The 144,179-nt window shown below is 39.6% G+C and overlaps 2 protein-coding genes across 6 annotated transcripts in view; both read right to left on the bottom strand.

Moving 5' to 3' along the window:
* TPD52L1 (TPD52 like 1) overlaps window positions 1–44,794 on the bottom strand; it is a 50,788-nt gene extending 5,994 nt beyond the window's left edge. The window contains exons 1-6 of one of the 4 annotated variants that reach the window (XM_077175251.1): window positions 44,377–44,428; window positions 28,653–28,715; window positions 25,223–25,338; window positions 20,004–20,152; window positions 8,985–9,086; window positions 2,412–2,426 (exon numbers count right to left, since the gene is read on the bottom strand). In XM_077175251.1, coding sequence (XP_077031366.1) covers window positions 2,412–2,426; window positions 8,985–9,086; window positions 20,004–20,152; window positions 25,223–25,270 — 314 coding nt within the window. In that variant the 5' untranslated portion in view covers window positions 25,271–25,338; window positions 28,653–28,715; window positions 44,377–44,428. Of the gene's footprint in view, window positions 1–2,411; window positions 2,427–8,984; window positions 9,087–20,003; window positions 20,153–25,222; window positions 25,339–28,652; window positions 28,716–44,376; window positions 44,515–44,775 lie in introns of those variants that run through there. The other 3 variants (XM_054629466.2, XM_054629463.2, XM_077175250.1) reach the window with 3 other exon arrangements.
* Window positions 44,795–68,796: 24,002 nt separating this feature from the next.
* On the bottom strand, window positions 68,797–133,939 carry RNF217 (ring finger protein 217). Of its 2 annotated transcripts, XR_013181352.1 has the most exons (7): window positions 133,000–133,939; window positions 101,655–101,888; window positions 94,864–95,028; window positions 87,396–87,597; window positions 80,975–81,046; window positions 75,319–78,890; window positions 68,797–74,861 (listed from the first exon to the last, which is right to left on the bottom strand). XR_013181352.1 is itself a non-coding variant. In XM_054630511.2 (6 exons), the coding sequence occupies exons 1-6, from the start codon at window positions 133,633–133,635 to the stop codon at window positions 78,817–78,819; spliced, it is 1,383 nt and encodes a 460-aa protein (XP_054486486.1). In that variant the 5' UTR covers window positions 133,636–133,939; the 3' UTR covers window positions 68,797–78,816. The 2 variants fall into 2 exon arrangements, 1 of the variants encoding a protein (XP_054486486.1); XM_054630511.2 differs by having other exon boundaries at window positions 68,797–78,890.
* Between the last annotated feature and the right edge of the window lie 10,240 nt (window positions 133,940–144,179).

Raw genomic sequence — 144,179 nt, 5'->3', positions numbered from 1 at the left:
CTCTCAGCACTAAAGATCTTACCACCACATTCTCATGTCAACTGACCAGCAATGGGGCTCAAAAGAATGATGCAAAACAGCTCCTGGCAAAATCCATTTAAATGGTGCAGGCCCTGGCTATCTACAGAGACACGGGAAAGGGCACAGAGAGCCACCTCCATGTCCTGCAGTGACAGAGGACGAGCTCTGTGTTGGGCAGGAGGGATACACCCTAGGTTTGTGCACATCAGTGGAGCTGGTTCAGCTGACTCCCAATCTCAAAAGGTTCCTGCACAACTGCTTACCTAAACAAGAGGTTTCTTCAGCCAGAGAGGCAGCACTCTCACATATCGGCACCTCTCCAGGACATTTCACTCCCTCCTTCACTCCTCAACTTTACCAAAGGTATGGAGCTATTTTCCACAGCTCTCATCCAGCTCTCTTTGTGACACTTCCCTCCTCAGACTTCCCAGCAGCAGGAGTATTGGAAAGTTGTAAGCAGAACATGGGACCTCTGCATTACTCTAAGATCCCCAAATCATGCTGCACAGCTTTAGACCTCCAGATGCCACCCACGCTGACTGCTTGACTTACATGAGCCAAATTCTCCCATTTCAGACACCAACTCTGTTTTCACCGCATCACCTGTTCCCTGCTGCTGGGAAGCATCATGCCTGATCGAAAATAAGAATCTTTATTTGAAGTTTAAGAACTTTCCATAAGCACATTTAGATCCGAGCACTTTAGGTAAAGTGTGTGATGCAAGAGTGTGTCTTTTTCCAAAAATCCCTGCATTGCTACTTTCAGTGTTGACTGACAGCTGCAGCTTGGTCTGACTGAGAACAGAGAGAGCTTTACTGTAAGCATCACCAACACTTGGTTGCAAGTAAAGCATAATTATAGCATTAAAAAATGAAAGCTCTCATACAAACAGCACATGTGTTTGTTATAAACTACACAAAATCAGAGCAGCACTGAGTCTATTATACAGATTTGTTTTTCCAGATTACAATCTTAAAGCTTTTCTAAAGATTAAAGATTTTCAGAAATGGGGGTGGGGAAAGGAGGGAAGAGCTATTTGGCAAGCAGGTGGAATAGTGAGATCTAATACAAACTGTTTGCTGTTGTATATATTTTAAGGCTTCTGCAAAGATCAGATAGACAAGAACTGACAGCAGACAATGCTAATGTTTCATGTTCAAATTTTCACATAATTTTTAAGACTTAGGAAAGATTAGCCCAAACATTTCACAAGTGCAGCAAATCTTTAACAGTCCTCATTAAATTAAGCAAGCATCCTTGCCATTTTAGTTTTGCAACCCACAACAAATAGGCAAAAATAGAGTTTGGAAGTATTTCAGCATAGACTGCTCATCTTTTAATAGCAAAACATTCCAAATATAAAGGTTTAAACCAGAAGATTAAATTCACAAAGCTAAGAGATGGCACATGACAATCAAAATATTAAATGCTTATTTTTTGAGTTCATATTTTAATTTCTCTAAAGAGGTAAGAATGCAAGTTATAGAGACAGTGCAAAATCTTATTTTAGTACAAGCCTAAAATATGAAGCTTTTTTTAAAGACATGCATGACTGTGATTGTGATCATTGCAGAGAACAGGGATCCTTCATAACAGAGGAATCTGTCATTTATTACATTTTAGTTTCATGTCAGAGTTTAGAAGGTCAATCTATGCTGTACTTTGAAGTTTACTCAGTGAATTAGAGTCCTTGTTAGGATAACTTAGCTGAATGGAAAAAATACTCTTGAGCTTTTTCAGTGCACTGAAGATACTACAAGGCCAGAGGGAGTGGCAAGGCCTTCAGGGCTGTTCTGCCTCTCCTCAGAGTGAACTGACATAAAGCCAGACTGCTTAGAGAATCTTTAAGAACACATAAAATTGTTTTCTAACAATTTTTTTTAATCGCATATTCAAGTGCTTTACAGAATCAATAAACTCTAATTATAAAGAACTCCTTTATCATCTTCAGAACTTGGAAATTTCCCCAAGACTCAAGACTTTTAAAGAATCATGACCAAGATATTTTTGCTCTCTTGAAGATGAGGTAATTAAATACTTCATATAATCTTTACAAAACTCAGCTGAATAGAACTTTTTACTGTTTGTTGCTCATGTTCACGCCTCTGACAGAAAGAATATGGTTAAGAGAATGGGATTATATATAAGTAGGTTTTCTCAAGACCAACGTCTTTTGAATGTGTCCATTATTTGAATTTAAAACTAATCTACTCAAGGCAAACACTTAGTCCAATCCTTCTCTTGTTACACTCACCATGCTGCAAAAATGAGGCATAACAGTTTAAGTAGCATATAATGAAGCTGAAAGGAAAGAGGTTACTGCATTACAGCCCATAAAACAAATCTTGTCAAATACAGAGGCAGTATTCAAGGAGAGTAATGTGTCTTACCCAATTGAATGCGATCTGGGGTGGATGCACAAGGAAAGAAAAGCAAGAGTTAAAAGTATTAGGAAAAGGTAACCAAAATAGACATACACATCTGTAGCATGTCAAACTGCCCAAGGAGAAAAATAAAATAATTTACATTCAAATTTTGATGCTGGAATTCACAGTAGAATGTGGATCAGTTCAGATCCCCCCAAAGAAAAAAATTTCATAAAGTCCTTCGCTATGCAGCATACCTATTCTGTATGCATTGAAAAACAGAAGTTTTATCTTTAAAATCTAAATTTGGTGTTCTCTTTATTAGAACAGATTTAAACAATGCTGTTTTCTCTTCTCATAGCCTCCTTTAATATCAATAAAGAGAAAGTATAGGTGACCTGGAATTGTACAGGTACATAAGAGCAAATGATGTTTTTCCCCCTCTGAATCCCTTAATTATCTCTCAGTTTAAAAAGGGTATGTAAAAAATAAGGAGTTTTTAATTTCTAAAACAACATTTTCTAAAATACTTGTTCTTTGTTGAAAATAATACTTGAAACACTTTGACACTGTGTTCCACCTCACAGGAAACTTAATTAAGGCGGAAATGGGAGAGACACACTGATATACAATATTCAAAGGATGTCATTAATGTTCCAAAGTTGAGAAATGATGAGGCAGACAGGCCTCTCCTTCATCTGTGCTACTGACGTAGTCTTTAATTACAGACCACTTCAAGGGAACACCTGCCTCATGCAGTGAGCCAGAGAGGTGGTGCACACTTAATGAACATCTCTTCAAATACTTATTTTTCACATCCTTTGTCAGTGTGTAGTGGGATGCATTATTTACTGCGCAATGTTCATACTTTGCTCCAAAGAAAAGCATTGATTTCTTCAGGTTTATTTACAAGGTTATACACATCATCGTGTATAATGCTGCTTCTCAAACAGTCAAGGGTTTGTCTTCACAACACATTTCTGCTCAGACCCATTTAAGTAATACTGTTGCCCTCCTTCTACTACCTGCTGGCTCCCAGTACAGAGCCGCCCCCTTCTCCATGCCAGTACAGATACTTGCACAGACATATGATAATGAAATCTCTGTTACAGCAGATCTATAAAAACCAGCATAAATTAAGGGACAAACGTCCATGGAAGTGAGAGAAAACAACTTCCTCATCCATCAGCAAAAGAAACGCTTACGAAATAATTTTCTGAAGCAAGGAAGTATTGCTATTTCCTTTATAGGGGTACCAAAAGACAGAAAGTTTGAGAATGGTAGTTGCAGGCATGACAGCTACAGCATTTGAAGGAATTCACATCTGACAGCAATTTTAAGTGCCCAGAACATCCTTACATCACAGAAATTCTAAAAGGCTGTGCAAAAACTCCATCACCACAACAAACAACAACAACAAAAACCCCCAAAAGGCACAACAAAAAAGGCACAACCAAAGTCAGCTCCCGAAGTGGTAAAGCAGAATAATCATACCTGAACCATTGCCAAAAGATTTTGGCCCCACCTGCTTCTAAAAACTTTAAATGAGAGAGATTTCACAGCCTTCAGAAATAACTTCTGCTCAGCTGCACTTGTGAACCACAAGGCTAGACTTGCTAGCCCTTCTCTGCAGAGCTGCATGGTCAGTGCTCCCTCCCCATCTCTGCTTTTGAACTTTTTCCCCATTTGGCAATAAAGCATGTTACACTTTCCTACACTGAATTTTATTTTATCATTTAAAATGTGGATTTCTAATCATGGTGCCTAAAGTGCTTGCATACCCTGCCACTGCAATCATTTGGGAATTCTAAGCAATGCCATCCTGGCACTTTCATCTAACCCAGCAATGAAAATGCTGATGAGTAACAGACTCAGGACAGATGCCTGCAAAATCCTACATTATGGTCAGCTACTGCGTCCTATTCTTTGGATACAATTTCAATTCCCTATGCTCTCTTCCTGCTAAAGCAGTAACACCTAAGCTGTATTTCTCTACTTCTGCAAGAAAAATACAGACAGGCTTATCAAAGTCAAGCTCTATCACATCTCCTACCTTCCATCTATCCTCTATGACAGGTGCTGTCAGTTCAAGGTAATTGTTCTTGACAAACCCTTTTATGTTTTTGCTATCATGCTATCTTCTAGATGCTTAGAAAATAACAGGTTAATGCATTCCTCCAGTATCTGCTTTGTAGTTCCCAGAATCCCCCTTGCATCTCCGGAGAGGAATTAATTTTGCCTTCCTCCACCCCTCTGGTGCCTCCTGTTCTCGGGGCACATTCAACTGCCACAGTCATGCCCCCAGGCTGTCCCTCCCTGCAGCCTTTTGTGTCTTTCCACCTGTGCCTTCCAACTCCTGGCAGGAATGAGGCATTATATTACCTTCATTCATCTTGAGAGCTGGCTCATCCCAGGCACTGAATTTGAAAGGGGTCTGTGTGATCATGTAATTAAAGAAAACTACCAGGCAGCTGAATGAAGGGGCTATACAAAATGTAACTGCTGACATCCTAATTTGCATGCATGCCTTTGTTAGCCTAATCTTTAAATACCTTTACTTGAGTAGCAGCAATGTATGTGGTAGTGTGCATATAGTAGTGTAGTGCACATAGTTTACTTTTTCTTTCTTTCCTCTTTTTTTTTTTTTAAAGCAACCCAAAACCCAGAAAATCTCTCACTTGGTATCACAACTTGTTTTTAAAAAGGTCATCAGCAGGGATGAGACATAGATTCATACAGACAACTGCAGAGTAGTCCAGCAGTATAGCATGAAAATATTCAAACTTTAGCAGAAAGCAAAGGAGAAAAGGATAAAGACCCTCAACTCTATCAGATCTGTGCTCTTCTTAGCAAGAGCCATGTTAAAATGTCAGTGCAATCTCTAATACCGAGAGATCTGAGCCTCTGATCAATGCCCTGTGAGTGACCTGGGACTACCCCCTTTCTCTTAACTTTCCATACCAGATAAATATTAAAAGAGACAATGTGAGCTGGAGATGGAGGAGCAAAAAAAAAAAAAAAATCTTGATGGCATATAATTAATCACAAGGCCTATTAATGAAGAATCTATTATCTTAGCTATATTGCTAGTGTCTATTTTGTATCCTAAAGCAGAGGTATCTGTACACTGGTTTTATATGCATTTCTTCTATTCCTAGAAACACAATATTAAATAGGATGCATTATGACTTTAAAGATCCCTTATAAGCTTATTAATACAAAATTCAGAAAATGTAAAACGCTAGTGATTATTCATGCACAAAATGAATTAGAGAGTAGTGACACTGGGAAGATGGGGTGGGCATGAAAGAGAAGCACAGCAGCTGCAGGAAAAGCACTTGGTCCCCAAAGGGTGGCATCTGCACTTTCAGATACACAGAATTTTGTCATTTTTCTTACAGATTTTATCTTCTTGAACGCTAACATAACAAAATAGCACGTTTGGGGGAGTCTATCTGGCCTGTTTTTGTATTATATTTTAGTAATATTTTTAGAGATAAAACAAAATGAAAATTAAGATCCAATAACTTCAGAACAGAAATATGTTTTTCATGTAGTGCTCTGTACAGTTGATGTAGCAGGTAACATAGAAAACAGAATTTTGTTTCATAAAGAAGGCAGGTTTCAGTATTTAGTCTGTCTACAGACCCTTTCAAAATCACCATCACCAGGAGGTAAGGCTGCTGAACATACTGGGAATTATGATGACATCTGGATTTTAGAAATCAGTTTCAAATGTCTGCTGTGAATGAAAGCAAAACAGGGATTTGCATCTGGATGTCATTGGTGACTATGAGCCTTAATGCCTAACCAAGAGAATTAAGCTAGAGTCTGATGTTTGTTTAAAATGACAGGATGGGAGGGGGTGGTGATAATCCATACACTAGATAACTGAAATAAAATTATTTGGATTAGCAAAAAAAGCAAACCAACAATGACACAGAAAATTCCTGCCTCTTTACAGTTTTGTGTCCAAACACAAGTGAGATTGGAAAGGGAGAGGGGAGATTTTTAATAATCAGGTTATTTACGTGATAAGGTTTGTAATATGACCCCACACAGAACTACACCTGGCCAAGCTGAGCCAAGAATTTAGGCCAGCTTTGTTGCTAAGGGAAGCATACTGACCATCACTCCAGATTTAGGATGTGCAGCAGATGCAGAAGGTCCAAGTCATGCCACTCTCTCTATAACTATGGGAACTTGGCTAGACCACTTGCTGCTTCATCATCAAGCATCAAGAAACCTCTCCCAGCTGAGAACTTAACTGAAAACAGCAAGCATCCACAAAAAAGGAGTGTTGGAAGTTCATATTTTCCTGAAAAATTCACAACCAAGGTTCAAGGTAATAATTTAAATCAAAGAAAGCTACTAGAAATCCTCATTTTGATTAATCTTTTAATTAATCTTTTGGACTCAGCATCTGCTTTGAGCTAAAGAGCTAATGGGATAAACACCTCCCATCTGCCATGTCAGAAGCATGACTGCCATGGGCAGGGGGGCTGATACTGATAGGTAAGACAAAGGCATTTGGTAACAGTGATTAATTAAGGGAAATATTAAAGGCTGAACATGCTGTATTTCAGTGAAGACATTTCTGCCTTTGCAGTTAATCTCACACCATGTGCAAGGCACAAGTAATAGGACCTGAGAAATTCTCAACTGCTAAATCATCCTTCCCTCTATAATCGAGAGCCAGTGCTCAAGGTACTCACACACAAACTCTTTGGTCACTGCTGCAGGATCTAAAGCATGGAAGCAGCAACAGGACCTGTTTGCTGAGCTGTGGGCTTGTCTTTTTTGCAAGAGGAAGTGTTAAGAAGACATAAACTGTAACAAGGAATATGTTGGTGCCACATGCCTCACACACATCTTATACATTTCTCAAAAATACAGAATACAACTATAAATGCAGGGAAGGCAGAAAGAATTAACAAAGGTAACAAAAAAGCTTGGGAAAGTGACTAATCCAACTGGAGCCTGGAAAGAGGGAACTGAAGTGAAATACAATAAACCCACAAGAAATAATGAGTGAAATGAAGGTCAGAAGAACTCACTGTTTCTCATAATGGAAGAGCCAGAAGGCACCAAAGGAAAAGACCAGGGAGACTCCAAAAAGGGAATGAATGAACAAACAAATAAACCACAGACTTTACCACATAAATTTCTATTCCTCTGGGGAGATGTGAGGTTTTATGCATTTCAAAAGCTCATGTAAGTTAAAATAAATTCTAAGTAATAGTAAATTTATGAAGAAAACCCTTCATTTAAAGAAGAAACTTTTAAATGAATCCTTTAAATTTATGTTTTAGAAAGTTTTCAGCTCTTAGATTTCTGAACACTGAAAAAAATACACCAAGAAAATATAATTGCATGCCTGCTTATTCTTCTAGCATTTGATAGGCATATACTACTCATGAATGTTTAACTGTATCAAGTAAAAATTTCTCAGTTATGTTCATACATAACTAAGTTATGTATTAAGGTTGCAAGTCATTTGCTACATTTCCATTTTGAACTGCAATGTGGAAAAAGACACTGTAAAGCAGATAACACAGAAATGAAGATTTTCCTTTTTTAGTTTCACCTAGAAAAACATTAGTACTTTAGAGAATTAATTAATTCTCTAATTAATTAAGCTGTATGTAAAAGGTAGGTGTTAAGGTGTTAAGTTGTTAAATCTGTAAAGATTTAAGATCCAGAATAAAAATAAAAAGGGGAAAAAAAGGTTTTATTGCCATGAACTAAGCTTCAGTCATTTGCAGCACACACAGATCTTAGGATATGGTTACCTCATACATTACAAAATGAGAAAAAAGTGAGTACATACCAATGGGATAATATGCAGTATTAATAAATGAGAACCCTAATTACACAATTGTAGAGCTATCCATGTCCACTTATCTTATAACAAAAAAATCAACTCCTTCAATCATTCAGGAAGTTCTGTAATTCTACTGCCTAATGAAAATTAGAATGCTGGTTTACAGTATACAATTTTTGCTCTCATACTGAGGAACTTTAAAGCCAACACTTTAAAAGATACATCAACATATAAAGCCTGACACTGAAGTTGCCTTTAAGTGGCTGTTCTACTGACCTGAACTCCTGTTACTTCTATCATATCTATTTTTATACAACTGCAGAACAAAACTTTGCAGTATATCTTGAAAAAAAACCGATTAAAAATAGCCTGAAATATTTTTGTATTATCACAAGCAGCTCCTAGGTAGGCTTCTTTTCTTCAGATTATATTTTTCTCCAGCATCCATATAAGAATGAAACTGGGTTAATAAAGATCTAACAGCAATTTTTTGTTCCATTTTACTTATACATTTCCTTGAGTTTGCAAAGTTATTACAAAAGGATTTCTGACTGTACTTTAAAAAAAAACCCAAAAAATAGGACTCATATAAAATTCTATCTTTGGTCATCATTATGCCTTCTTCCCAGTTAAAAACATGAATGTTATTAAATACTCTAATTATAAACTACTTGAACCTTTAAAACACTAATGTAGAAGGAAATGAAGAGATGACAAATTATTTATACATTTAGTCCTCTAAATAAGACCAGAGAAGCAGCAGATACTGATACCTCATATCTCCAAACTTCTTGCTGATAGCTGTTCCTACATTGCTGATAGCTGCTGTTGCTTTTTGCCCTGCATGGCTCAGGGTCTCATGTGTTTTCTTGTAGCTGGAAACAAAAAATAGAACAGAAATAGTGATAAGTATTAACAGAGAGAGACTAGAATCCCTGCAACTAATTTCCCTCAAAGTCCCATCCACTGAAATGTTAATAAACATAGTAACTATGGCTCAAAACAAACATGGGTGAGGATGCCCGCTTCTCCACAGCTTCCTAAGTGCAACATTCTCCAGAGCAATCCTTAACTTGGCAATCTTCTCTCTCTCTCTTGCAGATAACATCCCCCAAATGGGCCAGCACATGCTGGTTAAAAGCAGAATGCAGTGACTTGTTGAATACCTGCTTGATACAAATTCTGTTTACAGAAAATCATATTTACATCAAGTAAGTATTCTTTCAGCAGACACTGACCTTCTGGCAAAACCTGCTGTCTGAAGCACAGAAAAGAATCCGGACAAATACAACTGCTCTTTCAAGCATATACGTATTAGGTACATTTAACAGATACACTTCAAAATGATTCTCTGATATTTAAAATAGAAAAAAAATCATCAAATCTGTTTCCACATTCCACAAATTTCCTTTCTTTTCCCTTTTAAAAATTTCTTTTAAGGAAGAAGATTTGGCGAAGGACAGAGAAAGAAAGATGAAGAAACCTAGAGAGTGAATGCATATTCTTAGTAGGACTGAATTCTTCTAAAAGATGTCACTAATTTCACTAACAGCATGCAGATTCAAACACAGAATCATCTTAATTTACTGATTCAGAATACATCCTCTGACCCATACAGACTCTTCAGTACAGGTAACCTGCACTCTCAGAGTAATCAGTAAGCTTTTCTGCACAGATGATTTTCTGCTGACTAAACTAATTCTGAGCATGTCGGAGGATTCCTTCTGAGTAAATTATCTGATACTCCCAGTGACGCAGACAAGCTCAGAATTAGAAGTACTGACCTAGTAACAAAAGGAGAGCACACAATAATCAGCCTTCTATCCTGTGGTGTGTGTTGGCAGACAAGAAGAAATGATCATGAAAAATTTAGAAATAAAACTCCACTGGTTCTCATTCTCCTTTGAACAAAAACCATGGAATTGCGAGCATGTACCAAAATATACTGACAATTGATAAAGAAAAACAAAAATCCTACTGCCTGAGTCCTTACAACAGGGTATTTTCTCATTATTATGTATATAAGTATTATATTATGAAAGTAATATTATATATAAAAAATATTATAGCATGAAAGTAGTAACTTTGTGGAGGAAGGAGGGGAAATAAGATTAACATTTGTAGTATGGCACAACACATTTTATGTCACATAGCTTTAGTCCCAGCAGGACCTATTGCTGAAAGTCCTCTGTTCAGGACTGTGTTTTACAAACCAGTGCTGTGATGGCAGAGGCCACATAATGCTCTGTCCTTTCAGACAATATATTTTGATTTTTTGTTCCTAAGCCACAACATCCTACTGACCTAACAAGTTGTTAAACCGCCAAGTGAAAGGGCTCCTTCTATGAAGGTGCTTGTCTCTGTTTTCACTGACTAACAAGGCAATCCATAGGGAGCAACTGAATACTAGGGTACGGAATTTCTAGGAGTCTCCAGCTGGATAAGCTGAACCAAACACATTGACACTGTTGAATAACAAGGGCTAAAACATTGCAACACTGACAGAAGGAACACAAATTATAATTAGAAAGGAAGAAGCAATGGTTATGCTTGCTTTATTTATTCTAGTACAATAGAGAGAAGATGGAAAAGATTGTCTTTTACCAAATCTCCTTTCTTCTCAGCCAGTCATCCTTGGACATAGCAAGAATGCAATACTCTTGTTTCACTAAGGCCTCATTCTCTAGCTTAACTAGTTCAATAGCTATGTCATTCTCTTGCTGACAGCAGATATACTCTCATAAACTAGAATGGGATGAGATCCTAAAATAAGGATTCTACTGGCAAACTATAAGCACATAGCTTATTGGTAAGAGTTGTCTATGAAAAAGAAAAAATCAACTATTCTCTTGCCTGTGGCATACAAGTCTTAAAGAATTTGCTAACAGAAAAGCTCCCTAAACTATTCAGCACAAGTGGAATTTTGCTGATGACAACATGAAGACCAAGATTTGACTTCCAAGTCTAAAAGGTCCTTTGTAGTGCAACCTATTTATGTACAGGTTGAATGTACATAGTAAAAATACTTTTCAGATATCCCTCTAAACTGATTTTTTGAAATAACACCTTGGAATTAATTTTAGTTATAGGCCCATTTAACTTTATGATAAAATATCTCTATGTCTTACCTTTTCACTGCAACTTCTTCACACCGTGTAAAACTATTTGGAGAATAGTCCAAAATGCGCCATACAGGAGAGACCCAAATTTCACTGAGAAACATTAGAGTCCCCTACATATTTCTGAACATTACTTTGGTCAGAACACATCTTCAGGAAAGTAGCTGGAATGACACTGATTTTGGCATTCCAGCAATATTGTTTTCTCTGTAAATCCCATAAACCAAACATCCTCCAGTATTTCCACTAGTGAGGAAGACATGGAGACTGCATTTGTGCTCCTAATACTTTTGACATTACATAAGAGCACAAATCCAGCTAAAACTGTTACACAACTAGTCTTTTTTCAGCACCAACTTCAGCAAAAATGACCTATGACATGTCCCCTCCTCCCTTCAGCAATGCTGAAGAAGAGCTTTAAGGAACAACGAAATAACAAAGGTGAAAATGGAGCATAATATGCAATACCTGTCAGCAGAGACAAGAAAAAATAATTTGCATCTCAGCAGAGCTCTCTGATAGCTTAAAAATTAACCCCCCTGCCCATTACCACCTCTCCACCATTACATATATCACTATGCCTTCTTCATTAATAATCTTTCCACAGAGCACATTGCCTACCTGTAGTTAGTTATGTGCTGTGTTGATATTTGTATGTATGATGCACTGTATTTTGGCTCAGATATATTTATCCTCATAGTTATTTCATATTTACAGCATCCATTTGATATCTTTGCCAAGCACTCTGGTAACAATGATTTCTTCAACATATTCTCTCTGTCATGTGGGAATCTGCTCAGTTGTATTGCACACTAATCATCTGACCAAGCAGTTTTCATCATGTCATGTAACTCACGGCAGTTTGTACTTTTGTTTTAATGCACTGAACAGCTTACATAATTTTCAGAAACCTTTACCTGCAGGAATAAAGTTGGATATTCCAGGTAAGATCTACAAACCCTTATTACCTGGAAAAAGTGCTCTGTGTATGGTTAAGTCCTCCTTGCACCACCAAATGCTCTGCATGCTAAGTCATCTACAAGACCTGGGCACTCTCATCCTTTCAGCAGCCACTGCTGGCAATCCTTAGGTGAGTGCTGACCACCAGCTCATGGAGACAGCTGACAGCATCTGAGGAATCAGCCAGCCAGCAGCTCAGGTCAACCAGCGACCCCAAAACTTACGGGTTAGAAATACTCCACCAAAAACAAACTCAGATGATTTAGGATACAGGGATTCAAGAAAGACCACCTTCCATCCAAGCCATTGACTGCATTTTTACACATATACATCATTACACCCATACAAAGGCACCATCAGCAGTACACCAAGTAGCATCAACAAAAGTAGAAACAGCCTACTTGATTTATTCAGTTAGAGTAGGAAATCCTGCTCTGATTTTGTGGTATCTGAAAATACTCTGTAGCACAGAAGAATTGCTGGTAATGGTTAACAAGGCTCATATTCTGTGCTTTCACTCAGCACTTAACAATAAATATTTATAATATATTTCATAGACAAGAGGGATTAAACAAATAAGTTATATCAACTGCTGTCTCAATTTTAAACTTGTAAATAACACTCACCTGTGAACATTTGAACATTACCTTTATATATGACATTAACCTAAGAATTTCATCCATCAACTTCTGATTATAATTTTGTTTTTAAAATAAGGTATTTCTTTAACAGAAGCAATTATTTATAAAAGTGATTATCAGAGGTTATCACAAAACATGCTGATATTGCAGTTATAGTCCAATAACACACCCAACATAATTAAAAGGAGCTTTAAAGATAACTCATGTCTCCAGTGCTGTAACATACTATTTAGACAAAGTAGATTTGCATATTCTGACTGCACTTTCACTTGACAGTGTCATATACTACATTTAGATTATGCTATCCTGTGACAACCAGATCTCACTATATATATCTCACTGTGATTTTTACAGTGAAAGGAAATATAAGGAGATACTGTTTCATAAAACACAACATGTGAAGGAACCAGTGCTTTATAGAGAGAACAGGCAAGTAGCAGCCACACAGAGAGAACTAGAGAACTAGACATTTAAATGGCCAACATCACCTGCAGGATATGACAGGACAATCATACTGATCTCATCTCAGTACAGAACTGCCCTTCACATGACAGAGTTAAATGTACCCTTCATTCACAGGTGCAATACAGACTGTGCTGACAGAAGTAGGCTACACATATAATATTTATATTTTGCATGTCAAGCTGCACATTTGATGTACTGCAGTAAATGATAAAGAATTTTAATTCAGCTTCTGTAAAATTAGTACATTTGCTAATTAGTTCATCTTCATTCAGCATTATCCCTCTCCATCAATGCTTGCTGGCAAAATTAATCCATTTGAGAAAGCCTTGCCTGTGATAAGGCCCACAGAGGCTGTAACAGAATGCAAACAATTAACAACAAAACCATACAGTAGAGCAGAGCCTGGTAGCACAAGCTGTGTCCTATGGAGCTTACTTCTTTTCAGTTTTCAAACCATTAGTCATCTTAAGAATGACTTTTCTGCAATTGATCTAAAGCATCTGGATCCCTGAGAAACTCTCAGTACAAAACTCTTTTTCTGTTGATTTTCTGGGAGAAACAGGGCTCAGCATTAACTAAATTATGCTAATAGTCCAGTGAGATAAATGCATATATGATAGATAAAACATTCTCTAAGAGCATTCTTGTTGTCATTTTTTGCCACAAATTAACTCTAAGCTGTTGTGCATTATTTTAGGTTTTTGTTTTGGAAGGTTTTTTTTAGTACTCTCCTGAAATTCATTCCAACTTCAAAACCAAACGACAGATGTATTTTTTGTCATCCTTCCCATTGCCAGGAATGTTAAGAATTAACTGAAACAGTGCTGACATTTGGAGAGGTACATATGCCTAAATCTAAAGAAGTAAGCCCCAGGTAGTTCCTCTCCCACAGGGAGAGGAAGGAGAGAACTGAGGGAACTGAACCTCTGCAGGCTGCAGCAGCAATCTGTGTGCAGCACTTGGAAGGTGACTTGACTGTTCAATAGGCTGGAGAAAGTCACAGGTCAGTGCCAGACAAAGGTGACAAATATTCTGGGCTGTACTGCCCTGTAAACTTCAAACACTTGGGAAAAATATGGGATACAGTTGTTTAAAATGCATTATTTGTGCAATGCAGCATAGAATAGGGGGGTAAAAAGTGTGCTACGATTACACTCCAGATAGAAAAGCCAAAAAGCCAAAATATCTTTGCTAAAGCACAGATGATCTTAAGACATTAGAGGCAGTTCATCCCACCTTAAACTGTATCGTAACACTGTCTGTGGGCTATGTACTGTAAATTAGATTAAAAAAATTATGCAAGATTCTACACATCCCAGTCTCTCTTTTCCTTTCTTCTCCTCCCTTTCTCCCTTTCCACCCTTTCATTTCCTTTCCCTTCCTTTTCCCCTTCCCCTTTTTTTGACTCTTTCCTGGATATTTTTAATCCTTGTAATTTCAGAGATCTCAATTTACATTCAGGCCTCCCTTCCCATCCTTACAGTTAGATATACAGACATAAAGATCACTATAATACACATGTTTATATTTTCTGGTTCCCCATGATAATTACAGTGGGTTTTTCCCTGAGAAATGAACATCTGGACCAGATCACCTGACGTTGCTGTGGAATTTCCATTAGCTGAAGGTTCTTGGCAAACAAATGGACATACACCTTTTGGACAAGGAACAATGAGAACAGACTAAGTTAACTTCTTAAAGTTCTTTCTCCTTATTACTCTACCCTTCAAAATTCAAGGCCAGAGACACATGTGGAAAAGCAGCAAAATAATTCTCTTTGAAGACAGCATGAAGGTTGCCTGATCTGACCCAATGGAAGCAAAGGAAGTGGAAGGGACAGGCTCTTTTTACTTCCATATAGCACAGACCCACACACAGGTAATGTACTTGCTAAAGCCAACACACAATTTCTTCACTTACACAAACTGTTACATTGACTTGCAAATTTAGAGAAGAAAATGTCAAAAGGTGATTACATATTGCAATGAACAGAAACACCCACATTTCTTTTACTACCACTCACAAGAAGTATGTGTGTGGGAACACAGTTTACTTAATTCCTAGAAGTCACAGTAGGACTGTGGCTGTCCACAAATTATATCTGACTTACTGAAAAAAGTTCTGAAACTTGGGAACGCATTACTATATATTTAAAGCAATATTAACAAAGACTGCCTGTACCATAGATTGTAAGGCTAAAATACATGCAGTGCAACTATTATCTTCTATTTTCCTATGTCCTGGCAGAAATTTGAACTATAAAACTGTAAGTTCCCAATAGTTGTCCTCAGGTTTCCTATCAGCAGAACTAAGCTTGCTCACATAGTTCAGTCAATATTCAATGAACCAACCTTTATTCTACCTCTGGAGGAAAAGGCCAAGTCCACGTTGAATGTTCTTGCACCAAATCTTAATTAAATATCACATGCAAGAACAAGCAACACTGAAGCCTTCCTAAAAAGGCTTGAAAAGACAGTCACCATCTGAAAAAAGCCAAGGGCTCTCTCTAGGAAACATGCTGTTGGGAGCCAGCACTTACATTTCTCTTGATTCTGGCCTATAATTCATAAGCTTTTCCCTTTCTACAAATGAAAATTTCTGTCTTAAGGTCAAAAGTTGAAATGCCATTTTGAAAACAGCTTTTTCAGATTCCTATCCTGAATGTTTGCCTTGTGTGGGTCCACTTTCCATCACATCAAAGGCTCCCCAGCCCCCCTGTTTGAATCACTAAGCACATCAACTTTGAAACATTTTACATCATTTCACTACTGCAGCCCTTGAAGACAGAATGGGTTTCCTCTAATTTTCTAGCTCTTCTAATAATTTATTTGCCATGGCAGTACTGATGCTTACTGGTCTGAATGTCTGGAGCATTTCTTTTTTTGGAGAGGTTTAGTGGTAAACCAAGCATTTTCATCTCCCTAGAAGCTCTGTCCATAGTTACTATTCCATCCATGGGTTGAAAGGTTAACCATTTAAAACAGAGGAGGTTTATGTTTTATAGCAGTTGATAACATTTTAAGAAAGTATGGCAAAGAAGTTTGTGGGAAGTATTAGGTTGGAGTGAGTTTATTGGTGGGTAATTTTACAGATAAAACTGCTCCTTAGAAACTCAGTAGAATTGAAATATCTCACAAGAAGACAGGACTACAATGTCCTATGTGGTTTTTTTTTTTCCCAAAGAACTACAGAAAAGCACCAAATGAAAAGCTGAAGGACAAAGCTGAGTGTGGTTACAACATAAATGCTCAGCAAAGGGCAAGATATCTTGTGGATCTATGTCTGTAGTGCTTAATATGAGAGACTAGTGAAAGGCTAAAGTAACCCTTGTAACCTTCTCCATATATAATGAAATGTGATTCTGTAATTGCATTGAAGAATACAATGACCTGGGACTTCATCTGAAAAAAAGAGGCAACAGGAGTCACAGTAAGTTCAACAAAGGGCAATGCAGAGTCCTGCAGGCTGGGATTAATAACCCAGTAGTGGTTGGGGATCAACCAGCTGAAAGCAGCCTTGCAGAAAAAGGCCTGGAATCCTAGTAGAGAACAGACTACATGAGTCTGCAATGTGCCTTTGCAGCAAAGGTTGTGTGAAGTGATCCTTCCCCTGTCAGCCCTGGTTATGGCCACAGCTGGGTCCTGTTCTGTGCTTCCCAGTACAAGGCAGACATGGACAAACTGGAACAAGTCCAGCAAAGGTGCATAAAGATGGCAAAGGATTGGAGCAGCTCTCATACGATGAGGCTGGGAAAGCTGGGACTGGTCACCTTAGAGAATGCTCATGGAAGGATCTCATCAATGTGTATAAACAACCTAATGAAAGGAGGAAAGAAGACAGAGGCAAGCCCTTTTGAGTGGTGTTAAGTGAAAGTGCAAGAGGCAACCAGCACAAATTCAATGCAAGAAATATTAAAATATACTGATATTTTAGTATTTAAGAAAAATGTTTTTCACAGCGAGGGCAATTGAAGATGGAACAGGTTGCCCAGAGAGGCTGTAGAATCTCCATCCTTGGAGATATTCAAAACCTGACTGAACATAGTCCTGAGCACTCTGCTCTAGCTGGTCCTGACTGAAAGAGTCAGTTGGACCAGACAGTCTTCTCACATCGCTGTCAACACCTCAAATATTCTGTGATTCTGTATAAAGCCAGGTTAATTGTCATAAATACTATATTCTACCTTAATCCACTATATGGTGAAAATCTGAAGTATGGAAGGTAAGGAGACGTGGGAGCTTTACAGAAGCACTACCAAGAAGCTTCAACTGAATACAATGCATTCAGGTTATATAAAACCTTTCTTTTGTAGCAGAACAATAATTAGGAAAGCTCAATTATGGTCTTTACAAATATCCATGTAAAGACATTTGTAATTATTTCTCAAGCTAAAATAAATAACCTCAAAATCCACCAACATGACCCTACTTCTGGCATCTAAATAAGAATGAATTATCTATTTTTAAAATATAAAAAACCTGCATTGCAAGAAGTTAAATATCCACCTGCTTCTATTCACTGAAAACCCAATCATTAAAAAGGTGTGTGTGGGAAGTCATTCCAGTTGAATGCCTTACCACCATGAAACCAAACCAAACCCAAGGCAATCATTTGCTCTGTAGTTACTGATGTGCTCCACAGCAGAACCCTTTGCCTCCCCCAACATATTATATTACAATATAATAGATTATATTAAACATCAGTGCACTGAATAGTATAAGAAATTAACAAGGAACTTGTGGCCAACCATTTAAAATGTAAATGCTTTAAAATATTCAAAATCTCAAGTTTAAATTTAGTCAGTAGGAGTGGCATGCATCCTGTAAGTAAGGTCATGACTCTTAACTAGTGGTCAAACACACTTTACAGGACTGTTACTGAGAGAAGTCCACCCCTCTTCCTCTAAGTCCACTCTAAATCTAAGAATGCATCCCTAAATGGAGAGCTTAAAAACATTAACAATAAGTGGAAAAAAACTTTGGTGCTCTGTGGCTTTGAAAAGTTCCCTGCTAAAGAAAAGTATTTTTAACTTACAGGAAAGCACACCAGCTAAGTGAAACAAAATTTCACCTCTTAAAACCAGACCATTTTAAAATTTAAAATTACTAACTGCAGATTTAGAAACCTAAACCACAGGCATGTAAATATTTAGAACTTTTTAAAAAAAAAAAAAGCAACAAGCTTTTCATCCTTCCTAAATCAGAGAATTTTGGTGAATAATGCTGTCCCACTGCTATTTTGGTACAGCAACAATGAATCACCTCTATTACTCAACACATCCATTCTTAAGATGCTGGATTACCATGATTTGTACCAGCACTGGTGTTCTGGCATAAGAGTCTAGCAGAATTATACAGCAGCTGGACCATAAACATGAGAATTTTCTGGGGCACAAATGGGACTCCTGCTGCTCAGTTCCACAAAACTGGACACTTACCACCTAATGGACTGTAGTTCTGAAACTCATCTCAAATAAAAAGTAGCAGCTACCACACTGAAAAAGTCTCTATTTGTGGTAAATGTCAATGTGGAAGAAAAATGAAAACCTATCTGGGAACTTGCTAGCAAATTTCAAGTAAAAATGAAAGTTTTTGCTTCAAAATTTTGCTAGTCTCTGCCAGTAATTCTAGTTCAGATGTCTTGTGCCCCTCCTCTCTTCTAAAGCTTACTGTCTCTAGACTGTTCTCTCCTAGCACATGCCAGACATCCTCACCAAGGCAACAGTGATACCCCTGCTAATGACATGTCATGAGAAGCAGGACCTAGATGAGAAACTGTCCAACAGTGAGAGATAGGAGACATACAAACTGTATTTTTATTAAAGGGTTTATGCCTTATTTGACTTCTCATGAAAATACAAAGAATAGTTCTTTTAATGTCAAAGTGTACATTTTAACATATTTAATGTCAAAGTGTACATTTTAGCAAGTCTCTGTCAGCACCTTGAATGCACTGAGAGGAACTGTTAATGCTTTCCCCCCCACTCCCCTGAACTTGGCAGCTCAAGGTGAGATCTGGCACTGCACAGCTGTGAAACTTCGGGTAAGACTGTGATGAAAATGTTGTGCAAGAGTTGGGAGAATGCTTGTTAAGCACCTTTTCCCTTCATTTGGGACCTATACCAAAGCCTAGACTGAATTTAATGTCAAGTCATATTAATGATATGCCAGTATCTGTCCAGGTACCTCACAGATCTTGAACTCACAGATTTGACTCCCTGGCTTGATCAAGGACTTGGCTCATCAGTACAGAGGCACTTGGAGATCTGAACTCTTGGTTTGACCCTCTTTGCTGTCATTGGACTGCTCTGCTCTCTTTGTTCAAGTATTGTGAGACTGCTCCTTCATGGATGATGCATGCTACTGCCCCCTGCCTTCCTTGCTGTCAACTCCCAGCTCAGCTCAGTTGTGGAGAAGCTCACTTTTCCTTCTCCTTAAGTGTCAAATTCAGTTGTCAAATGAAGAGGAAAAAAAAAGCAAATGACTTTTCAGACAGCACTTGATGAAGGTGGGTGGTTCTTTCTACCAATGTTGCTATTAATTCAGCCCAAAAAGTTTTAGAAAAACATGGTATGTTCATATGTGTAAGTATAAAAATCAGTACTCACGCAGAAGTTGTCTGCATATCATGCCAGCTTTTGCTAAAGTTCTGCTTCAGTTCATTCATCAGACTTATGCCAAGTTTTTGTTTAATTTCAACCAGGTGCTTCTCTTTTGCTGCTAGCACTTGCCGCAAAGTTGAAATTTCATCCTCTAGCTGAGGGAAACAAGGAGAACGGAGTTAGCCTGTTCCCACAGAATGATAAACACATACAGTGTTAAGATGCTAAATGAATCTCACAAACTTGTGCTTTTCACAGGTACCTAGAGAGACTGAGTCAAGAGCTTGAGGAGGTGACAAAGGCATCCCCAGAACAGAGCTGACACTAGGTTAAATTAATGCCTCTGTGTCACCTATGTTCACCATCACACAGATGCATCTGATAAGGGAGAGAATTATCCAGTAAGGAAGCAATTTCACCCAAATCTGCCTTGGAGCATTAGGAGTCTCAAATACCAGCTTTTCATTCACTAGTAAAATGCAAATGGACAGGACAAGAGAAGACTGGAACATTTAAGCAAATATCTTTCTTTGAATGCACAGGCTTTTAACTTCATACTTGCAGGTTTTTAGTCTTCTGGTCCTGAAAAAAAATATGTAAATTCTTAGAAGCAGGTAAAAAAAAAATAGAAAAAGCTGCATGATAATATATGACTTGAGAGTACCATCAAATGTTATATCCTTGTCATATGAGTTTTATTTATGTATTTTAGGCACTACATATTTCAAAATTGTAACATAAAAATTTATAGTTGAACTATTAACATGAGTGATCAGTATCTAAAGCATAAAAGCACTCAGAAGACAGAGCAGATTATTCTTTCCAGAAATCCTAGTATTTAACCAAACTCTGCAATTTCAAGCTGTAAAGATGCCATCCAGCCCAAACAGAGCAATATAATTCTCTCTGCAGTAGTCATTTTTTTGAAACATTTAATCAAAGCCAGTGTTTTACCAAGGCAAGAACCAGAAGACAGGACTGTAAGAAGGGGGACTCCAGAATGGTAGTGCCCACTGGCTCAGAATCCTGCTCCTTGGGCAGGACTCCTGCAAGTGAGTAGGGGTTTGCATTCTTCACCTGGAAGCCTCCCAAGCTAATCTACACAAGCAGCACACTAAGATACTGAAGCTAACAAGGGCAAGTGACAACAGAGCAGCTGCCTTTCACTTCAGGTTTAGAAATTCCCCTACCAACTGTGTTCCTTCCTCCATATGTTAGTAAGGTAACATATGGCAACTTATCTGATTACCATATGCTAAGTTCCCTGGAGCCACAGTCTCCCTCTGATTTAACTCCATTGGCTGCAGGGAAAGATGCAAGCACCAGCTGAAGCAGTACTGACCTCCAAGGCTATATTTAGGATATCAGCACTAGCATTATTTTATTTTACACATTCATGCATTCTACCTCACTGTAAAACTGGCTGCAAGCTCACTGTTCTTGGAAAAGTCTCAACCTTGAATCCCCCAGCTATCAGTTTCTTTTGTCATTACCTGCCATTTCAATATACAAGCAGCTCAGGAATTAAGCAGCAAGGCTATGAACACAGAGCAAAATCATGACCTGAGTGAAGTAGATATTAATATTCACCAATGCCTGTGATGCCAACACCTCACCAATACTGTTGTTAGGTACACAGCAATGCAAATTGCTTTGCTCCTCCCCATGTCTTGTGTGCTCCATTATATTCCTAACCTGCAAATGGAATACTGTCAAGAGGCAGTTGTCAAGAGGCTCTCTTCTGAGAAAGTAACTGGTCATACCCTTATAGAAAGAAAGCACAAATGTCAGCATTCCTCAGGCAGCAGTTCAGAGCTCCTTTTGGTTCTTTCTCACCAAGAGCAAACCCTTTAGTGCACGACTACCTGTGCAAAACTGCTAAAGACCTTTACTTAAACTGATGCCAGGACACTTATGGGCCAGCACTAGGTTGATCATCAGGTACTTGGATATGTAAACATTTCAGGTCTTCTATTAAAATTACTTTCCATCTGTTCCATTGAATAGACATCTTAAAGGTGTGATAACCTAAACAAGCATTAGCCTTGTGCTCAATGGCAGAAGTATGAGCAACATTTTTGATTAAAGAAAAGTAATTTATTATTTATAACACAGCAATCAGTTTTGAATTGACAAAATCCTCCTCAACTTCCATCATTTTGAAATAATGACAGATACAAAGCCGCCCTCAAGTGCTCAGATATCAGTGATGACTCTGAAGTAGGTAGAAAGGATTAGGGACTTACAGTAGGATCTTGAAAAGCATTTAAGCATGTAACATACCTAATTCTCATGGAAGTCGGGCATCACTTGTTTAGGAATTTTTTAAGTCCACTTTTGTAAATGCTTATAACTCCATTATAAAACTAGGGCTTCAGTCAACAGAAATACAAGCTTCTAATTATCATGGTTCCCTTCTTTCAAAATGCAACAGAGTCAGAAGAGAATAGGCACATCATATAAAGTTCTCTTCTCCCATAAGTTTGCAGGAAAAGGTATTATTATAATCTTTCCTCAAACTGGGAACAAACATGCAGTAACACACACTGCTGATGCTGTGCATCAGCTAGATCAAACCAGATAGCTCCTTCTGGGAAGGAGTGGGAGGGGGAAGACACCAAAGGGTAAATGAGTACTTTGATGAGTGTAATGGAAGGCCAACTGACAGCAGTGAGCAAGGTAGCTCAAAATCTCAGCCCCCAGCATGACTCAAGAGTCATTGTACAATGCTCCTCACAGCGAGGGGGGCAGGGGGAATCTGCTCTGCTAACAATCTTCTGGCCTTATGTAAAGCTTTTGGCCTACAATTTTCTGCTGTTATTCTGAAAAGTCAGGCTGACCTCTGTAAATTCAAATGACTGTTAGAAGTTTCTGTAAGTTACTCAGTTTCACTGTAGAAATCCTAAGGCTTGATTAGAGTCAGAGCCCTGCTGTGTTAGCTAGGCTACAAATAAAAGAACAGAGCAAGTCCATGTTCTGAGAAGTTTCCAGTAAAAAGAGATTATTAGCAGGAGAATAGGAATAGAGGACACAAAAAAATCCTGACAGAAAAACAGTAGTGCTTGTTCCTCTCCTATTGTCAGAGTGAGAAGGAGGAAGAAAACAAAGACTATATACATTAGGTACACAACACAGAGATGAAGCACATATTTTCTGCTTAAATAAATGCACAACAGGTGCTCACAAACAGATCCTCATTTTATCAACTGTTGATAGAAGAATTAAGGATGATTTTCACCCCTCAGAACAGTAAGATTTTTACCTCTCAGAACCCCTCAAACAGAACTGTTTGAGCCTGTAGGAACAAACAGTAGGTGTTTGTTCCTACAGGCTCAAAGAGGTATTACTTAGCACATAAGAACATTGAAGAAAACAAAACTATCATTGGTGGAGCAGAAAGGGCTTGTAAGTAAAGACTTACAGATTTTCAAAAGGAAACATTACCCAATTCCCACATTAGCAAATTTTTCTTTGTGAAGGAGGCAATGTCACACTTTTTTTGCAGTCTTTTATAAGAGTCTTAAGCCTCATTTAACTTTAGACTTTGTTCAGACTTTGTTCACTCTACATTCAAGTTTTTCAAACCTTTCTTAGCATAATTATCAGTTTTATTTTGCTTTTAAGCATCAGCTGCAGGTCAGTAAAGTGCTGTGAGGAATACAGAAAATAATTCTGAGGTCAGTCAAGATCATAATATTTGACAGGCAATCTCTCACTTGTATGTTAGTACAGGAATTAAAGCATTTCCAGAATTCTCTCTCCTATGTGATCAGTAGGCAGAAGGGATACCCAGAAACATTTGAGATTAATTCTGTTGAGAGAGGCATATCATTCTCAGAGGATTGCAAGAAGTTCTGGCCTTTTTTACTTCCTTGTTTCTACCTGCCTGTTTCTACCTGCCCTTTGCCAGAGAAGAGAATCACAGAATGGCTGAGGCTGGAAGGGAGCACTGTAGCACATCTGGTTCAAGCCCTACCTAGAGCATGTTTCCCAGGACTGTACCCAGACAGCTTTTAAGTATCTTCAAGGATGGAGACTCCAAAATGTCTTTGGGTAGACTGCTCAGTCACACACACATTAAAAACATGCTTCCTGATGTTCAGGGGGAACCAACTGTGTTTCAGTGTGTGCCCACTGCCTCTGGTCATGATAAAAAGCCAGTATTGAATATGCCAAGTCCTAACTAATTTGATAAACTGAGTATGTAAACTTTCAGCTTCCTTCTGATTATTTACAGATGTGACAGGATCAGCAAAGAAGTAAAAGTTAACTAGTAACTCAGAAACACAAAGATTGATAAAATATTTAAGTGAAAAACAGTCTTCTGTTTCACTTGAAAATCCTGAATCGGCACTGCAGGTAAATTACTTGAAAGTCATTACAGATGTTACTTCTTAGAGTACTTTGTAAGTACTTTGTAAGTATTCTAAGCACTACAACTTAATATCCATTTAAATATTCCAGTTAAGGCAAAACCAACTCACATTCATATGGCTGTGATTTCTGTTATTTGACTTGTATTTCAAAAAATTAAACCTACAGCTTTCCCCAGTCTCTCATTTTTCATTTCAGAATTCCACTTTACTGCAGTATTCAGCAGTAGTAATTAAAATTGAATCCATCCTTCCGTGGTAGACCAAATTTAGACAATTTCTTTAATCTTTGTAATAAAGAGATCATGTGGTTCACACCTTTTTCCTCCCATCTCCTTATTATTTTTAAGCCTCTTCAAAATGTCCTGAGTTCCAGACTCCTGAAAAAGGATACTACCTTCTCAAAACACATCAGTGCCAAAGGAAACAAAAATGTAATAAAATTACTGTGCTTGTTCTCATCAGCCTCTTCTGTAACCATCATTATTACCATTTCCTCTGAGCACCACAAAAAGAAATTTTTCTATCAGGTGGCACAACCACTGTAACAACAATACCAGATCTAATGAGAACACCTTTCATTCTTTTTCAAGGAATGTTTATAAATAAAGACACGTCTTGACTAAGATGGGAACGTGCATTTTGACTTTCACAGTACAATCATCAAGTAGAAGATATTTAACCTTCAAAAAATAGGTATATAAGAAAATTATGAGCTACATTATTGTTGCCTAGAATAATTTTACCAAAAAGGAAAGGCATACCTTTATGATGTATACTTCATCCTAAAAATAATATTTCCAGTTTAAGGAAGTAGAAACACCAACACTCACAGAAATTCAAATTCATTACCTTGGCTAGCTCAGTCTTTAACTCTTCTTTTTCTTCTTCAGAAATCATATTGGTGAAATCAACATCAGCGACCACATCTTCATCTGCTTCATGGAACGGCTGAGTTTCCAACAGGCCTTAAAAAGTTAAAAGGTCAAGACAACCATTATTCATTATTTCAACTATTGTATTGGCCTGCCCCAAAATCCAAGAATGATATAGTATTTACCCACTAGGGAAAAAAAAAAAAACCCAAACAACGAAAAACCAGCCTTTTCCTGCTACAATCATTTGCATTTGGCTTCTCTTCGCCTCTGAAAAGCTACTGGAAGTATCAGAGAGTAGTGTCTGCACAGGAGCAATTTAATATGTGTAAACACCACTCATTCCCAGAAATTATTCACCTTGGACCCTACTAATCCCTGATAAGGCATTTTCTTGCTTCTAACAATACAGAAGAAAAAAAAGAAAGCTTTTTCTTCAAAATAAGAAAGCTGGCTAATGTGGATCGCTGATGAGAAGAGCAGCAATAGTACAGTGAATAATAAAGGAAGTATATTACAGAGCCAAGTTTTCTCTGAAAGTACCTCTGATTGCAGCAACTTGAAACCTTACAGATGCACACAGTTAGGAGAAGTAAATGCCACACCTATTGTTTGAATTTTCTGAGTATTAATGAGAAGCATTCCTTGATTGCTCAATCTAAGCCTGTGAAAGGGGGACAAATACACTGGACCTTGTTACTTTCTTCTGCATGCCCAAGATCAGGGTCAGTATCTATAATGAGCAAGGTAAGTGCATACATAAATGCTTTCAAGACCAGGGCCTGCCTGGCATAATAGGTACTGATGAAACAAAATACTTCCTATCTCCCAATCATTCAGTGAAGATTGCTGGGGCTCCAGCCACTAAGAGCCACTCATTCTTTATGGTCTGCAGAGAAAACAACGCAAACCATGAGATAACAGAAAACATTCTAGTCACTTTGGAACTTGTTTTAAATTCTAGATCATCTTCTGTTGTGGAACAAAAATCTCCTCCAGGTTACAGCTGGGACAGCACTTTCCCCTTTATTTCAGTTCCCTAGCAGGGTAATGAGCCATCTCTGCTGACTCCTGAGACCTGAATACTGCTTAATATGGTAGAGAACAATTTCTTTCCTAGCTCCACAGAGGCCTGTATACTCTATTATACAGAGATTAAAATACAGTTTAGTTAAGTTTGGACATTAAAGAACAGAGGTTACAAGGAACAAGTCTGTTGAGATTAAGTACTTTACATTTTCATGCAGAAAACTAAATTCCCTCCAGCCTTCTGCCATTTCCTTCACCTAGAGTCCCCCAGCGTACCTGGATTTCCTTCTATTTAACAGAACAGAACTAATTTGATTCATACTGTCAACTTCCCTGCAGAACATGATGGAGTGAATTCAGCCTTGTTAATTACAATCTTCCCTGAGTGGGAAGATAAAGAGCAGCAACACAGGTGCTGAACCCCTGCTTGGCACCATATGCAGAAATAGATCACCACCCTTAAGCACAAAATGTTTTAAAAACATGATGGCATATAGAAGTAGTTGAAATCTTAGCTATTACCCAAAAAGCAGCTTGCCAGGAAAACCTAGATTGCTGAAGTCAGGACAAAGGAAAGCATATTTATTCAGTAGGAACACTCCCAAATCACCTTTATTAACACCCCTACATCTCTAAACACAATTGTTATTTGGTATTTGTTTGAAGATTAATAGTGTTGCTATGGGACTCAAGCTAAACTTAGTCTGCACAATCTTGAAAGCAGTCTATTTTTTCATGGATGGAGGAGCAGTGATACAGGGCAGCTGTTGGAAATGCTGGCAAGGATCTAAGGGGCAATAGGGTTGAAAACCCTTAAGGGAGGCCTTGGGATAGATGTTGAGATGAGGTGATCTCAGACCAACTGATCCTTAAGCTAAAAAGAAGGCAGATCCATGCTCAAGGGACAACAATAGTTTTGGAACAGCTAGGTAAGAGATGGAAGCCAACATGGACAAAATCACCAATAACAACTGAATAACACTTAACACTAGGCCCAATGGTCAAGTTTAAACTTCAAGACTGGACTGAAATTACAATCCATTCCAAAACAACAAATACATATCAATCTTCTCTATGATACTTTGCAAACTCATCCAGTTTCTCTCCCAATTTTTGTCCTTTGCTTCTTGTTTAAGTCCTCTAAAATCTAGTCTGATCATTCAGTCTCTACTTTCTTGTTCAAGCTATGAGAGTCCTCCATAATGGTCACTGTCCCTCTGCAAATGTTTCACTTTGGTCAGCTACAGTCTAAACATCTCTTTAGCATACTGTGGGTCACAGCCCTCTTTAGGCCAGTCTGAGTTCTGAAACTTCCTCATGTGAGAATACTTTGATTCTAGCAGCAACAATAGCAGAGTGGTTACAATTAGGACATTATAGTTGTAATGGAGCACAGCAGAGGTCAGCATCCACCAGCTCAGACTCACACTGAAGTTAGAGAGCTCATCAGCCCAGGTGTGCTGATAACCTAACCCAGTGCTTTGGAGCCTCGAGTTAGGACTCAAGGATGTTTTGGATCGCAGGTGTACCTATTGCTCAGGATTTGTGGGTGTCTCTGTACTGTGTGACACTGCAAGGCCAGCAGAATATTTCTCCCAGTCACTGGTTTCTCTCTCTAGATACTGTCATGTCTCACACTTTGGTCTCCAGACTGAAGGAAGTTCTGTGATTCCCTGACCATGCAGGAGATGGAGCAGCCTAGCACCCTCCAGTACAACTGAAGGGATGTAAGCCCACCTACAAGCTCTCATCTCATACAGCTTCAAAGTCCTGGCTGGCCATGGATTAGAAGCATAGAATCATAGAATATTCTGAGTTGGAAGAGACAGGGATCATCAAAGCCCAGCTTCTGACCCTGCACAGGCCAAGCCCTAGAATCATACTGTGTTTCAGAGTGCCCAAGCACTGTCAGGCTTAGAGCTGTGACCACTTTCCTGGGAAACCTCTTCAGTGTCCGACCACCCTCTGGGTGAAAAACTTTTCCTTAATATCTAAGTTAAACCTCCCCTCCCTTGAAACAGCTTCAGGCTGTTCTCTCAGGTGCTGCCCACTGGTCATGAGAGAAGAAATCAGTGTCAGTCTCTACACTTCCCTCATGAAGAAGTTGTAGACTGTATGAGGTCTCCTCTCAGAATTGAAGAAGACTGAGGCATTTTCCTCTCCTGCCCAGCTACATAACCTGATAACACACAGGAACTGCTCTGGGGAAAGACAGTATTTTTGCTTAAAGATGCATAGGTATTAGTTATGAGCCATGAAGGCTTGATCACTCTGGGAAGGGAGTTGTACAAGTAGCTGAGTTGTTTTCAAGATTAACATGAGGTCATTGGTAGCAGGAAAAAAAAATTGCCTTCAAGTTGCATTTCCTTTCCTCTTACCTACTCCTCCCAGAAATACTGAAGATCATGCCTTGCTTCCAGCTGTGGTCAGATCTGGAAAATCTGGAATTGTGATTAAATTGTCATTAATTGTTCAGATGCAAAGCTGCTATTAATTCAGAATTGCACAAATATCCAGGTGTGGAATTGGAAATTAACTTTCCATCCTTTTAGAAGAACAATTCAGTTGTTGGGTGGTTGAATAACTTTTGCTTTACTTTGTAGTATAGGTGTTATAAGCTTCCCTGAATGAATTAGGAGCCCATCCAGTACTTTACCAGCCATTTACAAGAACCTGTGGCTTTGGTGATGTCCTGTATCTCTTATGTCCTTTACTAACAGCACAGTACTTTGGGCATTGACCTCCACATATTGATCTAAAGCACAGGTTTTCCAAGTTTCATTCAAGCAGGCCCCTAACAGGTAAGGCATGAGGATACAGCCTAGACACTACCACTAACTAACATCTGTTTTCTTCTCCTACTATGTCTTATACAGATTAACTTAATTGAATTTAAATTCAGTTGCTGTGCTTGCCCTATTATACTATTACATTATTATAAGCAGCTCTATTATACTAAAAAAAAAAAATCACAAAAGAGGCATCAATGGAATAGAAGCTGTCTTAGAACATGTTCCTTGAACTTCCCCTCCCTCATTCTCCATGGTCAACTAAGGAGTTTTCATTACGTATCCCCTTCTCTCCACTTCTCCATTTGCAATGAAGCTCAATCCAGAGCTTAATCAATTAATCAACAATAAGCTCTGGGATATGCTGTCACAAGACTCTGCCCAGAGGCAGATGCAAGACCCAGCCCACTTCCCTCATTATCTCTTCCAGACAGCCTTGTCTTGTGGTGTAGGATTGCTGGAGACAAAACTGCAGGTTTCTATAGTCTCATACAATCTCCTGTTGCTACAGCAAATTACACTAATAATATGCTCGTGTGTAACTCATTTATCCTCCACAAACAGGCAAACTAGTGATTTTCTGGACATATGTTACTTCAAAATAACAAAAAACCCCGCCCCCATAAAGTGTGGGAAATCATAAAATTGGTTCTAATCAATGCAAAACACTGTTTGGCTTCTAGTTTAAAGAAGGTTTTAGTACTTACTGTCACATATATCATTAGATAAAATATGAATGAAACATTAAAAGTATAGGATTATCAGCAAATAGGAACTGCAAGTCATACAGAAGGACCCAGGTTGAAACAAATGAGCAGAAAATCCTTTGTATTAGGAGACTTATATAGAAAGAAGTAGGAGGAGGTGAATAGCTGGGGAAGCCCATTTATTGTGTTCTTCTGCAAGATTCATACGACAAAAAAAATACAACAGCCATGCAAGTAGTTCCAGTGTGCTGAAATGGACATTTTTGATTTTCCCCCAAAGTTCATGGTAGCTGTGGCTAAGACTAGTGACCTAATTCTACAGTCTGCTGTTAAATCTGATTTAATGCAAGAAACTGTTTCAGCATTGATCAATACCTGTGCATATGTTTGCCAGTAAGATTGTAGGGATGACAAATTTAATATGCCACTTAGAATCTAGAAGATCTGTAACTATTCTACAAAATTTAAAATAACCAAATAATACAATGGTAAAATCCATGACAGATTTTTTTTACTTACTCAGGTATCTAAAGATTAACTACAGAAAGATGTTTTAGTTAGTGCTTTTTATGTATTTTCTCAGTATTCATCTCAGACCCATGTTCTAGAGTAGTACATATCAGACTATTTCTTGCATGTTGACTGTTTAAAAAAGAAAAACAACCCCAACCCCCCCCCCCAAAAAAAAACAACAAAAGGAAAAACTCACACTATAGGCACTGATGTTTGTTGAATTAACCATAATGACAGCAAAATTAAGGTAAGAACCATCAAATTTCTGTTTGTGTACATTTTTTAACATTCATTCAAGGAAATATATAGATGATCCTTTGTGTTAACAAAGCATTAAGAATTGAAGTGCTTTTACTGCTCTGCTTTTTTGTTTTCCAACCAATTAAAAAACCGTATCTACCTTATCTAGCATTCACATCAATAGTGAGAAAACAAATTACACAACCCTTCTAGTAAGCAAAATGACTTGCTACAGCTTCTTCTGCCATGTCATTAGAGTTCCTTATTTAAATTTGGAAAACACTTGTTCACAAATTTAAATTGCAATTAAGTCTTCAAAGGGATGAAATGGTAAGTAGAACAAAGGAACTGTCCAGACACTGCATTAGTGTCTTTGATCTTCTTTATAATGTAGTCCTAATGCCAGATATTGAGATTAAGGGGGAGACAAGGGGGACTAGAAGCATGTACTAAATAACTAAATTGATCTGAAAAAGCTATCAGAAGTTGCAAGGATTTCCATACCATTTTTTCCACTACAAAGTTATTATTGGAACATCAAAATAGGAAAATATGTTATCATTTAATTCATCTAGAAAACAAACTCCTGAAGGAAGATCAGAAGAACCCTTCTGTGTCTGGTTCTAACTGTGGACCAGAAGTCCGAATTTGTCTTGAACTTGCTTAGGCTTGAGCCTAACAATTACATACAGCCTGCCACTCTCCTAAATGACTTAGAACTGAAAATATAAGGTTGATTTTGAAGTTATGATTGAAAAACAAACTCAGAGGCTGGATTCACCTTGGCTAAGAGAGGGAAATACTCAAGATGCACAGGTGATGTAGACTAAAAATGTAAACATAACAGAAATATGTAGGTTCTACTTTCTGCAACCATGTGGGTTCAGTCTTCATTTTGCTCTGAGTATATTCCTTCAAAGAGAGAGATGGATGTGCAAGTGTCTTCATTCCCTCTCTCCCTGAGCTTTAGGCTGGCAGTAGTGTCAAGGATAGGGAGAGAGTAAAGCTTTTGGGTATTCAAGAGCTCTAGGATGTAGTCTAAAATCTCAGAGTAGGTGTCCCTGGTTGTCCTGAAGCAGCTTATTACTGACTTTGTTAAAACTTTGCCTTCTTGCAAACCCAGTAAGAAAATCTATCCATAGCTATGAGATAGATTGGCAGATTTCCAAATGAAGGAAAACTTTTATTTGGAACGCCTGGATAAACAGCTAGTTGTACTGTGCTGATTCTTTTCTCTGTTTTAGTATAAAAAAATAAATTAATCATACCTGGAGGATGTCTCTACCTTCTTTTTCCCCCAGAAACCACTGACACAGCTGCTAATCTATGCCAGTGAAAAGAGATAATCTACACACAAAAAACTGGCAGAAAAGAGACACAACAGCTTGACCACTGCACCAAGAAACCATATACACTGATAAGGAGTTTGATAATCATGCCAAACATGGAAACAAAATGGATAAAATTGAGAATAGCAATAACAGTTAAAAAAATACATATCACTTACTTCAACCTAAGGTTTCAACCTGGGAACTAATCTTCCAAGCAAAATATCTGATCTTCCTTCCTGAAATGTCCAGGAATGCAAGGATGATCTTGCACATTTTACCCTATAGCAAGATCTCTTTGTATAGAATAATAATCCTGAATGTCTGGACAAGACAAGGGTAATATTTTCAAGCTGTAGCTGTGGAAAAACAAAGCAATTATTGTGAAATGTAATAGTTTGAAGACAGTAGAAGGTTCCTTCTGTTATGTCAAACTGAAAGTAATGACAGCACTGTACCACTTTCTGTGCTTTCTATTGATGATGCTGCACAACTTTCTGTGAAGTCAATGGTAAGAAAAAAATGCCTCAAGTAGAAGAGTTTTCATCTCTTTTTCTTTAGGAAGAACAGGGAAAAAGAAGGAAAAAGATGAAGTCACAATGGAATAATAGGGAATGAGAAAGTGGATAACACTGCATCACCAAAGGGAATTGTTCTCTACAAATAAGGTACTCTAGAAACTGTAACACAAAGCACAAAGCAAATGAAGGAATAATGCATATATAATCAAACTAGAGAAAAAGCAGTGTAGGGGAAGATAAGAACTATGACATGGAAATGCTGGCAGTCAGAGGTGGAAGTTATCAGTCACATTTCTTAAACCCACCCTTTCATACTAAAAATACATGACAGTACATTTTTCTCATCTCTGAACAGAGAGGCACCTGGGGTCCCATCCTCAGCTGGTAGAAGTGACGGCAATACCATCAATTGTATAATTAAGATCATGCATCTGCTTCACTGAATCAAAATCACTGAAACTTAATGGCAGGATTTAATAACCTTTCCCTCCTAAGAATGAATCAGTTTATTGTACTTTTCTAAAGCCAGGTGCAAAAGAATATAATTAGACAGCAATCTAACTGCAGTATAATTAAACTCAAAAGCCTCCTCAATTAACTTATAACAATGTATCTGTACTGCAAGAAGTACTAAAATTATATTTTTTAATTGCAAAATAAATTCTTCATGTAGTCATATTTTGTGTCCTTTAGATCACAAAACACATAACTAACAAGATCTTTAAAAGTGTAATTTAAAATGAGCAAAATCATGCTGGAGCCAGTAGGTTGCCTGCTTTTCTCACACCCCCTTTCAGCTATTTCAACATGTAAGACAGATGTGTCACTTTTGGTCCTGTAAATGTGCTAGGAAAAATACATAAGAAACAATTATACTTGGGTACATGACAGATTCTGTATCCTCTTCAGCCTATAATTAATTATTTCCATTGTTTTAATACAGAATAAATGTCTCCACATTGTTACATATACAAAAGTTCACATTTAGGAGTGCTGGGAGAAAAGGGACAAACGATCTTTCCCCTCTGCGATCAATCTCTCATACTGGGAAAGTAAAGATCACAGTTTTAAAGGACCAGGACTGCCTTATTGCATACTGTTTAGCTAAAATATCCGTGATCTGTGACTAAGCTTTGCAGGCAGCATAATTACAAATTAGCAACAATAAATCACAGAATAGTTTGAGTTGGAAGGGACCTAAAAGATCACCTAGTTCCAACCACCTGCCATGGGCAGGGACACCCTCCATTAGACCAGGCTGCTCAAAGCCCCATCCAAGCAGGCCTTGAGCACTTCCAAGGATGGGGCATCCACAACTTCTCTGGGCAGCCTGTTCTTTTGTCTCACCACCCTCACTGTAAATAATTTCTTTGTGGTATTAAATCTAAACCTACTCTGACAGTTTAAAGCCTTTTCCCCTTGTCCTGCCACTACACACCCTTGAAAGAAGTCCCTCCAGTTCTCTTGTAGACCCCTTTGGGTATTGGAAGGTGCTGTAAGGTCTCCTCAAAGCCTTTTCTTCTCCAAGCTGAACAACACTAACTCTCTCAACCAGTTCTTGTAGAAAAGATTCTCCAGCTCTCTCATTATTGCTATGGCCCTCCATACCTTTCTTAAGTTGGAGGCCCCAGAGTTGCCACCACTCCCTAAGTTGGGAGAAAGGTACAGTTCCTTTTCCCAGAGTTTTTCTTAATTTTTTATGTTACATTATGTAAAAGCTCATGGCCACCAAAATCAAACACTTCTCAGAGCAGACATGTCTTGTGTCATGTCTCCCTCCCAGCCCCCCCTTTTTAAGGACCACCTGCTTCACCCCTTAATCCCTTCATAATTAAGACTAGCTACTTTGCACTAGTGCACTTCTGCCTCCCTAACAGGGTGGAGGGAGTGGGGAGGGGGGGCTGTGTCATATGACAGTGGAAACTTCCCCTAGTCTTCCCTAAATAAACTTGACCTACTCTTGGATGCATCTACCTGCAACACAATTTATTTAAAACAAATAAAAACAAAGCTCATTTATATGAATATTATTTGAAAACAATACATTCTAATAGAGACAACAGCCATGTTCTGTTGCACAGGCCCTCTATCCAAGATGAGACAATTTTTTATTTTTTAAAGGAAATACTCTAAATATACTGACAAACAGCTCGCTTGAGTGCCACACCACCTCCTGCAGATACACTGCTTTTCAGCCAGGATGTCTTGTTGCAGTGGTTTGCTCTGATAAGCCTGGAATCTGGAATTAGTGTAACAGTAATTCTCTGCACACAGGCCACAAAAAACACTTCTCAGTCCGAATAGCACCATCCATCTGGGCCTGTCCACCACCAAGTTTTACTTGTTTTTCCCACAAGCTTTTTTGCCAGCATTTTGAGGTGTGAAATGAAGCACTTACTATTCTGCTCCTGGTATTAAGCTCCATGTTAAGGCCTTCAGAGTTTTTGGTTGTGGCTTTGCCTACTCAGTGTTACGTAAAACACCATTACAAAGAAATGTGTTTGTTAGTGGGGCTCTGAGTGGAGGCCCCAGGGGTTTAGGGCCCTGGCTATCTGTGTAGAAACAGGTGGCATGCCCCATGCAGCCATCCTAGTGACACAAAGACCATGCTTCAGGAAGAGGGGATATTTATTTGACCAGGAGACAGAGACTGCACGTCCAGCTGCACCATACAGCCTCAATCTTTGTGGTCCCCAATTCATCCTCAAATATGAGTAGAAAATGGCAGCTGATACTGGCAAAATTTGGGCTTTTTTTTCTTTTTTCCTTGAAGATCAGCTGGGAAAATAAGCCCTGAACCAAAGAGGGTGAGCTTCTATGACAGCTGCTGTGGGCACAGGCAATGGCAAGCCAATGGGCAAGAGAAGGATGGGGTTTAGCTAAGTGCATGGCATGAGCTGCCATGCTGCTGAGGTTGCATTTGACCACACTCAAGTGACAAGAATATAATTCAAATCTCCAATCTAGAATTTTTATACATCACACTGTGTGAAATAATGCCTATTTTAACTTCAGTACCTTAAAAAAGTCTAGAAAATGAGCACAAGACAGTCCTTGTCTTCTCTTCACTCTTCTACCACCTTAAGTAGTAATATTTTATTGAGGAACTTCTTGCAAGAGGGACATAACACAACGTGCTTTTCTGAAATAAACCAGAACTCCAATACTTGCATCTTTGCTAATAGCTTTCATTCACATCTTCATCCCTACTCAACCTAACTGTTAAATTTTTTCTCTCTTCTTACCCTCCCCATCCTTGAATCCCATGCGCAGCACATAACCATGACCAAAATATTGCCCCTCCCTTCTCAGGACACATGTCCATGCTCCATATTTCTGTGCAGAATTGGACACAACTGAGAAACCTTCTAATTCTGGATATAGGTCTAAATCTGGTTCCTATCTTTGAGCCTCTCCTAAATAGGTAAAAACTATTATTATTACATACTCTTCTCTATTCCTTGTGCTTACTGCAGGCTTCATCTATATTGCTGATTATGTTTCTTTGTTTTCTGAAGCAATTTAAAACCAAGAGAACACATTTTTCCTCCACCTGTAGTATTTGACTTCCAGTTTCCTGATAAAATCTGTTATTTTGCTCTGCAAAGTCTTTATTTAAGTCTTCAAGTCTGCATTGTGATTCAGTTTATATCAATGTCTGAATGACATTATTCAGCAGCCTTTTTTTTTTTTTTAATCAGTCAGGCTATTCAAGTAATTGCTCCTTCTTCACCATCATCTTTTTGCTATCAGGAGTTCTGAACCACCTATCTCACTACATGACTAAAGGATTTTCTCTTGCAAGAGCACATGGCTTAACTGGTTCTTCATATGCACATAATAGTGCACAGCACTGGTTAGGTAATGACATGGCAAACATCATTCTCTCTGATTATGACTTTGATTCCCTCCTCCCACAATAATAAGTTAATAGCTGCCATCTACCTAAAATACTTTGAGCACAAGGTAATCTTCTGTTCCTGGCATAATTGCCCTTCTAACTCTGTAATGTACATATATTTTACTCGTCTCTAAGAAAAATCTGAACGTGTTTAAATACAACTATCTCTGATCACTTTTAAATGAAATTTTAGCCTGCAACAGCCCAGTATGCACCAGACAAAGAACATAAAGTATCTAAGGCCTTCAGAAGAACTTCTAACTAGACACATTTTCTCCATATCATCCTCAAAAAACCTTAGAATGACCCATAGTCTACTCTGTGTATTTAAGAACATTTTAATTCAAGTGAGAAACATAGAAAGAGGAATTAGATAAGCACCTAAAATGCCTTAGTCAATATCAGCATGACACATCACTACTAAATTCACCTAAAGCACAATGAAAACCATTATTCTGAGGCAACTATGCAGAAGTATTTTAAAACCTTTAGAGGGTGATGAGCCACTTTTTTGTAACCACAAACCTGCATCACCTTAGTCCCACCCAGGTGACAAGGCAATTTCCTGGTGAGGAAACCAGTAAAAAGACAGTTGAACAAACAGGTGAGCAGAGAAAAACCTAACTCTTTACTGAAGAAGCAAACATAGAAAGCATTACCTCCCTTCAGCTACCATTTATAAATATTTCCAGAACATAAATCATACAACCTTTTAAATTCATATCATATGTAGTTTTAAATTATGCTTTATTTATGATTTCTATGTTAGTAAGTTTAATTATTAGGCAATTATTATTAGGCAATTTGAAAGCATGGCACAGGTACAAAATAGAGACAACTTATGTATTTGAATGACTAAGGAGGAAGGGTGTTTCACAAATTAATGCAAAACTCAGAGAAAAATCAGACTGTGTAAATGCAACAAAAAATCCCAGAAAGAATGATTTTCAATAGAGAAAGAAATAGATTGGAGAGGATCTGGTCCTAGCAACTTCATTGATCAGCAAACAAAAGTAGCCCTTTCAGCAAGAAAGCACATGAAAATAAACTGCACTGCCTGTTATGTAAACACTTTGTGCAAACACTTCTCACTGGGAAAATCAACACCATATCTATAGGCACTTCACATGCTTGTATGAATATCAAAAGTATTTTCCAAATGTAGCTTTAGGTCTCTCTCTGCCTAAAGCACCACGGGTGTTCTAGTTTCTGTGTACTTTTATTATGTTCTTGGTGGACAGCAAGGATAATTGCTGGCTAAAGTACATTAGTGGTGAAAGCAGGACAACTCTACAGAAACCAAACCCTAGAAGACCAACAAAAAAAGCCCCAGAAGTATGCATTCTTCCTGACAGCCCTTCTTGCTCCAGAAGGAACTGACAGCTCAGGACATATAATTGCCTTCCATTTTTGGAAATGACACAAGTCACTAGACCTCCTTCTCTTCTTTATAACCCCAGCCCAGTTCTCTGAGCTCCCTGGATTCTCCTTCAGTGACTAGAAATGCAAAAATGTAAAACAAAAATCCAAGAACTGGATCCCTAGCTACATAGTTCCTAAGCATCTGAAAGCCCATTAGTTGGAGAGCAGACTAAATGAGAGAAGCTATTTTATCAGGATACACACACATAACCATGACTTTTCCTTTTCTCTGTAAATATATCTTTATAAATTTTACTGCTGTATTATTATTTGGTTGCTAAAGACTTTTCTCTGTAAACACATCTTTATAAATTTTACTGCTATATTATTATTTGGTTGCTAAAGACTTTGGTTGCTAAAGATTGTAGGGGCTTTACCTACAATCATGAGATATTTTTCAACAATCAGCTTACATAAGAAAACATGACAGGTAATGTGAAGAGAATACAGAAATTCCTAGTGTTTTATGCAACTATTTGCAGTGGAATCTTTCTTGTCTGCTTGGGGATCCAATAGTGGGTTCTTCACTTCATCATGCCATTAACCACATGCCATTAATATATGCACAATGACATTTTGCTGGAATAAGTAACAAAGGATCAAAAAGTTCAAGAAATCTTACACAGAATTAATTAATTAACCAGAGCAGCCTTTTTGGAGCCCTTTTTATCATCCAGCCATTTTAAATCCTAAAAGCACAGAAAAGGTAAAATGTACCCAAGCAGGAGAGAGAAAATTGAAGACACTGCAAGACTTTTTCATCACCGTAGGATGGCACTTCAGGAAGTATCACTTTGTAGTTGTTGCATTCTTTCAATTGTTTTACACTTTTCAATAAGAACATTTGCAACAAGATCCTCAGTACTGCCAATCTATTTCTTTGTACGGAGTGAAAGAGGGACTGAGAGACAGCACAAGAGAAAGAAAAGGGAGATTCACTGCTAAAGTACAATACAAGCACTTGCTAAATATGTGGTTTGCAATTACTCACCTGCAACACTTAACCACATCATGGATGCACAAGTATAATCATGATAGATATGATTTTGATCCATGGACCTCAAAGATGGCTAAGTAATATTACCTCTGTCCTAAAGAATGAAACAAATACACTTATATAATTTTGAAGGGTTTTGAAGAAGGTCAATGTGACACGATACTAAAATCCATATTTGTCAGTCTCTTCTCACCATTTCTCATACAAGATGGGTTTAGCCAAAAGGCCAAGTTTAGACAGCAATGATATGACTATAACATACTACATATATAAAATTTGGCATTGCAACTGTGCATTTCTATGAGGTACGAATAAAATCAGATAAAACTAGCCTGCCCACATCTCATTTTTATTACCTCAAGAGGTATTTTATAATTAGAAAGCAAGAATTCATTCTGCCCTGAAAACACTTTCTGAGTCAAGGGTTGAGTACATTCTTTCTAAATCCAAATTCCAGGATTGCGCTAAAACAAGCTACCAATTGATACATAAATTTTTTAATATGGCAACATTCCTTCAAACCCTCTGCAATCTTCAGTCAAGGCTGTGCCATGTGCTTCAAGCAGCACATAGCTTAAGCAAAGCACCTCAAAAGTTCCATGCATTTCTCTACTGTACTAGTCAGTGAGGCATGTCAGGACAGCATCAGCATACTCATCTTTCCACTAATGCACTTTAGTACAGAGATCAGACTCAGATTATACTTGTGCTGCTTTCTAGGGCTCATACCATCAGACCTGTGAAAATAAGACACAGGAATAAAAAATAGAGCAAGAATTTTAAAACATGATTTTGGGTTAGACGTCTTTGTTTTAGCATGCTCTACATTTTATGTCCTCATGACTGCAAAACTGTGAAAAAAACACTTGTAAGATTGGCCCTAGATTTTAGATGAGGTCGCTCTTTTATACCTCATTTCTGAATCCCACAGTACACTATTTTCAGTTCTCAGCTGTAGCATGAAGCCACTCAAATTTTCTCAGCCTCAGCAAACTGAATTTCAACCTGTGACAAGAGTCTTGCAGCTGAAAACAATACAGGTACAAAAATGTAAGAGAATCATTGCATTCGATTTCAGACATTTACTTACTTAAAACCTGATATACTACATAACTCATTCCACACATGCATTTTCTCTCCTTGTGCTATGAAAAGCATGAAAGAGCTATTATTCTGAGCTTTGTGCACTGCTGTTAAATATTTAAGAATCCTATCATAAATTACAACCCTGCCTTTTTCACTTGACCTCCTCTACATGTGCTCTTATTAACACAGCAACTGAAAGTTCCATCGTGCAGTGAAATAAGCAGGTTATCACTGGCTGGTTCAATTACTCCGATATCCTCCTGCCCCTTTGCAAAGTCCTCTCTCCTGCTTTCCATAGTGGGGCACTGCTGAGCTCTAGAAGGCAGTACAGAGACAGCACAAACCGTGGATAACTAGAGTGAATCCTGATGCCTCAAAAAGCACAGGCATTTCTCATAAAACAGTTACACTAAATCAGCTCCAAACCACTAGTTGTACTCTGCCCTTAGGGAGGAGGTGAACAACGTAGATCAAAACAGTCAGTGCTCCTTGGTAGAGCACCAGACTCAAACATGAGGATAGGGAAGATGCTGCCCTCTCCAGCATGACACTGCTTTTGTTGATGGCTACAGCACTGCTGCTACAATGAGGCAGCATCACCGTGTGTTCTCTATCCCCACCTTCCCACTGCAAGACTGACTCTATCCAGATTCCTACCTGGATTAGTAACCACACGAGTAGCTAGCAAGGAGAGAGAATGCTGACCAAGCTGCCAATGCCATTTTGGCAAGTCTTGTACACTGTATCAAGGTAACACAAATCCTCCTCACCACTGCCTCCCACCATGGAGATCTCAGACCACCTGAGTGGCAGGTGCCACAGATGGAGGTGCCACTGTGGCAGGGAGAGGGCACTGGGCTAATGCTGTGACTTCCAATGATATTCCTCTGATCACAAGCTCCACTCAAATGCACATGCCAAGGTGCTGCTGCTCTGCTCTGTTACACAGGACAGATGCACCTGGCTTGAGGATCCCAGAAGGAGTGTGCCAGCTGCACACAGCAGTGGGAAGAAGAGGTGCTGCAAGACTACAAGACAAGGCCTCAAGAAGGAGTCATCCAACATCTGAACTAAGCACAGCTCTCTGCACAGCTCTCTGACAGGGGTGAGTGTAGCCACTGCAAGCTATTATGGCTACACCGAATAACTGACTGAGGGTGCAGAACACCTGTCAGGAACAGCTCTAAGCAGAATTGCCAGGACAGGGTTTTTGACTGGGGGGGGGCAAAAACCCCTTGGGAGGCCAGGAGTGTGAGCAGCTGGCTGAGCTACCTATGTAGGTAAAAAGGGAGTGGAAAGCTGCACATCAAAGCTTTTTATCAGAGTAAGAATCAAGAGAGGATGTGACAGGGAAAGAGGGTACAACCATGTCTGGATGCATGAAGAAATGGAGAATTATTGCAAAAAGAGAGAAATGTGTAATGAGCAAAGGTCCAGTGTTAAAGTCACATGGGATTCTCAGATGAGAGACAGAGCAAGACACCCATGGCACAGTCATCATTACAGGACATTCACAGTTTTAAATGGGAAAGCAGGACTACACGAGATAGTCAGTTAATCTGGATCTGGAGTAGAATGAGTATGATGAGAGGCAAATACACAGCTTGGATCTTCCTCCCTTTCAAAGAGAAACACTGTTCTTCAGATTTCCAAACTTTTCACTTGAGAAATGACTGGCAGCCACAGGAAGGAAAACAAATATGCTCATATGAAATTTTAGCACCTAGTACAAGCCTAGCTGGTGTGTTCCCGGATCAGCTCTTCCATTATAAACAAAAAGTAATTAAAGAGAAAAACAGCCAGAGACTTAAAGTTTATATAAAGTAATATTTTTTTTACACATATGAATTTGTTTACATGGAACATGTGTCCATTTCTTTTGAAAATAATTTTAACATTAATTACTATTACCCTCTGTCTGATTGACTGTCTTGTCTAGTTCATCCACATGAATGGTGCCAGACACATTCAATATGTTTAAGTATAACAGTAATTCTGTTTCACTCCATGAACTCTCTCTACTACTTTAAAGTAAGTGTCAGAGCAGTTAATTTTCACAGTCCTTGGGGCATGGACAGATACTACATTGTGCCTTGAACCACCCAAAAACTCATGGGATGTAGCTGTAACCTCTGCCCAGTACCTTGATACATTTACACATAATACTTTTCTTTTGTCCACAGTTGCATTAAGACTCGTGAAAGTAACTCATGCTGCCATGTAAAAATACTGACAAAAATTATTTTTCTGTTCTGAAGAAATTTGATTTTTATACTTGCATGCATTTTTTGAACATAAAATTGCTCTACTCAGGCATAGCCTGCCTGAAGGACAATGTAAAATGGCACAAACAACACAATTATGCTTTTAAATACATAGCTTTTTCTTTATCTTTTCAGTTGGAATACAATATCCCAGCAGAGCACACTGGAACAAAGCATTCAGGATTCATTTCTCTGTGGGCATCTGAAAGTTCTTTAGAAGCAATTAATAAACTCATTCAAATGTATACACATTTCTCCTGCTGCTTAAGGAGATATTGGAAGTAAAGCAGTCTTTCAAGGAAATTGTTACTGTTTTGTTAGTGAAGTGCTATAAATGTTCTCTGCAAAATGTGTAACTAGGATTGAAAAATTCAGACTTCTGGCCAGTGCTTAGATGTACTTAACTGAATCTGACAGCATTAGACACATACAGGTTGGATTCTTTTTGCCAGCAAGGCTCCATAACTGCAGTAGCATGCACTAAATTAAATCTAGAAGGAAAGGGAAGGTAAAAACAAAGGTTTGCTGGCATGCAAATACCTACCAAAAAAATCTTGGATTGTACTGCTAGTTTATCAAAGCAATACTCATTTTTTTTTTCTTAGTAATGAGAGACTGTTTTGAGAGACTGTAGAAATAAAACACACAGGTGAGAAACCAAAGAAAAAAGTGAGTCAAGAATTGAATACAGGTAAAATTTTACATTCTCTCACTAGCCAATAGTCATCCAGAAGAAGAATTCATTCAAGACTTCGGGAAGTAACAGAGCTGCTGACCTAAATATACATTAGCAAAACACATTTATTGACCTAAATTTTTAACACACACTGAGAGCATGTGTGTTTACTCATCTTACTAGTCAGAGAAGGCAAAAGATTCACATGTACATACATCGCTATCCAGCTAACTAGAATCTGATACTGTTTTCCATCAGCTCTACAAAACAAGAAATTATCCAAATTCTGTATCATGTGGAGGTCCTGTTTAGTGAACAGGAGCTCCATCATAGTAGCTATACAGATGAAGAAAGAAAATTACTTTAAATAACAGTCTTATGCTGTAGACCTAATACTGACTTCTAAAAATCCCAAGAACTGAGCCACAGATCTATTTGTTGGATGCTTCAGCCATGCATCCATTGGGACAGCACATGCACAACACTTGCCAGAAAGGCTTTCATTCACAAGCATAATGAACTCAAATTTCCCACTGTATTCCTTCACGTACAAATGCATTTGCAGCCAGCATTGCCTCTTTTAAGTGTATTTGTTTAAGGCAGATTTTAACTATCTTATTAGGAATTAGGAAGCCTATTTTTTCAGTTAGTTTCAATGAGCATATGTCTCTTGCTTATTTCATCTCCGTGTTTTACAGATGACATAAAATGTTTCCTAAACATTCTGATTTTGCAGAAATATTTGTACCACCTGCTTAGTCCTGTGTCACAAAGCCATGAGGTTCTTTAGAAAACAGAAGGAAGTTTATAAAGGTGAGCAAGACCGGTCTGCGCTAAATCTCTTTGGCTGACCCAAACATCACTTGTAACTCGCACGAAAAGTTTGTTCTCTTCTTTGGACGCCAATTAACTTTATCAAGAGAGAGATATGAACGGCTAAGTAAGCCGTAACTGTTGCAATAGAAAATGCTCACTTTAGGTGAATGAATGCCGTGTTTGCAAAGCGGCAGAAATATTTTAGCGGATCCAATTTTAAGCGGCTCTCGGTGGATCTAGATGATGCAGCTCTCCGGCTGCCTCCAGGACAGGGGTGGCGATGCCGGCTCCGGCTCGCACCGTCCCGCTTGTCCTCGGGAGGCAGCGCCTGCAGCCCCACCGCGGGAGGGGGACGCCAGCGGAGCAGGACACACAGAAATACCTCAACCACAACAAACCTCGATGGCACTAACTTAACGCAGTTGTCAGCCAGCTACCTGACTGACCGCGACACGCCTGAAGCCAGCAGGAGGAGAAAGCGGCCGCCAACATCCCAACCGTAAGGAAAGCCAAGGGGATGCCGGCTCGGGATGGAGGATGTGGCGCAGGGCGAGGACGCACCGCGGGCCGGGCCGGTCATGCCGCGCTCCTCGGCCGAGCCTGGGGCTGCCACCGGCGGCGGGCACCGGGCAGCGCTCCCGGGCACCGCTCACCGCGCTCCTCTCACCGGCCGTGCCCCGGGCCGCCGCTCCCCTGGGGCTCTCCCCGCCCCGGGCGCCGCCCGCCCCAGTTCGCGCTGTCCCCGCGCCGGCTCGGCCCTCCCCGCGGGGTGAGCGCAGCTCCGGGGAGCAGGGACGGGACCCCCGCGCCGCCCCGGAGGGCTCTGTCCCGACGAGACTCACCGCGTGCCTGCGGCTCCATGGCAGCGCGGGGCTCAGCCGTGCGTGCTCAGGCGCGAAGCCCGCTCGGAGCCCGCTGGCAGCCCGGCTCGGGCGGCGCTGACAGCCGGGGCCGCGCCGCCGCCGCCCCCCGCCCCCGCCGCTCCCGCCCCCGCGCCGCTGCCGCCCTGCGGCGCCCCCTGGCGGCCAGGCCCGGGCGGTGCCGCTCCCGGCCCAGCGCCCCTCTGGCTCCGCACAGGCCCCGTCCCGGGCCAGCCCCGCGGCGCCTCCGCTGTTCCTCGGCAGCGCACAGCACCTCCGGCTGTCACGGCTGTGCCCCGCTGAGGGGAGGCACCCGGCACTGCCCCCCAGGGGAGCCGCAAGGCACCGGCGGCACGGGCTCCCCCCTGAGCAAAGGCGTACCTGGTGCGCCAGCGGCACGGTGGAGCGGTCAGGGCCTGACGTGAACGAGTTCATGGCTTATCTGAGTACCTGTGCATGTCAAGTTCTGCTGCCTCCTATGGCAGAAGCATGGGAGCACATGCAAAATAATGACAGAGCCTATGCTATCATGTATACTTAGCAGCTTAAGTAAAAATTTTATTTTTCCCCAGCACATGGGTCTGTATCCTGCTATTACTGTGTGGCGTGACCACACACAGCTCACACTGCAGCACTGATTTACTCTAGGTTTGCTCGTGCCAACATAACTTCCACACTTTGTTACCAGTTCATGTTAACTTCACTCCTGGAAGGGTCCAGAATATTGTTTTAGTAAGGCTGCCTTCTCCATGGCTGATTATCCACATATTTATCAGTCAGACACTGTATCTAATTTGAGTGTGTGATACTACTTAGTGCCTCCAGGATGCACTGAGGACGCATAGCTTCTCAAGGCATGTGCTACTAAAAATTACAAAACTAGACCAGTAAGGGCAGATGAAAGAAATATTGGGCATTTGTTTGTGAAATTATACAAATGTGTCATACTTTGATTGAAGAAAATTATCTGAAAGAAAATGATGATGTGGTTTGGTCAAAGAAAAAAGACCATTTATAGCTAGAAAATAAGAGTTCATTTTCCTGCAGCAAAGCATCAAAATGACTTTTTTCACCATTTTTTTTCTAAAAAAATTAGAAAACTAAAGCCAAAGCAGCTTTAATTTGTACATATCTAATGAGGTTTTCCTTTAATACACACATGCTTGTGGGTTTGAATTTTAATTTCCGTAAGGCGTGAATTATCATTATTTTTTCCTAGGCAAACCTCTCTTCATTGTGATTTGACATCTCCTTGAGCTGGAATTTACCACTGACAAAAGCAGAACAGAGGTTGTCAGAAGAATGAATTCCTGCGCTCATGTCATTTCACATGCAGAGACATCTTCCCGTGACAAGATTTGAGCTCAGGAATGCTAGCAACTTCTACATGAAAAAACCACAAAGCCAGGTCCAGCCATGAATGCATGAAATCCCTGACAAATTTCTCTCAACATGTGAAATTATCAGTATAATTAGAAAATGTACTTTTCTGCAAATATAAGCCGGGCTTTCTAAAGCGGCCTAAGCAGTTCCTATGAAGCATGATGAAAAATCAGCACCCAATCTGCTTACAGGGCTACAACAATATTAACAATACTGTTTATGTACAAACCTAATTACAAATCTTACAGCAGCATATGCTATTCAAATTACAGAACAACAGGAAATTTTACCAGATGCTTATATGTTGAGTTTGATTTATCCTTAACATTTAGATACATTACTTCTTTTTCCACATCAGTAATGCCCTCTACTGTAGAGAAAATCCAACCAGTGTTTTACCTAACAAGTTATGGTGAACAACAAAACTAGTTCTGCATTTAAGAGAGCTATAAATATGAAAACAAACCTGTAAGTCTTGAGTTTCACTGTAATATATTCATCTCATGGCATGTTTGAAGGAAAAAGAAACCAGTTTTAACAATGTCCTCCTGCAACATGCTGCTAGGAAATCAGCATTTTAAAGGTGGATTTTATGAGAAAATTACTATCCCATTGAAATTACACAATTTAATTGTAAAATAGCTGATTAATTTTCTGCCTACAGTACAACAGGATGCATTTTCATATTGTCCCACATATATCACTGATTACTGAGATTCCTCATCAAATTTGCCTTGCAAGAGATTTTGTTTCACTTCAATATCTGAAGAGACTGGCATAATTCAGACTTTGTTTTCTGTTTTGAAAGGGCTCAATCAAGTTGTAGGAGCTTAGTTGTTGCTTGAGAAAGGTCATTGTCTCTCCCATCATGCTGAAATTAAAAACAGTTGGGTTTTGTTTGGTTTTTAAGAGGTCAGACAGAATAAAACAAAAGCCAGATTATTTTATTTTTGAAACAATTATGTATCATCACACACTTCAGATGACACCATTTTCACAATAAAACAGCAATAGGTTTCAAAATAAATGTATCGTGTTTATGTCATTGCACTGACTGGTTCTTGTCCTCTAACACAAAAGTGACAACATCCAATCTCGTGCCAGCCTTCAGTGGGTGTCTCTTTTCTTGGAGGGAGCAACTACAGCATTTTGCAGTTGGGGATTAAGGCAGGATTCTGCATGATAATAAGTATCCTAAACTCTTACTGATTTTCCATGGAAAGTAATGGGGAAAAACTACTGAATAATTCACACAAGTGCAAACCATCTAAAGACTGTGAAATACCAGTGGAATTTGTTGGTCCTAAAGGCCGGGGATTGTTTAGCAGGATGGACTATGGCATGTGCATACATGCACTTTGGAGAAAAGATGGCAGACTGCAGTGAAGCACAGCATTCCAGTTGTGATACAAAGCTAGATTCCAGCAGCAGGTTAAATCTTTGTAGGAATATACCATGGATGGAAAAGCCAAGGGTATGCTCCATGCCTTCTTGTACATGGTTCAAAAACCATGTGTTCACACAAGACATTACAATTTATTTCCATTCAGATGTCTTTGCCAAAGGTGCTATGCTAAATGTTCAGTTCTCAGAATATTGTGGGTACTGATATTTGAAAGAAATACTGAAAATTAAAATAGAATATGCTCAATCTTCTTTCAGAGTTTTTCTTGAACCTTTAGTAAGTTCTTTTGATTTGCATCTCTGATTCTTTGTATACTTAATGCCTAGGGCAATGTTGCAATTTAGAACGTGAAGTGTGAAATGAAGTGTTACTACAGTGTACAACAGTGAGATGTTACTTGCTTTGTGTGTTTTACAGACAGGGATTGTAGTTTAGCCTGCAGTTTCATACAGTGGGGTTCTGCCTCCATGGGTCAAAAGGTACTAGAACAATACTAGAAAGACATTAGGAACACTATAAAAAATAACACTGAGCTAAATTATACAAACACATTATTAGAGAACAATATTACACACACTAGACCTTACCTCTTAACAGTAACTAAAATTTTTAACTCAATTTTCCACTGGTGCTAGAGTGAGAGGGGATGTGCCTAAAGCATCCCATAAGCTCATGAAAGTGAACTCTGATGGGGACTCAACACCATTCCTCAGGAGATTGTTCCAGTGATTAATTACTCTCATTGTAAAAAATGTCTTTCTTATAGCAAGATGAAACAGCTCCTGGAATCTCTTCCAAAATCTCTCTCCTTTACCTTCTTTGGTAAACCTTGGTAAAAAAAAATAATGTGTAGCAGAGGACAGGGCTGGGTCTAAAGACATAATGAAAATAAGAAGCATTACATTGATTTTATCACATATGTGTCTACCATAGGACAATATATTTCCTTTACACATGTATCTGATCCATAAGATTATATGAAGAGATGACAGTTCAGCAAAACAGAATTTTGATATTGGTTTAGGAGACGTTTTTAAGTTTTCTTACAGGCTGTAAGGATGCATATACTAGAAACGTGCAGGATTATTTGGAATACAGTTTTAACATGTATTTACTTTGCCATCATATATGTCATACTACCTATAACTGGATGTCAGGCCAGGCCTGCAGCAGAAGACAATTCTAACCAAAAAAAAGGCTGAACACGTTGCTCTTTAGTGATTTAATCTGAACTTGAAAATTTAAATTTACATTCTTATCAGCAGATTTTCATGATTGTCCTAATGGTTCTGAAACTAATTTCCCAATTAGCTTAATGGTCTAATGATAAAGTAGTTTAATTTTTTCTTTTCCTATCATGAAATGTTTTTTTTTTTTCTCCAGCTGTAACTAGCAGAATGTAAGAATGAATATACAAGCCTTGTGTGGTACTTTTGAGTGTGCTTAACTTTGTATGAAACATGCTCTGTGATATCATGAGCAGAAAATTATTTTATTATTATTGATATGAATTAAAAATATCTGCCTGATTCTTAGACAGCTCTGTTTTCCTTCAAACATCCTGACATCTCATAACTGGGATTAGTGGAACTGATTGCATCAGTGATCCAGCATTGATCACTGTGCTCCTAATGTCAAAGAATATGAATCAAGATCCTTTTCTGATGTCAACATCTCTATTAAAATAATAAAGTTCTGATAACTCAGTGCAGCTGTCTTTGATAAATATGTAACAGGCCTAACAGTGACAGTATTACTCTGTGTTTTTACAATTCACAGAGGTTATTTAGAATCTTTTTGAGAAGTGAAATACTTTTTTCCCCCCATTACTCAACAGATTTCTGGCTATCCTATCAATTGAGTCTTTTCCCCTCTCTCTCAAATGTTTTTCCAGTTTGCCTGGGATGAAAATGGATACTGTGAGGTTAAAAATGGAGGATGAGCAAGTGGGAAGGCACATCAAACTCTTCACCAATAAAACAGAGAGAGAGGGGGAGAGAGAAAGAGAGACTGAAAATAAAGGTTGGTTCAGACTAGAAATTATACATGAAGTGATTACAAACTGCTGACACATATCCTGGGGCTTGTGGATACCACAGTGTGAGCATGTGTTGTCATTAGGTTTTCAGGACTTTCTAAAATATATATATACTGCCATAAAATATTCAGCATTCATTCCTAAAACTTGTGAGATTAAATACTCTATTTTTCGACATAAAGGCTCATCCCTCGTGTTGAAATACAAAAGAAACCCAGCATTTCTAGGCGTGGGTTCATGCCACCTTGACACACAGCTTTAGAGTGATTCAGATGAACTGCAGCTGCAAGAGCTCAGAGCTGATTCCCTCATGGCATCTTTCAACACCAGATGGCACACGACTAAACTTAGCTGCCTGGATGAAGGAAGGCAATTAAATGTCTAAACATACATACAGAGAACCATTTTAGATGTCCAAAACACCTGAGATACCCACAGGAGCTGGCATGTATCACACAAGATCTGTGGGAGTTCTGTGAAATGTCATATTGGGACAGGCAGGATACCCTAGGATTTCTAAAATACTAGTGGATATTTAACTTGAAGCACTTGAAATATTCAGTACAGAAGGCACTCACTTACTTACAGACAAACATCCAATGCCACTTGGGAGTTCCTGGAGAGTATAGGATGCCTTGATAGAGCAGACATGTGCAGCCCAGCCCCAATGTGAACCCTGAACTCTCTGGAGCAGCAGCAGATCCAGACCAGGTGAGACTCCTTGTGATATCTGAAGGGCTTTTCATAAAACTGAATCCTGCTTAGTGCAGCCAGGTGTGGGCTAAATGTCTGTAGGTTGAGTCCCTATTAAGATGTACTTAATGTCATGTTGTGTTTGTAGAAATGTTGCATGTTCAGCAAGTCTGCCTGACAATGTTCATCCACCCCTACCAGAATCACCTCATCCCTTTCAATGAACATCCTTGTCACTTTATGTAAGCTCTGAGTATCCTGGTTTGTAAGTCAGGTTGCCACTGGGCTTTTGTTCAGATCAGTTGTTAACCTTGAACAACTTCGTTGTGGTGTATGAAGTGAAAAACTTGCTGGTTTTATACTCCTAAAGCAATTTAATTGTAAAATAAATTGTAAAATAATAATTGTAAAATAGCTGACCTCTCCTACCTCCCCAAGAACATAGTCAATAGCTATTTTTCAGGACTAGGGCATGGGCATTGCTACTACACATGTCAGAAACTAAACACTGGGCAATCAGTTTAACTCACACAGATGAAACCTTTCAAAGCCATTAACCTGAGGAAAAGGAAACCCACATTGCCCCAGCCTGCACCCTGGAATAGACTCACAGACAGCTGTAAGTTCCCCCATGGCTGTGGGAGAGGAAGGTCCTTCCCCCAGTCACCCACTGTGAAACTTAGAGTGCAATTTCTGATTCAGAGGCCCATCACCTGATTCTTCTGGTTCATATAGTCTGTTTTTGGAATCCTTTTGGAGGTCCTCTTTATTGTACCCATGCACATGTCCTTTGGTGAAATTTTGTTCAGGTTTTCCATTTTTTCAGACAGCATTGCGTGTGCTCCCCAGCACAACACAAAGCCCAGAGGCTGCCCCAGTGATACTGCAAACATCAAGTACTTATACCCAGTGATGAGATTCCTCCTATACCCAGTGATGAGATTCCTCCTGAGCATTCAGGCTGAAGAGTCCCAGCCTTCTCAGCCTTTCCTCAAATAACAGTCTCTCAGTCATCTTCCTCATCCATTGCTGGACTTGCGTGTCCAACATATGTCCACGTTTGTTCAGAACTGGACTCAGCAGTCCACACATGACCTCACCTGTGCTAAGCAGAGGGAAGGATCAACCCACTTGGCTTGCTGGCACTACTCTACCTGGTGCAGATCAGTGCACCCCAAGTAATTGGCCTCCAGCTGGGCTTGGGCTACTCTCTTTGAACCCTTTCTTTCAGTCAGTTTTAGATCCACCTCTCTGTCCATTGATCTAAGGATGTGCCAATCCTGCTGTACAATAAACTGTACAATAAAATTCCAGGTTTGGAAATGCTGCAAAATGATGCTGTTTGAAGTTGACTTTGTGAATCCATGACAGTTAAATTTTTAATGGGTGATAATCAATCTTTGATACAGTTAAAATAATCATGATAGATACGATTCAGTTTTCACTTAGCAGAACTGATGTGGTTTCTTCTGTCTTCTTGGAATGATTTCTTTATACCCAAAAGATAAGAAGCCATTCTAAAAGCAAGGACAGAATTTATTTTTCACATGTAGCTCAGAAGTAGATTTCTTTATTGGTTAGAAAGCATTCATTTCTGTATATGTGCATTGGGAATCTGGTACAAAAGCTATTGCTGAAAAACATTTAATTCAAGTTCTTAAAGGAGCTTCTTCTTTGAAGATACTGACGGAATGTCTAGCAGATGGAATTATTGCTGCATTGCTGGATGCAATACCCATTTCTGGGGTTTAAATCCTACATCTCCAGACTGAAGTGGAAGTGCATCCTGCCATGTGACTGGGAGTGACTGAACCAACCTGACTATTATCTATATCACCAAGAGAAAAACATAACAATTCTTTAAAACATAGCAGAAAGAAACAGATAAGTACTCTATTGTAATGTCCTGATACTCGGATACATAGGTATCCATTTAGCATCATGATACAAAAGGTGTGAATCACACTTCACTGAAAAGTTGGCTTTTTAAAAAAATTTCCAATGTATGCAAAACCCTTGAGATTTATCCTTCTAAAAATGATAAAAAACCCCTAAAATTTCTTTAAAAGGAATTCACAGTAAAAAGGATGCCTCTTAAGGATCAATCATAGAATCGGCAAATATGAGAATAAAATTTCATTTCCTTTTCTCTTAAAGAAGAAAAGTAAATAGGGAAGAACTGCCAGCAATCTATCACAATGAGCAAAGTGTATTCAGAGAATTGGATGCCCAGTTAGAGTGACTTCAGCCTCTGTAAGAACACAACTGATTCCCAAAAGTAGAATGTATTTAAGATTGAGTCCCGTGCCTTTAAAATCCCAACTACCATAAGACAAATAACTTGATATTGCAAATTATCTACTCTTGTGCCATCACTATTTCAAAAAAATTTCCTCCTCCATGTTATGTACAGCCATTGCAATTTCAGAATCTCTATCCTCTTTTTAGAAAGTGGCTGTTTGTTGTTTTACATTTTGCTTTAGCTTGGTGAACATATAAGAAAGCAGAACAACATCAACATGAAGATTCAAATTTTGGTTACTAACAACTTACCTGTAAGCCATACCATTAATTTGGGATGCCAGTATTCTGGGATAAGAGGTAGCTTGCTTATTGAAAATCTGCAACATATTCTGACTTCATTTTTTGCTAAGTAATGAGTGGTGGGAAACAGAGCAAATACTGAATAGTTCCTCATTTTTTACCTGATTTATTAAAACAGTTAAATCACAGACTGCATATTCTTTTTCAATGTGTCTTTGTACTTTGCAGGGTTTTTTTAAAGCCCTTGTTAAGCCATGGCTTTATCCATGTGATGAAGTGGCAATCACTCTTTTGGTTTGGCAAATTCTAAATTGAGGGAGAGTCAAGATGACGCGAGGATCGAGCTGAAGGATGTGTGATCTGTAGAACAGATTCCTCTCAAAGGTGTGAAATGAAACACCCTGTTACTCAGACTATGCCTACAAAAGCTTCCCGAGGCTCACACGAATAGCAGTTTTCAGTGCAGCCTGCCTGTGCTCCAGCTCAGAGGGACTCGAGCCAGTCCTGCACTGAGCCCCAGGCAGACAGCTGAGCTGGAGACAAGGTACATGAGCTTGGATTCAGGGCTGTGCCAGTGGGGAGATCCATGGCTCCTGCTTGGGAGCTGTCTGGCATTTGGGTGGAGCTGAGGCACTAGTGTTGGCAGAGCAGCGCTGGCATTCCCCAGATCATCTTCCCTGCTGATAACAAAGCCTGCAGCAACCCTTCCTCTTCCCTGGCAAACGTGGGGTTTGGGAGGATGACAGCAGAGTGCTGCTGTCAATCACTCTCTTACGAGTAGTGGCAAGGCCTCTACAAGGGAATTACACCTAAATATTATTGAAGACTTCATGAAACTCAATGCATCTCCCTTGTCCCTCTCCCCATTGTTCCCTCATAAATGTATTTTTTTCTTCTATGATACTTTGACACAGCACTCATGTATTTTGGTCCTGGTTCATCATTAAGGAGTAACATTTTGTTAACTACTGCACATTTCTCTGCATTTGTACTTGGGATTCTAGGACCTAACACTAGGACAAACAGTGAGAGGGTTTTGTGCACTTCTGCATACTGCTGGAATCACTGCCCTATTTCTCTTTGAGCACATTATTTCCTGAAGCTGGACAAGCTACTACAATCAGCACTAAAAAAAAAAAAAGACAATTTGAAAAACTTTTTTCTGCATGTAACTGTAGGGGGATAGAATATAAGTAAATAAAGGTAGTACAGAAAGTAATCTTACCCCCTAAAGAGTTGCAGCTGAGTTAATTATTAAAGATTAGGAGTAGGCCTGACTTTAACAGGCCACAGCTGTAGCCAATAAGAAGAGTGTTATAAAAGAGTGGGTTGGGTGGTTGAGGGGAACTGGTTTCAGTTGGCTGCTGCAAGAAGAAGGAAGAGTCAGTGCCTAGAGGAGAAACATCTAGGAGGTATGAAACTCTTGCACTAAAGAGACAACAATATGAAACCTTTGCAATATAATGGCAACATGTAATGTCCTAGAATTTGGTCAAGATGTCACAAAAAGCCCTTCATGTTTCCTTTTCTTGGAAATCTAAGATATATATATAAATCATAATTTTACAAGCTATGGATGCAGGAAGATGCTGGTCATCCTGATTTTTAAGGAGCCTGCTGCAGTGTGCAAATCTCTCCTCTTCCCATTATGAGAATTCCAGGTTCAGTTAACACTGATTTCAACTAACAGTAGAGAATGAAGTCTTCACTTCTTACTAAAATATTGAGCATATGTGTCTGAAGAGTAGATTAAAAGAAAATAATTTAAACTAACATTAATAATTTCCTTTTCTGATAAGCTGAATTCCATCTTCTGTATCCATAGCAAAATGGAGAAATACTTTCTGCATCAGATATTTCTCCTCTGATAAACATGAGGATTTAATCCATATAAATGCTTTGTGTATTCAGTGATATCAGGAAAAATACCTTTGACTGTAAGACAAGGATTTTCTGTTCACTGTTATTCAGGTTGGTTTGCTCCCTGGCAGAATTTACCTGCTTTTCCTTCTCAGAAGTCAGCTCATCTCCTTGTCTCTTCTATCTCTTCAGTTGTGTGAAGTCATTGACTGGAGTTTGCATCTTATTAAAATGAATTTTTAAGTAATAAAGAAGATTATTTTCATTGGAACAGGTTTGGGCTTTTGGTTGGTTTGTGGGCTCTTTGGTTGGTTGTTTGGTTTGGGTTTTTTTAAGAAGGTCTTTTAATGCCTATTTGATAAGCACACACTGGTGAAATTAAAAACATTTATGTAATAATCAACCAATATAATTATAGATCATTTTACCCCACAGGTAGGTCTATAATTTCTTTGATCAAGTTATGCATATATTAAGTGTTATCTGTACCAAAGCTGGCATGATTACAGCTTAATTTAAAATCTCTTCAGATTTCAGAATCGGGTTTGGCCTAGCAAAAGACTTTGTTGCTGTTATTATTTTAGAATCAAATTAATTGAGTTCTTTTAAATTCTGTATTTGATTTCTACTCATTTTATCTGCCTACATATGCCTCTTTTGCAGACTGCCTTTACCACTGGTTGGCCCCATTCAAGCCTATTCAATGGCCAGTAAGGAAAAGTGAAGCAAATTTCATAACAATGCAGGTTACTACTTCTATTTTATAGAACTATTGTTTTAAGACATCATCAAGGAACATAATAAAAAAGTTTATACTAGCTTCTATGCTAAAGTGAACATTATTTCTATGCTGATCACATGTAAATAGAATCAACTTCAGTACTTTAGACTGAAAAATACTGAAACTGATTGCCATGTTCTATCCAAATGGAAGCAATGACAGATCCAACTTGATTTGCTGGAAACAAAAACATTTAATCCAGTACTTTTCCTGAGAAAACTTCGTAAACTTTTTCAAGTAACCTTGATAAAATATATTCAAAAGTTTCTTTAGGCTCCTTTCTAATACACAATTACATCATTGTTCCTTTGTTAGTACTGAGACTGCTATGCAGGAGCAGTCCACCGTTTTACCACTTGATGGTGCCAAGTGTTTTACATAATCAAAGCTAAAAACACTTGAAAACCAGGTCATCTTCTGGAGAAGGAGTTTAAGTAGAAGCTTGAATTGTATTTGCTGTTCATGGGAAACATACATTTATCATTTGGTATCAGGGCTATTTGAAGATTAGGCATTATCATTCACTTCCTGTAACTTCGGCACTGAAAATTGTTTCTAAATGTGAATATCTTGTGTATATTTTGTGTGTGTATCTTAAATATCAGCACAATCTGCCAGCGATTCCTCTGGCCTCTGTCTCTGTGATGTTGAGCTACTTGGTGTTTACATCCTCTAGGTGAGGACACCCAGGTATGTACAGATCTCCAGCGTGCTCCTTTTTCCCATACGCATCCCTGACAATGTGTCTACTCCACAGTCACCTCCTTTCGCAAATCGCCGTCATGTCCTCGCCATTTGCAACACTCTCATTTATATTTGAGTCCAGGATAAATTTAGCTGAGCAGGTTGACTCAGCAGTGAATTGTGACTGACTCATAGTGCTTGGCATAGCATCACCATGAACAGAATTTGGCAGGAGAAAGCACAAGATTGTTCAGGGGTCTCTTAGCTTTGGTTAGCACAGAGAGTTTAGGTAGGATTGATTTGATATTTAGGACAGTGAGCTATGATAATGCTTAGCAGCAATTCAGCACCAGAAGAGGAAAAATAATTAGGAAGAATATGGGTGGAGATCTATGCTTGTTCCTGAGGACTTGGGTGTAGTGAAAGACAGTGGGGTGAGAGCAGGCACTTGTACATACTTGTGCCAAGGAGGCTGCAGGCAGAATTTACAGGCAAGTTGACGTTTTGGTCTAGTGTGGCTGACTTTGGAGAAGTTACAGGAAGGAGACTGCCCAGGTGCTGTGACTGCTAACCTTTTGCACATAGAATTCTTTAGGGCATAGAGGGAAGATCTCCACTGGCTTGCTCTGCTTCAGGATGGACATGAACAACATGCTGTACATTTACAAACTGCTCTTGAATACTAATTTCCCTAAGGGAAATGAGGTTAATGATGAAGTTGTGGCAAGCATTCTGTGCAGGTCTTCTTTACAGCCCACAGGGATGGGCTGTATCCTTATGGGGCCTATATGCTTAACAAGGTCTGTGGGTTCCTTCTGAGAGTATGAAAGAGGGAGAAAATTGTGCCTCAAGATAGATTTGCAAAGGGAAACTGGAAAGAATGATAAATGCAGAATGAAAAAGTGTAAGGAAGGAAACTGCAGAAGGCAGCTGTCTCAAGGACACCTTGAAGATGTTAGGAAGCGGTTTAGCTGCAAGAGAGTTACACCCAGGTGCAAGCTGAGGTGTTAAGTGGGTGCCGTTCCATGCACTTGGGCAATTACTACCAGTCCTGTGAAAGACGCCCTGTGACTTACTGCAGTCGGGCAAAGGGATTTAGCTACACTTTCTGACATCTGTGCTATAGTAAAGTGCCTCAGCCATGTCTCTGCAATCATCTTCACTCCTGCTTAATTTCTGATCAGAGTGAGATGCTGGTGTCAGAAGTGATGTTCAAAAATGCCAAAAACTTATACAATTTTTAGAGTATTTGCAAAAGGCATTTGTATAATAATGACATTACTATTATGCATGGCATCTATCTGCTACTTTTGTATTTTTAAATTGATTCACAAAAGTCTAATTGAATCACATTAAACAGCACCTGTCCTCAGCCAGTGCTCCAACCTAAGAACTTGAATACACAAGCTTGTTAGAGCACAATTAGAATCAAATTGTGAAATCACACATCTGCCTCTCCAGCTCCAACATGCTCACAAAGCACTTTTCAAGGCAGGTTTTTCCTGGAAAACAGTTAATGCTTCCAGCTGCTCAGTTCCAGTTTTTCATCTGTTGTGCTGAAAAGAGCACATAGTAATTAAAAGTTCAATTCACACTATTCCATTGAAAGAACGTTTCTGTCTGTTCTGTGGCAAGACCTCAGCTGTTACTGCTCCTCTTTCCAATTCTCACTTTTAGCACCCACCCGTTTTGCTGGGATGGGCTCCTGGTTTCAGCCTAGCTCTCCTCACATGCCCTGACATGTAAACGTGCATTCCCAACTAATAAACATATGTCCTAACCTTAGGTCATCTATGGTGGGAAGGATTTATTAGCATACATTGCCACACCACAGTTGCACATACTGTTCAATACAGCATTGTTGCCTGTGCTGCTGCTTAAATGTGAGAATTAATGCACGAGCCTACTGCAATCAGATGGACATGATTAAAAGTTGGTAGTACTTAACAGGATTCAAATTATACAGATACATATATAAAATGTACATAGCAACATATACTTTAATATGATAACTAATACTGAAGTTTGTAATAATCAATGTGTTTCTGTATATGTACATATATATATAAATAAAAGCTAGTGGGAAAAAGAATAGTATTTGATTATTTTACTGTTTTACATAACCATCCAAGTGAAACAAACCCCTCAATCTAAAAGCTTGGCTATACATATATGTCCTCAATGTCAGCAAGCAGGATGAATTTTTTTCTGATGAGTTAACTTACTAGTGTGGGTGGAGAAAATGACATGCAAGGAATTTTCCTTGTGGAAAAAAAGTCTGCCCTTAGTTCTCAAGGTGCACAAGAAGTCAGTGGATGGATGAAAGTGAAACATTTTGAGTCATTTAACAAGTGGGGTTTGAAAACCGGTTGAATAGAGAGGAATACCAGAACTGTGAAAAAGGCCTGGGAAGGACCCAATCCCTTTCCCAGCTGGGCATATATAAGCAATTTACTTCTTGGTATTTAGAGGGAAGATTCTTTTCTCCTACCAGAATATTTAGCTTCTGCCTGGTGCATAGTTTCTTGCAACTCTTTTGGAAGCAATAATCAAGAGGGCTCTTTGCTGCTGGAGATGGTAGACTAAAATAGAGAGTAACTGCTATAATTAGAGCTATTCCTCAGATTATTATATTGAGGAGACAGGACATATCTATATATAGGCTTAGAAAGTGAAAAAAAATCTATATTTGAGGAAATATGGAGTAATAAATACTCTAAAAAAAAGACAGAAAATTGCATCAGAACTAAATTTATTTTACAGAAGGAGGAAAAAAGTAATCAGGAAGAAATTGAAACAATCTCCTAGATTCTAGAGTCTCTTCACCCTGTCTGGCAACCTACCCCGATCTCAGTTCAGTACAGACTAACTAGGACTCAGGAATGAGACCTTGGTGTTTGAGAGGGACTTTCACAGAACTTTCACTTCCTTACTCAGTAGCAGTTGAAAAGCCAATCATGAATGAAAACTGAGAAAGCTATTATAAGAGTCCATATTTTCCCAGCTATTCAGGACCTTGCGTGTGTGTCTCATCTACTTTTTTTTTTTTTTTTTGAGAGAGGTAGTACAGTACAGAATGTGGAACTGGAAAAGGAGCAGAGAACAGCAATAAGAACATTCAAAGTATTGGGAGCATTTCTGCTGTGTGAGCAGCTCACAGGCTAAGGCTCTTTAGCTTGGAAGAGAGATGTTGGGTAATGGAGAACAGGGAGAATTTTACATAATGTTCCATAGAGCAGGGGCACACAAGTCTCACAACATGGAGGCAGTGGGCAGGGGCTGACAGTTCACTCTCTCTTCCTATACAGTGCATATTGGATTCTAGAGGCAATTCCAAATTTAATAAAATACTGATTCAGATAATGTGTGCTAACTTAGCACCTCCCTTGCTGTGGAATATTGTGATTAATAAAAATCTGCTCTTGTCTAAAAGTTATTGGGAAATTTCATTAAAAAATACCTGTAAGGCCAACAAAACACAAAAAATACCACTTCTTCCCCAGCAGATCCTGCAGAGCCTCCAAGAGTACATAAAAAGTCCAGGCACTATTCAAGCTGTGTGTTACCAGATTTTGGCTGATCCAGCACAGCTGCTGTCACAAGTTCCCAAGGACCAGGTATTGATTCAGGAAAACTGTTGTGAGCTACTAGGAGAACATTGCAGTGCCTGGGGGATCAGAAATCTGCCTCAGAGTGGCTGTTCCCACACTGTTCTCTTTGTGCTGTCCTAACGTTCACAGCCTGCTGTGAAATGTTTGACACTTCCAACTGACAGGTAGAAAGGGACTGAAAATCTGTTAGAGAAATGACATGCTCGAGACCAAGAATTGGAAGCAAAGATATTGCCCTCTGGTAGCAAAACAGAGGATATTTATGATCAGTAGAGAGATCAGTTTACTAAAATGTAAGTGGTCTGTCAGATTGTGAGTGTGGGAGAGAGAGATAATGAAAAAATGCATTTGTGAGACTGAATAAAGTATTTATTATCTACAATCTCAGTCTGGCTATTAACACACTCTTTTTTTTTTTTTTTTTCTGCTGAATGCTTTTCTGCTGAAAACCACAATTCTTTTGCTTTAGTTCCAAATGGAAGTTGTCAGCTTGAGATCATAGTGCCTAGAAGAAAATACTTAGTGTTTTATGGAGAAAGTTTCATTCACCTCATTAACTGAAAGTTTCCATGCAAGAAGTCAGCCATCTGCCTTATTGTCTTTCAGGTCAATCTAGCAAAAATCTTAAAAAATTATGTTAAAGTGATTAAAAATGCATTCAGATATAAATTTGCACACTTGGTGTCTGATAGCATTCCACAAAGTCAACATCAAACTGCTATCTCCTTCTTGCTGAAAGCAGTATGTCCAGACATGCTAAAACTTCAAATTGTGAGTATGGAACACTGGTCTCAGCCTCTGTAATACCCACAGTAATGTTTCAACTAAATTAGTTCTAACTAGATAGATTGATAAAGCATGACACACAAATATTGCTCTTTGTGAGGAGTATCATTTACCTAAAAATATAATTATAGACATAACATCTGAACATATCAGTCTAAAAAAGACCTGTCTGCCAAGACAATTTTTTAGAATAGATTGCTGCGTAATTTGCTTTCTTACCTTTTAAAAATGCTGGGCCATTTTCAGCTGGCTTTGACTCTTATGCTTGTCTATTCCTAGTTGCTGCTACACAACTCCTATCTTAAAACCTTTCCTGGCTCCTAGTAGTCCCTCTAGAAAGATCCTGATTATTCAGGGTGAGTTGGATTGGGACTCATTTACATTCCATGGCAGGTAAGGCTAACTTCAACTACTTTTGAACTCATTAACAATAAAATGGAGAGTATGCATGAGGCTGAACTCTATTTTGAAAATGTAAGTATAGCCCATTATTTTGCAAAAATCTTTCAAAGATGTGTGCTTTTACCATCCACTTTCAAGCAGTTCCTTGCCCTTTGATACAGAAGCTTGGGCAGCATTCTTGAAACACATAAGGCTGATCCTAGGCTCCCAAGTACATGGCTTTTTTTTCAGAAATACCTTGCATCCATCAAATCCACTGAGATTGGTCATATAGTGACCAAACCCCATTTCAATGGCTTTCTGAACAACACTCTAGTCACTATGTGTAGTCCAACTCAGTTCACCAATATTCTTCAGTGAAATCACTGCATGTTTTCCTTTTCCTTACATGAAACATGTCTCATAAAAATACCTTAATTTGATTTATAAAAATGAATATGCTTGATGTGCTGTTCTTCTCCAAGGTAATTTTTAACTTTTCCTAACTCCTGCCCAAATTCCTTAAATGCCTGGTCACAGAAGAGCATGTCCTACAATATTACTTAAACATGATGTAAACCACTAACAGACAATAAATGTAATCTCTTAACCCAGTTGATCATGTCCTTTTTCTGGCATGGCGGGCTGTCAATAAAATGAGTAGGTAGGAATGTGAGAGATGTAGCAAAAGGAAGTGCTTTGTCTCCTAAGGCTTCATATATTTGCCAATATAACCAAACTGAATAAGAAAGCTTTTCCTGCTTTATATCAAACTATATATGGAATATATAATAATAATATATTTATATGGAATTTATAGAATAATGTACCTATGTGCAGAAAAAGGGCTTTGAAAATGAACTCTTCCCTTACTAGCTTTATCTATCTAGGTAAGGAGACAGACTTTGGTGAACTGCATGGCCTAAACACAATGATAAAGTGAATGATAAAATCACACAGTTAAGCTTAGCAGACATGCAGTAACTTGAAACTATTTTAACAAGTTCTTAGAATTCAACACGCTTTGAAAGCAGCTTTTTTACTATTAAAAAATATCCAAAACATCACAACTCTGAAATACTTTAGGCTAGACCATTTACAGAATAAATCTAACCAAAAAACCAGTAGATCCATGGCTTTTTTATTTTGTACAACTGTGATGATTTAAAGTTAAGTTTGCTAAGTAAATTTTCACTTGTTATATAAATGCCACATTTTTTAAAATGTAAAAATAAAATTTATTTCATTGAATAAAAAATGAAAACAAATATTATTTATTTTTATTAGCAGTTTTTGATATCCTTCCCTAGCAATTGTTTGGCTGGTGGCACACATAGCACCGGAAGGAGATTTAAAAAGTTCCAGTTACAGGAAATTTTTGCCGGAGATTCATTGTAGATTCAGACTTAAAACTTGAAGAAATAAATAGTCTCCATAGCCAGGAAATAACTGGTCATAATATCAGTATCAGTACTTTTTCATTTCTATTCCTAGCTCCAGAATTTGTTCTGTGTTTGCCCATGTACCTCTTTTTTAACCTTTATACTTTTTCATACCCACTGCAAGTAGCGTTGTCCAACATACAGCTCGCTCACTTTCCATGATCTAATTACTTTTGCTGTGCTTTAAAACAAATGTTCAAAAAATGAAACCTCGCATTGAAATTAAAGGGAAAACTTTACGTCTGCAAATACACTACATTGTGTGTTGGCCTACAGTAACCATGCTCAAATAGGATTTCTGGAAATCAGTACCTGGACAAAGGCAACTGAAGTAGGAATGCTTCTGTTGGGAAAAAGAGTGAAGCATCCAGTCACCACTTCCTGATGGGCAGCCAGCCTGCCTGACAGCTCCTGAAAATTGGTCTGGCAACCATCACTGTTCCAGTAGATGATCAACTGGCACCTACATGGTTTGGAAAAAGGTAGAGCATGTGATAATTCTTGCTTAGATAGAGATGGGGAGAAGGCACTCTGTGAGATTTTAGGGAACACTGGGCAAAACCAGCAACATTTAACAGGGAGAGGTAAGTTCATATAGGCTGTACGAGGTGAAGACAGGTTGTAATAGAGGAGCACAGAAAATAAATTCACAAGGAAACAGACTTTTAGCTTTCCCATTCATGGAACAGCTAATTTTAAATATGGTATGCCTAACAAGCTCAGTAGCCAGCAGAAACAATGACAGGACTCTGCTTTTAATCCCTGAGTTGTATAAAAGTTTTTGGGTACATCAGTCTAATGTGGTCAGTCTCTAACCTAAACAACCTACATTTCTCATCAGATGTGCCTTCATGTCAGCAGTTTTCCTTTATCTGCTAATCCTTTTTTGCAATCCTTTTTATAACTCAGAAAACTTTTTTTAGTTCTTGTTTCACTTTTTAATATACACAAGTTCAAATCAACAGCCATCTTCCAGGACCTTGTTCTTATCTTAAAGGAGGTAGACAATCATTATATAAAAAGGCAATTACTAAAGCAAAGAAATACATTTGCACATTGGAATGCAGATAATTCAGTGCCAAAGAATGCCATTGAGATAAGCAAATTAGCAAAAGAGTAATAATAAAAAAGCCCTAGAGGTGTACATGAACAATAAAACAGGCAGGTAAATTATTTTACTGCAGTTCTTTTGTTATGCAGCATGACAAACCAGCAAGGAATGAATAATGCTGTTGGCTTGCTGTTATTATCTACCCACAGATGAGAATAACATCAGAATAACAGTGGGTCAGATTGGAAAGGACCACAATGGATCATCTGGTCCAACCTCTCTGCTAAAGCAGGATTGTGTTCTGATGGTTCTTGAACATCTCCAGTGGAGGAGACTTCACAACCAACTTCACTTCTGGCCAACCTGTTCCAGTGCCCGGCCACCTGCACAGTGAAGAAATTCTTCCTCATACTCAAGTGCAAGTTCCTATGAATCTGTTTTTGCCTGTTACCTCTTGTCCCATTGCTTGGCACCACCAAGAGCTTGGTTCCATTCTCTTGGCCTGCTCCCTTCAGATACTGATGGACACTGATGAAGTCCCCTCTTCTCAGTTGTCTCTTCTTGAGGCTGTACAACTGCGATGATTTAAAGTTCCCTCAGCCTCTCCTAATAAGAGAGATATGCTCCAGTCCCTTAATCCCCTTTGTAGCCCTCTGTTTGACCTGCTGCAGGAGCTCCAGCTCCTCAGCTTCTGCTGAGGAGGCCAGAACTGCACAAAGTGGCCTCACCAGGGCTGAATAGAGGGGGAGGATCATCTCCCTCAACCTGCTGGGAATGCTCTGCTTAATGCACTCCAGGATACCACTGACCACGTGGGAACAGTGCTGGCTCATGGGCAGCTTGTTGTCCACCAGGACATCCAGGTCCTTCTTTGCAGAGCTGCTTTCCCACCAGGACAGCCTGTACAGGTGTCTGGGCTTCTTCCTCCCCAGGTGCAGGACCCTGCATTCACCTTTGTTGAATTTCAGATGGTTAAAAAAAATATATATATATAAACACACACACACACACACATATATATATATACATATATATATATATATATATACATACATACATATACATATATATGTGTTTTATTATAACAATTTATGTTATAATATAATAACATATATAATTTTATATATTATTACATTATAACACATTATAACATAAATTGTTACATATTATATACTTTAAAAAAGAGCACAAAAGTTTTCATACCATATGCATACACATAAACTGAAACATGTAAATGTATTTTTCTAAATTCTGCGTCTTAACATGGGAAATATTTGTTGCCTGAATTTACAGTAGGCAGAGAAACTCTATGCTGAAGGATGTTGATAAGTCTATGAAAATATGATAGTTAAAAAAATTATACTTAGTGACATGTTACCTTTATGCACATTGACAGGACTGGCTCCTGTAATGTCTTCCAGTAGCAGGACTGGGATGTGCAGGGCTCTGTTATGACCTGGCTGGACCTGTGGCTCAGGAGAGCCAGCACCCTACACACCAAATCCAGGGCCCTGGGGACCTGCTGAAGTTCCCATGCACACACCCCACACTTACCCCTCAAAGAGCTGGAGAATGTGGAGCTCAGGACAGGCTGCCACCAAAGCAACAACCACAGCTCCCATTCAGCCACTTTTTCCTGAGGAGAACTCATCTGACAGGCTGTCAGGTGAATGAACAGAGGCAGCTGCTCCATGTATCCACCATCAGGCTGACAAGGGGTCCCCAGAAAGGTTGATTTTTATGAAGTACAATTCTGACAGCCATGTTTAGTCCTTGAACGCTCCTTTGTGGGAGAGGAAAAGTCAGCCTTTGTCTATCTTGTCTCCTTTTACTGCTATGGGAGAGATAACATCACTACAATCATCTTTAAGGTTCAAAGCCATAAAAGAGCTAACTCAAGATTACAATACATAAAAAAATGATAGCTAAATGGAGGCTCAATGTTGCCTGAAATCTAAGTAATCTGTTTGTTAAAAATAGCATCACAAGGGGAGTGGTGACATAGAGTGCTTGTTGTAAAGGAATTTGAAAAAAAGGCAACAACAGACACAGAAGGTCTGAAACACTGAAGGCGTTATCGAAAAGCTCTGTTGAATTAAAATTTGTTTGATTTGGCAAAGGTTTGTCATTAAGCTATTTATTATTAGCTCTGACATGTCCATCACCTCATAAAAGTCAAATGAAATCAAAATGAAGCCATGTATTTGAAAGTATTTTTCATAAATAACAAATATATGATCAAATTAAAGGTAAAAATAGACATGGTTTGAAAAGAAAAAAGTTAAAATTAAGAAGCAGAGAGAGCTGTGGAGAGATGCCTGGAGCAGCCTGGGGCAGAGGGAGGCGGGTGTCACACCATACTGCTGCTGCAGACATGTGTCCTTCCCACCACTCCTCCCAGACACCATTTCCTGCTCCGTGAAGTGTTCTGGGGTGATGTACCAATGACTGGAGCCTGCCATTGCTGTTACTCCACAAGGTATGAGTTAAAAGAAGAGAATCTACAAGGCAGTTCTTAGTAGGAAAGGGCTGGAGGTCAGGGACATGAACCAGCCACGCTCCTGCCCCAGGGGGTGAAGGCAGCAAAGGGTGGCAGGCCCGGGCACTGGAATGATGCTTTATCCATCAGACTCTGCTGTTGGGAGTGTGACTTGGGAAGCCCTGCATCACAGGGATCATCCAAACCCTCTCTCAGCTGGCTTCAGCCTCAGGGAAGGGCAATCCCCCATCAGCCAGTAGGTGCATACAGATTCCTTCACAAAATCCAAACAAAAAACCACCCCAGCCCCACGGTCCCCTCATCCCCCCAAAAACCCCAACAGAAAAAAAAAACCCAAACCAAAACTAGACACCCGAAACAGGCTCACAGGTAATGATTTAGATGCATCATGCACGTGCTAATAAAAAAAAAAAAAAAAAAAAAAAAAAAAAATCAAAATTGGGGGTGTACAATTATCAGGCAGGGGAATCTTTAGAGTCCCATTTAATCACAAAGTGCTGCTTTTCTGCCATTGCAATTTTATTTTGATTTGCTGCACTTTTTCTCTTACCTGCTTGGAGTTTTGAGAGACTACCCAACAGTCCTTTAGCATAAAAGAGAGCAAAAGAGGAAACATAATTTACAAAATAAAATGGGATTGATAAAATATAAGGCAGACAAAAGTGGGTAAAAGACACCTATTATGGCATGTCATTTGGAAAGAAATATTTCTAGAGAAGTAGTGCTATTTATTTATGTGCAAATTGGTCAAGGAGTTGAGGTCTGGGTCAGCACAGAACACAGATTTGGATGCATACAACACTCCTAGAAGATCACAACAAGTCTTAGATTCAGATTATTTCAGTGTTCCAGTAAGGGGGGCATTAAGGAAGAGGAAAACAGCCTGGGAAAGGATGAGATGATAATGAAAACATCCCAGAAAGTAAGAGGACAAGCTAGGTAGATTAGGTTGAGGCAAGAACATTGCTCAGAACAGGTAGAAAAAAAATAGCTGGTGGTGAGAACAGTACACAAAGGGGACACATTTGCACCACTTGAGAGCTTTGCAAACCCCTATCTTAGCCATCAGCATCTCGTCCATGGTAGTGTTTTCTATGGTCAAGTAGGATGGAAGAGGCCATATCCCTCCCATTCTCATTGGATCACTGCTGGGATCCACTATGACATTATCCCTACCTAGGGAATTCTAATTAAAAGAAAATTACCTCCAAATACTGGGACAGAGCAATGCTTCAGGGAACCCAATAGTCTCTCTGACAGTAAATAAAACCACGGATCTGGGGGAGAATGCAAAATACTGCAAACAAATACTACCATCTACTACTGTTCAGGCTTCCAAAGATTTTTGACTCAAAAGACTTTCTGAGCCAAACTTGGTATTCTATACATTAAGTGTATAGAACCACTTTCTCTCCTGTAATTGCTCCAGTTTTCCTGTAAATGCTCTCAGCATTTATAATATCCTTTGGCAGGAGACTTCATCAGTCTTTCATTGTTTCATTAAGATCCACCCTTCTTTTTTTGTTACAGATCCCATCTGGTGACTGTTTTGTCTTTCCTGTATCACTTAGAGACCTTTGGTACAAGCCCAATAACCAATATCCATCAGTCATACTATTTCATGCAAAGAACCTGCCTACCTCTATTTTGTTGTTGTCCAAACCCCATTTATTTGATTACTGTAACTAACTCTCATATCTTCACTCCCAGGTAACTCAAAATTGTTTATTACATAATTGCTTACCTTTTTCTTTAGATAATTTGCAAATATGGTCAAGAGCAAAGCCAAATAAAAATCTCTGCAGAATTCAAGTAACATTCTCCCTTCATAGCAAAAGCTATTTACTACAATCAATTTGTATGTTCTGACCATACTGGGCCCACCTTGTTCATGTGAGATCTTCCTTCTCAGCCCATGTCTAGGTTTAATTTGAGACTATTGCAAGGAATTACAGAACTTGCTGACCTGCCAATAAACTTTGTGGTTGGTAAAACAGGACTCCTTCATAAAAGCTACATTGACCTTTTAGAAGCATAACAGGTTTACATGGTTGCTAATTCTAATTCAGTATTTGACATACCCCACAATGATTCATTTCACTGGTCAACCCATACTACTAAGCAAATCATGAAAACCCTCAAAAGCACCAAATGTCAATCAGCTGAAGGGGAGCATCTAGAGATTACAATTCTGTATCTGTAATCTCTGCAGAGCACCTTAGTCCTATTTACTTGGGGAAATACCATGCTTAAAATCAAAAAGTCTGCTGTCTTTTGTCAAACAGTTTGAGATTGCAAGTCAGAAGTTAGCCCTAGAGCTGGAACTGAAGTTTAACTATCAATTTCTTTGGCCTATCCTGCCATTGCTGCACACTGCATGCTAGAATTCCTGCAGATAAGGAGCCTCTGCTACGATGTCCTTGAGATTTTGTTGCAAATCCTGTTTTGGAGGGGCCTGGGAAGAGGGCTGAAAGGTTTTTTTCTCCACCAGCAGGACAAAGCATAGGCCTCAAGATTTTTCCTGAGTATTTCTCAGCAGGGAATTGGTTTTCAGCTTTATTTCCTACAGAAACAAACTGTAGGTAGTGGTGATACCTTGTGTGCCTGTTCATGAATGTGCAAAAATCCCCAACACATCAGAAAACACATTCTATTAATATTGACAGCTCACCTAGTTAAGGAAACTGAACACAGTTGCTTTCCAGAGAGAAGAGGCAACTGCATCAATTAATGGGTTACCAATTTCAAGTTTACAGCTACAGACTGTTTTCTCTGAAACCCTCTGAGAGTGATAAATCTTTACAAAGTAGTCATAAAATGGAATGGGAAGATTGGATTCCAGCAATTTTGTCCTCATTTTGTGTTCGGTTATTTTAAGCTAACATTTTAACATTTCATGAGAAGGTAAAATTCTGTGTTGCATATTAGGATACTTTTAAAAGTGAAAGCAGTAGCCAGGAATGACACCACACGACAGGGAGTATTTTATATTAAAATATTCACCACAGTAAACTGGCTTTTTACCTGCTTTCATTTTCAGTGTTACAGCAGCTAAGAGTGAAGTGACTAATACAGGGATTGAGAACACAAAGATTCTGAAGTTTAAATTATTTACTGTGATTTTTAAAAAAGATTATATAAATATCATAAAAAGTATTACAAATTTAAGCAAGACTCCTTGGAGATTGTCAACTATCCTTCATGCATAGAATTGCTTAAAGAAAGAGTTAAACATTCAGGCAATTTAATTTTTCTTTTTCAAAACTTTATTAGGTAGACATTACTAGATGACATTGTAAAACCCCTTGTGTGCAAGTGAACGAACTCTACAATGTATGTCTCCCCACAATTAATCAAATCCACTGCCCCCCACCCCCATTTCTGAATACTGATTCTAAGATGGGTGGAGTGCATTCAAATGCTACTTTACATTCTTCCATTTAATCATGGGGAAGCACTTTTTCAGTCTGTTGCTAACAGGGGCTTGGGATGTCAGTGTAAGTGAAAGGAATGCCTTTAAAGGAAATAAAGTACCGTAAGTTTTGTCTTACGAAATTCAGTCTCATACGAACACCAGATTCATCGCAGAGTCTTTTAAAAATTAAACTGCCTACCGTGATTGTATTTAGCAAAGTGAAGCAATACAGAGACATATCTACTACTGAATACTAGTGAGGTAACATTTTGAAAATAAAACTGTTAAAAAATTCACTTACTTTCGAAAGGTCCTGTCCAGCAGGACAAACATTGGCAGAATACCTTCCCTTGTATCCATGCATGAACATGTGCATATACAACCTGTGTCTACTATAGCTTTTTAAAGAACAAGATTTTAGTTATACATTCATCAGGACAAGTTTAAAGATCAGACATTACTATGGTAGATTCAACAAAAGACTTCAATGAACCATCTTTCTAGACCTCCTAAATGAAAAGGCACTCTGAAGAGGGTAGCAAGAAATAATCCTTACAAAACATTGACATGAACTGAAGCAGCCACATAGGTAGCACACTCAACAGTGATTATTGGTATACATTTAAAATACCAACTTGAAGATGAATTATTTGTAAAATATTGCCCAAGACTACTGAATATTTTATCAAGTTATTACAGCATGAAGACCATTGTTGCAATACTTGGCAACAGAAAATATAGTTTTGGCTAAATGCAAGACGAAGATAATGGGGAAATCGTATCAGCATTTTGGTTGTGTGAATGCTGGTTCTAGGAGAGAAAAAAAATTCATTTAAGGAAATAACTAGTAAAAATAAACACACAAACAGTAACTCATAAGGTTGAAGGAGTATTTTGACACATGGCGTCTTCTATTTAATAGATTATAGAAGGATCAAATTTTAAAATTCTGAGCTAATGCTGAAATAGAAGTCATTAAGATACATAATAATTCACTTATAATTTTATTGCAGTATGGCCCTAAATCAAATTCCCTATCACCAAAACCTTTAGATATGCAAGGTGAATCCTGACTAAACAGTCACAGTAGTGTTCACAGTACGTGACAGCTATATCACCAATTAACTCCAGGGTGGAAAAAAAAAAGCCCCTCTTACAGGTCTGAAAAACTCAAGAGTTTCAAATAATAGGTTCAAAGAAAATAAAAGGTTCAAAGAAGTACTCATCTTAATTTCTCCTGCTTTTCTTTACAAATTCTCAGTGGAGGAAATTGAACATATTAAAACCATCTTGTGATCATGAATCTATAAAAAATAAGACCTTCTAAGCTTAATTTTTCGTCTTACCCCCCATTTACTCAATTTCCTTCTGATAATTAGCTTTTATACTTCAATCTTTTTGGCAGATAATTGCTTCCATAAGCTCATGAAATTCAAAGTAGTTTTAGAAAAGTAGCTTATTCCTGACCTCAGTAATAGATGGACAACAGTGGCATCAATGTTAGTAAGAACAAACAGGTCCTTTAAGTTTAGAACCTAAAGGGTAAAATTCCACTGTCTTCTGGAAAATGAAATAAGAAGAAATAAACCCCACAACACCCATTTTGAAGCTATCAGAAGATGGCAAAATGAGTTATACTTTTCCAGATCACACCTCCCACCCTGCAGAGAAGCGCTGGGCAGAGATCCCAGAGCTGCGCCACCATCTTGATCGATGGTTTCGTCCACCTGGATACCCACTCCACAGGAGTTACCAACTTGTATTAACAGGATAGCTCCAGCTGGGTAACACTGAAATGCTCTCAACCCGCTTTAAGTCCCAGCCTAGCTGCAGTGCACCTCCATGTGCCATATTCCTTGGTGCTTCCACCTCCAACAATTAGGGTGAACAAGGCACCAGTGAGCCCCCGAGCTGGCAGGTGCAGCCACAACAGGCTGTGCTCAATTCTCCTCTCCAACAGGCTGCATTTCTTTCAGTGGTTGAAAACTCAGGGCTTCTTACATTGGAGGAGCCAGACTTACTCTAACAACTTAAGATGCATTTCTGCAGAAGTCTGAAGGAAGATGGGAGGGATGGGGGCAAAGAGCCAGTTAAAAAAACCCACAGAAATGAGATCATCAGAATTAACATAAGCATGGCAGATTACTTTTATGATAGGCTAACTTCTTCCCTAACATAACATTTGTCAACTTTCTCAGCAAACCAAACTCATTACTTTGGGTTAATCTAACTGTAGGAGCCCACAGAACAGGAATTCCCACATTGCTCTGCTGAGGGGTATGAACACCTTTCATTTGTTTCACACAATAAGGCACTTACACATTTAAAATCCCTCATTATACAAAACACTAAATACTGGAATTCAAGCGTTGCTTTCATAGGCATTGCCTTCCTCCAGTTTTTACAAGTTCTTAGTCATCCCATAAATATACTACAAAAAGTTCCCATCACTGATGCATCTAGCTTGTATGCTGCCCAAATACAGAACTAGAAATTGCTTTCTTAATGAATCCACAGTGTTTGGCCAGCACCCTAGTTGTGCCAGAAGCCTGTACACTAAAAAGGGTGTGATCTATTATCTCACTACCCTCACTCCTTGCCATTCAAATGAAACCTATTTTAAAGGGAACCCGTCACCCTAAAATACACAAAACAAGAGATGGGGGCAAGGGAAGACTTCTCATTGAACTGTCATGGAATTAAATTCAGCTTGTACTCCTCAGAGGTAATTTTTCTTTTTTTCAACACTATTCTCATCTCTACCATAGTGACAAGAATTAACAAATACCCAAAAATGTTATTTTGTACTCATATGGTTAGTTATGCAACAAAGATGATGGTGCTGTTTAAGTAACTTTTTAAAAGTCAAAATTAAAAGCCCTGAAGAAAAACAGATTTCAGCATCTTGCTTTTAAGTAATGTAAATACAACAAAATTAATATTTTGCTTATATCTCAGCAAAGCATTAATGAAGCAACTTCTTATGAGATCACATTTTACAATTTGATCATCAGCCATTTTCACGAGTCAGCTTCAAATTATGAGATTTAGAATGAGAAGGAGCGCATACAAACAAAGTGTGTAAGAATGGAAACATGGTAAACAATTTATTATGAGATGGTAAACAGTGAAATGTAAATCTGTCCCTGTCCTTGCAATTTCTGGACAAAAATCAGTAGGATGCAAATTGATATGAAAAACTCTTAGGAGTGCATTTTTTATGCAAAAACATAGTCCATGACTAAAGACTGAATCCATCTGCTCACCCAGAGCTTGCATAAGGCATGAAGATGCTTTCTGACTGCATCGTAGTTTTACAGGATGGGTTCAAAACACCTGAACAGCTTCTCTGAATTCTGTAAATATACTTCCTTCTAAAAATGAGGTAAATGTGGCATTGTGTTAGTAACATCATGCTCTGTGACAGTAAGTTAAAAATTTCAAAAATACTGTTTTCAGTCTGACAAATTTTCAACAAGGTGAACACTGAATGGGGTTGGCATGCAATTGTGTTTAAGATATGTGCAAAGTTCACATTAATGCTAAACAAATATTTTTACACAATAGGCTTCTCTTCTGCCTTTAATCTATCCAAACACTTCAGATTAATTTTTCATGTTTTGATAAGCCAAATAAGCACCAAAAAAGGTTTTCTTTTGCACAATATACATATTTTAATAAATGCATCACTGTTATAACTATTGTGTTATACCGACAGATTTATAAATTAACAGCTGGAATTATGTTTCAAAACGTATGTTATTTATTTCTTGCTATGGAGTAATTAAAACTTATTACACATGTTTAACTTTGAAATCAGAGCATGCACTCTAAGACCAGTTTTCATTTCCCTATGTTATGGCATTTCACTATTAGGCCAAGAGAAGAGAAGCATCAGTGATTAATTGCCTAATATGTGCAGCCTGTTCCTTACTGCAGAGAGAACATATGGTTCCTGAACTCTTATGCACAGAAAGGTAAGGAAGAATCAGCAAGGAAGCTTCAGTCTGCAAGCAACTGCATTTGTTAGTTTTATTACAAAAATGTTTTGGAGTATTAAGTACTCAAGCTGTAACAACAGTAAAAACACTGTCTTTCAATCGAATCAAGGCTCAGCTGGTTTTTCATGTAACAGTAGCAAGATGAACTACCAAGTAGATCAGCAACATAACTTTTTAGATGTTGTGCACCCTCAAGTTTGTGTGTTAAGTCCTAAAAATACTGAACAGCTGCAATTCCATCTCTTACAGTGTGCTGCTATTTGTTACATTGAAGAAAGCAGAATTTGAAGAAATGTTACTTAACACTCTTTGGGTATTACTTCTAATTTTTTTAGTGACTCAAAGCATTAAAGTTTCTTTATTCTATTAAATAATAAAGAAATAAATTAAACTCCTCTCCTGAAAATCTACTCTAATGAGAATGTTGTTTGGAAATTCTTCCCAACTCCTTCCCTCTCCTGTGCTTACTCAACACACTGGCATCATTCTGCAATGAGAGGAGTGGCTCCAAAGTAGTTTGCACTTCTTAAGAAGTGAACCAGGTTTTTCATGGCTATCAACAGGCTTCCAGATGTTTTTATAAAAGTATTTGTGACCAAATTTCACACTGGCACAAAAATAGTTTTCTCTGGTTTAATGGGGCTGTGACTGATGTCAGGAATGAAGCTGACTCACTGCAACTATAAGGCTTAAAAATGAAAAGAAAGTAAGAAATTATCTAATAGTCTCCTCATGTAGGATTCTTTCCATCAGCAGAGATCTAATATAGATTATAACAGTAACAGCAATCTGTGGTTCTTACCCACAACTTGAACCTGCACAATTAGCATAGCAAAAATTATGATGTAAAGTTTGCTCAAGAAACAAAATAACATAACTGAATTTTAAAAAACCCCAAAAAACTAACAAACCAACCAATAATTTGCATGGCAATCTGTTTGGCCACTGAATATTATACAGTTTCTCAAACCTAACTGGCATAAGAAACCATTCCATCACTGGTGAATTTATATCCTCTGGGAGAATTACTGCCCCACCTACACACCATTTAACATCACACAAACTGTGACAGTCTTTGGAAGAGCAAAGAGCCTCTTGGCTAAAAAGAATACCTGACAGTGATCCAAAATGCCTTCTAGTTAAAATTGGCAGTAGTCCCTGCAAATTAATATTTTTAATAAAGTAAAACTTTTGTAATGAATAAATAGGTGTAAATTACAAAAACCCTTAACACACCAGGCAGAATTACCAAGTCAGCATTAGGAGCATCAAAACCAAACACAAAATCTTCCCTTACACATTTGCACTGCCTCAAAGGAAGATAATAGATCACTCAAAGTGCACTGTACTTTAATGACACTGAACAGGTAGGAATATGCTGTTTATTATAGAGGTGGTGAGAACTGAAGACTCACTGACTTTTTTGTACAGAACTAAGCCTGATGGGTCAGCTCAGCACAAAGCTACTTGGAATTGTTTTTGTGGTTCTTGCCTGTATTCCTACTCAGCTTATTACTCTCACTGGCTAATAGGAAAGGAAAAGCACAATTTTCTACATAAGGAAAACCACAATTTTTTTTTTGCAGTCACAAGCTCCTGTATAAACTCTCTATACATACCTAACTATGCTCTGAGATGCTACGGGACAGAAAATTATCCTGCTGCTGATATGGCTGAGTAGCCCTGGGACTTGACCTCACTACTGAAATACAACTAAATTCTGCCTAGTGGAGAAAGGGAGTGCAGCTCCTGGGGAGTGGTGTGGCCAGCCAGCCCTCCCAGCAGGAGCAGGATGGGGAACACACACACAGCCATGGCACAGGATGGGGAACACCCAACCATGGCACAGGATGGGGAATACACACACAGCCATGGCACAGGACAGGGAACACCTAGCCATGGCACAGGATGGGGAATACACACACAGCCATGGCACAGGACAGGGAACACCCAGCCATGGCACAGGATGGGGAATACACACACAGCCATGGCACAGGACAGGGAACACCCAGCCATGGCACAGGATGGGGAATACACACACAGCCATGGCATGGGACAGGGAACACCCAGCCATGGCACAGGACAGGGAATACACACACAGCCATGGCACAGGAGGGGAACACCTAGCCATGGCACAGGATGGGGAATACACACACAGCCATGGCATGGGACAGGGAACACCCAGCCATGGCACAGGACAGGGAACACCCAGCCATGGCACAGGATGGGGAACACCTAGCCATGGCACAGGATGGGGAATACACACACAGCCATGGCATGGGACAGGGAACACCCAGCCATGGCACAGGATGAGGAATACACACAGCCATGGCACAGGACAGGGAACACCCAGCCATGGCACAGGATGGGGAACACACACCCAGCCATGGCACAGAATGGGGAGAGCCCCAGCTCTGACTGCGCGCCTGTACGCAGGACTGAGCGCACAGGCAAACCCAGCCCCAGCAAGCTTGGAACAGAAGGCTAGTGTAGAATGGATTTAAGCATTTCCTAGTCTGAACACAGGCACTGATGAGCAACATCCTTGCACAAAGATAAATAATCTTAAATATCAACTGTCGCAAAAGCAAACACAATCACCATGATGATCAGCATACAGTAGTGTGGAATCTGCCTTAGCAGGTTAATATAGCTGCCTAATGAAGTTTTCTGCTAATAAACATGAAGCAGAACAGCCCGATGGTTTCTTTAAAGTAGTTACAAAAAACCAATACACTTACATAATTTCCTTATAAGGTTCATTCAGTTTCTTTCAAAAGAATAAATAAATGTTTTTAAAACAAATGACATGGCTTTGATGCATATAAGGTTTGCTGTGATGAGTTGCTTAAAAGCTAATATTTAACCAAATGAAGCTTTGTACTGAGCTACTTCTCATGCTTTAGTAGGTTATATTATATAATATTGATAAAAATTGTATTTATGTACTTTTCAAGTGGGAGTATTTTTATACAGATGGAAAAAGACTTCCATACTCATATTCTGCCTGGTTCTTGAACATTTATCCTGCTCTACAGAACAAATTATCATAATTCCTTGCAATTGCAAAATTATTATCTGCAAAAATTATTATAATTCCTTTTTGTTCTGTGCAGGAAAAGCACAATCAGACTCACTCCTCTTTACAAGGTCAAAGATGTCTCCTTCTGCTCTGTATAGAAAATGAAGAACCATTTCCCTTTGATTTAATCTGTTCTGATAAAATCAAAATGGCCTAGATGAAATGATAATGTAGGAGCTGAGTTGTATGTTCTTTTTCTCCATCCACAAGGACATACTTTCTGAATAGAAGTAAGTGCAGATCTATTATCTTCCCTTTTATGTTCTTTATTCTAGTATCTTAGTTCCAGATCTTACTGAACTCTAGTTAAAAACTGAAAAAGGCAAACATGGCAGAGTGAAAACAGCTACAAAGACTGTAAGAATATCTCTCACATTTACACAGAACCAGGAAAAGAAAGGAAATTAATCCACTGCGTAGTTAAGTACAGATAATCTCAAGTACTAAAATATTCTCAAGTGGAATAGTTTGACACCAAGTTATAGACTGCATTGCAAACCCAAATTTATATATATCTCACTCTCTGAGGTCTGAAGGTTTTTCTAAATAATACAAAAATATCTTCATTATTTGACATTTAAAGAGAGGAATAAAAATCCCTGAGTAAGCCAAAGACAACTGATATGTATAGCCTCAGAAAACACACTCAAAACCAAGACCAATTTTAAGGCAGCTTCCAACTTCAGACAGAACACAAATAGAAAACTGATGTGTCTCAGAAGAAAGTAAGTCTAAATAACAGGTGAATTTGCATTGACAATAGGCTTTGAATTTTATTTCTAAACATCATTGCTTCCCTTCTTAATTTGCAAATCTTTGAAAGGTACTATTTCTACTGTTAGGGTAACAGGGTAAACATGCCCTTAAATTCAAATGGAAATTATTAAATAGTTATTGACTACTATGGTGTGCTTGAAGAAAAAAAAAAAACACAAGAAAACAAAACCAGAAGCTGACAGAAAACAAGCATACTAGCCAACTATGGTAAACTGATATTTTTGTTTCCAGGTAAACAAAAGTTATCAGCTTCTTCCACTGAGGCTTCAAAGTCAAAGTATCTTGTAACAGTATTATGTTGGTGGGGCAGAACACCATTTGCTTAAAAATTACAACTGGATTCAGATTTAACAACAATTTTCAAAGAAAGTGGTACAGAGTACATCCTCTTAAATGATACGTTTTTTTGCAAGCCTAAATTTTGAAGTCAGTAGACTTTTAAGGACATTTCCCATTTTCCTGCTTCCCCTTTCCCCATATATACACAAACATAGATATATAAATATGTGTGTATCTTCAGACACACAAACTGAAAAGAAGTACCTTCACAGTACAAATCCAATCTTCTTTTCTTTAAGATTAGCTTGTATTTTTACAGTATAGATTTTTTTTATTCAGTTCCTTTCTTTATTGTTTCAGTGTTCTGTCTAAACAAATTTATTCTAGTTTTTTAAGTTATGTTTGTATGATAGATTTGGATTAAAATTAAAAGTCTAAAAATTCTCAGTAATTGACTCCTTATGCAGAATTACATTGCTTTTGTTGTGATGCACTGAGAAAGAGGTTTGGTAGCAAACAGTAGAACTTAAGGAAAAAAGAGCAAAGATAGCTGTTCTCTTCAGAACTGTCATGTGCCAGGAAGAGAAACACTGGAAGCAGAAAGTAAGAATGAAGTGGTCTCCTAAGAATTTATGATCGCTTCCCTTACCCTGGATTCACAGATTTTCCTCCTAAGACATCAGTGGATACTCCAAGACTTGTGTAGTAGTAGCCTACTCAAGGGAACAAACAAACAAAATGTGCTATTTAGGCTATAAAATTTCATCAAATCAATCCTCACACAGGTAGTGTGTAGCATGTGTATCATATTCCAAGTCAGAATAAAAAGAGCAGGTTTCCAGCTTCCCTGAAGACACATTTCAGGGATATCTTGGGACAGATTAGGCCACTGACACATCTTATTATCTAAACTCTTCAGATTTTTTCTGTACTGTGAGAATTTAAAAAATGAAGTCCTGTTGTAAGAAATCTTGTCACACCCTCTGCCATTAATATTAACAGACTGTCATAAATAAATTACTGAAGTGAAACCAATCACCACACTCTTAAGTATCACGGCGCTCCAGTACTAAGGGTATTTCCCTCTGAGGCACTGCAGTTTGGCGGTGGCAATGTGCACTCCACTGGCAGGAGGGCTCAGAAGACAACCAGCTGTCGTGCTCTGGCATGTGATGGGGTTTTGGTATGCTGAACAGAATGCTGTGTGATGGAAGTTATTTACAGAAGTAGTTTTTAATACCAAAAGTAGTATGCTCAGTACACAGTAAGAGTCCAAACACTTCTAAGCATTTCCACCTTAAAGGCTGACACTGAAGTTAAACAAGCACATGTTAGCAGTTAAATGCTTTCTTCACAGGCCAAATCGGTAGTAGAGTTGTGGCTACAATACAGACTTGGATTGTCTGGTTCAGAAACTTAGACTCAAAAAAACCCCTCCAAAGTAATAACTAAAAAAAAAAAACAAAAACAAAACCAAAAAACATTTAAAAAGCAGCAGTCAGGGGGCCCATCTTGTTGAGAGTGCACCAGAGCAGAGAGGCTTTCTGGTCTGCAGTAGTGTATTCAGCTGAGGGAAGATGGCAGGAGAGCCCCCATCCTTCTTCCAGGGCGGTGGCTTTGATGCTGTAACCAGCACTGTATTGCTCTGTTGCACAAAACACTGATAGCCCTTGCAGGACCAGCTCAGTTCAGGCGAGTCATGTCCGTCCTCACCAGGGCATACCTGTCCGTGACCTTTTCCTCTGCTTTTTACAAAGGCAATAGATAGGAAACACAAATAAACCTGCCAAAAGAAGGAAACATGAAAAAAACACATAATTAAATGCAATCCTTTGTGCATGTGTATGCATGTGTCTGTTCTTTAGATATATATATTCAGATGGAGCTTTTCATGTCTCAGGAGAATTTGGAAAAGCAGAAGAAAATACTAGCTTGAAACAACCAATGTCTTTGATAATGAGTTGAGCTACACTTACTCTTTTCTATTATGACAAATTCCTGCCAACCCTACACTCACCTCTGACAAATTAACTTCTGAATCATGCTGTTTGGTATATGATACAAGCAAAACTTTTAAAAGCACTCTGGAAATTCTTAGATCTAAATTCAAAGCTGATGTAACTACGCTAGTTTTCAATTAGATTCACATGCAATAGAGACAGCACATTATAGTTTACTTTTTATTTATTTTTATAAGCGTCCTCATCTACTGTGAAGTAATACCAAATGTTTATATTTAATAATATCAAGTGTTTATGCTTGCCTGGACAGGGAACTATTTATTCTTAAGTCTTTTGAGAGAAAGAAAGCTGTAAAAACAAAAATAAATAAATACATCACAATCATTTAGGTGAAAAATAATTTGTCAAATAGTCTGTATTCTTTCAAACCCAAATGAGAAGGATCTTCCTCTTTCTCTTGCCACCAGCTGACTGAAATGGCCGTAGATTTTCTTTTGAAACACCACTACAACATACAACAAAAGACTACTACAATCACAGGGTTGTTGCTTTGCTCAATAGACTTTTAAATGGCACAGTATGATTTTCAGCTATGTAACTGAAATTATTCTAATAGTGGTTGGCAGCAAATATTGCTCTAATTACCTCAAACCAAAATTTTTCTATAAATAATCAATGTTTTTGGAACTGCTCATACTGCTGGCCTTGATCATATCTTATCCAGCCAAGCCTAGGATGAGACTTCAATGGCATTCTGATTATTATTGCAAATATTGTTACTATATTACTGCAATATCCTCTTGATTTTTAGTATATAAAAAAGTTTTTCCCCCCCCACCATAGATTATACCAGATTGCAGGCCAAAATAAGATTTACTGGCACTAAGAAGCCTTTATTGTTTAAAATTTTGGCATAAAAATGCTATTAAATAGAATAAATATTTAAGATAAGCACTGCTCACTCTCTTCATTGAAGATGGTTGGTCTAAACACAGAAATTACAGCAATATTCCTTATTTGGCCAGATGTAGTCTAGAAAAGCTGTAACAGTATTTTGGTTATAGGTTGACTAGTTACTTCCAACCTTATTAATATAGCTATCCTGGTGTATTTTGGCTTTATTGTATCAAAATAAAGGAGCCACACCCCAATATACCTCAGGGCTGGGCATGCACTGCAAATTCCCAGTGGAAAAAGCAGTTTGATGAAAAGCTGTGAAGCAGCATGATCCCTTAGTGACACGTTGCTGCCAATCCAAAGAGTGGATAAGCACTCACATGAGCAAAATTATACCTTGTTGTCACAGCTAATCTTTCTGTGGGAGAACTCAGCTAAGCCAGGCAAAGAGCAGCTTTGCTAAAATATCTGTTGTCCACATTAACAGAGCTTTGATACTGTAATCACGTGAGTTCAGAGTACCAGTTTTTGTGATGGAATACAATTTGGCAGCCTTCTCACTGGATCATGTTTTGAGACTGACTCATCCCAATTTGCTGCTTTGCTGCTGTTGCATCTTCAAGCTGGTGAGCTCTTGGGACTAAGCCTTAGTTCCCTAAAAATCTTGTCATACACGTGACCAAGATTATGAAATTGTGATTCAATGGGGTGATTATAAGGCTGGGTCCAAGTCAGTCAGCCCCCAGGGTTATATTTAAATTACTCTGAACTTTTTGCTAGTTTATCTAGAGCAGTTAAAGATGTTTATTTGGAAAATGAAATAAATGGGAACAAAAACGAAGCTAGTAAGCATAAATTTAAAAACCTCATTTTTTAAGAAAAAATTAATGTGCTTAATACTAAAACAACATCTGTGAAATCTGTACTTTGTGTCCATGTTTTTGAGATGTCATATAGAGAAAGTCACTGCATAATCAGGATTAGTTTCATTCACATATGTAACTCTTACCTATTACAACAGCTACAGCTCCCAGTGCCAGTCCCAGAACCAATATTAGGGGTGTAATGAGTAGTTTTCCAGCTGAAATGCAAAATTCATTAAACAGTTCAAAGAAGGTTTTACTTTTTCCTTTCCAACAATTCATAAATATTTCAATATCAGAAAATATTTTAATCTATTATTTTTAAAATAATATTCTTTACCTCTAAAAATAGGATTCCTATTTGTAATTTCATGCTACAAATTCAGCCAGGAACTACCACCACACAGTCAGTTCCCTATACACATTTCTCTTTGCCCTCTTCACCCACCACAACTCTCTGAGCACAGCTTACTTCATACATTAACAGCTTGCATTTATTTCTGTTTCCATTCTGAAGTCCCTCAAGCATCAACAGGAACGTGATAGCTATAAAGCTACTATAATTTGGCTTCTCTGGAATCCTACTGCATGGCAACCAGCCTGGAGAGATGCCAAATAAACTAGCATCTTGGAAAGTTTAGGTTAGCTCAAGGTGATGAGACCATCACCTTTAAATACATTTTCTGCTCGCTTTAAAAGGTTACAGTGAAGTGCTTATGTACAGCTGTGATTTAGGTCTAAGTCAAACCACAGCCAAGTCTATTTTGGATCTACATTTATAAGGATATGTTGTGGCTCTCAAATGAGTAGGGCAGTGAGTGATGTTGAGCAGCACACTTGCTAGAGCATAAAACCAAGAAGAAATAAAGCATGTTCATATTCTTTACTTTCTGATGAGTTCATGATTTGTAGAAGTTCCCACAGTGAAGGCAGGGGTCTTGCTGAAAATGTGAATTTGAAACTGAGCCAGAACCCAAGCTATCTTCCTTGCACTGCACACTTTCAATGGAAGAATCTCCCTAGCTCTGTTGGCTGAGCAGCTGGGTCAAAGACATCCCTTAACTGAGCTGTCTGAAAATGCAGGAGGGCAGGCATTTTTACTGATACACCAGCAGTCTGAGCAGGGACTTGAAATTCTGCAATTCTCCAAGTTAGGTATGTGTTTGAAAGGTCACCTCTAGAATGGGAGAAAAATTGAGTTTGTTACCTCTCTCTTCCCTCCCTCAAGTCACTCATATCAGATTTCAGTAAGTGGATTACTACATTTAATAATGATGTAAACCTTTCCATAACCTGAGACACTAATTTGAGCAGTCTGAAGGAAAAATGAGATATTTTGGAAATATTTACAGCAGTTTAATGAACTGGTCCTTTTCTCGCTCTGTTTTGATAGCTTTTAAATTTCATGGGAGTGCAGTGGGTGGGAAACATTAATTCCTAGAAGAAAAAAAATTGGCAAATATTTGTATTACTCTAGTTGCTAGGCATCCTAATGGCATACCTTCCTGGGACTCCACTGAGCTGTGTTCTATACACACAGAACTTGTCAAGTACATTATTCAAGTGTAGACAGAAGAATGAATGTAAAGTGATGAAAAACCTCAAGAAAGGTCCAAAAGAAATGAAAAGCATTTTAAAACATCATCAGAGTCTTCAACAATTTCAAGTTAAGCTTGTAAAAGATTAGAGGTTTACGATACGAACGCCTTACTTCATTAATAGCCATGTAATTAGAATGCTAGAAAATTATGATGTTTGGTATCAAAATTATTAAAAATTATTAAAAACTTAAATCACTGAGCTGGTGACTAAGTATGCAGAAACAGAGCCTATGGGAAGGGCTAAGCTAGCCTTCAATTGGAATAACTTCTTTTCATTCACGAAGAACAGCTCCTGAGCTAATTCAAGAACTTGTTCCCTTATATTTGACAAATTCAGAGCTGAAATAAAGCATGAGTAGTGTCTTTCCTTCTGCCTGTCAATATGAAGTTATGACTACTGTGTAGTTATCGTTCATAATTTACCTTATAGAATAAAATGACTTTATCATCGTGAGACCATATCTTCTTTTGGTTAGCAACGCATTATTTCTAAAGACCAAATTTCAAAACAAATACTATTTCTACTTATATATCTGTCACATTCAAATCCTTAATTTCTCTACCTTTGTAAACTAAAATTAACAAACAACACAAGGAGAACAAGGCTTGCAAATGCTGCCATCAGAAAGACTACAAACAGCAGCAATCACTGGCAAAGCAGTGGGTATGTACTATTTGCTCCAATGGCTTTTATTTGCATTCTATGAAACAATTAAAAAATGCTCAGTTTTACATGTCAGAATTGAAAACTACTTTATATCCAATTCCAGCTTGATAGACATCGTTTGTCATAATGCAAAAGATTATGAGGGAATCATGACACACCAAGAAATGTCACTGAGGCTGTTTGTTGCAGACACTAAACTGTCCTGTATCTGTTGGCTCAGAAACTGAGAGCACAGAGAGCAAATGTAATGCCTGTTTAAGAGCTGAATAAAATCTTGGGTCATTAGCCCATGTGGTCATCTCAGCAGCAGGCTATGACAGCCAGTGTGCTCTTGTCCAAAGTTAGTTTTTAAGGGTAACATCACAAAAAGTAATTGAAACAGAACCTTTTTACAATTGCACTCAAATTAATGGTAAACAATTTCTCTACTGGGTGGCCCAGCATGAAGATGCAGACATTTGTGGTAATACAACTGTATTTGCAGGTGTCTCAGAAGGGTTGCCTTATTTGTGATACAGAGAACCACATTCTTCTGCAAAATAACAAAGTATTTCAGGAAACATGAGGGAATACTTTTCCCTTGCATAACTTTGGGTTTGGTTACAGGTTTTAGGGTAATATATCCACTGTACTGTCACAGGACAGTTTCTCTAGAAACCATGCTGGCTAAAAAAGGGAAAGAAATGTCAGAGATCACTTCTGAGGTTTTCTTCTCCCTGTGATTACTATCACCTTTACATAACAGCTGGCTGATGAAGAAAATTATGTTTAAAATTATGCTGCCATAAATTCTTTTCCCTTATTTTTACTGCAGAGCAGTTTGTGACTGTGCGCACTTGCTCCTCAATAGAAATCATGCCAGCATGCCAGCCTGCCTTGTGGTGATCTTTCTACACACTCCACCCAGCCAGATTTTAGAAACAACCCAAAAAACCTTCACTCCACATGGCTACAAAATCACGTTTATTAAAGTATTTCATCTCCATAGCAATAAAGTAAAAAGTCATACAAAACCCCCACATATCTAGCAACACCTCACCAGTCTCCCAATAGCCAAGATAACATTCCTTTAGTTTCCACTACTTAGCTAACTAGCAGAGGCATTTTTTACAGGAAATCCAGCCTCTGTTTCTCAGTACATGTTACTAAAATGTAGAGTCTATGCTTTTAATGGCATCTCTGCTACCATCTCTTCTTCTGCTGACTTTCAGAACAGAACTAAAACCCCGGCTTCTACAGTAACAACTCCTGATGATAATGCTCCTCTTTTGCCTGATAAAGTATTTATATATTTATATTTTCAGTTCTAGCTACTGGGACCTCCCTGAGCCTGGGTGTGATCCCTAACTGGAATTCAACATTTTTGGGTTTAAATTTGATCTTAAGTGATTAAGACTAGTAAGCTTCAGCTCAACACATAAAACATAAACAAAACAAAAAATAAAACCAGTATCATGACAAAGAAGAATCTGATGGATGCTCCATAAAAAATGATATGAAAAGGCCAGCAAGCTATTATTATTTACTCAATTTCATGATAACAAAACTAGCCAATAAAATTATCAGTAATCAATAAAAAAAAAACCCAGGACTTTCTCCACCTGACAGATAGTGAAATCCTAGAGCCTCTACCAGAAATGTTGCGGAAACCAAAATTTAAGAACTGTTAAAACTAGTGAAGGATCCATCCACTGAAGTTACAAAGCAAAAGTTCAGATACAAACCTAAAGTAAGAAAGTGTCTAAAGCAATGATTACTGGAAACAAACAGGGAGTGAGATCTTATTTCTAATTGACCACTGCTGAGGACAGACTCATTAGGCAGACCTCTATACAAGCCCAATTAACAGCCACAGATCAATTCAGTTGAATTCTGTTTTACAAAGAGAGATGATCCTAGCAAATTTCCGGCATTGAAAATGGCATAATCCACAAACAAACTAGATCACAGTCTGGGATTATACAGTCTTCAAAAGGTCAGGAGGTACAATCTTCCAGCAATATAACACATTTTTAAAAATCAATGTGAAAACCCACATGTACCCTCATGTGGAAAAGAGTACAAAAACCTAGACCAGCTCACACATGCAAGTCACAGCCAAAATCTACTGTAGTGGAGAAGAGCTGTGAGCTCAATTCCCAAATTCAAATCAGATGCAAATTTCTGAAGATTTAAATTTTTTATTTTCATGTATGAGTTCTGTTGGGTCTCTGGAGTATTTTGGTAGTTATTCATAAAGTGTACCAGGATCAATATTCAAATCTAGAGCTGTAGAAATGACAGAGATTTAAGGTCATAAGTACAGATGAAGAATTTGCCGAATTCTTGTCAACTTGAGTGTTAAGAAGCTATTGTAAAAATGTGAGCACTTACTACATGTGCTGGCAGATTCAGGTACCTCTGTCTCTATTCAGATGATGACCCCTCTTGTGAGAAATCACATCATATGACAGAGGGAGCTTTGGAGAGAAATTTTTAACAGAAAACCCTATGAGAAATGTAATGTGAGGCTCTGAGCTTTGCTAATCTTTCTTGGTTTATTAATTAATGCAAACCACAAGTACACTTGCAAATAGGAGATGAAAATAAAAGTATCTTATACTTTATCTATGTGCGATCCTGTAAATGAGCATACGCATATTTACCATGGAGCTTTAATATCCAAGACCAGGCTGAATAGGGCTCTGAGCAACGTGACTTAGTTGAAGATGCCCCTGTTCATTGCAGGTGGCCTTTAAAGGTCCCTCTCAGCCCAAACTATTCTAGATTCTAATAATATTACCCATGATTCTGCATGTGAGCAGCACTGACTTGGTAATGCCTCAGAGTACAATCTCTTGTTACAGCAGAGACTAATTACACTAAATATAACAAGATCTATTTAAAAAAAGCTTACATTGTTTTCCATTGTGGCTGTTACTGAAAGCTCTTCTGAAATCTTACTAAGTGCTTTGAAACAGCTCTTGAAGTTTAAGCCTAAATTTTTAATGAACATTTATATTCACGTGCCCTAATGCCAACACTGTCTTTCATCTAGACTAGATCTTCTGGTGTGTTGCAACTCATCTCTACAAAATGTTTCAGAGTAGGCACCTGCAATCATCTTCAATTTTCATCTTCTTTCTAGTTATTTCTATATTTTTAAATCACTTCTCTCAAAGTTTGTTACCAAAGCCTTGCAAGTTCCTAAGGTCAAACTAATGGGCTTGGATGCCATATTGCCACTTTTTTAAAACAAGCATTCCAGGTTTGCAAAGCCCCCACAATGCAGAGCAGCAAGACTGCATTTTCATTATCAGGTCTACGAGTTTGTGTGTCAATTTTTATGCTGCTCTGGAAACCACCTAGTTTTCTTACTGGAACATGTCTGGCTCAGGAGTAATGCTTTCACCTCAGGTTTGCTTTTTCCCCACCTGTTCTGTCTCTTGCCTTTACCTTTACAATCAAGCTCAAAGCAGTTCCTCATTCTAGGTGAACTACAAGTCATCTCCAATTTTTATGCCTTAATTCAAAGTATGGAAAGCTCTATTTTGCTTGTCAGGTATCCGCTTTTTGACAGCTAATACATCCATTTCTTGTAACATTATAGGTCACCTTGCATGCTGTAAACTCACTACAATGACTGTACTTCACATGTATGAAAGATAATCTCATAATATAAGAGTCTACTTTATTATCTTGTGCTTCTGTAAGTTGAGAAAGATATCTGTCTCAAAAGCAAATTATGAGTGCCTTTTGGTTAATAAAAAGACATTTTAAGCATCATACTTTTGTGAGCAAAATTGATGTATATCAAGTTGTATTTTGTTTCAAGCTGATTTTATCTGAACTAAAGCTAACAGTAAAAATAGTGTCCTCCTATTTATACGGGAAAACCTTGAGGTTTTTTACTCAGATCAGGTTCAAATTCAAAGAGCACTTTATTCAAACAGACTTACACCAAGATTAATTTAAATAAGGTTTCTCCTGTGACCCATTTCTCCAATATTCTTGGAGAATAATGAACACAGCCAGAGATATGCATATTGACAGCACTTTTACAGTTTGCTTATGTATTATAAAAAAAATTAGGAAACAAGCTATCAGAAGAGGACACAATACTTAATCATACACAGTCCATCTAAAAAGGGAGGGCAAGTGCCATATATTTAAATATACTTAATAAGCCACCTTTTGAATAACTGAAAAACAAGTTGGCCATCCAATCCTATAAACCACTAGTTTTAATTTAACTATAATTGCCCTATCCCCCCATCCCTTCATCATGCAGCTCTCCACAAGGAGCCCTAATGCACTCACCACAGACAGAGCCTCGCACTAATCTCCTCAGATGTGGTCTCTCGGGGAGGTAGCGGTATTTGCATCCAAAGATACTGAGGTTTGACGTGTGGTCTCCAAAGAAGCGGAGCTGGCGGTATCTCTCTCCACAACGGTAACAGAAATTAGTGTTACACTGTGAACAGGTCATGTGGTCACACCCTTCGGTTCTCTGGATGTGGATCTGGATGAGCAGAAGGAAAGAAGAAATATTATTTTTCCCCCCTTCCTAAGCACAGGAAAGCGGGCACTCCCCAGGGCAGTTCACGTGCCAGAAGAAAAGAAGCTGCAAGCAACCCCCTGCAAAGTCAACACTTGCATTAATTAATACTGCAGCTGGCTTAAGACAATAATGGTTTTCTGAGGCATGTTTCAGAGCATTAAATGTGAGTTCTATTGTTTCCAGATTCCCACTTCCTACATAATCCTCCTTTTTGGTTTAAATGTTCTTCATATCAGATGAGAATTCTTGTCCTGACTGAAATTTTTGTTTTATTGCTGAAGTAGATATGCTAGCACCAAACTTTATTAAAAATAAAAGCAACACAGTGAATATAGTTATGAACTCCGTTTGACCCCTCCCCAGATGGGTTTCCCTCTTAGGCCACCTGTGGCTCCACTCCCTTTTCCATCACAAATTGATATGGCATTTTGTAATAAACACCAGAAAGACACTGCTGTTACAGTACATTATTTGAGAAGTATGGATGCTTTCTCCTTCTTAAAAAAACAAACAAAAAAATTCCACAAACTATTTGTGGAATAAAAACTTACACCAAGCTTTCATGATACCCACAGCACAGCATGAAACAGGGCTGCCCTAGCTTTACAGCCATCTTTCTACCGATTGCCTGCTAAATAGTTCCCCATCCTGCATTCCAAGACCACGTTCCACAGTGGAATTGTAGATAGCCTAATAATTGAGGTTGAAAGTGATGCTCAGGGGTCATCTATTTTAACCCCCAACTCCAAGCTGGGATATCTCCAGAGAGATCACATTGCTCCAGATCTCATCCCATTAGATTTAAAAATTTCCAAGCATGGGTATGTCACAGCCTCTTTGAGCAATCTATATCATGCTTCACCATCCTCCCTGGGAATACTTTTTTCCATTACATCCAATTTGAATTTCACCTGTTGAAACTTGCAACAGATCCATCAACGCCTCCTGAAACCTCCTATACTTACCTACATGTATTTATTTTGCAGGGAAGTACAGGCAAAGACATGGCACGACCACTCAGTGGCTCTGCAAGCACCAGAGACACTGAAAGCTCAGTGAGCTCCAGAGAGACTCGTGACTCCTGGGGTATCCAGCATTCTTGGGAGGGTCAAATGCATTTGTTCTTTGGTGCTGATCAGGGGTGATCTGGGCTCTCACCTTGCTCACCCAAACATCTACTGAAACTTACACTCTATCCATGTAACAAAGTGATGCTTTCCACCTGCAACACTCGTGGTAGAAGAGTCACAAGGGTAACAGTAGCTCCAGATACCCCTGCCAGCCTCCCTGTGCCACAGTAGTGATCTCAGGATTTGCTTTTCTATACTTTCAAACGCTGCTTTTATACAAGAGGGGAAAATGTTCACAAAAGAGAGAACTGGGCTATTAAAAAAACCAAAACTTTCTAGTGGGCAAGTATTCTAATAGATTAAAATTTGTCTGACTGAGCAAACATCGCCCTTTACCCCAAGGAATTCTGCTGTATTACAGGTGTCTTGTTTTCCAGAAGCATCTGAAAAACCACCATTGCTGATGAGCTTTATAAGCCACTTGACTTCAAAACTTTCACAGTTAAGCACTGACAGTAGGCAAAGCAGAAAGAGAACTCTACCCAATATCAAGCATAACTTCAGAAGATATACACTTTTTTTTTTCCTAAAAGGGACATTACATTGTAAGTTCAAATTCTTACTTCTCAGGTTACATGTGAAAAAAGTTGTTGACTCCAGTTCTGGTGTTACTGTAATTCCTCAGATGAACTTGAGCTGAAACAAAGGTATTTTAATAGTGACTTAAAGTATCTTGACAAATTAACTTTAAAACTTAATTAAAATTAATTTTTCAGGGGACCAACTCAGACAGCAACTACAGAGACTTCCATAATTTAAAGGGTAATTTCCCTCATCTGCTGATTCTATCTTAAAAATGTAAATGAGGGAACTAGATTTTTTGACTAATGAGAATTAACTGGTTGCTTTATTTTCTTTTTGAATCAAGACTGCTGAATTCTCCTATCTCTTCTCTAATTTACCAACCCAGTTATCACTCATCCTCATTGTAATTCTGTAGAACCATGGAACCTATAAAAATCCTAGATGCAAACCAAAATTAGTTCACATTCCAAAAATAAGGTAATTTTTATTGGTAGTAAGAACTTCAAGGAGATGCTAGCAATAGCCTTTTATGTTCTACCATTCATATCAGAAATATCCACCTCTTAGAAACTGCCTGCCATCCTTCTACCTATGCTTTCCTAGAATCCTCCCAGCTCCAGTTAGTCATGCATTGCTCCTGAATCATTTGTCCATCTACTTGGTCCTGCCCTAAATTCTCCAGACATACTGTCCTCTTGAAACATGAAAGAAGTTGATAAGGATTTATTATCTCACAGACAAATACTGCAACTACATGCACTTCATATTTACTTCATCAAAAAGCTAACCATAAAAATATTTTAGTCAGTACTCATCTGTACATGTAACTGTCTTCAAATGCTGCAAATCTGGAACAACCAGCTGCACTCACCTGTACCTTTTTATTGCAAAAAAAAAGGTGTAGGCCAGTACAGTGAGTAAAGACTTGATTAGAAAAAACAAAGTAAAAAACCCCATGAACCCCAGCTGCAGGGCTTTGCAGACTGACAATGCCAGGTGAACTTTGGATCATTTGGTCAGGCTGCTTTCAAGCCCAAGACATGACATCTCACCAGATCAACTTCATCTCCGGTTTACGCGGGCATGCCTCCGCACCCTCCGGATAATCCAGTGACAGAGATGGATGACAAACCTATAGGTCGGGAAAGCCACGGTCGATGGCTCAGGTATTCCGAGTGCTCCTGCCCCACTGGCAGCACCAGGGCACAGGAGGCAGCCAGGGAACGCGTGAGGCTGGGAATGCCGCTGGCTGTGGGAATCTGCAGCCGTGCAGGGCTTGGTGCAGTGTGACTGCAGGCTGCCCTGCAGCATGGCCACTGCAAGCCCAGCTTCTGAATGCCTCCATGCATTCAGTCAAAGCTGCAGGCTTCACCCTGCACCCATGGCCTGTTCAAAATCAAACACGTACACCCGCCTTACAGGGAAAGGTGAGCCATTCGGAAACCCAGGAACGGCTTCCAGAACAACAGGGGTGAAAACTACACACCAGGGGCAAACACATCAGTTGTCTACTTGACTCCAAACTGGAAGTAGCACAGTGGCTATTTCAGACCCTTATTTTACCCCCTCTCCATGTTACATGCCCTTTTAAAGAAATCTTCTAGGGAAATCACTGCCAAGAGTTCTGAGATGAGTGGCCATGTCTCCTCCACCTCTGAAGAAAACCTGCACAGCTTTATCACTTTGTACACAAATAAGGACTCTCCTCCCTCCAGAAGATGAGAATTAATTTGCAGAGTGCTTCCAAAGACTATGCCCTGAATTATTTGGTAATGCTTATATGAATCAGAAAGATAAGAAGCACACGCTCCTTTATTTGCATTGACCTGCTTGTTCTTAAATTTCTGCTGCTGTTCAAAGCCTTCCAAGCCAGAGCTGCTATGTGATGTTTCCTCAGATAGTGCTGCTTTTGAAATCTGTGGTAAGATAACACCAACATGGAGTATTTCCTTGGTTTGCTGTACTGTAAAAACACTTGTGTAAACAAAAGCATTTTGTTGCAAACATACCAAGAAATTGTAAATAATAACCCCTTAAAACAGTACTGGGGAAAGAAAAAAATATTATGAATTTTGGCAAATTACACCCAATAACATAGCAAATTTTCACTGATTAGCCAACTTACTCTAGAACAACACCAGACCTTTTTGGACAAGTCTTGTTGAGAAAAATGGTCTATACTGACTCTCAAAATAGTGTCTAGCAAATTTGGAAAAGGTTGTATTAGGGAAAAAAAAGTCAAAATAAATTTAAGATACAGTTAAAAAAAAGTAGCATTTTCTCCATATTTCCATACTGACACACAGTCACAACATGAATCTACGATTAAGCATTTGGACTGTGTGTGATATTTTTATTATCTTATGTAAACACATCTTGGAGAGACCAGGTAAATATCAGCCATTCCTATTAGATGGGCTAAAAGCTGTATCCGACTATCGGAAAAAGTAATCAAGTTTAAGCTTATCCAGCAGTCCCTGCTATATTGACATTACAAAGGATTATGTTCTTTCAAATCACTTAGCCAAACCACTGAGAAATACTCATATTTGCCTGAGGATCTGCCTTTGTATACACATACCCCCAGGTGTGTTTTGATTTTCTCACCTGCATGCTCAGAGAAGATAATGCATTTGATTTCTCCATGGTACAGCTAAAAAGAGTCAGTGTATGTATGTATCTGTAGGTATAAGTAATTATCTCCAGAAGCTATCTGCAAAATATGGTCACAGTTTACACTGTCATCAGTATCACACTTTGGAAGCTACCAGTAATTTTACATATTACTTCATTAAAGAAAATACCTCTACTTAAGTTTCTACCTTAAATTTCCATTAATTTCAGTTTTAGTGAAGAGAGGAAATACTAGTATCTTTGAACACAATTTAATATTGACTTTCCCTCAATCTGTTTGCCAATTTTGGCTACTGCAAATTTTCAACCAAAATATGAAAGAGGTTAAAAATAAAGTATGTTTTCACCAGAAGCATGGCCTCTGTGGACCTAGAACATGGATAAATCAAATAGTATCTTACAAATCATTTTCTTTGTCACACTTTATTTTATTTGGAAATAGGATTCTCATCTAATTCAATGTGATTTTATAAACAGGTTTTGGGGGGAGAGATGGATGGGAGAGAGAGGCAGAGAAGTATTAGATGTAATCCCCCTGACTTCAAATTGTTAACTGTCAGAATGCTTATCCCTATGTGCCCAAACATCTACTACAGATTTGATGTAGAATAATGGTTAAGATGTATTTTTTAAACTACCCAAAGATGTATTTTTTTGAACTAACTGCCAGCTAAGTGTTACTTTTGATTACTTGTAGGTTATAGATTTGATTTAAAGATAAACAGTATGTTGAGAAACATTTTGGACATTGTAGGCAGGAAGAACTTTTTTTCTGAAGAAGAAAGTATCAAGAGTTGGCGTAGCAACACAGTTTAATAAAAGGTTGAATTCCCTCTTCAATATTCACTTACAGTGCCACATTACCAAGAAGGACTTAACAGAGGTTCTTTTTCTGTGCTAGTTTCATAAGTTTCCATACTGCCTCCCACCATGTAGGAGGTTTTATTTTCCTTTGATTAAGAAAAGAAACCTCAAGTATTTTTTAAATTAGCAGCCAAACTCATGCAACTTCACGCTTCAGAATTAGTAATAAGCCATGTAAGTTTAAAGTGTCCAATCTTTTCTTTTGAAGATGGTGAAAAGAGTTGAATATTTAAACACAACATTTTAAATTTTAACTTATTCATGCTGAATGTTATACTTAGCAGTTTTGGTTCCTTTCTCTTTCCAGCTATCAGCTACCACTCCTGGTTTTCCACATTCATGTGTTTTTGCTTGGTCCACCTTCTTAATCTTTTGGACAATTTATTTAAGTTACATCATTCCCATTGTCATAAAATCTGACACAAGTTAAACAATTAAAATCAAAACAGACACTTCTTCCCACTCTGAAAAGAACGAAGTATTTTACTTTAAGACTTCCCAGAAAGTGAACATTTTTGGAATTGACTCAAATCTATGAACTTTACCAAAAAGCAAGCGGCAAAAACTCTGATAAAAGGTCACACGTGTGTAGGAGGAAGAGTAAAAAACAAGCTACTGATTTCAGAGCTTTACAATTTTGCTCAGTGTTTTGAAATCTTTCAATTTCAAGCTATAGCATCACAGGCATTTCTTTCTCAAAGACCAAAATATGATACTTTATAAACTGATAAACACTTTCTTATTTGCACAGTGTAAGGCTCAAAGTGTTACATATACTTTGTATGCTTATAAGTAAATCTTATAAGTAAAAATTCAATATTAATTTTCCATGAAACACTCCAGCTTTGACTTACTACTCTGTTGGTAGCTGTGAAAAAAACTGTGAACAAATGTAAGAGTGGCCTTCATTAATGGCAACTGGGGCAGGGGTGTGCAGGGCTGTTGCATCTCATCTGAGTAGTGGGAAATGCTGCTCATCTCTGAAGGGATCGATGACATTTTTAGGGTGTGGAACTGCATTTCAGTGCTGAAAATTAATAATGAGAAAGACTTCAGAGAAGCATCCATGTTGGAATGAGAAAGACTTCTGAGATCATCAACTCCAACCTTCAATCACCACATTGTCACCTGACCATGGCGCTGTCACATTCAGTCATTTCTTGAACACCTTGAGGGTTGGTGACTTCATCACCTCCCTGGCAGCCCATTCCAATGTTTAACAACCCCTTCTGCAAGGAAATTCCTCCTGATGTGCATTCTGAAACTCCTCTGCAGTTTGATGCTATTTCCTCTTGTCCTGTCACTGGCTGCCTGGGAGAAAAGGCCAACCCCTACCTGCCTACATCCTCCTTTCAGGTAGTTGTAGAGAATGAAGAGGTGCCTCCTGAGCTCCCTTTTCTCCAGGTTAAAAAGGAGGCTCAGGGGGGACCTCAGCCACCTCAGCCACTCCTCACAGGACTTGTGCTCCAGACCCTTCACCAGCTCTGTTGCCCTTCTCTGGACTCACTGCAGAATCTCCGATGTCCTTCTTGAAGTGAAGGGCCCAGAACTGGACACAGCACTTGAGGCGTGGCCTGTGAAGTCCCACCTTGAGGTACAGCTTGTGAGTAGTAACATTCAATGCTACAAAACTTAGAGTTTTGCCAAGTCTTAGTTTCCTTTAGTTAACTTGTTGACAGAGTATTTCCAGCCTTACTCAGACATTGAATACACTCTAACTCTCTGAAAAACCTGACAAAGGGCACTGAATTTCCCTAAAGCTTTCCATTTCTTTAAAGATTTTAGGATTAATTTATTTTGTAATTAATTGACCCAAACATTTCTATGCTTCATCAAAGCCCCCTCTTAATAATTTCCATAATGTTTCTTGACATGCAGACACTCTGCAGAATCAGTGCAGGAACCAGCAAAAAAATCTGACCTGTTTTTCTCAATGGGTCATTACAAGAAACTGCACAGCAAGTGTGAATTTCATTTCCAATGCTAAGCAGAAGCTACAAGTACTTATGTATATTTAAATGCATATTTGAACAGTTTGAAGCCACTACCTGCAAGCCAAGGGAGAGCAGCTCACCTTGCATTTTGGACACTTCTGGGCATTCCTCTGCCCGTGTTCGATTTCGTTGGCCCAGTGACGTAACAGCTTGTCTCCCTTCTTGTATTCTTTGCAGTTAACACCTTCATGCCAGGGAGAGTGGCACTTGAAACACCAGACAAATTGGCAAGACGGACACTGGATCTGTATAAATGAGAAAACACCACATGTTTGCAAGCTGGGTGCTGATACAACTAGAAAGCCTGTTTTAAAACCACTGCTCCTCAATTACAGGAGCAGCTGTCCAGCAAAGACCTAACATCTTTTGGAGGCTCTATTTTAAAAACACAAGAAGTTGTGGAAGCTAGCTTGTTCTTTTCCTTTTCAAAAAAGAGAAAATACAAAAGTAATTGCTAAAGCTGGGAAAGGCCTCAATCGAATGAAGCACAAGTAGCTTGGCTTAATCACAGGCACTACTTCCCAAAGTGATTGTGTGGGTCAACAGACAAAAGGCAGAATCCAGAAAGCTTACTCAATTGCCTCCAATACATTTGTGAGAACACCTGAAAATTACCTTGACAGTTTTCAGTGCAGTGGATCTGTCCTTCTCTAGGAACAAACTGCACTACCAAGGCTATCACAGAAAGCACTTGGTCTTCTGAAGAGGTGCTACAGAGCTTGGCTTCATATGGGTTCTGAAGCTTTATATTAGAAATGGTCCTGGGAAAAGGAGCCATGAGCAAGGCTCTCATCCAAGAGCCACAACTACCAACGGGAAGTCAGGCACTTCCTTTTGCTCTTGACTGCGTCAAGGCAAGCTGAGCCCGTGCCAAACAGCCCACTTGCTACAGACCACACCTAATGGCAGAACCCACAAGCCATACTCAAATTGGGAAAGGATCTATTCTTTCCGCTCCCTCAGTTTTCAATCATTGTGTCAAACAGGTACCATCGTCATCACGTCTTCTTCCGCAGCCTGTTTATTTTTTTTTCATGAAAAGCTAAGGCAGCTACTGTGTTTGCAGGAGTAATAAACAGAGGCACATTGCAGCTGCTAATATGACAAAAGACAGGCCTCCAACCAGGATCATGACTAAGGACAGCACGAACTAGAAGACACCTTAACATTCAGGCACATCCAGGCTCCCGCAACATGTTCACTTTGCTCAGCAGCAAAACATCTCAGGCTCAAGCGACTGCTGAGCCCTGTCCACCATCTCCAGCTGCAGTCCATGTCTGGCACTGCCCTGGCTTCGTACCCAGCTGATGGATGGGACTGAGGAATTCAACCAGCCAAACCAAGCGGTTTTGGTTATATCTGCGTCCAGACTTGGTTCACCACCAAACCACAGAAACATCTGTGCTGACCATGACGTATGGGGGTGCTTCTCAGGAAACTTCATCCCAGAGTGTAGTCACATGTGAAGTCCTCAAAACATATTTCTCAAGTTCTCACTCCCACCAGCTGCTGTGCCCTCCTGTTGAGTCCTGACAACTGGTGTTATGCTTCCTTGACTACAATTAAGAGTCCAAAGTAGGTGCTCTGATATCCCTTACATATTTTGCTGGGGCTAGTCAAAATTGTTTACACATGCAATCACTACATCTTGTTTAAAGAGAAACAACACATTAAGACTGAAACATGTGGATTACAAACATTGTTAGTTTTTGCCTGAAAACTCATCCAAGGCCATTATGAAGTATTAAACAAAAGCAACAAAATCAGTGCCCTTTCTCAAAATCTAATGAACCAGTGGCCAATATGCTGAATCAACAAAAATATACTAACTTGCATCTCAGCTTCCCAGATGAATTCTCCTAATAAAACCAGCTTAACAAAAGGGAAATTTCCTGCTCTGAGGAACCTAAAGAATGATACATTTATATTTCTACAAACCAAACTAACACAGAGCACTGATAAATGTTTACACAATACATTAAAATCTAATATGCACAAGGAAGTCATCTAACCTATCCTAACCCATATCTCTCTCTTTTTTCCTTTTTGTTCCCCACTCCCTCCCTGCATTGAATTTATGTCTTTCAACAACACAAGTCAGTGTCCTACTGCTGGGAAGATAGATTATAGCAAGCATCATATTGAAGGGCTCAGTATTTGTTATGCCTCAGCCAAAGATGGAGCTTGTAGCCACAAGTCAATGTTCTACAATCTGAAAACTTTTATCAGTTGCAGTATTCAGACATTTGAGAGAGAACACAGTTGTTAACAAGTACAAACCCAAATCAACAGGTTAGGAAGTTAAAGCTCCTTCCTTAAAAAAAAGGCAACATAATTTAAACCACAAGTTCTGTGGGTTGGTTTTTTTTTTTGGTTTTTTTTTTTGATGAATATGTGACAAATTAACTACATACTCTATCTTTCTATTATAGCATGTACATAAGCAAAAGCAATGCAGCAGCCACCAGGATATGTATTTAAACCTACACACGCACACTGACATCAGGTGTTTCCAAATACATTAATCAGAAAGTACTGAAATACAGGATGAGGCTATAACCACAGGAACTCAAAATAACATTTCTTACCACAAATGGCCCTAACAGAACTAGTAAGAACTCTATGTTTCATTACCAGTTTCCTCTTCCACCTGTCACCCTGACAGCACCTTCCTCAAAACTGAACTTGTAAATAGTTTTTATATTTTGAATGGGCTATTTCACTTCTCTGTGGGTTCAATGCTTCCTGAGCGTAACTGAAGCAAGCAAAGAAAACTATGTACCTTAAGTACTTATGAACCTTATTTTTCTTGGAACTAGTAGCTGCAAAAAAACCTCTAAAACCATTCAAACTTGGATGCAATGTGATGCCCCTGTGCTTAAGAAACAAACAGAACAGGGCAACTAAAGCAGTCTTTCACGTTCTTATTCTACTTTTTCTCTGCTTTTCTGAAAGGAAAGTCAAATGTTATTTGATTCAACCTTCAGTACTTACATATGAAATCACCATAGCAAGGACGCAGAAAAGCTATCTACATATGATTTTAAACCAGTAAAATATATTATAGTCCAGAAAAGCAGACAAACTATATCTGCAAAACAAAACATTAACCTTGTGTTTTTTCAAATATGTTTTTTCTCACACAAACATTTTCCCACTTATTTTATGATTTCTATTTCTGTTGATTAAAATTGAGAGAATGGATATATACACAAACTTCTATGCCACCTGGAGATCAGCCTCCCTTGAAATAGAAAAGATTACACAATTTTTTGTTCTAACTCTTTTGGTTCTCAGCTTTCTGAAACACTGATCTTTAAGGCTAACATCTTCCATTTTCTTAGCAAGCCTCTTTACTGCAAGCCACTTTATCTACCAGTTTCCTCACCTCACAGGAAAAGACTTTTCAAAACTGATAAATAATTTCAACACAAAACACAACGTGACCTGATGATAGCAAAACTGACTGCTCATAAAAATATTCCTATAACCTGAAGGTACAAAAAGCTTAGTGAGATTTTCTGCTGCTTGGTGGAACAGTAGTTATATAATAGGATGGCCAAATTAATCATGCAATTAACTGATTACATGAATTACAGTCTCTAGCTGCAGTCACTGTCACTTTATTTGAAAATAAATACGAGCTCCAGCCAAAACATCTTCCTTCTCCTCATCATCAACCCATCCACTCTCTTGAAACAGCTGAAAATAAGCAACAACAAAACAAACAAATTTTGTACCCCATTAGGGCTCATCTTTGATCCAGCTCCCAGTGTGACACTAAAACATTAACATAAGCAAAAGCAGGCTGGCAGGAATGAACTGCTGAGGGAAGGAGGGAGAGCACAGCAAAATCACCACACCTGCAGCAGCTGAGACTCAAGAGAGATTGAAGCAATGTATAGCCATGAAGATATCTGCCACTTAAAGATAAAATCTGACTCAAAAGTGGGGAGCTAACAGATCAAGCATCTGAACAAATTCCTGCTATTTCTAGAACAACTTTCAGAAATTCTTTAGTAGTTCAAAAAAAAGACAGTTTGTGTAACAACCGCATTGAAAAAACATTTACATTTGCAAACCCAAGCACTCAAGTCCTCCTTTTATGTGACGTCTATCTCTTGACAGAAGTGAACAAGAAAACTTCATTATGAATCTCACAGAGCAGAGAGTATTGCTTCTCCATGGCAAGTGGCAGGTCAAAAAACTAACTCTAACAGGCAAGAGCCAGAGCTTCCTCACAGAACACGTCTTCTTACTCACTCTTGTGAAACCTTGACCCGTTCCATGCACAATGGAACAGGTAAAGCAGCAATTTTTCAGTTTTTGCCCATTTCCATTGCTCTTTTGCATAACAGCTCTGAACAATGGTTTGTTAGGGTCTTGTCTGCAACCACATTACACTCTCAATTCAGAACATATGAGAGGGAGCAAGGAAATTTTCAGAGTTAATACTGGATACATTTACGATAAAAATATTTTATATAGAAAATTCAATAGTTCTCTTGCTGTTCTGTGTGACCCTAAGTGGCAGTAATAGTAGGAGAAAGGTTTGGATAAGCAAGTTCTCCTTTTCTTCTCCTCCTCCTTCCTCAACATACACGTTAACTTCCTAGGCTTAGTACACCAAGACTTGAATCTCAGCCAATTGAGCTGCTGGACCTAGATCAGTTTAGCTGACACAAATCAGCTATAATAAGAAAAACTAATTTCTAACTTTGCTGCCTCTTTAAATTTCCATGTTACTTAAAATTTTAAATACTGTATAAAATTTTAGAAATGGCATTAACATTTTTAAAGCATCAGTTCAAATAAAGAATTGGATTTTAGAGTGCTTTCCCCTTGCAGTGTATAAAAGAGTGAGTGTACTGGCTGTGCTATGACCCTACCATAGGCTTGTGCATATGTGTTCCCCACATGACTCAGTTCTCTTGAAGCCAACACTTGCAGTGCTGGTGCAGAATTCATCTGGTGCAACTGGTGTTTATATTACTTGCATATGAACAGGGCAGCCTCAAAAGCCTCCAGTCAGATGTCTCCTATGCTATACACAAAAGAAAATGTGTCTTCGCCTCCCAATAGCCTACAATACAAGGCACAATGTGTACATGTAATCACATGAGAACCTAATAAAACAGGTAATATTGGTCCACAGCTATGTGTGTATGTAAATTACTCACATACACTCCATGTCATACACGGTCGTCTTTTTAAACCTTCTTCCTGCAACAAAACTTCTCCTTGTGCTCAGCTTAAAACAAATCACTAAAACTGTACCTACATTAGAAAACAACTGAGGTTCAAAGAGCATGCTGAAGCTCTGTGGACCACGATCATCCATACTGCTTGCCAGCATTTTCCCAATTATATTTCTGACTAGCATCAAGTAGACATTCCTGCACACAACACCTGGGCTCAGCTCAAAGGACACATTTTTGCCTGAGTCTGTTGCCAGGAGATTTCAGCTCTGCAGATCACAGGTATACACACTGAACCACCACATGACCAGTGAACTACTCCTGGCTTGCACTATGCATCACACAGTCTCCCATTCTTTCCCATTGTGGTTTGTAGGGCAGTTGGGAACATTTTAACTGTAGCATTTTAACTCATAAAAGAGCACTGGTTGTGCCCTGAGGAATGTTCTCAGATCTGGCAGGCCTGTGATACAACAGCTGCACCACCAATGACCCACACTTGTGGGACACTAACAGCCTCTGACACCTTAAGAGAGGAGCCTGCCAAAGCATTACAAGCTCTGATCTACCCTGGGTCACATCTGATGTGTGCTGATGATGAAGCAGATGGGTGAAGGAGAATAGCTTTGGGCAGAAGGAATTTTACTTGCAGTTTCAGATTTTTTTTCACCTCAATGTAAAATGACAAAAATTTGAAAACACTGAGTCCAACAGAGTGTGGCATGTAATTCATGTCCTACACAGATATGCACAAATAGCTCATAACTTAGAATTAGCTTTACCAACTTTTCAACTCCAATGAATACACAACCTTCCACCTTTTAATCTTCATACTAGGCTGAATCTTATGCTGGGTAATTAGGGCTATCTAAACAGTCATCTAAACTCCTACCGAGGAGAACTGGTTTGTCCAGGAAAGGCCAGCTCAATCATGAAATTAACCACAACAAATCTAATAACCAGATGGAAAACTATCACAGAACATGGTGCTGCAGACCACTGCTGTCTTCTGGAACTCAGATGGACTTTAAGCAGCTCAAAGCTTATTCCAAATTCTTGCTTCTTATCTTTGATTAAAATCACAGTATAAGCAACTCTTCTATGAAAAGAAATGCTGCAGAAATGGCATTTCCTGCCCCCCTATTTCTCCAAATTCTGCGTTGTGAATGATGAGACTACAGCAATGTATCATCTCTGGTAAGGGAGTGAAGAAATCAGACCCAACAAGCAGGACAGACAACAGGTCTATTACTAAGGAAGAAGCAAAGCCAACAGCCTAACATCATAAGATGCCCAGAATTCACTCACCCAGAGTTTCAGGGAAAACTTAAAAATTGTATGTCTAAAATTATCAGTTGTAGTGGTAACTCCCCATTCCCAGCCTCTTCTGACTGTGACCATATTGCTTGCATGTCAGAAAGAAGTCACTCCTTAAATTGTGTGTCAGGACAAAATTATGTCACCTACCAAAAAATACAGGCTGAAGAGTTCAGCTGCTTGAACTGTTAAAAGTCAATTAAGTACTTAATCAGTGATGTACTACTACAGGTTCACATTCCTAATCACAGCTTGCACACAGCTCCAGTGAAACAAAAAAGTTCATTTAATGCTCACCAAATGCTGTCCTACTTTTGCAGTGCCATCTAACCCACAGCCCCGGCAAGCATGCTCACTTTGTATTTGTTCTCCAATTTGGCAGGGGTAGGAATGTGGCCTCTCCTCCGGAAGGTTGTAAAGTGCTTGCACTGAGGGCATGGCTTGGTGCTGGAGTCAATGCGGCTGAGTTCCAGGAAGTATTTATACTTGATGATGTCGTCATGGGGCAGGTTATAGAGGACAGTTGTTTCATCCAGGTGTTCGCTGCACTCTGTGATGGGGCATTTTATATCTGCTTGTCCCAGCTGCACCTACATAGGAACAAAACAAAAAAAAAGAACTGTATGACCTTTTGCCTGGAAAAGTTAAGCGAGCATTGGTAAATTTTGTGAGGAAAATTAACTTCAAATACTGTAACAATTCAGAGACTACCCAGCACACCGTCTTCAGATTATTTCATTTGTGCTTGATGGAGTTACACCAAGCACACTGCAATTTTTCCAGAAAGCATTTTCAAATCCAAACAGAAAAGCTAATTACCCTGACAAGTGCAATTATTAAGCATATTCTCTCGGTCTATGTACCATGGCTACATACACCACAAAACCAAACAAGTCCTAACTAAAGAGGTCCACTTCATACTTTGGGTGTAATGGTGAGTGCACCAGTCATGGCTCACAAACTCTGTGAGAAAGCAGACAATGGAAACATTTGCATACTGTTTCACTGCAAAACGACCTGGGAATCACAACACAGAGATATTAAAAGTCAATTTAGGATCAGCAGCTCTGACTCCAGAACCTTGAGCTGGTTCCTGTTCAGTACACTCAGTGCCTCTGCAGTCTGCTTTCAAGAAGCTCCTTACATTCCATACTGCACGTGCAGAAAGTTTTAGTTGAGCTTGGGACTGATCAAGCTAACACATTTCCCCAGATCTCATGAGTTGAAAATTTTAAAAAACACGCACCCTAACAACATTAAAAAACCTTAATAAAAACCAAACTAAAATCAGACAAACAAACAAGCTTGAGGTTAACAGGGCAGAAACTGTTGCAGATCTAATGAGTCCTGATGGTCCCAAGCTGATCCATATGGTCAGAAATCCGCAACGTGTTTTTAGAGCTCCTGGATCCAAGAACTGCACTGGACCCAGACCTGCACCCTTCACGCTTGGCAGGCTTTGACTGCTCGGACTCCGTGCCAAAACAGCAGATCCTACTTGCTCTGGGAGCACCACAGTTGCATTTTCTTGGCAGTGAGCCTAAGTTAATAAACCCTGCTGGATCCTGAGAGTCTGCAATGACCCGGCTAGAGCATGTTTGTGTCTGCCCTAAGTGATCTTGAATGAGTGAGTTTTGACTGCACAAGTGCAGCTGACCACCAATTCAACTCCTTCCTTATTGAGTATCTCCATGAAGAGACAAAGGGTGCAACCAGCATCTCTTTCCAGGAATTACTATTTGAAGGTTGGCAAGTTTGATTTCCCCACACTGCTTATTCTTAAACATCCTCAATTAGAGAAACTTGCTGAACAACACACTAAATAAGACAGAAACGCCTCAGATTTGGATGCAGATCTCATTGCTGCATAGTGGTACCAGAAGACACAAGGACTCAACTAATGCAGTATTTAAACTAAAAAAGGAGGGCAAAACCCTAAAAAGCAACACAACATAATCCTGTCATTGTTCCTTCAGCAACTGAGCTGCATGAACTCTACTGAATGATAGTTCAGTCAGAAATCAGAGGATTAGAGGAGTCATAACCCAAGGTATCAAACCCAAGGTTTATACTGATTAAAAAAAAAATAAAATCCTACTGCACCACCTCTTTTCTCTCAGCAACGTAGCTAAAACTTAGGAGAGCAAAGAGATTAGGTACATGTTAGAGACAGAAATGCAGAGTGTGGATGGTGGCAGTGAGTCTCAGACCAGAGCAAGGTGAAGAACACCTCAGCAAGCCTTGGTGCCCTGAGCAGCCTTGGCTCATGGCACAGGCAGGTCAGGATGGAGGCAAATCTGTCTGCAGTATGGAGGAGAGGCAGCTCCTCAGTAATATATCCATTCTTAGGAGGGAAATTCCCCACACTCAATTTCCAGCTCTAAAAGGTGAGCAGAGCTCTGCCACATGCAAACAATGCCAGGCTCAGTTTGGCTTTTACACAGACAGGTACAGGGGGAGTATATACTTAAAGACATTAAAAAACCAACCAAAAAATCCCCCAAACCTCACATACTACATGCTGGGGAACGCCAGCATTTTATACCTGTAGGACACTGATTCACCTGCAGCAGCATGTAAAATTGAAACCAAGCATATGGACCACTGGACTGTTCTCAGAAGAATCACCCAGTGCATCAAGGAGCTGACTTAAAAAGCAGACAACAATCAGTACAGCACCACAGATCACAAGCATGCTCAACTAAGAGAACAATTTGTTACAGAAACACAAAAAGCTATTGCACTAGGATTAGCATCAGCTTTTGTTTACACAAGTATAGGTACACTTTAGAATTGAAGAGTCAAATTAATCCCACCTATGACTACATCTTTAAAAAAAAAGTTAAGCATTAGGGAGGTATTAAAAGAGCCATATCTTTTTGCCAGGAGTAAACTAAGCCACAATGGAGTAGCACTACATAATGAGAAGATACAATGCATCTGACAGTACTAAGGCATTGCTTATATTAAATGCTAGTTAGAACAAACCTGCATTTATAAAACCAAGGAATACAAAGCTCAACATTTTCTGTACTTCATGCCCACACAGAATATGATTAATATATGTGGTAAGAGTCAGGTGTGGTTTCAGTATTTATTTTGAAAATATGTTTCACACCCACTTGAAATAAATAATTTTTAACCTCTGTAATAGTTTCAGCTTTTCAAGTTTGGCAAAGACTGAGCCTTTTCCTGTGTTTTGAATGGGACTGAAGTGAACAGATCTGGCTTGCTTATTAGCAGTAACTTCAATGGAGCCTTGTCCTACCAAAACAGTCCATCTTTGTGCACTAACATCAGCAATTGATAGAAGTATAGCTTTAGAGGTAGCCTGTCAGGCTACCTGCTGCCATGAACTCAGGACATGCTACAGAATGAGAAAGGAAAAACAAAGTAAAACAATCTGTTATGACACTGGTACAAATAACTAGTTTTATTATTTTCCTTCATTTTCTTTTTGTTTTGCAGAGTCTTATCCCTTCAATATCAGCTACTCACAATGTCAAACCCCCAAGTTTTGAGAAAACCACTGTGCATTAAGAACTTTAGAACCCTCAGTTTACAGAACAGCATGGTGTACTTTTCACAGCATGAGGAAGGACTCATATGTCTAAGAGCAGCTGAGCAGCAGCAGTGTTAAATGTCAGGCAGCATCCAGCTCTTTTACTCAGTTGTGCTTCACTTCTGTAAAGCATCTCAGGAGGGGATACTCTGCTTACAATTCAGAAGGAGAAAGCAGGCTCCAGCTCCTTTCATCCTACAGAAAGGCAACATTTAAATTACCAGGAGAACAGTATGTGCCTCCTCCTGCCAATTCCTGACATTTTATTTTAAAAGTGTTTTTATTGGCGGGTGGTAGGGAGGAGAAAGAGTGGGGGGAACCAAGACAGGACACACACATGGACTCTACACTGATTTACTTACTGCCCAAGAACGCAGTGATACCACCAACAGAAAACAGAAACAGATGGCAAGATATTTTAAGTCAGAAAATCATTTCCACACCCTGAGCCTTCTTTTAAAGGAAATCTTTGTTTCAGATTTTGCACAGAAAGCAAAGTTCAAACTAGACCAGATTTATACCTGTCATTTGGCCTGCCCCAGGCTGGATGTAATGTGAAATTTGCAGGCTGTACTTGTGCTGCTGTATTGCAGCTATAGTCCTTAAGTAAGGGGCCATTCTATTTTATAATACATATCTACAAACAAGCATTTTCTAACTGAAACTTCTCTCTTAGTTCAAAGATGCACATGCTTATTTGCTCTTACTTCTTAAAGGTGAAAGTGAATGTGGCCATGCCAAATACACACTCCTGTAGAGAAATTTAACTTCTACCAGGTGTGCCACATTGTTCCCTGTAAATTACCAGGGAAGTTATGCATTAAAAAAAAATATTCTGGAAATGTGCAGGTGCAAGGGAAGGGACAGTATAGTCTAGAGGACTTTCATACTCTAGGTAAAGAAACAGCTGGATTAAAATTCCCTTTACTTATAAGCAAAACCCTACTCATTTCTCCCATTCCTTTCTAGTTCACTGGAAACATTTCTTTCATTTTCTCTGATAAGTTACAAAGCAGCGAAGAATTACTTTTCTTGTACATTTGGAAAGTGTGTCCTTATCAATTTATTTTCTTTCAAAAAACAGTAGTAGTTGCTGGAAAGTCCTTGAAGGAATCACCACGATTCAGAACTCCACAGTGGCAGGTGCTAACCAAATGAAATCCAAGTAGACATGATTCAAGAAGTGCAAACCAAAGCCAGTTCAAAATTTTACTACACATTTTGCACCTGCCTTTAAGGTATTTCTGTGTTTTTCATACTAACTTAATCAGTCTGGATCCCTGATTTGTGCCAGTGATATCCTGGCATTCTCCATCAAAATTCTTAATAAAAAATCCTGTGAAATACATTCTCTTTTTCAGTTCATTCATCCTCCCTCCTTGCTCTCAAATGATACAGATCCCCAGGGGTGCTGCAAGACAAGCAAGAATAAACAGCTAGAACTTAGAGTAATTATATCAGCAGCTACTTAGTTTGTGTCACTACCAAATAGTAAAAACATCTTCTGTTTTGTGTGTGTCACCTCCTCCACAGAACATTTTCACACAACTTCTTGCCTGTTGTTCATCACTTTACAAACCATATTCCATAGGGTGTTTCACTTTTACTCCCTCTTTAATTCACTTCTCAACAGACTTGCAATAAGTTTCTTCCTGAATGCCTGTCTCATCCACCTTCTTCTCTGACAACCATCTGTAAAATCACTCAAGAGTCATCATTCCTCTCCTCACGAGGGAAAGGCTTCACTAGCCTTTATCAGTGCATGTATCACTGTCCTCAAAAAGATCCAGAAGGCATTCAAAATAAAACATTTTATCTGTTATTAAGATCATCTAAAGGCTATTTACTATTAATAAAAGTTGAACCAGAGTCTTTCCTATTGTGTCACCAGCTTGGGTTCGTGAGGATGCTCCCCTTCACATGTCCTCTTTGTTCTCCTTTCACAAGCACTGCACTTGTGGATGCAGCCATGACAATGACACGGTGATTCCTGCTCCAGTTAACATTCAGAGAGAGTCACTAAGGCACCAACACTGCAGGCTGTAGCAGACACCACCTCTTCTAGTTTTGACAACAATTTGGTCTCAATGAGTTTTGCATTAGTTACTACAGAATACAAAAAAGACACAAAAAAGGTCACAAAAAGAAGCAAGGTCTCAGGACCTTTGAAGTACTTGCAAGTCCCTCATCCTTCAGGTGAAAGGCACTCACAAGCAAGAAGCTGGGAGAGAATCTAAGTGTACAGAACTGCACCCAACCACCACCAGCACCATCAAAGCACCTTTCTGCTCCAAAAGCAAGTCTTCTGAATGCTTTACAAAGCATATTTAAACACAGCATCAACTTTAATTCTCAAAGGTCATCTAGTTTTTACAACTTTAGCCAGAGGCCGAGATTGCAGCTTCATTCATAACTCTGAGGACCACTGTCAGGAGCACACTTACACACATCCATGTCCCCAGGAGCACTGTGGAATGGTGCAGCTACACACCAGCGAGGGTCACAGCCAGCACCACCTGTGTGGGAAGAGACCAGAGTGGCTTTAGCCCCAGAAATGACCCAAAACTTTAAATGGCAAAACTGTCCAAGGCTGCCTGGAGCAAAACTCCACACCATTTTGTTTGTTTCCTGTTCAAACTTCTTTTTGACTCCACAGTCACATCTACAACTCTTCTAAAAATACTCTGAGGATAAACTAGGAAGATATTCTTCAGAATGCACCTAAATACCACTAAACCTATTTCTTAAATGCCTCTTAATTTGCTTTCTCATTTGATGACATGGTGACACAATTCTACACCTTTTTTCTTCCACAGAACTAAACATGACCTGCTCACATGGATCTGATATCAACAGAAACATTCAGATTTTCTTGTCCTCACCTCAGAGGAACAGGGTTTCAGAAAATTACTTATAGAAAAACAAACTAATACTGAAATTCTCCTTTGCAAGAAGTGAACAATTATCAACATGGAAAGCTCTCCCTTTTTGTCTTTTCATCTCCTGTTACTTCACTGAGTGAATTAAAAAAGGAAATAATTTTATCTCAGCAATGCATTTAGAAAAACTGCATTGCATTAAATCATGCCTCTGCCTGCGACTACTCATCAATCCTAGTGCACATCACCAGCAAGCATGGAGGTTATCTGCTTTCTGTTCTAGTGTTCTGAAATCCACAACAAGCTGAAACCCAGAGCAGAGGTAAAGCTTAGTCCCATGCCTGGACAAAACCAGGGCTGGTACACCTGGAATGGCTGCCCACTGAGCTGGGTCACTGTCTGCCAAAGAGGCACGCCAGAGTTGGACCGACTGACTAGTTAGAGACTGACTAGCAGAATGCTTCATCCTGCACTCTCCAGGGCCCCCAGAGGCTGTGAAAGTTAGCTTTCACCTTTCCTCCCCACACATGTGTGAGGGCAGAGGGAAGGGGAAATCCCAGTGGAGGAAGTTAACCTGGGAACAATAATGTAAGAAACTGCAAACCTTGGAGGAATCTAACCCAAACCCACAGCTCTCTCAGCATTCATTAAGGGAAGAGCACAAAAGCTTTCTGATTTTGCCCAGGTGTGCATATTACCAATGTAAGTATGCTTATGCTGATTTTTCTATTCCTTAGAACACAAATTCACTTTTAATAAAAGATCCAAAGATGCTCTTCAAAGAAGAGCTTTGAGGACAGCAGAACAAACCAGATACCTGCCCTTTCTCAGCTGGAAAAGAGAGGTGGTTGCTCCTGCCTGAGAGAACAAAAGACCCCATATTAAAACTGAGCAAGTGCAGGAAGGTAATTCAGAAAAGAAGCAAGGCCCAGGAGACCATCCATGTACCATGATAAATTTAAATAACCTAGGCATCTCAGGAGTGAGCCCTGCTTGGAGGGTCTCTGTAGCATTAGGAAATACTACTGCAAAGTAGCAAAGAAGCAAATAGTACTAAAAAATAGCTAAGAAGCAACACCTTCGTTGTAATGGTGGTGGTTTGTTAGGCTTTCAGCATGGCTATAAAAACATTTCCCATGCCTTTCTTAAAGATGGACAGAAAGTTAACATCTGTAAGATGATCAGAAGGCTGGAACACCTCTCTGATAAAGACAGGCTGAGAAAGTTGTTCAGCCTGCAGAAAAGAAGGCTCCAGGGAAACCCTAGGGCAGCCTTACAGTTCCTAAAAAGGGCCTATAAGACAGCTGGAGATTTCCTACAACTGCATGGAGTTACAGAACAAGGGGTAATTGGCCTTAAAACAGAAAGAAGGTAGGTTTAGATCAGATATTAGGAGAAAATTCTTTACTGAGAGGGTGTGGAGATACTGGCCCAGCTTGCCCAGAGAAGTTTTTGATGCTCCATCCCAGGAAGTGTTGAAGGCCAAGTTGGACCAGGTCCTGGGCAAACTGATCTAGTGGGTAGCATCCTTGGTCACAGCAGAGGGATTGGATGATCTTTAATGTCCCTCTCAATCCAAACCATTCTACAGTGAAAAAACATGGTCTCAACTTTCACTTGGAATCACCGCTTTGGTCTTCAGCTGGAGACAAGAAAAATCCATAAACTGTGAAAATTTATCCTACAGTTATTTATGCTGAAAAAGACAAGATCAAAAGTCCATTCTTCTACTATTCTGCTATGTAGTAGTCAGGTTCTCCACCAGACATGAAACCTGGAATAGACTCCTGAGCTCCCATTTGCCAAGCAGTATTTTATTTACTTCAAATAAAATAGGGCAAATCACTGTCACTAACCTGTATTACTGAACCTCTAACACAGATAAGCCCAACAGATATCATCAGCAATAATCAATCAAGCCTTGGTTTCTCCAACAACAGCTGCTGTTATGTTTTACTGTTGTACCTACAGAAACACTTCATGATGCTTGATATTCTTCCAACAGAAAGTGGTACTTAGCATAAAATAAGAAAAGCTCTCATAATCAAGCAAAGGAGGCAAGAGAAGTATACCCTTGCTTATATCACTATTACACCCCAAAAGATGACTACAAAACCTGACAGAGTTGGCATGGATGTGGGTGAATACTTAAAAATAGTGAGAACTTTTAACACAAATGTCTCAACTATTCTCTTCACTAACCTGATTGTCTACATTCCCCTGCCCATAGAAAAAAGGACACACATTTTATAGCTGTTCCTAAACTGTCCTGCTTTCCTTCAGAAAGATACCTACTACTAGTTTCCATGCCTTTGCTAGTTTTGAGTTTTTGAGTTTCCTTGTCCATGTATTAATAATCAGTATTTTCATGCTTGACTATCAGACATGAAGCCAAATTGAGCCCTCTTTACAGGATGAATTTAATAAAGAAACAGCAGAGTTCATAGGTACAAGTAAAAGCAGAAGAAAGTCTGAAAAGTATTTTCTAACTGGCACGTCGTTGTCAGGAGTAATAGTAGACATTTCTTAGATTCAAGGTATAATGTATGACATTAAAATACCATCAGTTGTCTTCACCTACAAACAAGGTAACCTATATAAATTTCTTTATGTGATCAAGTTGTTACAAAAGAGCTAAGTCTTGATTTATAAATAATTACTGTGCTCTGCCTTTTTGAAAAGTAACCCATCTCACTGTACCACTACCAACCCACAACACAGCTGGTTTTGATGAAAAGCTGTGCTAATAGAAGGTACCATGAAGTGACAGAAATTGGTAACTTTTACATGGCTTCAGTGATGGATGTGCATGCTGACCCATTTTCAGGAATAAATCTAGCAAAGGCTAATGCAGAGCAAACTTTCAAGCTTCTCCCCATATGCCATCACTTGGATAAACTGTAGATACTGTGCTGTAACTCTAGTGTCACACTACTTCATCAAGTTATTTCTCACAGTGCATTTTATGTTGAAACCCCATTTTGATTCACATTCAGTGCAATGATGGATACAGCACCACAGGGAGCAAACATGCAAGATAAACAAGTGCAAACAGTACAGCCCTCTCTAGGGAGCTGAGGCAAAAGTTTAAACACTGATTCTGATCCATACTTGGAGAAGCAGAACTGAAGTGTCACCCCAGCTGGGAGCAAATTACCCAAATCACCAAAGAGTTAAACTGTTACCTAAATACCTCTATAGCACAGAAGAAAAAAAATCATCTTATGAAAGTTGAAAGTACAATTCTGTCCCACAATTGATCTAATCCTGTAGAGCGCTGCACTCATCTGGTGCACAGTAATTTTTAAACAGCTTAAAAAACCAGCCAAGCTGTGAGAGTTAATTCTCCTGATGATCAAACTCTGGCTGTAATTCTGGGGTTGTTACTGTGTCAGGTCAGTCTACCCAAGAATCTGATGGAATAGGGTCTCCACTGAAGCTGGAACTTCAGATTGATTAAAGGACAGTTTGTGTACTGATTGCTGCAGACCTTGTTTGTCAAAAGCAGCTAGAATCTTTATATAATAAACTCATTAGAAACAGCAAAACAAGGGGGGAAGCAGACAATACAGGTGTTGTATACTAGGAAAGTCAAACTGTAACTGTGTTTAGAACAATATATTACACTTACACTTTCTCCTAAAGCAGAGAAAACCTGAAGCAAGTTTATTTGAATTCCTAAGGGCAGTACTACCTGCTGACAAGGCAATTAATATACTCATTTCTGCATCAATAGGAGGAGAAACTACAACATCCTATTTTTTACAAATTCTCTTTTATAAAAAGACAAACCAAACCAAACCCACTACTAGTTATCTCATCTGCTGTTTATATATGTAAATCTATGTTTAACAGAAAAGTGTAACATAACATAACCTTTACTACAAACCTTTCACATTTGAAAACATTGATATGTATTTGACAAAGATGTTGCAAGGTAGTGTCGTGCTCAGACAACCTGCTTTTGTGATGGGGCAAAAATGAACAAAGGAAGAGTAAGTCAAGTAACTCAGGGCTAAAATCTCAGTGTTAACAGTGAGGAGGAGACTTCATTTGTGCAAAAGTACCATTGTGAACAGATAAGGCTGTGGCAATACTTGCATGCGGGAAAAAAAAAAAACAAAACAAAAGAAACACCACAAAAAGAAGTTTCATTTCCCTGCCTTAAGTTTTTAATCACTTTGAGAATAACAGCAGTCCCAGACAGAGAGTGAATATGGAAAGATGGATAACTGTTGTTAACACTGAATTCAGATCCCTGCAATCATCCTTTTTGGCTGGTTAGAGAGAATGACCTGGAATAGAAAGGTAAAAAGAAGACTCCTACCCACACAGACTTCTCTTTCTGGATGGTATGCCAGGCTTACCCCGTAACACCAGTTTAACCCAATGGCTCCAGTTAAGTGATCAAATACCTGAAAGGTTTGGGGGGAAGGTTCCAGGCAGACCTCTCCTATACTAGCTGCTCCCAGTATCCCTCCCCTGGTCTCAGAACCCTTCAGCCACTTCATCAGGTCACAGTCAGCCAAGACTGACATTAACACAGACTCCACCATGACTAATGGATAAAAATTTATGGAAGAAGTCAATGTAGCCTTCCCTACTTACTCTCTCCTTTAGAGAGCAATTGCAAGGCTGCAAGGAGAGAAGTTTCAGTTAGCTAACACAGGAGGCTCAAGTGTTTTTAAATTAAGTTTTCTAATTGATGAAGCAGCTGAATTAATTCCCTCTGTGACACATGATCACTAGTTCACAACCCAAGAGAAAAATGGGAAGCACACAGACAAGGAGAGACTCTTGCAGAGGCAGCAGGCCACCAGTTGCCTTACCTGTCATGTCAATCTACACCTTCAGATCAAGTTCCAAGCACATCTCATGTTAACTGTGTTTACTTTTAGGAAGCTACAAGCCCAAAACATGCTTAGCAGCTCCTCTAAGTAAAAAAGAAAAGCTTAAAGGCAACTACAGCACCAGGGCTGGAGGAGTGCCCTTGATCACTGCCTCCATGCAAGTCTAAGCAGCAGTGTTTTCTGCACAGGTGCCAGAATTCCTGTTCTTCAGAAAGCAGCCTGCATTTTGTTATAGCTAGGTGATTATTAGGTCTATGAGTACTAAGGTGTATTTTCCCATTTTGCAAGAGTACTTACAGTGCTCAGCACCATGCACGAAAATCCGTCACTGAGCTTCAGGTCTCAGCCCAGCATCTGTCCTAACACCCACCCCCCAGCCCCCCAGATTGTGTTCATTGCTTTCCACTTCTGTAGGCACAACTCCTGCTCTCCTCCCAACTGTCTCCCTGAAGGATACAAGAGTCTTATCTGTAAAGCTAGAGCAAGAGGAAATGTTATGAAGGAAGGTTTTTCAAGATGAAAACCTAAATGTTAAAACTTAAGGTTATTAAGTAGGTTTTTCAAGATGAAGAAATACATGACTTTTAATGAAACAACTAAAGTTAATAGGTAACCTCAGCAACTTTGGGCCAAGAAGCAGGGAGGAACTCTACCAACAACTGTCACATGCTACAAAACATTATGAAGCAGCTGACCATAAGAATAAAACAATGATTACTAAAAGATATACTATGAACAGGACATCTCATTAACCTGACATACACTGCAAGATGGTATTAGTAAATATGTTTCATTTTTCTATTCCAACAGTAAATATGTTACCTTTGGAGAATCTAAGTTAGAAATGGTTATAGTAGGAGAAACTCCTTACAATCAGAAGAAAACCACTACTTTTTATTTCTGTAGGTACTGCCTACCTCTTTACAAACAAAAGTAAAATTCAAACTTGTCTCAACATCTCCCCCTGCAATAAACCAAAATCCAAAACCAGAATAATCAAGGATTATTGAGTACAAAGGTTTAAAAAATGATGAACAGGTCATTAGACACCTGGATACTCCACTTCTGCTACCATTAAACTTTTGTGGGGCTGCAGAAACTGGTTTGTCATACTGAATTTTTATAGAAGCATTTTTGCAGTACCAGGAGGTAACAGTTTTCAAACCACCACCACCAGAAAGGACTGGGGACCAGGAGATGGGCAGGTGAAGTGAGGTGAAGAAGGTATCAAGTCAACTATATGCATCTCCACTTCTGAAGCCACAGACTCTAGTAGTAATTGAATCCAATACCAGTTGAGGAAATTCTAGTTTCATTAATTATTTCCAAAGAAGTTATATAGCCCTCAGTGGGAGAAAAGCTACTAAGTAGGAACTGAAGCAGCACAGGAGTAGAAGTTACAAAGCACAGTGACAGAACACAAGAGGGTTTGTACACAAGAACATAGATCTCCAATTCCAGATTTTGCCAGACCAAAAGTACAGGACCAACAGATTTCGTGACAAAGAGACAAGCAGCTAAACAGAATGATTGTTAGCAAGGAGGAGAGAACTTTTCAAAACTATCTGATTTACATTTCCTTGATATTTTCATTGAAATGGAAACATCCCACATGATGTCAAACACTGACCTGTCTAGCCAAATATTAGTTTTGTTTCAGATTTTTAATGGGATAAGAACTATTGTTTTTTAGAAAAATAACCCAATACTTCTTCTAGATCCTCCCACTGTGATTATTCCCTATGGTTAAGCAATCATTGACCACCATTTACCACCAAACAAGCTTCTCTAGAGGCCTGCAGGGTAGCTGCAGTGATTCACGTCAGAAAGGGAAAAGAAGTTGCAGCTTTGATAACTTGTTTGGGGAGAGGAAGAAGAGAAGAACAGAAAATTCAGGAAAAAGAAGAGGGATCCATATCAGCCTTTCCTGGGAAATCCTGCCTTTCCTATAACTTGCATCTTTTCTCTCCTGCAGTTTTCCCCTTGAAAATGACATCCTCTTGCCCATGGGGGAAAAAAGTCTGGTCTTCAAAATTTTCTGAATCCACCTACTTTTACTGAATTTAATAATACACACAGAGGCTGGCTCACCTCTGAACTGTTCCAGTTGCTCCACATTTTCATCATCCAGTGATGACTCTGCACTCGTCAAGTCTCTTTTTAGCCAGCATCAAACAGCCGAAGCTGCCACTAAAAGCTGCTGCTGTTGCTATGCAGGAAACTGCTGCCCCAAAGCACACTGACTTTCTGTCAGTTTCTTTCAAAATAAAGACAGGAATATTTGTATTTGTGACTAAAGTAATAATCATCTGTATTCTTATGCATAGGGTAATCTCATTATAAAGCCATTTTAAATAACGAGGTCTTTGGAGTCTTCTTTCAACCTGTGCTGAAATACCTGTCTAGTAAAATATTTTAATGTAACTATGGTAAGAATTATAAGGTAAGACCAAAGAAAACACTCACATATAGTTCAAGGGGAATAGAAAAGTACCTGAGAGCCTTTCAACTGATCAATGATTCCCCCAAATGATCACTTACATATTATGTTTTCATATGCAGAATAATTATGAAAATTTTGCACAATAAGCAACTTAATACATATGAGAAAGTCTGACAAAACTATGTAACTCAAGAAAGCAATAAACATTATTAAATTAGGAAAAAAAAATGAAACCCCATACCAGTGATAATTTCCATACACTTGCAACATTTTGTGTCTCTAAAGTACAAACCGTTATGCTTAAAAGTGCAAATTGCATTTCAGTTTGATTTCTCATTTGCAAAACTGTAATCAGTAAGAAAGAACAGGCTAGCAAGTCTACACAAAGATAAAACAAATCATGAAAGCATTTTTTAATGTGCCCCTTCAGCAATTTCTGCACATCAAACCTCTAAAGAAAATTATTCATTTCTCATAATAGAATATAAATGTCTTGCAAGTAAGAATGTATTTTTCCTAACACCAGCTTGATTGACCTCAAAGCACAGCTCCTAGTGATTTTGAGTGGCAAAGGTGAGTTCAAAACTGAGTCACTGCACTAAGTGGTCATCTGTGAGAAGTACCCAGGGACTCAACTGGGATCATCCTGGAGGGTTTTAATAGTACCAGGAAGGGGAAAAACTGACAACACGGTTCTTCTACCTTCACTATTACATTATTCTCTCTCATCTCATACTCATGAAAGTCGTAATAATCCTCTACTCAAAAACATTTCTATGTGAGACTATCAGCTTCTACACACTTTTGTCAGCAAGGTGGAAATCAATCCATCACATACAGAGGAAAAAGAACACAACCCTTGATCAAAGGGAATAGCTACTACGAGTAGCAGGCAGTTACTCCATGCTGATCAGTGCTAGGAAGATTTGTGCAGGAGAGAGCACATCCCAGGCAGAGCAAATGAAGAGAGCAGGCAGAGCCCTGCAGCCTCAGCTGCAGCCCGCAAGCACCCAGCCTCTCCCCTGCCCTGCTGCCTCTGCATCTCTTCTGCTCTCTGCACCAGGATTCCCACACACCACACTGGTCTCACTCCTCACCAACACAGACAGTCAGCCTTCATCCCCTGCATAAGAAGCCTTACTGGATGTCCACTGGAATGCAGGCTGCCCTCAGGACCCTGCTGTGGCACAGCATCCAGAAACAAGGAGCCCTGTCCCATGCAATTTAATCCACCACAGCATATTACAGGGGTAAAAAATTGCTAGCATGGACAAAAAGTGCATCTAGTTTAAGCCCCCCAGGACTAGGACACTGCAGTGCTGTAAGAATTAGTGAGTTAAGCTACCTAATGAAAATATCTGCAGCTAATACATGGTGAAAAACTGCAGTTAAATATTTAATTCCCTGTGTACAGCATTTGTAAATATGAAGATAGACATCCTGCTATACTGAGTTTCTCACCCAGTCACTGAAACACCTAAGATTTTCAGTGAAATAACCTAAATGTGATTTTTGAGGTGGGGGTTGAGTGGGGTTTTTCCTTTTTTTTTGTTTTTTTTTGGGGTTGGTGGTTTTTTTAATTTGTTTATTTTGTTGGTTTGTTTTTTCAACCACAGGAGCAACCAAGTAAGTGAGTTTCTCCAAAGCTCATGCTCAGAATTCTTCAAACTAACTGTTCAGTCAGATTTCCCCCATAGATTCAAGTAAGATGGAACATTTCCATCTGGAAGAAACCAAGAAAATCTAGAAGTCTGTGTTTGGACCCTTCAATTCTAACAGCAGACAATAAATTGCACCTGTGATGTAAAAATGATAATTTTAATAAATTAACAATATACTTGCTGAATTCTCAAAGGACTTCACATGCTTTTCTTCCTTAGCTTTGACAGCAGACAAATATCTTAGTATGGAAGATCTTGGATTCACATCCTACATGAGACTAGACATACTGCATACATGCAGCTCTGAATACCACACAACAGAAGTACTTTTAAGACACCCTTGGAAAGACCCATTAAACGGTAAATTTGAATGCAATACAGCAAAGAAAATCTGGCCAACCTGCAGGAATTGCTTGAGCTATAACGAGAAAAGTGGAACAAAAAGCAACAAAAAAAGTCCACAAGAGTAGACTAGAACTTTTATTGAGACCCCACTAAAGATGGGGGCGCCCCAATTCTGCCTGTATTCCAGGAACTTTACATTTACTGAGATGTGCAAATTCAGAGAGCAGAGAGTACCTAACAGCAGGAGTTCAAACACAGAAATCCAAAAGAGAACATGAAAGAAGAAAGGAAGTAATGCAAAATGTATATATTTCCACTTTCATTAGATGAGCTGTAATTTAACTTTAGTATGAGAGTTTAATTATTATCATATTCATATTATTACCATAATCAGTGTAATTCAATTGTTTATAGGTTCAAGGAAATTTCAACAATCAGGTACCAGTTCCCCAAATTTACAGTTTTTGTGGAGGAAAAAAAATTGGAACTTTACAAGTTTGCAGCTAGTTTCACATGAAACAATACCAAAAAGCAACAGGTTTTTCCCCAAGAGTTACAGTAAAACTGGTTTTTAAAGTAGTTTGAACTGGATCCACAATTAGGCGTGATTCCAAGGATTTTTCACTGTGGTCACCATAGGACAAGTATGACTGAACTGCTCTCCTAATTCTGTTTTTCCAGTTTAACAGAACTCCAGAACAGTTTTAACAGAAATCTAGGAGCCATTACTTGTTTGCTTGGGTTTGCACTATGTAGTATTAGCACAACTAATTTATCTGTTATACAACCCAAGACATAATATATGCAGATAATTTCTCTAAAACCTACACCCCCCCAAAAAAGATTTCTAAAATGTGAATAAGTAGTGAAACCAACAGTATGCCGAAACAACACTAAATTTCTTGATGCCATGTGATGTGTCCTGTAAGTTGGACAGTGAGAGCTTCTCTGTTATTAAAAAAGCCCTTTTTTTTTCCTGGTCTCATTAGTGCAGCCCTACCTACCCAGCTGTATTAGTCACTTCCTGCACAAGGACATTTGGACACCTACATGGCATCAAAACACCTCTTAGTCCATCTAACACAGTATAATATAGGTTTAACTAGAACATTAAAGCTGCAATTGGAGTAAACCTGTCTCTTGTGACATCACACACAGGAACTCTACTGCTTCAGAAAGATTAGATCTTTATCCCAATGCCCTCCTACCCCAACCAAATTCTGTTCAAAGATAGGAGGAGGAAAAAAGGAAGGAAAAGCAGATAAATTAAGGCTTAATCTCACAGTTATTCTATTCTCTTATAGAATGGAAGCGAGCTTGACAGGTAAGAAAAGGGGGAACCAAAGCTATCTCTTCAGCTACTTCAAGGAGATATGAGGGTGTCTTCCAAAACGTTTGGTAAAAACCAGTGCAACAGTAAGATAACACTACATGCTTATATACTTCCAATTTTCACAATCGTTCCACTTTGCAAACAAAACTATTCATGTAATAGAAGCTATTGAGCTCTATCTTCAAAACCAGTGTGCTGGAATCACAGCTGAGTAACAGAGTAACACAGGCCAGCCCAGAACTTCTGCAAGCCACAGGGAACAACACTTCCCATGACCATTCACTGCTTTGAACACACTTCAGTCTCCTCTCCAGTGGTGTACACCGTAGCAAGGAACAGAGAAGCCAGCTGTATATGATGTGTCATGAAGGTTCAACCAAGTGTCTTAGCTGAACACAACAGAGTGACAACAGCAGTGCAAAGCATGGACAGCTCTCAGGGAAATCCACTATCTGCTCTAAAGCCTTCATCAGACAAAAGGATGTGACATGTAATTACAAAGATCCTCCTGCAAGGAAGTCTCTCTCCTGCGCAATTAAACATTGCCGGGAAGAAAAACAAGACAAACACTTCAAGACAACAGAAATAAGAAAAGTTCACAATTGAGTAATTTTCACTTGAATGGCATGGATGAACTATCGATAATGTGACCAAGTTTATCTTCAATTCTGTAAACCTTTTCAGAGTGCTACTAACAAACACTGTATGCAAAAGGGTCGCTGTGAAAAGGAAACTGCATTTCAAAAAACTCTTGACAGGGGAAAGGAAACTTATCCAGGAAAGGGAAGAGGAAAGAGAGCAAAAGTTGGAAGCTGGCGAGGACAGAGGTCACTCTCCAGGATCTTTACAGCACTCACTAGATAAGCATATATCTTTTGAAGAAGCTCAACTTCCTGCCATAAATAAAGGTTTTATAACCACTCAAAATATGTACCAGCAGCCATTTATTTCTTTTCATCCATCTTATTACTTGGGCAGTAGCACTGCATTTTTCAGGTGTTTCAATAGATGATTATACAAGATACACTATTATCTGATATATTCCAGAGAGAGTTCCCATCAGTTTTCCCACCATGGCTTACATATATCAAGAAATCCATTAAAACTATACAACTGTCAGAAATATTTTCAATGTTTCAACACCTGCTGTTGGTGTCAGCATATGTCAGTTTTCATGTTTGTGCAATGTTTGTTCAAATCCAGAAGTGGGCTTGCTGTGATCCAACTGCTGCTCATACTGATTGCAGAGCCAAAATTTGCATCTATCAGTGCTTCCATTAAATTTGTCTTTCCAGACAGACTTCACTGGTGAACTCAGAGACATGAAGTGATATAACCCTGCAGGAGACCAGTTTAGTCTCGTATAAACCTAACTTAACAAGAACTGAATAAAAAAGATTCTTTCATGTTGCACAGTCTTCAAAGGTGCAAACACATACAGAACATTAAAAACATAAGGCATGTATGCACGACTACCAAGCCTCTAACTCTATGCAGTATTTATTGATTTTCCCTGTGGATCTAACTCCTACATAAAGCAGCTATAAAGAGCACAACAGCATCAACAAGCTCATCTAGACAGTTTGCAGATGTATTTCATGACAAGTACAGAAACTCAATGTTTATTGCATCTCAGCAGCAAAGCCCTCCCTATGTACACCAGGTCAGGCATGCAGCCAGGACAGACGTCACCATAATCCCTAATAAACCACCTTGCAAGCACCCTGAGATTCCAAAGGACTACCTGGCAGCCAAGATAAGTACTCTAAGAATGCCAAAATCTTTCCATCAAACTTGACAGATACTGGTATATAAAACAAGAAGGGGAAAAAAAAGAGAAGAAGAGAAAGCAACAACTTAAGAGTGAGATATCAGGAGATAAATCCAGAATGATAATACTGCAGCCTGTCAACTGAAGCACACAGCTAACAAACAGACAAGGACATTCAACATCCAGCTACTTCCTTCCAGTAATTTACAGCAAATTTGCCCAGGTGGTAATAGTTAGTTTCACCAAAAAAAAAAAGTCTTTTTCAAAACAGACCCCACGCCCAAATCACATGATTTCAGAGATTGTTTTTCAATGTTACATAGCTCCTCCACCTTAACCATCTGTTCTGTTCATTGTTTTAATGTAGAAGCAATCAGTGGAAACTAAAACAATCACTGGTCTTTGCTAAATGTTCTCTCTCACAAGTTTCTTTATACAACAACTCTCCAAGGGAATGCATGCAGGCTATTTCACAAAGGCATCCTCTATAGCCTAGGTCAACTCGGGTAACACCAATGCAGTCTCTCCTCTGCCAGCAGAGGGAAGGAACTGCTTGAAAATTGCTCTGATTCAGCCAGAACAGTCTAATCAGAAACTGTCCCAAAAACTCAGGTTTGAAATTTATTTGAAAGCTATTTCTCCTAAAACCAGTGTGAGATGCCTGACTTCACCTTCCATACAAACAAAATAATGCCAGATACAGAGCACTGTTTGAAGCGTGCTGCAAGCAGGTACTCGTTGGGCATTACGAAGTATTTTACTGTTTGCGACGGTCAAGAAAAACGTAACCCCAGACAATAAAACTCTTCCACCATTTCCTCACTAGACTCCAGCTTCTCAACAAAGTGCACTGAGACCCAGGCAGCCTTACCATCTAACTGAGCCAAATTCAGCACACAGTGGGGCCACAAAGAAAACCTTCTTTTGAGAGTACTAAGGGTGCTGGCTTTGCGAACTGCTGTGATACCACACCTTTCTTCACGATTTCAGAGACTGGAAAGATGCTCCCAAATGCCTCTCTGATAGAGGCTCACACTGATTGCTAGCAATTCATTGCAATTTTTAGAGTTTTGTGTTGTGCCAAATATTCTTTACAAGCGCCTACCCAAATGACAACCTCTTCCATTTAAACAGAACAGTTATTTCTTCTCCCAGGTCTGCTTATGCTCAAGTAGAGAATTCTGCATCTGCACAACAGCTCTTTCCTCCTTGCAGTCCTCCTTAGTGCCATTTTTCTTAAACCTGATTTATTGGCTTTACATCACCTGGTTTGTGGGGGGGGAGGGATTACAAGGGTGGCCTCTGTAAGAAGCTACCAGAAGCTTCCTCCATGTCCGGCAGAGCCGGTCCCTGGTGGCTCTAAAGACGGATGTGCCACTTGCCAAGGCTGGGCCCATCAGAAATGGTGGTAACACCTCTGGGGTAACAGATTTAAACAGGAGAAAAAGAAGTTGTTGTGAAGATGTAATTGAGGCCAGAGAAGAGCAGAGTGAGAATATGTGGGAGGAACAGCCCTGCAGACACCAAGGTCAGTGCAGAAGGAGGGGCAGGAGGTGCTCCAGGCACCAGAGCTGGGATTTCTCTGCAGCCCACAGTGCAGACCATGGTGAGTCAGGCTGTGCCCCTGCAGCCCATGGAGCTCCACAGCGATGCAGAAATCCACCTGTAGCCCATGGAGGAGATCCATGCTGGAGCAGGTGGATGCCTGAGTGGAGCCTGTGACCTGGTGGGAGACCCATGGAGAGAGGGGCCCCTGCTGCAGCAGCTTGTCCTTGGGGGACTGCACCCTGTGGAAGTGTGACCCATGCTGCAGCAGTCTGAGGAGGATTGTTGTCTGTGAGATGGACTCAGGTTGAAGAAGTTAGCAGAGAACTATCTCATGTGGGAGGGATCCCACGATGCAGCAGGGGAAGGGTTCCTCTCCCTGAGTGGGGGGGACAAACTCCTGATGTGATGAACTGACCAAAATCCTGATTTCCAGTCTCCTAGTTCCCTTGGGTAGGAGGTGGAGCTGGGAAGGAGGGAAGGATGAGGAGATGATGTTTTAAGGGTTTATTTTGCTATTATCCTGCTGATTTTGTTAGCAATAAATTTAATTAATATCTCTAATTTGATACAGTTTTTCCCATTATGGTATTTGGTGAGTGATCTCTCGCTGTCCTTATCTCAACCCCAAGTATTTTCTCTCTCCTGTCCAGAGGAGGACAGAGAGTGGCTTTGGTGGGTGTCTGGCATCTGGCCAGCATCAACCATCTACACCCAAGACTCCAAATGAAGCCTTACCACATACAAATGCCTCACTGCTCTCCTCTCTATACTAGAGACTCAAATTACATTCAGGTTTTTAGTGGTTTCATCATTATCAGGCATTTACATCATCTGCCATCATTGACTGAGATCTCCCATCTCCTACTAACATTCCAACAGCTGGACAAACTCATACTTGAAAAATAAAAATAATCAAAGACCTCTTCCTTGCTCCTTCTTTTCACCATAAGGATAGATAAAATTCTCCTACGTGGAAACTCAATACAGAAGCACAACGATAAGCTAGTATCGTAAAACTTATTGTCTGGTGCCAGTTCATTACTGATGCAATGAAATGGGACTCCTGCTCTCCTCTCCTTTCTCCAAACATCTCAAAGCTGCTCACTAAAAAACATGCTTCTAGCCTGTGAAAGCTGTAGTCACAGCCCAGTGCACATGCTAGAACTTTTCTAAAAATCTAGATTAATTTTAAAAAGAGGCTTAATATTTTTATGGGTCAAAAGCAGTACACCTACAGAAACAAAAAAATCAATTAGAGTGGAAAAGAAAATGCTGGAATAGTGATTATTTTGATTGTCTTCTCCAACTGAAATGTTAGGTATTTTACTTATACTAAGAGACTGCATGACCAAGCTCAAAAGAACCTTCCTATCAAATTTAATTACGCATACCAGTTCTTCCATGACAGTGCCATACCTTGCTCTGTTGTATGTTTTTTAATGTCATATTCAATACCAATGTGCATTTTGTGTTTTTGCAGAAAAAGAAATCCCAAACAAAACAAAACACTAAAAAACCTAACACCCCTATCACCATCCACCAAAAAAAACCCCAACAAAACACAACCCACACAATAAAACCGCCAAATTCTTCTATAATTTTAAGTTCTGCATCTTTTCACTTGTTATTCAAACAGATTAGGAACAACAAGAGGCTTCCTTTGAGAGCTCTGTGGTGCAGAAAAAAATTCTCTCAAGAAAATAACAACCATACTTGGCATTGCTTGGCTGCAGCAAACTAAAGCTGTTGAAACAAGCAAGACCAAGAGAGAGGTTCCTCATTTGCAACAATATTCACATGAAAAATTTCACTTGTAAGACTATCTTCAGAATAATCTATGTTACAAAACACATGAGGATGCTTTAGAATTCAGCTAGTTGAAAGCTCATATGTAATGATGCCACAGGCAGTGGAGACAGGACCAGTGGATACCAGCCTGGGCTTGACTGGGCACCTCAGAGCTGGGAGCAGCTTGAGTAACTCCCTGGACCCTGCCTATCCAAGAGCTGTGGGTGCAGATGCACCTTAGGCACTGGATAAGCTGCAACTTCCGTCTGGATTGTGAAAGAGGAAATGATGCAGCAAAAGGACCAAACTGCAGTTTTGATTTCATTGAGCTCAAATGAAAACCCTCATCTGCCCCCTTTGTGAACATGTCAATTTCAAATGTTTTGGTTTGACAGGCTGCCACAGTTGCCAAAATTACCTGCTTGACTTAGCACTTTATTCAGTGAAATGTTTATTTCACTTGTGGTGAAATAAACATTTGTATATTGTGCATAACACAATTAGAAGCTGGGTATGAATAAAAGTAGCAAAAATGACTGTGAAGGGTTACTTTTTAAACCAGATCTTTTTTTTCTGATGATGGATCAAATGATGCACAAATAGTAGGGAACAAGTAGCAGACTGGGGTAAGCAGCACTGCTAGCTAAAACCACTGTATACCATCAGCTTTAGACAAGTTTCCTTTTCTTGACATGGAGAGAAAATAGAATGAGATCCAGAACTCCTTTTAGATCCTTAATTTACCAGAAGTGATAGTCTGGCCTTGTCTGACAACCTGTCATGGCTTGGGTGAGGTTCTCATGAAGCATTACGCTCTGGGATAATTCAGGTAGGATTTGATGAGTGGCTTTCACTGCAAGAACAACAAATCAAGCCTTGACATGAAATACCTACTTTGCTGAGACAAAAGCACTCAGCGATGTCCATCAGTAACAGCTGCACCTCACTGCAGGGAAGATTTATATCTTACTGACTGGGAAGATGCTAGTAATTTAAAGTAAAGTAAGAACTCCAAATAATGTCTTGAAAGAACTGATATCTTCAGAAGCTTGAAAATTACTCTTTAAATGTTACTGAGAAATACAACAAAAGCAAGGCTGAATTTACTTTCCATTGTACAAATGAGTGAAAATTTCTGAGTCTGCTTGATTTCCACTTCCCTTATGTAAGACAAATGGGGACCACCAGATATATGCATACTTTGAAATATCCAGATTTTAATACTGTATTTCACTTTGGCCACTTTGAGGCCTAGGTGCACCTGTATATGTCAATATGCATAAATGTCTAACAAAAACAACACTTAGACTGAACTCCAGTGTTTCACAACTCCTTTTCTAACCTCCATATACATCTGTTCATCACAGAAAAACGTGCTAACATGTACATTTTGTAGTTGGTATGCAACACTAGGCATCTACATACTGTGAGCTATCATTGCTCTTTTGCAGATCCATCCATTCCAAAAAGGTCCAAAGTTGCACATTCTTTCCCATTTTTAACCTGCATGCTAATGTCATAAAGTTAACTAAACAGTTTCCAAGCTACTGCACAACTGAACTGCACACGCATGTAAAAAAGCACTGAGCAATTCATATGCTTGCTCCTGTGAGGCTTCTAAGGGGACAAATTCTACACTGCACAGGTGCACTGCAATGGAGAGGCATAAGATGTCCTCTCCCCAGCTAACACTCTCATAGTGAGCAACATTAAAATGGCTGAAGGGTTAAGAAGCCCCTCTCCACATTTCTTTGCCCCCCTACAGCAGCAGTAGTACTGACTGTAGTGAAGGACACTGTATTATTTTTGCTTCTGCAGGGAAATGGCACCTCACAGGCACTCTGTAATCGTGTCACAGATGGGATGCTTTACCTACCTACTCCACCCACCCTGCTCCAGTGGGGTATAGAAGTCTTCCAGCAGCTCAGTAAAACAGTAACCCATTATTTTCCTGGAAGTTCTATACTTTAAACTGAGTTTAGAATCCTTACTATTTTTTTTTCTTTTTTAAGGCTAGATTTATTTCCTGCCTACCTCCATCCAACAGGAAACCAGAAAAAGAGCAAGTCCCATTTCACTTTCTGGCCACCATTTACCAGAATAACTGGCCAGTATTCAGCTGCAGCTTTAAACAGAGGCCAAGGATCCACCCTACTTGGAGGCCACCAACCTTCACAATTCCCTTTTGTTTTATGAAAGCTTACCCTGAGCAAGTCCACCTTCTGGAGCAATCCAATTCCTACACGATCATCATGCCCTTCCCATCCCAGCAATCTTCTTCTCCCTTTTCTTCCTTCCTTGTATTGTGTGAGCCACCCCACAGAGCCACGTCACAGCTGAAACAGTTTGGATAGGACTTCCCTTTCCTACAAGCTAAAGGGACAGAATCACTCAGATCCCCATTTCACACCCCCAAGCTGATACACCACCATTCCTACAAGATCAGGAAGCCAAACCAAGTAAATCAGAGAGGCACCTGCCTTTGCTGCCATCCATATCACATTAGTGGTAGAAAACAATACACAATGGCATCAGGTTGACTAAGCTTGAGAAAATAAAACTTTGCCCTTTCTATTTCCCAGTAGAAAATCTTATATTGTTCGTGCTGTACTTAATAAAAACATCACTGTGGAAAATTGGTGCTCTGCAGTCTACTTAGCAAGCTTGTAAGGAAATGGAAGTGTGACAAACTTGGAAATTTCTTTACCTGTTCATAGACTCCTAATCTAGAAACTGCACTGCACAGCCTTTCTCACAATTAAATAAGTAAATGAGAGCAACAGCACATCCCAACAAGGCTGTCAATGAAAATATACATCAATCTCAAATCAAAGCAGTGAGGCAGCATCTAAAGTAAATGGATGTTCTAAGGACTTGAACATGGAACCTAAGTCATTTCAGGTTTAATTCCAAATCTGGCCTAAACTACTGTTAAACTTCTGACCTTCCACACTGAAATCCATAAAATTTTCTTCTGAGTAAAGCCTTGAATTTTTCACCCTAATTTTTAACTTCCAAGTAAAATTAATTTCTTTGCCTTACCAAAAATTTTTCAAGTACTTAAAAAGGGACTCAAAAATTAAATAGCCTTTTCACAACAAGGCAAATTTGTCACTTTTTCCAGTACAGAAAAAGTAGTATTTGGTTAACAAAGCCCTATAGACAAGGACTTTTTTACTTTTAAAATATAATTAATCAAGAAAATACTTTAAAAAAAGGAGCAAGAGAAACATAAGCACAAGCAGATAAAGCATACAGAAAGACAGATAAACCTGTGTGGCTAAGTAATGTACTTCTTCAGGGGGAAGCCTCCAGTTTGAATTCTTTTAAAGAAATTACATCCCTTACACCTCTTAATCATTTTGACAATGTACTGACATCCTGGCCATTTAAAATACATACTTTCCTCGAGCCTGGCTGGTTTAGACAGCAGGAAGCAAGATATTTGTACAAGAAGAAAAGAGGAATGAAGGGCCAAGAGGCCCCAGAGCAGTTGGAAGAACAGTTGCTCTGGGTGGAGAAGCAGTTATGGGGCAGAGGTGAGCTGAAGGCCTTCCCAACCCTCACTTAACTCCTTCATTTCTTTTTGTTTGGGCAACTAAACACCAACAGTTCACTTTTCAATTAATTTAGTTTTACATTCCTTGGACTGATTTCATACCTGTGCCTGGTAGCTGCTGTGAGCAGCTGGTGGGGGCGGTGGGAGGGAGGGCTGGCAGCAGATGATCTCCTGATGGCTCAGCCTGTCTGTGGTCCCCAAAGCCAACACCACCCACAGACCAGCGAGGTGACAGACAGCTGACAAGGAGGGCTTCTGCTTCACAGAAAGAACACATTTTCATTTTAAGTCTCAGCCCCAACTAAAACAAAACTGGTTCTCCATCTCCAACTGCAATTTCCCATTCATAGGAAAACTCTACACCTCAATCAACTTTACTATCAGCCTCAGCCAACTCATGGTATCACCCATCATAGCACCCACCATTTACCCTTACCACTCGATACCAACATCAACAATTTCATGATGCCATTCACCCTCCCCTCAGGAACTGAGGCCTTTCTCCATCAGCAAAACCCTTCCTGCAACTGTTCAAACACGACACCATCTATTCTAATCTCAGTATCTTAGATCCCAGAGTTTTACTGAAAATGTTCTTTGCTGTAAGAACAGCTCTTCTGCTTCACTTCACAACAGCATGGCTAAGAAAGGACAGCCACAATTCCAGCTCTACACCTGCCAAACACTTACCCAAACAAGAGGAAGTCATAGCTAGCCACAAAGAGTAAGCTTGAAGCTACTCCTGCACAGGGAACAAACATACCATGTGCAGTGCCTATATGCTGACAGAGTACCTAGGCCTACACACAGTGGGAACTAGGCGGCATTATCATTCAATAACATTGCTCAAAAACAGTTTTCTTTAAAATTAATTTCAAAGCATATTCATCAATGCTGGATTTTGTAAACTGTTCCAAACTTAAGTTTTGGCATAAACTGCATTCACCAAGAAGCACTGAAAATGGACTTAAAGTCTGCCATGTATCTTGTCAACATGAAAGAGTTGAGAGAGGTAACTCTCACAATCTTAGAAGGACCTGGGTAACATCCTGAACTGTGACATCTGCCTATGCAGCAGCATTTTCACACTGGTACTGTATACAACACATGAGGAGAACACTACAGACTTTCAGAAGCTGCTTGCTGAAAATGTCAGAGTAGTTTAGGTGCTCCTGTAGCTTATAGGCTGCTTGCATCTGATGGACCAAGTCTATCTGCCTTCTTCTCCTCAGGAGCACAGCCAGCTTACAGTGGCTGAGGCTACTGATTTGATTTAGAAAGCCTGTAAACCAGCAGGTTCTTTTCTCCTCTTGCACCTCTCTTCCTCCTTTGGAAACTTCTGCATCCTTGCAATGTCAGCTGGAGGGGTGGTCGTTCACCCTGCCATGACCTCCTGGCAGGCAGTGTGCAGCCGTCCCAGCAACTCGGTAGCTGGTGTTAGAGCAAGGTTTTAGATTAATTACCCTCGCAAACACAGAGCTGCTTCTGCACTGAATGACAGTGGCCTTTCTGAGCTCTGGTTTGACTCAGGGCACAAGCAGCTCATTAACCATCAGATGATTCAGCACTTGGTGCCTACATTTCTGCTGGCTGGTTTTCATCAGCAGACTACAGCTTTGAAGATGTATCATTTATATGATACTATCAGACACCTGACGAGACACAGGTGTCAAGGCCCTCCAGCTCCAAGCCAGTACTAGTTTTATGTGATGCAGACTGCTCTCCAATTTTACTCTTCACTATGCAGGTTTATAATCACATTCCCCACAAAAATCCTGATGTAACAGTCCACAGATTTTTTTCTCCAGCTCTTTCAGAAAGAAATCATGCACAGAAAAGAGGGGTCAAAAAAAAATCTCAGGTCACAGACAGAGAAAGAGTGAGGTCCTGAGCAGAGGAAGGATGATCTCCACATTTCATGGTCAGAAGAAAGAAGGATTTTTGTCCCACCAAAGCTAACCATGCAGAAAATGCTGTCAGATGCAGTCCTTCCCCACCCCCAACTATTCCTTCTGATTTACTCATGGCTACTAATCTCATTAGAGTTCCTATAATTAAAGCACCATAAAATCTGATGAAGAATACAGTACGGTGTTTAAATTAACTCACGCAAAGTCTTTTACTATAAGAATGACTACTCCAACAGTGTTATAAGATTTACAAAATAAAGCTTCACTAATGAGCACAGCATCAAAACTGGATTATCAAGTTTCCCTGTTTGCATGTAGAAAAAGCAGGCACTCAGGTTTCTATATAACTTTTGCAGCCATTTTATAGGAAAAGTGAAATGCTCCCTCTTACATAAAGATACAAGCAGCCCAGAGTGGTTAGGCAGTGAATCACTCTTTTAGCAAACCTTGGTATGCTCAGTTTCTGAAATAATTTGGGTTTGGTGCCATGTTTAATGAAGAGAAAGATGGGAAGTAAAGGAGGTGAAGGAGATACAGATGCAATATTACACCTGTGAGATTAAGTGTCCTGGTTCTTGCTTCCCTATCCCAAGTTTGTATCCTGGATGACAGAGTGCAGAAACCCACAGCTTCCAGCTGCATGGGAAATGGTTCTTCCACACTTTTGATCCCAACCTCACTCAACATACACCTGTGAGTCCATGGAGGGAGAACACTGGCCCTTCAGACAATCACACTCTTGAACCTCACCATTAAGCATAACAAACAACAGCTCTGGGCTGCATCAGTTCCTGGGGACGTGGCTTGCTGGGACCTGACTCAGGCTCTGTGGGATCCACAAGAGATCCTGAGCTCCACAACAACCCATTACCCATACCCATCAATTACCACATCATCAATTTCTTTGAGTCCAAACAAATGGTCACAGAACTTTTTTGTGAATTGTAGATCAACTGGTCATACTCAGACCCCAAAGAGCCCTGAGTGCTCTGTGACTATCAGGATGTGAGACAGAATAGCTAAATTGAGGCCAAAGTAATGTCACATGATTTCCCAAAGTCAGGCTCCAGATCAGCCTGGGCATTCCAGGCTCGCCTGCTAAGCTTCTGCTCCAGCCACTAAATCTTTGAAAGGGATTATGCAGCAAGGTGCCAGTGATAAGACTGGACTTGACCTCTAAGGACCTTCAGATGTTACCCTCATTTTCCAGCATGATGAGCAACAACTCTGCAGTTGGAGTATTTTCATCTGGCATTCCTTTTAAGAATACCTAAAACTTTGGTTGATTTTTCTTATCTATAAAGGGCTTGAAGGCAGAAGTTCTGATGCTCTTATATGTTTGCATTGAAGAAAGCATGGTGCATTAACAGAGTTTTTATTTTGCTACTCCATTAAACATCATTTCAGGAATCACAATGAAGCTATCATGAAGAATACAGCTTTCTCCAGTGAGAGAACACACACAGACATCAAAGACTACACAAATTATTTTAAGTGCTATACTTCTGCCAATATATTCCACATTTTCAGCATGAGAGACCACTCCTCCAGAGATGTAGAGTCAGCCAGGGCTGAGATTACTATTTCTCTGACAAGAAAACCAGATCTAAACTATTCACAATGCTGCTTGGCTTTTTTTTTTCAATTGTATTTTGTTTGTTTTCAATTTTACGTACATTCTTAAATTGGGCTAATCACATCCAAAAGTAAGACCTTTTAAAATTTTCAAACAAAACCAGCTTTTCAGCATTTATACCTTTTGAACATCTCAATTTTTTTTAATTTCCTACAAAAAATGCAAAGTCTCAAAGATGAAAGGTAACTTGATTTCTAACCTATACTGGCTTTTCACTCATCCTTCCCAGAAATTCTTCTAACATAACTGAGACGGAGATGCCTTTCTCTCTCCCCAAGATGACTCACAGGGTCCTTCCACTGCACAAAGGAAAGAGATCACTTCTTGTTCTTCTTGAAGAAATATTGCTTTCTTATCCTTTTCAAAAAAGAAGATAAGGGAAGAACACATTGGACTGTTATTTGTTGCATTTTGTTTCACTTTTCCCTAACAAATTTATCAAGCAGCTAAAATTCTGCCTGGTCATAAAAGCATCTGTAACAACATGTCCACAGAAGTGCTCTGTGAATCTCACTTCTCAAGATCAGCATCCCTGCCCCACCTTTAAAGCACAGCAGTTAAGTACCCATATGGCTATGTGCCATATGGGTGTCTTCCTTTCCCCAGCCACTGGGACCAGCTTTGCAGGTGCTTAGCAATAGTAGTGGCTTCCTTGAAGGGCATCCCTGCATACACATCCAGCACCTGGCCAATGCTAAACCCACTCCATAGCACATATACCCACTTCCTAGGCCAGCCAGCTATTTCAGCCACCAAGCTGCTGCTTCCTCCTCCCAGAGTTCAGCCTAAACCAAGCAGAAGAGTTCTTCAGGATGGCTTTAGATACCAGATCATGTAAGTTCCATTACATCACTGTAAACTGCAGGCACCTGCAGGACATGGGGAAGATCACCCTGGCATCACAACTCTTGTCAATTTCCAGCTTAAATGAAAGGCAATACTCTGACATATGACCTCAGTGGCAGATATCAAAGCAGCACAAATGTGCACTGGCAATATAATCTAAAAACTTAGTGAGAGTTTGCAGTCTACCACTTATCTACAAATCAAATCATTCTGTGCATGAAGTCTCAAGAAGGCCTATTAAGTGTTCCTGAGTTTCAGTGTTACAGGAAACACACAAAACATTAACTCTGACCATCCAATCCATCAGTTCCCAAGTAAAGCCCTTCGCTATTATCTAAACACATCCAAACAAGATCATAAAAATGCTACCGAGTTTACTATTAGCCAAAACAAATACTACCAGCACCAGCAAATGCTACATAGGCTACCAGGGCCCAGAGAGGAGCAACTTGCACTTCACGTGCAATTTCCAAGCAGTGAAATGTACTCTGGTCAGAAGAGGCCCGTCAACTATTTATGGATTGCAGGAGTAGCTGTAGTCATCCATTCCTTCCCTACACGTACAGCCCAGCAGGAGCACAAACTGCCCCAGCACAGCACCAAGCCCCAAACAGGTGAAAAAATTCATTCCACCAACAAACTAGCATGTTTCCACCAGGCACATCCTAAAAGCTTCTGCTGAATAAAAGCATTAACATGGTACGCAACAGGTTTAGTTGATTTTGTTTTTCCCACACACACCATACTTCTCCCATTGTTCTTCGTGTTTAGGGTATGACTACACTAGCAGTAGAAACACACAAATATTCGGTGTGCTAAACTAACTACAGAAAACATTAGCGAAGACAGAGCTTAGTTATCAAGCTAATTTCGGTTTGACATAGCAGTTCTGCCTGACAAAACAGTGATGAACATGTAAGCACCCTATATGCCAGCTATCTGCCAGGATGAGGAGTTGCCTGCCCAGGATGGAAAAGTTGTTTTCAATTTTTTTCCTCCTAAGAAGTTATTGTTTACTGTTGTTAACTGCAATTGTTCACCAACAGTCACACACACACTATTTTAAGCTAGCACAACTGGTGCAACACCAAACGCAGTGTCCTGCGAGGAGCAGGCCGAGCGGCTCCACCACGGGCCCGAACATCGAGCGGCAGCGGGCAAAACCCCCGGCTCCAGGAGCCGCTTCGGAGGCGGCTGCCAGTGCTCTCGAACTCCGCTCCTTATCACTCCTTGGCCGCCTCTTACAAGAAAACTGGTGCCGCCGGTCAGGTAACAGCAAGAGTTTGAGATTTCAAAGCGAAAATTCTTATAAAGACGGCGAGAGCCTAAAAACGCATTAGCGACCAGCCCAACCAGCCGCGTACGAACGCATAGAGAGCAGCACTTCGGGAACGGGCGGTCGCTGACTCCGCAGCTCGCACGCAGGTGGCGGCCGAACGCGTTCCGTACGGGACGGGAAAGACTCGCTCTCCCTCCGCACCTCACGGCCCAGCCCCGCTCGCCGGGCTGCCCGAGCATACTGCGGCCACAGTCCCCCCAGCACACCCCGGCTGCGCCCGCTGGGAAATACCTGGGAGCTGAGGTACCGCCGGAGGCACTCCTCGCACACCGCCTTCTTGCAGCAGGACAGGGGCTTGATGGGCTTCTCCTCCAGGCACACGCGGCAGCTCAGCACCAGCAGCGGCCCGAACTCGCCCGCGATCAGCCCGGAGAAGGGCTCGGGCAGCAGGTACAAGTCCACCACCTCGATGCTCCCGCCGGACGACAGCGGGTCGTCGCCCGACACCACCCCGCGCCGCGCGGGGGGCTGCCCCACGCCCGGGCCGCCGCGGGGGGAGCCGGGGGCCGCCGCCGGCCGGTCATTCTCCACGCAGTAGACGGTGCAGTACACGTGCCGCCGGGGGGGCCGGCGGCGGCCGCTGCCTCCCTCCGGCCCCTCCTCCGCCGGGGCCGCCGGCTCCCCCGAGCCCGGCGGCTGCTCCGGCCCGGCCGCCGCCTCCGCCTCCTCTTCGGCTCCTCGCCGCTCCGGGCCGGCGGCGGCCGGCGGCAGCTCTCCGCCTCGCCCCGGCCCGGCCGCCCCGCCGCCCGGGACCGCCTCTCGCGGCGAAGGCGGCTCGTCCGGGCCGGGCTCCCGCGGGTCCCCGACCGGGCTCGGCGGCGCAGCGGCCGCCCGCGGGGGGCTCAGCGAGCTCTGCTGCTCCCCCATCGCAGCCCGCCGCCGCTCCTTCCCATCCAGCCGCCTCCCGGCCCCGCTTCTGCTTCCGGGTCCCGAGCCCCGCTGCGCCGAACCCCGCGCTGCCCGCCCGCGGGAGCTGGCCGCCGCCGCCCGGTCTCCCCGCCGAGGGGCTGCGGGCGCGGGGGAGGGAGCGGCGGCAGCGGCGGGCGCCGCTCCGGTCAGCGCCGCCCGCGGGGTGCCGGCCCGAGCCCGACCCCCATGCCGGGGAGGACGCGGGCAGCCTCCCCTGGTGCCGCGGGGCAGCGCGCCCGGCCGCGCCCCGCAGCCGCCCCGGCCCGCCCCGCGCGTCACCGCCCCCCGCCCGCGGCGGCCGCCCCGCCGGGCGCGCCCGCCTCCGCCCCCCGGGCCGGCCCGCCCCCGCCCGCGCTGACGCAGCTGCTCGGCTGCGCCCCTCATTCAGCCGTAAACACTGCGTGGCTGCCGGCACGGCAGCGCCCGGCGTCGGCACCGCCAGGCGTTGTCCTGGGCCCCAGGTTCCCTCCGACGTGTGCCGGTACCTGCGGCCCGGCCGCAGAGTAATGTCCTCCACCAGAGTACATGGTGAGCGTCCGATTAAAAATCAGCCCCGAAGGAAAAAATTGTTGTGAGCATCATCGACTCCGCTGTGAGAGCCACGCACTAACATCAAGGCAATAGAGTGACATTCACAAAAATAATTCAAACTGTTAGCAACACGAGTATCCACACAGGTCCAAAACAATATTTGCTTCTTCAAGTACTGACGAGGATTAGGAGGGTGTATGGACATTCTGCTCCAGAGCTGGTCAGTATGCCAGTGCCTCTGCTTGAAGATGGTTATCTCCCCGCCTTGATGTCATCATTTACATCATCACATAGGGAAGATGTCATGGAACTGATGCTGCAGCAACCTTAACATGGATTGTGCAGTTTCCATCCCGAACTTTGTGTTCCTCAGAGGTTAATCAGATGCTCTGCTTGAGAGGACATGGTTTTGGGCTTAACTAGAGTGAGAGGAGGAGGCCTGCAAGTCGGGAGATGACAATCAGGGACATCATGGCTGTCTGCATGTCGTACCCTCAAGCCCAGTGAGCTCATGATCTCAGGCTCATGCAGGGAGCGGCTCCGTGTGTTTGCCTGGCTCTGTGTTTGAGCTCAGCAGCACAGCTGTTCAGCTGCAGTGTCCCAGAGTGCAGGGCATTGAGGACACTGTATGCAGCCAGTCCAGCTTTTGGTTCCTGTGTGGCACTGAAGTACATGTGCACTCTGGGATGGAGCTGAGCTTCTCAGAAAGTCACACAGGGTGACTGCTGAAGGCTGGCAGCGGAGGCACTGCAGGCTCTGTGTAGCAACTGGCAACAGCTGCTGGCTTGGAGGGGCTCTTGGCCTTGAAAATGCTGTATTTCTTGCAGACCCAATTAGATGTGAAAGTCAGTGGGTATGAATTTGTGCAGTGTCAGACTATAGTTACCCTTCCAGAAAAACAGTGTAGAGGAATTTTTTCTTTTAAACAATATGTATAAATTTTCTTAGTTAAGCCTTTAGGGATTATGATCCCAAAGCTTACTTTGAAAATACCAAGTGTAGAACTTTTAATGATTGAATAAACATTAGAATTTCCTACGTGCCTACCACTTAAGAACTTGGAACTTCAAGTAAAAACTAGAAAGATAGTTAGCATCATTGCAAAAGCCAGAATGTTGCTCCACTGTTAATTTGGAAATGTGTGTGCTAAACCACAGCAGGGGAAAAGGGTCTTTCAGGAATTCAGGATGGCAATAATAATCATACTTATCTGAGGGGAAGCATGAAGCACATAGGAGTTACAGAATTGTCTGTGCCCTACTAGCCTGTGGTCTAAGGACAGGTAGTTCAGTGGCCTGTGCCCAGCCATGGGTCCTGCTGGTCCTGGCTGTGAAGAGTGAGCAGATGTGCCAGCCCAGCTGTTCCCAGGGTCCCCATTCTGTCTGAGGTATATTGTGGGATTTGCCCTGGCTTGGCTGGTGAGCAGCCCCCAAGGGGACTCTCCCACTCTTTGACAAATATATCAACCAACTCTTTGCAACAAGTCTTTGCCATGTTCTGTATGAATTCTCTCAGGTATATTGAAAAAGTATGAAATTATACAGTAGTAGAAAAAAATACAGGCTTGAGGTAAACATAACATGACCTGCTAGTATGTACTGATGGCCTTTCCCCTGTGCCTTTACACAGACTCATATTTGAATGACATAAAGGGAGAATTTTCACAAAAAGACCACCCCAGCCTCCCACCAGCCCCCAGCAATCTCACAAAACAGGATTTTGTGTTGCATGGCCCTTGCTTATTCTGCAAGAGAGCTGGTGAGAGACGGAGCAGTCAGTGAAGGGTGCTGGTTCTGTTGCACTGCTGGTGGGTGCCTGGGTGCACGAAGCACGACTCCGTACAGGAATGAATGTGTGGGTCCCAAAGAGGCTGCACTGCTACTGACAGGCTGCATGATGTGTCTTAGGCTGGCTGTTGCCCAGATTTTGAGAAACCACGAGTCAGATTTGCATCCAGAATGAGTCTGTTGCTAAAACTTTCTTGGTTTAAAATGTGATTTTAGATCAACACATTTTACACTCTCTGTAGAGCATGTCTAGCCTTACGGAAGATATTAGAAAGATAGCAGCACTGCTGGATTTGCATAAGATAACAAATTAAAATAAATTATCCTACAGAGGTAAACCTTTTTATCACCAAACTGTTTGGTTTACAAGAACTTCATTCGGTTTGAGCACGGTTGTGTAGAACTGAGCCTAGTTGCTTGAAAAATCACTTTTCTCTCTGTGATGTACTGCCAAGTCAAACTCCACAGAGATTCACACATTTGAACTCTGCAAATGAAGTATGAAGAAAGCAGCTGGCAGGGTATTAATTATTTGTGAGACATCCCTGGTTTTGGAAAGCTCTGTCCACCAGAACCTAGATTTGCTTATCTTAGGGAACGTAGCAAATTCCATAATACTTTTCTTCTCTGTTGAATAAAATTGGAGGGTTTGGTTTGAATAGGTATGTTTATGGCTGGTCCTTTTACTCATGCCTGATTTTAAAGTTCCACAGCTTAGAACCAAGGTTCTAGTAACGCCCAAAGTTGGGATTGTTTTGGGTTTTTTATTATTATTGTTATTAATTATTCACACTGAACAAGGAGGTTGTGATGGCTATTGCATCAATTAATTGCATTTTTCCAAATTTGTAAAATTTTTCAGAGTAGTGCCTGAGAATCTCCACCCTTGTTTTCTCTCCTTCTTCCCTACCTTCCTTGCTCCTTGCTTTCCTTTAATCAAAGAGCATAAGCTTATGTAAAATTTCAGCAATAGAAACTACTGGGCTATGCAGCATGTAGGCAAACTGCAGAACTCATTGCTACACACAGTCATGAAAGCAGTTCTGTAATGAATTACCAAACTGATTAGATACTTTCAGCAATACAACAGAGCTAAACAACTGTGCTGTTTGTGTCATATATCTATCTGTGTGTATACTTATATGTGAAAGGAGGATTTAATTTCCCAGGGCTGTGATTCCTGAGACTTCTTGAAAATTACTTTTACTAAAAATAATTAATGTTTTTAGAATAAGTAATTAACATTGATTCTTCTGGGCTTATGCTGATAGCCTCTGAGGAAATGTGAAGCCTTCTTTTTCTATGTAGTAAGTAAGTAACTGGCAGTATGGTACTGGGTCATTGGGTGCAAAACTTACTTTTTGAGGGGGATCCTTGGGCTTCTGTTCATCTTGTGAGGTGGAAGATTCACATATATTTTACAGAAAGTGTAGGTTAGAAAAATGCATGCACTAGAATAATTTCTTATGAGCATCCTAATTAGATCAGGAAGAATGACTGTGTGCCTAGTTTAATTGTTACAGTATTTATTTGGAAAACAGTCTGTGCCATTATTTTTATCTGGCACTATGGGAACAACCTTCAAAACATAACTGTGTAAGATACACATGCTCAAACAGATCAAAGCCATTGTACTACTTATGGTACTTACTGCCCACATCTGGGCTAAGGAGAGAAAATGCTTTTCTAGAATTTATGTATCTTTCCAAACAGATCTTATCAATGTCTCAAGTCACATTTTAAAGGGCACTTAGAACCTTAATTGCTTCTCTTGTTTTGGAATTATTAATTCTACACACTTCTTCAAAGTCATTTTTTACACTTGCAACACTGTTTTTATTTTCTTGTTTTTCTGCCTGAATCACTAATTTTTAGTATGTTTATCCTTTTTCCTATCACATCTTCACTTCCTAAAATTGTCACAAAGATCTGTATTTAGCCTACAGCTTTGTAGAGAGACTCATGCCTGCCTTTGTGTTCTGGATACTGCTGAATCCAGTTTCCCACTGAAGGCTAGACCAACCAGAAACTTAAGCTGATGGAAAGTACTTCCCTCTCCTCATCACTCAAATCTTTTATTCTTCTAAGATTTTCTGACCACATTATATCCATTTTGTCACCCGGATTCATAAATCAGGAATCACTTTCATCTTCAACAAATGCAAAGAACCACTTGAGTGAAGCAGGAAACTTACTTTTCATCGAACAGGAAGTTAAAACTGAGAAACTGATCTAGGAATCATGACCATGGCTTGCTTCCCCAGGTGAACTTATTCACTGTTAGTCCCAGAAGCACACTGGATTCAAGTTACATTCCATGTATCCCACAATCACTGTTTTTTCCTTAACAACAGACAACACCCAGATCATTTATCAGCATTAATCTGGAATGAAATGCCTCGATGCACAGCCTGGGTGCAATTCATTTTGGGGAAGCAGGAGTTATTTACCACCATCAGCAGCAGTACAGCCATGAGACCATGCTAAATTACATCAGCATTTTAAGACTCTCCCAAAGAAAGAATTCTTCATCACTGCCTTATTTGTATTAGTATTTCTTTGAATTTATTTTTGTAGTAATAGTTGGCCACAGGGTTACCTGACAACACCACAGTGAGAGTAAATTCTGCTGAAAGCCAAGTATATTTTATAGCTATTATTGCTTTCATTAACTATGCAGAATGACACACAGATAGAATGTTTTGTAAAATAAAGACTTAGCAGCTACGTTTTTGAAAATATTGTGAGTCATTCTCTGATGTGCAAATTGCTATCTTTTCCTTCTTAGCTTCAGGCCTGAAAAGCAGTTGAACATTTGTTAAAACAATTGTCTATCCTTATTACTGGATTATCAAATTGTGCTTTTCTCATTTTGTACTAGAGGGGGTTTTTGCTATGCAAATAATTTAAAAGGATTTCAGAAAAAAAAAGTGAAATTAAGTCATTAATCTGATCAGACATTGGGGATACATAAAGCTATTCAAATTAGCTATTTTTAAATTATGCTGCTTTGCTTCTTAAAGCCAAATTTCAGAATGTTTTGAAGACTTTCTTAAGTTCATCTCTGTAATTCAACAACCCCTACTGTTATCAGCAGAGACTCCCATTACACGCTTTGTGACTCCATGGAGACTCACCACGTCTGCACAGGAAGCTGCTGTAACAAGCGGAGCTGCTTTCGCCAGCCAGGCACAGATGGCAGTGAGGTCTTGTGGTGAGGGCACTGGGGTGGGGACCTGGGGGGCCCCTTTTCTAATCTCAGCTCTGTTACTGACCAGTTGTGTGACCTTGGATGAGATACTCCTGTATCTCTGTTTCCCCTTTTACCCTTTGCCTGTCTCCATTATTTAGACTGTAAGCCGTGTGTGACAAGGAGTGTTGGCAGCTGCAGCACTCTGTGACCCAGTGAATCCCCTGGTCTTGGCTGATGCTCGAGGTACCACTACGGTGTCACAGACAAAACACTGTCATTTCCTCATTCAGAGTGCCACGTGAAATCAGCTCATTAGTAGCACATTTTATTGTTAAAAGTAAAATTACATATGTTCAGATACTTCTCTCTATTTTTAATTCATTTGACTGCGGAACACCACATTCACAAGAATTTTTCTGCTGGGCTGTAGTCATTACTGAATAGCACTGTATGTGCTGTGAGGGTTTTATTTGCATAAGCTAACACCAGGAACTTAACCCACCTTTAGCCTCATGCTCTCTTTGTGTAAGAATGCAGGGATCTAAACATTTTCCCTTGCTCAGATCATGTGTCCAGATTTCCAGTGGGATTTTATCTAGTATACCAAAACAGGTATTTAGTAGGGTATGTGTGACAATTATACCAAGGAAAGAAAGGCCAGAATAAAACCTAATTCACTAGCAGGATAAAAATACTGTAATTTCTCTCCACAAATTCATTTTTGTTACTGCCACAAGAAGTAATATCTGACTACACTCAGTAAGTCATTCTGCAGAGTGAGATGATGCTGTTTTCATAACATCACAGGTAAAAATACAGATATATTTTATGGCTTTGTCCCTAATTTGCAAGTCCCTGTGCTTTCCAGCCTGTAAAGCTGGCTTCACTGTGGAAGTACCATGATAAGAAAATCTTTTCAGCTAGATGCGAAATAGGAGTCTGAATTATGACTCTGCAAAATTAAAGTGGTGATATATTGATTATACGCTCAATTGATTATTCTATAGATAGCTTGACTGCAGTGGGGATTGAGAAGCATCAAAAATGGAAACAAGCAAGACAGCAAATTACCTTAACAAAACTTAATACTGAACTTGCTGCTACACAGATCCAGTGTGTGACACAACACAATGTCAGGAGCCATGTCTTTTCTGAATTGCTGCTCAGACACAGCAATTAACAGGGAATCAGTGAAATTATTTCCTTGAAAGGTAATTTCAATACTTGTGCTATGGACTGTTTGTTTTCATGGAGCATTCTTGGCTTGTCCACACTTTAACGTAAAGGTTGATTCTTAAAGCCTTCATTGCATACACTGAAAAAGTTGTTGGTAAAAGGCATGTATTTTACTTTAGGAATTGCTGTATGCAGCTGAAGACCACACTCTTGTACCTGCATGAGTAATGAACCTCATGAATCTTTTTGCACACAGTACTCAGCAACACTGAAAAAACTGTTCCTAGAAGTCTTTTCCTATATTCTCTTATCTAACATGTCTTGTTTTAAAACAGGCACCAGCAATACTATTAGAAAGTGCTGGCCAGCTAGAACAATCTACATACTGCAATGGAAAGCTGTTTTGAAAGAAAAGTTCAGCTAGGAACCTGATAAATATAGGTAAAAAATGGTTTGCACTCTCCCTTCAGAAGTTGTTTCTTAGTAGCCCTTTTAGACACAACGCTGGTACATCATGCCCTAACAACAAGGTCAGCTGTGCAGTTTGCAGATTAAGTCCTGGATGGAAATGTAAGAACAATCTCTGGTGTAATAAAAGGGCATCAGTAAACTTCTTATCCAAGGGAAGCTTGACTTGGGGGAAAAAATGTAACATTTGAAGATACTGTCTGGGCAGAAAACAAAATCCTTATGTTGTCAGAGTGGAATCTGAGACTGCTGGCAGGCCAAAGCTGCAGTGAAAGCCTTGCACTTTGTTTTGTGGTTCTGGTATGCTTATCAGCAACATTAAAAGTCAGAAATGCCAAGCTATCACAGGAGCCTTCCCAAGGAGCCACTCACGTGGCTGTCTGCTGGGAAATCAGCTGCTGTGATGGGTTCTTGTTACATGAGTTTGTGAGGAAGAACCAAGCCTAACTTATTTGATGCAGCTGCAGAGCACTAAGATAAAAAGCATTGATTTCACTTTAAACCTCAGACAAACTTGAAGCAGATTAGTGGAGAAAATTCTCACCGTCATGTTCTTCAGTGCCAGTCATAAGTTTCACTTTCATATGAACGCTGCCAGATTTTATAAAGAAATAGTAAATAGAATTGCAACAGTGTTCTTTCTATTAATTAGACCAGGAGGTATCTGGCTACTTATGATTGCTTGATTTAGAGTGATACCACCTGCTACTTAGAGTGATTTGATCTGCTTATAAGAGAGAGCATAAAAATAAAGAGGAGGGCAACTGTGTAGTTGCAATCACATTTGTCTTTTAAGTTTTTGTTGCCTATAAACTTTTTGACATGTGAAAAAGTCTAATGCTAGAAGACTACTGGTTTAGCAATTAATATGTGAAACAGCTGTAGGCTTGCTTTATTCTGTGGATACTAATGAAGTGCATCTATTGACTACTTCTTATTTTCCAGTGAAAACATTTATCTGTTTTTCCTTTGAGATGCAACTATAAAGTAAATGGAATATTTTTTCAGCTAAGAATTGATCTGAACATAGCACTAACAGCATGATTTTAGGTCACTGAAATTAAAATGGTGCAATTCAGAGCAATTCAAGGTAAACTGGTTTAGCTTGCACCAATGCCAATGAGAAAATATCCAAAACAAGATGTGTTTATTTAAATAAATCAGTTAGCAGTCTATGTTAACATAATGTACTTCTAGGTATCATCTTCTCAGTTTCTTTAGTCACATCAACAGTACAATAAATTGGTCTGAAATGTCTAAAATTGGCTAAGAATGCACATATTTAAAAATGGGTAAAACATTTATCTTAATGCTGCATAATATTATTGTTTAAAGCACATTACATTGCAACAGAAGTAGTATACATGTAAAATATAGATGAAAAAATGAGCAAATTAATTCAAGAGGTAACTATCAGTAGGGAAGGATCATCAGGTGGGGCTGTATCCAGTTGAGTTCAATGGGCATTTTAGTGAGTCGTGTCATTACTCAATTATTTCATGAGCAGGGAGAAAAAATATAGAGTGACTAAAAGCTAGTGAGTAACAGTAAAAAAAAAAAATCACAGTTTTACAAAGGAGTTTGACTTGACTGTATTAGTCTTGTTTCAATAAAATGTCTTAATATAATAAAAAATAAACTAGTAAACTATGTTTCAACATACAAATCTAGTTTGTAACAGACTTTATAGCACCTAAAGTCTTCAAGAATAGATGCTTTTCTAGAAATTATCTTTCCATCAAAGATATATTAACTGTACTCTGTATATATTGAATAAGTATACAGAATACAAATGAGACTAAAATATAGTAGAAAAGTGCTTTTTTATTGGTTTTTATGAATCTGTTTGTTGATAGCAAAACACCTGCACATTGATCAGAGCTGGTAAAAGCAGGTGTCTATTGTCACCTGAGTGTTTAGGCAGAGTGCTGCTGCAGGAATCTGGGCTTTTTCTGTGCAGCTGTGTTAAGCATGAGTTAGGGTCCCAGTTCTGCTGGAGCACTGAACACACAGAAGGTTGACTGGGAACAATCACAACAATTCCTGCAAACAAACAATTAAGGAAGCTTTTTCCTGGTTAATAACTTCACTTGCAGTGCAATTTTTTTTCCCTGGAAGTTATACCAGGGAAAAATGTTTGCTTTCACATTTGTGGATGCTAGTAAAATTTCAGCTTATGAGTTTCTTCTAGGACATTTTGAAAACTTTATACCTTCATTAAATACCAATGAAGAATTGAAAGTGCAGAATAGTAAAGCTTAATTTTTTCCACATATTTTTTATTATTAATATATAAAGTGTGTGCAACAGAAAAGGATTACAGAGGAATAGCACTACTTCCCCTGTAATCTTTATCCTTTTCCTGACTAAGTGCTTTCTGCTAATACAAATCCCCAAGATCCTGACCTTTCATTTTTGCTTTCCTTCCCTGAAAGCAGGGTGGAGGAAATGATTCCTGTCACGTAGCCAAAGGGGGCATATTTACATGGCTCCACATGATGTGAGGAGGAAATCCTGTTGCAGAGAATTCAGGAGGGGAAACAAGTAGGTTGCCAGTTTTTTTTGTTTGGTTTTTTTAGGGTTTTTTTTTGTTTGGTTGGTTTTTTTAAGTCCTGCCTCCACTCCTCTACAGGTTTACTTCCTGAAAAGCCACTTCTGTGACTTTATCAGTACAGATCTCTTTGTTTTCTCAGTTTGCTTTCCATTTTTGTACGTGGATGTTTCCAGGACATTATTCTCCTGCCTGATATCATATATTAAGTGATTGTGGTGTTATCTGCTATGGATTATTGCTTTGCAGATTTTGTTTTTAGTAGTTGAATTTTTATTGTTCCTCCACTAATTATCTCTAAAGCTCTGCACAAAGTAAGGGACCACTGTAAGTGCTTTAATTCTGGTCTCTTCTGGGTTAGGGGAAAAAAGGCTTCACTATGTACAGGAGGATATTGTAATTTCAAATCCTAAAGCATTCAAGCAGCTTTAGCTGGATCCTAGAGGAACTTAAACATTAAGGGTTTTTATTTTAAAATGCATTTAGTACATATGGAGTTCTATAGTTAATATTTTCTGGATTATATTATAAACAATATATGGAAACTTGGTGTGAGAGCTTTCCTTCACCTAGACTAAATTAATCAAGGCTGAATTCCATTTTGTACTGACTTTGAGACCTGCAATCAAAAAACCAGTGAAATGCATCAGTTGACTAGAAAATAAACCTTTCATGAATGTAGGACCTGGTGTAAAATCAACATGGAGCATATGCAAAATAGCAATTGTATTAAATTCATGAGTCACTAAAAGCTAAACAGTGATTGTTAAGAGAGCATGATGGATGTGAGTGTCAT

This window comes from Agelaius phoeniceus, chromosome 3, assembly GCF_051311805.1.
Source record: "Agelaius phoeniceus isolate bAgePho1 chromosome 3, bAgePho1.hap1, whole genome shotgun sequence".
NCBI classification, from domain to species: domain Eukaryota; kingdom Metazoa; phylum Chordata; class Aves; order Passeriformes; family Icteridae; genus Agelaius; species Agelaius phoeniceus.
The sequence above is the reverse complement of the archived record's forward strand: the minus strand, read 5'-3'. Positions and strand labels throughout refer to the sequence as shown.

Bases quoted from the DNA above. Each gene is read 5' to 3' on its own strand.
- RNF217 (XM_054630511.2), bottom strand. From the start codon at position 133,635: ATGGGGGAGCAGCAGAGCTCGCTGAGCCCCCCGCGGGCGGCCGCTGCG. The intron at 81,047-87,395 runs GTGAGTGCATTA...TTTGCATTTCAG, and splicing joins AGTGCGAGGCTCTGTCTGTG to CTGGAAAACTACTCATTACA. The intron at 78,891-80,974 runs GTAAGAGTTACA...TTCTTTTGGCAG, and splicing joins AGCTGTAGCTGTTGTAATAG to GTTTATTTGTGTTTCCTATC.